Source organism: Podarcis muralis, chromosome 14 (assembly GCF_964188315.1).
Source record: "Podarcis muralis chromosome 14, rPodMur119.hap1.1, whole genome shotgun sequence".
In the NCBI taxonomy this organism is placed as follows: Eukaryota; Metazoa; Chordata; class Lepidosauria; order Squamata; family Lacertidae; genus Podarcis; species Podarcis muralis.
This window is the reverse complement of record NC_135668.1, coordinates 8,000,936-8,122,831: the sequence shown is the minus strand read 5'-3', so window position 1 is coordinate 8,122,831 and position 121,896 is coordinate 8,000,936. Positions and strand designations below refer to the sequence as shown.

Here is a 121,896-nt window from a genome sequence, read left to right as displayed (position 1 = left end):
GATGGAAGAAGTGATATGTGACTAACATCAGTGTCTTCATTTCTGGACCAGAATTCCAACAGGTTAAAATAATTATAAATGGTTCCGTTACATTGTAATTTAAAGAAATTATTCTGAAACACTGCACCCTTGTTCCAGAACGTAACTGGGGCTTCAGTGTTATTAAATAGTCATCGAGGGACACTGCTAAAATGCAAGGGCAAACGTGTTGTGTTTTTTTTTTAAAAAAAAACAGAACTCTAGACAAAGGCAGAACTCGATTAGATTAAAAAAGTGTATTGGATATCCAATACCAAATAATAAACATGACAGTATTAAAAATTTATAGAGTATACAGCAAATACTACAGGAAAAAAAATGTACAGAAAGGAAGAAGTTTACAGCAGTCCTCAGAACTCTCCTACATCAGAACTGTAAAACAATATACAGAGGTCTTCCCACCCCCTTCTCCATATTCAGCTGGAGGAAGCTGCCACAGAGCAGCTTAGCTATGACACTACAAGATACACAATGTTCCAAATTTAAAATCACAAGATATGTAAAAAACAGTGTTAAAATGTGAAAAAGTGCAATACATATTGTACACTGACTTGAATAAATGTTTCCTTTTTTGTTTTAACCTTAAAAAACCAACTTTGAACAGTTGTTTTATTATTAAAAATATCCCCCACCCCATTCCCAGATTCATGGCAATATTGACATTCATGGTGTTCGACGTAAAGTAGCAATATATTCACAAAAATCCACCAGTGGGGGAAATACTGAGTACACATGATGGAATTTCTTTGGGTATAGATATGAAAGAGAAATGTACACATCTGAGGAGCGGAATGCGTGCACTAACTGAATTCAGTGGACGCAATGAGGACCCTACGCAAAGGATTTCCTGTTCTTCACAAGAACTTTGCATGTACAAAGGAAAACAGCCACGTGGAACATTCCCTTTCGCAGGAATGGGAAGCCCCTTTTGATTATAGATGCCCACCCTGATTATACAGGGCTCTGGATCATACCAAATAGTCCAGATCCAGAGAAGTGCATTTCAACACCTGTGGGCCTTTTAATGTACTATTAAAAAATTCTCCTCTCCCTCACTGGAAGCTCTTTCTGATTTATGAGGCGTGTGTGTGTGTGTGTGTGTGGCACCTCTCCCCTTCCTTCTGCATACCAAAGTATTAAGGAAAATAAAAACCTCCACCACACATACAGAGAACAGATAATTGGATCCAGGCCAGTGTCTGAATCCTTCTCTCTCCCCAACCCAAACCTCATCTAATTTTACTCAATGCCTATTTTGCAGGTGTGCCAGTTTGCTCTTACGATGGACTTTTTGCTGACTGCCCCAACCCAAAATAAGCATCCTATTAACCTATGAGAATAAACTGGGGAGGAATCTACACCCACGTACTATGACTGTGAATGTCTCTGGGGCATTAGGATGTTTACTGTTGGAAGACAGAACACTGAGCTAGGTGAACATGGCACTTAATTATCTCATTGTAAATTCAATACAGTATTTAAAAAATAAATGGCTTTTCTTATGCATATGTTATAGCTGCTAATCAGAATGAATTAATACATTTCTTCAGTGCTCATCATCAGAAACCACTAGTCAATTTTAGTCTGTCGGCATCCCTATTTTTCATAATTGCTTCCAAGAAATCTTCAAGATGAATCTGCTGATACAAAGCCAGAAGCAAATACGAGTGTGGAACTCTGTGGAGGGGAAGCAGCTTGAAGGAGTTGCTTCAGGGAAAGGAAGGGAAGGGCTAGGAAGGGTTAAGCATCCCTCCTGTCCACTACCTCTTCATCCCTGTAAGTAATTCTCTCCTGATACTGGTTCTCAGTAGAGAGCAGTGGCTGGGTGTTTTCAAACTTGAGTTAGCCAGTAATAAAAACCATTCTAGCCTTATTCACATGGAAATTTAAAGGATCCAGTGAAGTCTGCCTGAGATCAGAGCACTGCAAACTCCAAGGGTTATGGGCTATTTCCTCCAACCACACTGCTAATACTGACCCTAAAATAACACTGCTTTACACAGAACAAATTTGCTAAAGAAAACTACCTTTTGCTTCTTTTCCACCTTCCAACCCTTTTGAGTGTACACCTGAATTCCAAAAGCAGCGGGATTTTTTTTTACAAAATCAGTCTCTCTTATTATGTTAAGTCACAACCCTATAGAGAGGATGGTGGTATGTCAAACTGGGCAGCAAATAGTATAAAGGAAATAACATCTCCTTTTAGCTTCCCTTTTTTTTCCAAGTGGCACCTGAGTCATAAACATTGTACGCCTAGGTTTTGTTTCTGTTTAGAATAAATAAGCCTGCAAAAGACGTTTTGTTAATTTGTGGTTTAACACTGAAGGTATTTTTGAAGACCTATGGGACGGTGTACAACTACAGGGAAAAGTGCCCCCCCCCCCAATCTACTACTAACCTCTGTACATTAAAAGATCTGGAATAAAACTCAAGATGCAGTGTAAATGTTAAAGAGGTTATCTTTCAAATAAAACATCAAAACAGAAATTTCTGCTGCCAAGACACACTGTGGTATCTGATGCTAAACAACCCTACATTTCTCAATAAAGCTTCCCGCCCCCATCAATTTAATAGCCAGACACACTTAATGAGTAGCTCACTAGGCAAATGATAGGTTGTTGTTGTTGTTTTTTAAAAAAATCTGTTTCACGACTTAGAGCCTGTCTGCACAATAGGTTTTCTTGTTCACATGAGTAATGCCAAGTGTCTCCTGGTATGTGCTTACACAGGCAGAGGTAATGTGCAAACTGATAATCACAGACACAGTCAGGGGCCATTCCCCGTGATAACTGTAGCACTTTCCCTGATCACTGTGATGAGGGAATTGTTGCAATTACTATTCAGAATCACTCGCTATGCACATTACATTTGCTCATCTGGGCATTCTCCAAGGGATGTTGGGGCTACTCATATGGGTCAAGCTGTATTGTACAGTTAAACCTCCTTCCACTCAGTGGCTTCCTTCCCAGTGCCTACCTCCACCCCATATTGAAAAGGCAAACATAAAACAAACAAAAAGTTTCTCAGTGTTAGATTTCAATCCAAACAGGCAGCTAATCTCACAGTGATGAGAGAGAATCTAGTCAGGCTTTTAATAATTATAATATAAAAATAAAAAAGCTTACAAATAGCGACGCAGCATCCCCCAAGGTCATGGATTAACTGCTGGAAGGTGATATAATTATACACACACTAAAAATAAAAAATAAAACATAAAACAAACCGAACATTCCACACTGGCAATGAATTCCCGTACACAATAGAACAAGCAATCAAACATCTGTCTAGGCTGTGGGAAACAACACAAATTTCTTTTTCTTCAGGTTACACTTTTTTTTTAATAAAAAAGATACAATAAAATAAAAACACACAAATAAAATTGTACATAAATGTGAATGTCCAACACTGAAAATGCAGGGAAGGTCACAGCACTGAGACAAAACCTGACTCAAATTAATGCTAAGTCCACTTCTTTGTCTGAATACTGGATTTCATCACATCGGCGCGTCTCCCTCAGCCATTTCTTGCAACATCTTAGCGGGAAGTGGAATCCATCTTTCCAACAGGTTCATTTCAGGTAATGAATAGAAAAGTCACTTGGTTAACCAGCATTGGCACTGATACTGCAGCTGGTTGAATATCCCTCTTGTGCTGTCCCCTAGTCTTTGTACATTTCCTTGTGCTCCAAGATTAAGTCCCAAGACCTGTGAAACAGGATTTGGAGTCCTTTCTTGGGGAAGGTGGTCATGCTGTTGTGATGGCATTAAGGTCCTTCATTAGTCCTTCCAGGTGGGCCATCTCTTTGGTCAGCTCATCTGGTTCATAATTCTGCAGGAGATTTAACAGGGTTACTCGGCAAGATGAGCTGCATTGTTTTGGGTGGGGGAAGAGTATGGTGCGGATATGGAACATGACAGCAAAGTCACATCTGTTAGATGGATTGTGTTACTACAGAAATGGAAATGTCCCCATCCTATTTTTCAGGCAAGGAGAAAGATGTGGGGAGATGTAGCACCAGAATTCAACATGTAGACAAACCCCAGACAAACAGTGAATTAATGAGAGAAAATGTGATTAGGGAGGCAGGTAGGGACACAGGGAAAGAGGAAAAAGAAAAAGAAATCATCAACTTTTTGCACCCAAGGCACTATCTATGAAGAAGTACTCTAGGCATGTTCCAGCTGCCACCCAAATCTTGCTGAAAAATCTTGATGAGTTGGAGTTTCTCAGAGTGCATATTAAAGTGATGGACAACTTGCTAAACTCCAAGGGAATACACAAAAAGCTGAAATTGGAAGATATAGTATCTTTATTCTTCCAGAGACTTTAAAAGACTGGACCCACCTATGTAAAAATGTTGAGTCTGTCCTTGAGAAAATATTTATGCAAGAAAACAGAAATAATGAAAAATGATCAATGAGCTTGCCTGTATGTTCCAAGTCTTTTACAATAAGAAACTTATCCTGGCTTTTCAAAATGAAAGATAGTTTCTTTAAGCTGAGCAATGGTGGGTTATCTCTGACAAGAGCCAATTGTCTACACTAAGGGTAGACAAATATGGTTCTCTGCTGATGTTGTTGGACTCTGATTCCCATCAGCCCCAGCCAGTATGATCAATGGAGAGGGATGATGGGATCTGGAGTCTAATAAGGACATCATGTTGGCTAACCCTGGGCTACCCTGGGTTCCTAGACATTATGAGATTTATTTTTTTTTGCTCCATCTATGCTTTAAATCAGGAAAAGCAAACACTTTGCCCTCCAGAAGTTGTTGGACTATATATCCCATCCCTGACCATTAGCTAGGCTAGGTGGGGCAGACGGGAACTGGACTACAACAACACTTGAACTCAACTTGATATGGAATCTTTTGACTGAGACCCACTCATCACTAATAATCAAATTGCCTTAAAAAGCAGAAGAAAAGCCAATAGTGTACATCAGTCTACTGCAAAGCATAAAATTTTAGAAAGGGCTGGTGCTCAGTTGGATGGCTTCTAGCTGCACTATTTCAAGTTGTAAAGAAATTATATGAAGAACAGGAGAATGTTCATATGGAAATACAAAGCTACCTTATAAAAAGATAAAACCATTGGTCTATCTATTCAAGCTTTGCTCACTCTGGCTGGCAGGGGCCTTCTAACTTTTCAGTCAGAGAGCTCTTTCCCAGCTCTGCTACTTCAGATCTTTTTAACTGAACGTGGGGCCTTACACATTCAAAGTCCATGCATTATAATGGAGCTACGGCCCTACCACAATCATCACTCTTGAAGAGGAAAGGGTTTTCAGAGCAGAAATGCAGAGTTACTGATGGGCAGAGGCCTGGCGAACAGTAGCAATGTGAGCAGCTTACACATGTATTATTAGGTAACACACTATCATCAGGTTAGTATTGTCTTTTACAAAGTCTAGTGATCATTACAGAAGGCCTCACTCAAATGGCAAAGCAAAGCAAAAAAAAGTTGGTGGGAGCTCTTCCATGAAGGAGACTTCTGAAAAACTATTGTACCATAAGTGCCTTATACCATCTTTTAGTTCTCAAAAATATGTTTAATATGAATTCTAATTTTACTCTCATTCACTACCAAGGTTTTGTATGTGATGGATGTTAGGCTACCTTCTAAGCAGGCTACTTACACTTTCTGAGTCTTCGAGCATCCTTGTTGTTTCCTGGACTTCTGGGGCACTTGGTACCACGACTGGCATAGGAGGTCGAGTTCTCCCTAGGGTGCCAATTGATGCAGTCTTCACTGAATGAACTGGATGGCTAGAAGCTTAACACAAATATGACCAGGATTAGCCTTCTGCAATCAGGGTTGGAGTGAGAGATGAGTAAGACTCTTGTGAAGATCCATACTTTATATTGCTGACGTGTCCCTAAATTGTCTCCCAGTCTTCTGATGAGATACCATTGACCTTCTCCATTATGCAATACTGCTACCCTGGATTTTAAAGGGCATTACTTGACAACAATTAGCTACTAAGCATGCTATATCACGCGCCCATGTCAAGAGTAATTCAGAAAGGCCTCACTCAAAGCTAGTTAGAAAGTAAGGGATAGTTTCACTTAGGCAAAAACTTCTTCCCGTAATTTATCTCCAACTGGGATGAATCCTTGGGAGAATGAGCAAGGTGCTAAAAACATTTGAATTGGAATATACATTTTTCCTAGATGGGAGAAATGTTTTAGATTCTTGTGAAACAATGTGGAGTGAGATGATCCTGGGTGAGAACCTGCTGTCATGGATTTTGCACACACAAACAGGTAGGAGGCAAGAGGGAAGTTGGTGTTGTATGCCTGGTTTGTAGGATTTATTTCTTGTAATATGGGGTTAATAGCCTGCAGTGGGACAGAGAAGTGATTAGTGCCTCAGGGTGAGAGCCTTTTGAGTGTGAGAGACAGGAGGGGAGCGTGTAAACATAAAACATAGATCTGGCTTGAATGATAGCTGTTTTGTTTCTTGCCTCAGGTTAACTGGTGTTCCAAACATATATTCTGTCTGATTGATTGGTATTCTGTCCCCCCCCCCCAAATGTTTTATTGTTTTGATTCATTTCTTGTGTATTTATTTTGCATTTCGAAGTGTTGCTTTTTATTTGTTAGTGCTTTTTTACTGCTGTGAACCGCTTTGAGCTCAGGTTTGTGGTTGGCAAAACAGCATACAAATCTTAAATCAAATCCAAATCAATTACTGAAGATATCAAGGAAGCAGCTTAGCTCTGCTGCCCATCACTTTTCAGCTTGTCAGCTCCCTTAAACTGTGCATTACAGCCACGACTCGGCTTTCGACAGCAGCAATTCCTTCGCACTCACCTTGCTGGGATAATAAAGGTGTGCTTGGCAAGGCAGGGTCATAGGTTGCCCCAGTGGGTGGAACTGCTGGCACTGCAAAGCTCTTCAGAGGATGAGAAGGACGAACATGGGCAGTAGGGAGGCTTTGGCTCGTCTCCTCCTCCTGCGTACTGGGCAGATAAGATCCTGTGGCACTTTCTGGCTCCTGGTGGTCAGCACAACATGTCTGAGATGAGGAAGCTGGCATGGTATCTGTGCTAGGTGTATTCCGAACAGATTCTGGGTTTGAAAAGAATATGAACATTCTCTTTTACTTTAACAAAACACTCCTGGTAGCACTAAACCAGCGTCTCTGAACATCCTTTCACCAGAGATCTTTAGTGGGAGTTAGGTCACCTCACCAGTTAGATATATTCTCTAAACAATTGAGACAATGAACAAGTCATCCAGAGGCACACCTAGCCATTAAGCTAGTACTTAGGTAACTCCACAGTCTGCTAGTAGGTTCTTCTGCTTTTTAAAGCGATCTTCTTTTGAAAAAGAGCAGCCATTTCCCCCCAGAATGGTCTCACTGCCATACAAATAACCAGTGAATTAAAACACAAACTGATTTACTTGGTTATCTAAAATTCCCTTAAATTTGCTTTGTACTCATCTGTCTTTGAGCTAGAGCGCGATTTTCTTAACTGGATGCTTCATAAGTAGTTGCATCTTATCTACATTTGTTACAAGGTACTTCCAATTCTGCCAATTTTCCTATTGCTTGTATATTTAATGAATATAATGGGTGCTCCAATGTAAGTTTTACTTTAGCCCACTATTGCAAAAGAAGAATAAAAAGCCATTAGTACTCTAATTAAACAAGGGGATTGCTCTTGCCACAAAGCTACTATGTTTTATCTGTTCACAGGCTTTATGAAGAGACAGTGAATCATGCAAATCTAAATTATCAACTAAAGAAACTAGATCAGCATCATGAAACCATGGAGCAAATAAATTATGTAAATTTAGAATATGCCAGTCACTAGAAAAATCTAATCTTGCTGAAGATCTGCAAAAACCATATAAGAGTGGTAATCTTGGGAATCCTGCTTGCTTTTTTTCTTTTTTGCTATATTACAGCCTTGCACACACGCTCATCCATGCTTTACCCTTGCACACAAGGCTTTTATTGCAACAGCATTCATTTGACTTAAATGCTGTGTATAATAATTTTAGCAAGATAAAGGTCTCAGAAACAGGGTGGCTGTCTTATATGAGCTTGCCATAATATGCTTGAAAACTTAGCCACTGGCAAAAGAAGCATTCTGGTAATAGTAATAGAAGAACCATATTTACAATTCAGAACAATAAGCAACCTACAGACAGGAGTCCCAGAATTTATTTTACTTTAAGAATTCTAACAGTCTGTCACTCTAACTGCATGCTCTCAGGTTATTTCCCAAAGCACCAATAACAGCAGCACTGCATACACATAATAAGGTGCCTCAAGCTTTTAGGAGCTGGCTGAACCCCTCGAGACGCAGCTATCAAAATTAAATATACATACTTCAGGAATGCAAACTAAGCCTACTTCTGTACTATCCTGCTGTTTAAACACAACTTACCAGTACCATAATAATGTTCAAACTGTGCTTGATTAAATGCCATCCACAGTTTATACAGGGAGGGCAGGCCGGCCTTTGGAATATGTGAATTATAAAACAACTTTAAAAGGAGTAGTATTATTTTTCCTTTTGTAATCCAGATGCAAAGTTAGGATGAGATGATTCCAAATATGATAGGGGTATTGTTCATTCTTAAATTTATTCCTGGTCATAAGAGCAGCAGCCAATTTCCTTCTTACTTGCAATGTCTCTTAACCAATGCTGAACCAAGAACCCAGCCCCAGAGCTCAAAATGCTAACGCTGTTATACAATTAAACATTTAGTAATGACTGAAATGTAATGGTCTCGTCATTTTTAAACAAAGAAATCAAGCACACGCAGGTCCCACTATCCACACACTTGTTATGCAAAAATTCACTTATCTGAACACGAGGACCTGTGAGAATGATTTCCCTTAATGTTGCAATTTACAGTATTTCAAAAGAAAGCCCAATGTTCTCCTTCTGTGTATCTACACTGCCATTATCCTGCCCCCCCATTACCCCCCCCCCCCGAGTTCTTCTTCCATCTCCCATTTACACTACTGATCTACTGCCTGTTCTTGGCAGCAGAGGCAGCCCTGTCCCATTTGCCCCTGGTTTTTGAACCAGTCCCCCCTCCCTTTGCCTGGATCTGGCCAGTGAGTCAGCCAACCAGCAGTGACACTGCGTGAGCCTGCGACAATAGCAGAATGAAGGCATGAAAGGGCCAAGCTTAGTGACATGCCAGAGTCTCCTCTGCTGGTACAGCTGCGGCCTTCTTCCTCCTCCTCCTCCCTCCTCTTCTTTCCTCCTCTGGCACCGAGGAGGTGGGCCAAGGCTGAGAGCAAAGCTGAGATGGGGGTTGAGCCACTGCCCCTGGGCAAAGAAGCAGTGGAGAGCATGTCAGAGCCCAGCTCACAGAGTCAGCCAGGCCAATGAGGATGAAGAGGATGAAGAAGGGCTTGGCTTCCTCCTTGGCAGCCTTGCTGCTGCAGGAGCTGAGCAGATAGGTCTCATCACTGCAGCAGCCACTAGAGGAGTAGGAACCGGTGCTGCTGCTGGCTTTGGGCACCAGAGGAGGGAAGAGAAGGAGATGGAAGGCACTGGTGGCTGCACCAACACAGAAGGCTCTGCCATGTTGCTCATCTTGGCCTCTCTTACAAGTTCTTGTAACAGTGTTTTTGACTCACTGGCCACATCCAGGCAAGGGGAGGAGGAAGGCAGACTGGTTCCAAAACAGCAGCAAAGGGACAGAGCTATCACTGCCAAACAGGTCATCAGCGCAGATCAGAGGTGGAGGAAGATCTGTGGGAGGGTTACGGGGCGGGGGTCATGCTGTAGATACACAGCAGGAAAATGTGATGCTCCTCCAGTCCTCTCATTTTATCAGACTGTTGGGAAAGCAATGAGATGTTCCACACAGAAAACACTGGAAACAGTTGGCTCGTTATGCGAACACTTGCCCAACCAACCATTTCTCAGGAACATGTTATGTTCAGAAAGCGAGACTTGCATGTGCATTTCAAGCACTTTTGCAGAACGGAAAAGGGGAAAAAAGATCACAAGACAGCTCAGTCCTATACATATGCACTTAGAAATAAGTCTTTTTTGAGCTAGCAGAACTTATTGCCTAGTAAATGGACTTAGGACTGCATCCTAAACAAATCTTTGGACATCTCTAGCATAATTATATAAACACCCATCCCTCCCCCTCACACAATCACAAAAATTGGATTTGAGTATGTCCCAGAAGTTCTTGTCTTTGCATCTTTTACTAATGGCTGCCCCAGGACATTCTTCTCACCTGTGGAATTAGCCCTGTCTGAATGGGACACGGATGTGCCAACTGGCCATGGGTTTGCCTGGTGATGGAGATAGCTGCAGGTTGGAGAAGCGAGGCTGCCGGAGTGGAAATGATGGTGGGGGTTATCAAGGGAATGGATGGGATGAGCACTAATCACAGCTGCGAATGAATATAAGACAGAAAAAATGCTTAACACACACCAACCAGCATGCATGCAGAAGTGCACCCCCACCCATTTCACAAAAAAGCACATTAAAAACCAGCAACTATCCTCAAGGTTCCAGAACAACAAAGTCCATTTTGCCATGACAGGCCATCTCTACACCCGTTTGAAGGAATTAAGGAATTCCCCCATTTTTTCCAATATTTATTTATTGCAGTTGAATCACTTCATAGCCAGGGTTCTCTGGGTGATTATATTTTAGAAAATCATATCCATGTTTTCTGTTGCATTAAACATGTGGGATCTGAATATGAATTCAAGTTATATAAACTGTTACAGAACAGAATTGAACTTCCTGAGCAAACAGGAATTCTGGTTGATTTGAGGATGGACTCTGTGCATCTGATCTTAATAAGAAACTGAGAATATTGCTAAACACTGAAGCTCACATTTTAGAATCTTGTATTGAGGTAGATTAATAGGAAGTCTGCAAGGGTAGTAAAAAGGATGAACAACTGAATGGAAAACATCCCAGGAAATAAAACTATAAGCAAACCGTCCTGGGGGAGGGGGGCGGATACAAAAACCAGAGTGTAGAACAGAGTTAACAGTTAATGAAAAAGGCCTGGTGCCTATGTAATTATGAACCCTGCTTAAATTCTGGCCATGGTTTGCTGCTTTAATCCTTTTTAGCTTCCTAAACGTACAGTAAAACCATGGTCTATGCTTTGTGAACCAAACCTGTCACCATGACAAGAGTATAGGGAGGCACCAGCAAGAGAGGTTTGTCATCTGGCAAACAAAGAAATGGACTTTTGCCAAGGTCTGTTCAACATACATGCAATCGTTTGCAAACCCATTTCAAATCATGGTTTCACAGCTTAGTTTGCAGCCAACCTTTAACCATGATTTAGGTACCATTCCTACTAATGCTCAACTCATTCCTTGAGTGCTGATCCTTATGCAGCCAAAACAGACATGCACAAAAGGGAAATATCAACAGGCTTGGAAAAAACCCAAGGTTTGCACAAAAATCATCTCAGCTACATGTGTATAGTGGAACTGGCTGGAAGTGGCAGGTGAAAAAGGTTACAGTTTGCTGTTTGCCTGAAGTGAGATAAATCACAAGCCTGGGTTTGAACATAACACTAAGCCAACCATGGCTTAGCTCAAAACAGAATTGCAACAGCAGGCCTGGAGAAAAAAAGCAAAGTGACCACAATCCTTTTCCCAGGAACACACACACTTGCTCCTTTGTTCTAATTATGGTTTGACCTAGCATTGTGTGCAAAATGCCTCTGCTTCCATCCCTCTCCTATTTCCTCCTCCAATAGAAATAGGGGAAACCCTCCCCACAAAAAGATGTTAAAAGGATAGAGGAGACAAAAAAAAAGATATAAAAAGGACAGAGAAAACCATTTAATTGTCTAGAACTGTCACTCCTGGTACATACTGAGATGCTACTTACTTCCAGGAATGGAAGCAAGACGTATCTGTAGAGAGTTAATGGAGAAATCCAAGATTTAATGTAACTGGGAATTGGTGCTAGTTTGTCTGCCCCACCCACAAGGGAGGGATAACCTCAAAAGCTAGCAGCAAGGAAAATAATTCCTACTCGAAATCTATTCTTGTTCAGTGTGAAACTTAAAGAAAAACTTACCATTGCAAATTACAAAGCATTGTAACACATTGCATTGTCCCCATACTGTAGTAGATTGAGGGGACTGTGAGTTTATGACAATCCTGTAATGTAATTCACACTGAATATTCTGGGTGGTTTACAGCAACCCCACAATGTTGTTCGCAGGTATTAGACCCCTACTGCATGTTGTGTTTAAGCTGAGAGATGACAACAACTCTGCAGTGTTACCCAGTGTTTTTATCTGAACTTTGCAGATTGGACTGGGTGGGTAGCATACAACAAACCCACAGTGTGGATCACTGTTACACCCAAAGAGAAGGTTGAGGGACTGTGCTGAAAAACACTTTATGGCATCCCTGCAATGTCTATTAATAGTGCTAGTCAGAAGTTGGGCTGAAGATGATTTGGATTCACAGTAAAAAAAAAAAAAAAATGCCTATTACATCTCAGGTAGCCCAGGCCAAACCGAGCACGCATTTGCATGTTGAAGACTTAAGTACCACTGACTTGCATTCAGAATGAAAGACACTTCAAATTTCTTCCAAATCTATATATTAAAAAATTGCCAGACTCAGGTAATGCATGGACACCAGGAATACACTGCAATGTTTTTCTGAGGGGCTCTGCTTAATGCTTAACTATGGCAAAGTGTTATGTTTTCATATTATCTAAGCAGAAGAGTTACACAGTACAAAAACAGTAAACAGGAATGCAAATACTGTAAAAACCAAATCCAACAGCAACAGAACACCATGGTAAAGGAAAACTGAAAACAGGAAAACTTAATTTTACACTGGATGCTCTACATACAAATGTTTCTACATAGTGGTGGTGAATAACACATTAACTTTTTCACAGTTGCCAAGACTTCTGAAATAGATTTTTAGGTCAAAGTGACTAATTGTGGGCACATTATTTCACAGTAGTTCATTTGTTCCAAATGTTGTTGTTTCCTAAAAGGGCTGTTGATCTCTCCAACCTTCCCTTTTTTCTTTTTTTCTTTTTTTTGTATTCTGACAACACTACCCTGAGGGACTGGACCACCATCTTTCCCCCTTTGCTTTCTTCTTCCTGTCTTGTGATCTTTATTGTCTATACGCCTCTGTTCACCTTACCCAGCACACGGCTTATCTATACTTACCTTTTGCCCCACTCGTTCCAGGCAATGGTCTGTGCTGTAAAGCTTGATGTGGTAGCGCCCCCCCTTTTTTGCTCCAAGGCTTTCTCCATGAAAACCCACTTTTTAAAGCTGAATGAGAACAAACAGCTATTCGGGTTTGTTGTGGATTCAGTTTGCTCTGATTCAGCTTTAAAGAGCAGGTTTTTGCAGAGAAAGCCTCGCCACGGCAGTGGCAGCAGAAGTGGCGGCAGCCTGCGAGGCCTTGTCATGATGGAGGCAGTAGTGGTGGCCTGCAAGACCTTGCGGCAGTGGCAAAAGCAGCGACAGCTTGCATGCTCTTGTCATGGCAGTGGCAGTAGCAGCAGCCTGTGAGGCCTTGTGGTGGTAGCAGAAGCAGAGGTGGCTGCCACAGCTTTTGCCACCGCCTCCCACTACCGCCAGGGGACTTGCAGGCCACCACCACTTCTTGCCACCACAGCGAGGCCTCACAAGCCCCACTGCTTGTGTCACCACAATGCCTTGCAGGCTGCCACTACTATTGCCGTCACCTCCTGTTGCCACCACAAGGCTTCACAGGATGTGGCTACTTCCGTCACCTCCTGTCACTGCTACGAGTCCCCACCAGCCTCTGCTGCAAGGACTCTCAGGCCACCACCGCTTCTGATGCCAAAGCCTATTGCCACTGCAAGTCCTTGCAGGCCAATGCTGTTACAGCAGCCAGTTCCTACTGCCACTGCAAGGCCTTGCAGTCCAATGCCGCTGCCGTCATTCCCTGTCATTGCCATGAGGCCTTGCAGGCCACCACCGCTACTGTCACTTCCTCCCATTGCTGCCAGAAGTCCTTGCAGGCCACCGCTACTGCTGTCACTCTCTGTCACTGCTGCGAGGACTTGCAGGGCGCTACTGTTTGTGCCGCCACAGCGAGGGCTTGCACTCTGCCACCACTACTACCGCCATGTCCTATTGCCACCACGAGGCCTCGCACGCCACTGCCACTGCCATCACTCCCTGTTATCACAGTGAGGCATTGCAGACTACCACTGTTACTGTCACTGCCGTGCTGCCACTTTTTTTCGCCACTGCAAGGCCTCGCAGGCCACCACCACTACTGTCACTACCTCCCATCGCTGCCATGAGTCCTCACAGGCCACTCCTGCTACTGCCGTCACTATCACTGCTGCAAGGCCTCGCAGGCTGCCACCGCTTGCTCCCGCCACTGCTGTGTGGCCTCGCAAGTTTCCACTGATTGTTCCGCCACCACAAACACATACCGTGGTCATGGCAAGCTGCTTCTGCTTCTGACACTGCTGCTTCTGCCTCCTAGAAGGTCTGCTTGCAGCCTGACAGTCCCAGATTATTTGTATGCACTATGACTCATCACCATACTTTGGATTGTCCTGAAGGCCACCATTTGGTAGCCAAGCCCCAAACCTAAAGTCCTGTTGGGATGCATTTGGCTTGCCTGCTGATGAAACTGAGTGTGTGATGATTGATAATATTGTCATTTATCCGTTTTAGACCCCTAAGTAGTAGCAGTTGCCAATACATTGTCCTGTTCTGCTCTGTATAGTTCCATCCTTATTTCAGGCATTGTGGTAGATTGCAATGTTTAGCTGGTGATATTTTGAGGTTTAGCTGCTGATAACATTGAAATGTTTAGCTGGTAAGTTATTGTGATGTCGAAAACCAGATATCGCCTAGTCCTTATACACATTGTGATTCGCGATATATTGCCAGCTCAAATATTATGAAATAATTATCACGACGTGAACTTCAAACCGGTTTCGGACGATATATCGCCCAGCCCTAATAAGTGGTGGACATTTGACAACATTAGTTGGCCAACATAAAGCAAATCTGACCTTAAAGACAGTGCAGAACTAGAAGGACTACAAATACCTTAAATATAGTGGGGAAATGCTATCACTTTCTGCTTAGTTTGTGTTTTTCTTAAAGCACTTCAAAGTATTATGAAAAATACAACAAGCCAGCCAGAAGTACCTGTCTTTCTGAAATAAATTTTAAATAGATTGTGGGCTTAACATTAAATTTACAAAAATTAAAAAGCGGAAAATATAAAACGTGTACTATTTTGCCAAAAGGCTATTTAGCACTCCTATCAGGTTGGCATCCAAATACTACTTTGGCATGGAAATACTGCAAGATTCAGTTCTTCCAGTTTTCTATTTATAATCTTGATATTCTTTCCATATTTGTTATAATAATGCTAATGGTTCTTCTTCCAAACTTTCCTAGCATTTATTTCAAGTAGAAACAAGATTTTGTGCACATTCATCACCCTACTCCCAGCAATACGGGATGGAATGTGAAATGTTTGACTCAAGGAAGCTTGGTGAGAAATAACTAAAGTTAGACTTACGCTGAGGTGGTTGAGAATCAAACGGCATCATCATTTTTGGTCTCATTCCCCTTCTTCCTGCAAGTGTGGACATGCTATCCTCTGACTCATGCCCTAGAAAAAGAATGAATGCATCTATAAACATTTATGTCCATCATCTTTATATCAAATCATTAAGCAGGAAGACGAAAACAAGTGTTTCATACACACGCATTCTGATTACCAAGAGACTCTATTCTTAAGACCACTTTATAGTCTTCCTTTCTAGAAACTTCATTCAAAGAGAATAGGGGCAGGGTTTGGTGCTGTAAAACCAAAATAAATTCTCACAATAGATTTTTAAGTGATGCAAATAATGCTATTAGCAGAAATGCTATGCTGTATATTATGGGTTCCATTTTCTCACTGATTTACATGCAAATTGTAATAAATATAAACCGAAGTGCAGCTACTACAACTTAGTCAATTGGCAAGTACTTAAACAATTACGAATCTTGGCAAAACCCACCCTTTGCAATCTACAGGCCACAGTTGTCTAAGGATAATGAATAAATAGGATAATGAATAAACTTAGCATGATACTAAGCCCACCTCTGTATGAGTTCCGTCTTTGGTGGATGTTGCTGTCCATGGAGTTGTCAACTGGCGTAATGTCTTGGGAATTCCGAGGGATTGGGGTGTCTGTCATGATTGGATTAGGATCTGGAGATTTATCAATGGGTTTCAGCTCCAGCCTTTCATGGTGAATCCAAAGGTCAGGGGGTTTGACATCCTTAGAATTTCCTTTGTATTTATGTGACCCATTCACAGATTTGCATGCAGCTCGCTTCCTTTGAAAGCCGTAAGAAAAATATTAGTGTATTCACAGGCTGGCATAAAACTACTATGTTTTTTCTTTAATTAGTTAACTGACACATGCTTCAGCTTTCTGTGTAAACAATTTTATTCTAGACACATCATGTATGTTATATTCTGATTCTATACTTCTATCCAAAAGGTGGAGGGTGGGGGCATGTATGATCCTTTCTTCTCCTACACCCAGCCAACAACAATGGAAGGTTTCCTCATTTATTTTACTAGACTACTAAAATCATGTCTATTTAATATTCATGTTATTAAACCCAAGCAAATCAATGACTGCTAATTAAATCTATGCCCCTAAAAGACAGAACAAGTTGTTGCCAAAGCATCTTACTTTTTCTGGTGAGAGGTGGTGCGGCGTGTGCAGAAGACCGCAACAATTACCACCACAACAATGGTGATCACTCCCACAGACACTATTATTACCAAAAGCATATTGTATTCCAAAGGAGAAGGGCTTCCATGAGGGCTGTTACTGCCTAAAGAGGAAAACAAACATTACTTAATTATACATGGCAATGTCTTGGGAGTTTTGAATCTAAGGAAAGGATGAGGAATCTGTGGCCCTACAGATATTGTCCCAGTGGCCTCATGGGGGAGGGGGCAGAGGGGTGGTCGTTCCGGGCGCAGTTTTTTGGAGGGCACATTTTGCTCCTCACACCACCCTGGAAGCCCCAGGCCATATTGCAAGGCTGACTGGGATCGGACGGTTACATCCCAGCCTCACAGAGCCATGCAGGGCTGCCAGGGCAGGCAGGCAAGCAAAGGAGCACCTACTCCTCTGCCAGCCTCTGCTGCAGCACATGAGAAGAAATAGCATAGCGCTCTCTTTTTCCAGTTGCTTCCCCATGTAAATGTGGGTGAAGAAAAGCAATCTGCTTCCATCCTGACCACACTGGGGTGGGGAGAGGAAAGAAGCAGCACATTTAACAACAATGGAGTAAGGATGGAGGAAAGACAGAGTCACTGCACTTTCCTCCCACTCCTTCACCACCAGCCAACAGCATCCAGCAACATTGCCACTGCACACCCCACCGGGCCCTTGCAACACTGGAAGCCATACTTCCAAGCGAGCCGGTGATGCTCTTGGGTTACACGGGGGCTGCCAGGGAGGAGTAAGTACACCCTGAAGCAGTGGCATGGGTGACAAGGGCTGGGGTGGTGGGACAGGCTCCCTCTGCCCTACCCCCCTGCGTGTGCACGTATGTGCCCCGGGGGGCAGTAGCACATGCTAGGCCCTTGTAAAGTCCCATGGCCACATGTTAGCCACCTTGCATCTAAGAGAACAGTCCCTGCATAAAGAGATTGTCTTGCTTGTGATAAAAGATTGGACATTATAACTTGTACTGAACAAAAAAACATGCTGTACTGTAGAGGTCACTTGCACTGCCAGGAATACTAGAGGGATTGTTTTCAACGTAACCCTCTCATACATGGTTGTAAAGATGCTTGAACTTTTCTTTGAACATGTTATGATTTCCTTTCAACACCTTAGTCAGCAGAATTCTACTTACCACTCATAGGTGTTTTATAGTCTGGCCCAACATCCACTGGCCGATTTCCTTTTCCTGCAGACCCCAGTGCTAGAAAACAAAATTGAAGCTGTGTCAAGCTACTTGTAGTTTATGCCTTATCTGTCTTTTTAAAACATAATATGGACAAGAACATATCCTAGACAGAAACACACATAGAAACAGTCCAGGAAGATTGCAGGACTTTTCTAGAAGTGTCTATCCAACTATCTCAAGAACAGCTAGAACAACATTCATGCAAAAGGTATACACACAAAACTATAGAATAATCTGGTGCCTTCTGTGAAGAAAGAAACAAGCCACAGTATTCTAGTATGTCAGAACCCCCTAGTACTTAACTGTTACATATGACCTGAATGGCTGAAGTTCATACAACTTTCCTATCAATAGTTACCCCATAGAGATGAAAGGGGGGTGTTCTTGGGTGATGCTTACTGGGGGGCGGGGAAACTTCAGGAAATACCTGATTGTAATTCAGTAGTAAGGGTATTGCATTTTGTTCTTCACAGGGTTTTGAAAAGAGGTAGATGCAGTGAGACTCATTACTTCTCTTCAAGAAGAACAAAGCAAGGCAATATCTAGCCTCTCCCCATGGATCACGGCATTTTTTTCAGAGAGCTGGGGAGAGGGAACATGATCTCATCTACTTCGCCAAACATGAAGCAAGAGACTTTCCCCACTCTAGATTGTGGAGAATTCAGTGGGAGGATGCCTCTGTTGCGGCAGAAGCTTTCATGGATCTCGTATGGAAAACACTTACAGTGGTACCTTGGGTTACATACGCTTCAGGTTACAGACTCCCTAAGCCAGAAATAGTGCTTCAGGTTAATAACTTTGCTTCAGGATGACAACAGAAATCGTGCTCCGGCGGTGCGGCAGCAGCAGGAGGCGCCATTAGCTATAGTGGTGCTTCAGGTTAAGAACAGTTTCAGGTTAAAGTACGGACCTCCGGAACGAATTAAGTACTTAGCCCGAGGTACCACTGTATTGCATCTTATGAGGTGGGCTCGGCAAGGTAAAATATATGCCACAAAATAATAAACTAAACTAAACTAAACTAAAGGTCATGTCCCTGTTTTGAAGCATGCTAGCACAGCTATCACTCTGAAATTCAAACTAGTGGAAAATTGCATTTGCCTACTTGTAGTTGTGTGTGCGCATGCACACACAAACACAGTTTGAAGATTACACTGAACACTAACAGGATTAAGCCAAAGACCCATTTCATACGGTCAATGTGATGCCTCCAGGAAGCACACAAAGTAGGGTCCTACGGCAAAGGCACTCTTCTGCTCCCCAGGAACTGGTTTTCAGAGGCACACTGTTACCCCCTGTACTGGAAGCAATTGTGACTAGAAGCCATTCCCAGCTTTATCTTCCATGAACTTGTCTAATCCCTTTTAAAGGCTATTCAAGCTGACAGCCATCGCTACATTTTGTGGGAATGAAATATCTGAATATTTTCTTTTGTTACTCCCAAATCCTCCAGCATTCAGTTTCACTGGATACTAAATTCTAGTACTATGAGAGTACTTTTCCTATGCACTTTCTTCATGACCTGGGCTCCCTGGAAAGAAGGGGTGGAAATTAATCAATCAATTAATCAATCAACCAAATACTTCTATCATGTCCCTCCTTACTTGGTTTTGTTCGAAGCTAAAAAGGTAAAGGTCCCTGGATGGTTAAGTCCAGTCAAAGGCAACTATGGGGTGCAGCGCTCATCTCGCTTCAGGCTGAGGGAGACAGCATTTGTCTGCAGACAGCTTTCTGGATCATGTGGCTAGCATGACTAAACTGCTTCTGGTGCAACGGAACACCGTGATGGAAGCCAGAGCGCACAGAAACACAGTTTACCTTCCTGTCGCTGTGGTACCTATCTGTCTACTTACACTGGTGTGCTTCGAACTAACTGGTTGGCAGAAGCTGCGAAAGAGCAACGGAAGCTCACCCGTTGCACGGATTTCAACCGCCAAGTGGTTTAGACCACAGTGCCACCCGCGTCATACCCCATATCTAACTTTTATTCATAAGTGAGTGGCTCCAGTCCTGATTACTTCAGTTGCCCTTTTCTGAACCGTTTCCAGCTCTATATTTTCCTATCAGACTGTACATATTATTCCAAGTGTTCAACCCAGAGATTTGTAGAAAAGCATTCTGAAACTAGCATCTTTATTCTTGATTTCTTACCTAATGATCCCCAAAATAGGAAATCAACCTTTTCACAGCTACCACACATGGGGGTCAGCTTTTTCAGAGCTGAATATCTCTTCCCTAGCCAGTCAAAGAGAGCTCAGACCCCATTAGCATATATGGGGAGCTGGAATTCTCTTGTCCCAAAGTGCACTCCTGCTCCTCTGTAGTTTTACACTTTTGATAGTGTTACACACAGTTTATATAAGCTTGCATCTTAAAATTATATTCATAATTTGTAAAGTTTCTATAAATTGCTGTTAAAATAGTACTGTCTTAACTTCTTTAAAAGGGAAGAAACACACTAGATAAATACAGAGTTAACAGATAAAAGTTAAAAGAAGACGAGAAAGAGATCTTGCCTGTCTGTAAGCCAAATAAACACATAGATGGAATGTTTCAAAGAGTACTTTTTGACATTCCTTTACATTCACAAAGAAACTTAAAATATACACATTCTGGCATTGCTAAAAGGTAACTTACGACTACATTTACCTTTGAGCAAGCCTCACTGAACTCATTTGGACTTATTCTAATAAGACATGTGTAAGATCAAGCTGTTAGAAATAAATTTAATGTAGTTCCAATTTGATGTTAAAGGTAATGTTTTAGAAAGGAACCACAGCTTTTCTGTTAACGGCTTCCAGTGGTCAGACTTGCTTGCTGCCAATAATTGTTTACCCAGCAGGGAGCGGTCGGGGACAGACAGCTTTCTTGAGTGCTTCTGAATATGGAGATTCCACCAACTGTGCTAAAGGCACAAGTCATGTCATGTAGCCTTTACTTTTGTTCTCATAATCCTATACACAGAATATACACTTGCTGGTGTTTTGCAATGCCCAATGATTTTTAGCAAATAAATCTGATTGACTGACTGTCTGAATTACTGGTGCATTTCCAGAGATCCATGGCAGTAAAGCCTCCACCACTGCAGGTTCTACCTTTTGGCAATGACTCAATAAATATGACATGCAGCCGCTGGGAGAGATCATCAGGAGGTTTGGGCTGGGTGTTCATCAGTATGCCGATGATACCCAGCTCTACCTCTCTTTTAAATCAGAACCAGTGAAGGCGGTGAAGGTCCTGCGTGAGTGTCTGGAGGCGGTTGGAGGATGGATGGCAGCTAACAGATTGAGGTTGAATCCTGACAAGACAGAAGTACTGTTTTTGGGGGACAGGAGGCGGGCAGGTGTGGAGGATTCCCTGGTCCTGAATGGGGTAACTGTGCCCCTGAAGGACCAGGTGCGCAGCCTGGGAGTCATTTTGGACTCACAGCTGTCCATGGAGGCACAGGTCAAATCTGTGTCCAGGGCAGCTGTTTACCAGCTCCATCTGGTACGTAGGCTGAGACCCTATCTGCCTGCGGACTGTCTCGCCAGAGTGGTGCATGCTCTGGTTATCTCCCGCTTGGACTACTGCAATGCACTCTACGTGGGGCTACCTTTGAAGGTGACTCGGAAACTACAACTAATCCAGAATGCGGCAGCTAGACTGGTGACTGGGGGCGGCCGCCGAGACCATATAACACCGGTCTTGAAAGACCTACATTGGCTCCCAGTACGTTTCCGAGCACAATTCAAAGTGTTGGTGATGACCTTTAAAGCCCTAAACGGCGTCGGTCCAGTATACCTGAAGGAGCGTCTCCACCCCCATCATTCTGCCCGGACGCTGAGGTCCAGCGCCGAGGGCCTTCTGGCAGTTCCCTCATTGCGAGAAGCAAAGCTACAGGGAACCAGGCAGAGGGCCTTTTCGGTAGTGGCGCCCGCCCTGTGGAATGCCCTTCCAGCAGATGTCAAAGCGATAAACAACTACCTGACATTCAGAAGACATCTTAAGGCAGCCCTGTTCAGGGAAGTTTTTAACGTGTGATTTTATTGTATTTTTGGTTTTTATGGAAGCCGCCCAGAGTGGCTGGGGAGGCCCAGCCAGATGGGCGGGGTATAAATAATAAATTATTATTATTATTATTATTATTATTATTATTATTATTATTATTATTATGTACCAGCATAGCCAATAAGAGCACATTAGCCATTAGGGTCACCTTATGGCTGGCACAAATGCTTATGCTACATAGCATGTGGGAATAAACGTGCATGAGCACAAAAGACACATTATGAAGTCAGTGAAATGTTCCATGATCCATATACAGACATAAATTAATGAACACTTTAAAAGTATGGACAAAAGAAGGCAAAAAAGAAGTACCGTATTTACTCAAATCTAATGCTCACCTTTTCTGGTCTAATTACGTTGAGAAAATTAAGGTGTGCATTAGATTCGATGGCACATTTACATTCACCAGCAAATACTTTTTTTTGTTTTGTTTCAAGGTTCTGAAAACTGAGGTGTGCATTAGACTAGAGTAAATATGGTAGTCAATTTTCAGGAATGGAGAATTCAAAGAATGGAGAAGCCACACAATTCTGCCTATTTTTCTTTCCACTCTCATACGAAGTTAACTTTCACTCAACTAAATTGATATGGAGCCAGGTGAAAAATTCCATCATACCACTACTATTCTCACTTCCACTGTTGTTGAGACCATAATTCTATGGGCCTGTGTTGACCTCCTATAAGATGGATTCTGTTCATGGGGCATCAGCTGCCAGTCCCTACCATGCTAAATGTGGGTGCCTCTCTGGTCTGTGGGCTGAATGAAGCTTCCCAGGCCTTTCATGAAGTTAAATCCCTCATCAGCTTGGTTCTATGACGTCCTCAAGTGCATTTGCTTGGCTGAAACATGTCCTTGAACCGTGATAATACCTTTTGCATGCCTGGGTGGAACACGATGAGATGTGGGGAAGATGTGGAAATCTCTGGCTCTGTGTGGCTGGAATATTGTCTATTAATGGTAGGAGCCACACTCATTGTTCTGCTCCTTCCCACCACTGGTATGTGGCACCTGGTAGGTTGCTCATGAGGGAATGCAACCCAAAGCTTAAAAAAGATTACTCAACTGTGTTTTAGGAAAAAGACAGTAAGGCCGACTATTTTTCCCTCTCAGGGTGTGTGATGTAGTAGCAGATGTTCTTCCTTCTATGAGTCACAGAAACACTTCTATAATATCTACTACCACTCCAGTAACCAAATAGTATGTGAGCACATGGCTCCCTCATTTTTCACACCACCTATGCAACCTATAGGTTAAACTGCAAAATGCAGTTTTTAGCAAGAGGAAGACCATCTTGTGACACACATTTGCCTTAAAGTGCCTCTTTGGCCACTACCTAATCAAGACAGGCTCAGATATAAACCTCTTTGTAATTAACCCCCTATGCCTGTGTGGTTCTCAAACGCCTCTCTAATTTGCAGACACAGATAAGCAAGCAGCTTAGTAAAATGCAGACACCTCTGTCAGTAGTGTGTTATGCATGAGTATAATACTGCAGACAATCTAACATATGTGGGGTGCATAGAGCCATAACAAAAAGTGTAAGCTGCAATACGTATTTTCTCAATGAGGAGAACTAATGAAACCACAGAACTGAAGGTTGATGCATTTACTTGTTGGCTCCATGTTTTAATACTTGGGGATGATTTGTTCAGGGTTCACCATTACGTTCATTCAACTGATTTTTTTTTATAAATATAAGAAACAAATATGCACAAAAGTCATATTGAAAAGTGGGAAAGGGAAGGGGCCACATGACCTCACAGAAAGATAGCTAACCAGTGTCCAGCCCACATCAGCTATCAACAATAAAAACAGGCTTTCCCCAAAATGAATTCTTAAGATGTGTGTGTGTGTGTGTGTGTGTGTGTGTGTGTGTGTGTGTTTTCATACTGGGCTCACCACTCAAATTATGTACATGGGGCGCAGCTGCTTTGAGCATGCATTTGAATACATGGTACCAATCATGGATGCATCCATCTTGCACTACCTAACAAAAGAGATTACATTCCAAACACACTATGCAAAAAAGTATTTACAGCATTTCAAACTTTAAATTCTACAATAGCTTGTTTTTTGGCATTTAACAGTTGAAATGTTGTTAGAAGAAAGACAATAGCACTTGCATGAAAGGAAATGACACAAAAAATATGCCCATTGGTTTACCTTGATCATTAGACATTTTATCTGAAGATTCAGCTACCAGGACAAGCACAGGGAAGAAGCAAACAAGAGAAAGATAACTAAATCTAAAGGAGTGACAAAAATTTCACTGGCACAGAAGTAGCAATCTCTATAAATGGGAAATTAAATAATTGCTACTACTACAGCTTACTTTATAGAAGACCCTCCCCACACCATGCCTATTCAGCTCTTGTTCATAAATTACAATGAGAAATGCTCATATCCCAGATGAAAATCAGGGAATGTTTTACTTATGCATATTTAGGAGTACTGGAAATGTTCAGATGAGCAGTTTGATAGCATGCCTCCCCAAGTAGGAGACCCTTACGATCATCCAGACATTTGCAATGAACTCATTTGCACCATACAGTATACATTCAAACAACTCTTCTATAGGTGGGAACATACAGTAAACTGTGTACTCAAAAATACTGTCCCATTCACAAGACACAACTAATGACAACAACTGGAACATTTACATTTTCAGGCTGGCAGGTACTGATTCACTGAACCAGACAGGCCCCACCCATGAAAAATGCATTTAAACACTTGTCTGCATTTCCCGTTTTCTGCTCCCAGAGAACATATTCAGTTAACAAGATCAACCTACCTTTAGGTGTTCTGAACTGCACCGCCTCTGACATAGGACCCATCCCTTTGGAGTTACGGGCCTGAATTTTGAAATAATATGCTGTGTCGAGTGTTAACTCTTGAATCTGGTGGGTCAATCTATTTCCCACTACTGGCTCAATGACCCAATCGTGTATTTCGGCGTTGACATCTGTACTATAGTAAATGATGTATCCTGCACAATAAACAAAATACAGATGATGAATTACGAAGACACGTTTCCAAGGGCTCTAAGCTATTTGAGAATGTTAGATATAATGAACAGATACTTGAAACAACTAGACAAACCCATACTTCTTAAGTGTCCTTGTAATTCTTTCTCAATGAAGACACAGAAGCAACTGATTAGCTTATTACACCCCATTCATACAATTCTTCCCCTGCAGCATCATGAGTACCACCACTGTATTCTTCCCCAATATTCCAGGTTCTAAATCATGTGGGGACTCTTCAAGGAGAAAAGGCTCCCTGCCACAGACATTCAGTCTCTGAGACGAGGGGGCCTACAGGTACGCCAACAGCAGTGTAAGAAAGTGAGATGTCTGCAGACTCGTTTCTTTTTTGCTTCTTGTGCAACAGTAATCACATATACGTGGTTAAGAATGACTGAGCAGGGCTTACAGCTACCATAGAAGGGAAATCACCAATTGAGAAAGCAATTAGTAATTGCTAAGGAACTGCTACACAGCTAACATACTACACTTCATAAACCTTTGGGGACAATCCAAATTGACTGTAAAGGAATATGGATTGTTCTACTGGTCTGGTATCAGACTTCCAGGTTTTCCACAGAAGGCCAGTTCATACAGATACTAACTGATACTTTTTGTGAGTTGTGAAAGTTCCAAACAGCTCCACTAGATGGTATGCTTGAAATTGAAATCCCTCACTCACTATTCACATAAGAAAATGACTTGCATAGCTAAAGAAAAATTGCAGAAAACAATCCACACTCAGAAAATATATTTTTGAGTTAATTGGGTTGTTGTTTATGCATAGTGGAACAAGTCACATGTAGATCATTTGCCCCTGAGAATGCACTTTGAAACATGCTGGGTTATTATTCACAAAATTAATTACTATTGCCAAATCATTGCTTAAGGCCCCTCTCTCTCTCTCTTCCTTCACTATTCTGTTTTGTGCTGCCCACTACTCTCTCCTGCCATGTTTGTAACAGGAAGCAGCTTAGATGGTTTGAGTAAAGGAAGCATTTTGTTAAAAATAAAGAATCATTTAGCAGCAAGGAAAGCTATTTTAATGTTACAGCCCAGTCGGTTTAGTGAGACACATCAAGCTACATAACTCTTTCCCAGGAAAAATCATAAATACAAATATGTTCCATAATCATGACATACAAAAAGGAAGGACTCTCTGGGCCACCCCACATCCTGAAAGTGGGACTGAAAAAGAACAGAAAATCTCACTAAAGTTCTTAAGTTTTGAAGAGAATCCCATATGAAACTACTTATTGGGGACACAGGACAATGATACAAGTGGGAATGATTTGATGACTGGACCATTTTTTAAACAACAGCAGCATTCCTGCTTAAAATTAGAACAAATTGAATAAGCAGAAAATTGTGCATTCAGTTCCTTTTGCAATTGGTTTCAGCTTTATAACACAAATCTTAAAACGTATTCCACCAGAGGGCAGACCTTTCACATAATTATGCTGAATATAAATTCAGTATTACCCTATTTCCAAGCCTGATTAGTTCAACTGAAGACAGACACTGTAGGATATGCCAGGGCTGGCAATATTCTGTAGGTCTGAACTAATAGTAGAGCCATGTGCAAAAGACTGTGTATTGGGGGAGGACAGAAGGAAAGAAGTGAAATCCCCCACCCATTTCCTTCAAGCCCTGCCTCAGCCTCAGAGGCTTGAGGGACTCAGATGCACCACTTTCCTCAAGCTGCTGTGAAGTATGTCAGTAGCACATGGAAGTATAGTGACACTAGCCCTGGATTCACGAAGAAGATAGTTGAACTGGCTCAGAACCAATCTGACCTGACCTCTCGTCTTTCTCTTCTGCTGCTGCATGCAGTGTCATGGAGGTGATTAGAAGCGAAGGAAGAATCTGCTAGCCCACCTTAACTACTCTGCTTAAGCTAATCATTTCATGCATGTGCTTCTAGCCTGAATTTGATTCCAATACTTTAATATACCATTTTATACACTTCTCATTAATATTTGGCACCTTGATATTATTTACACAGTAAATAAAATAAAGAGGAAATGGACCTAATTGTTAAAATTCAGTCATTTCATCTTGGAACATTAAAACAGTATGCAGTTAATTAAAAACACACACCACAATTTTCTTCAAACTGAAAGAACATAGATAACTAAGCATTCTAATCATTGTTTCCAACCTTTTAAAAGGATTTCTTTCTCTTTTTTAGTAATTTTTATTTTGCTTTAAGCAAATGCAGATAAATATAAACAACCAAAATCACAAAAGAAAAATCCTTAATAATAATAATAATAATAATAATAATAATAATAATGGAAAAGGCTAAAACAACTACAAAGTACATGGCATAGAACATAAGCCATTATGGGAAAGAAAAAAGAAAAAGGAAAGAAGAAGGAAAGGAAGGGGGGAAAGGGGGGGAAGGGCGGGAAATGAACCAAAACACAAGAAGGTTCGTCTATTGTACGCTTCCTTCAAGGACACAACAGATCATTCTTCTTATCAATTCTATCTGCATTCCATAGAACCCCTCATCTTGATTTCATCCTATATACATAACCTGAATGGCAGCACAAATATACTAAACTGTCCCAAATAAAATTTCACCTGTAATTTTGCCATTGGCTTCAGATGGTGGCTGCCAGTTGACTATGATGGTTCGGGGCTTTCCTTCTTTGCTCACTACTGTCACATCCTTAGGGGGAGAAGTTGGAACTGCAATAATGATATTTAAATTAAACACGGATTGTGGTATCAGTTTTATTCTTTTAAGCATTCTTTGTCAAAGATTGCTACATTCAACCATAAAATAAGCTACTAACTTGCAGTTATAATTTTTTTTCTACTGAAGAAGCAACATCAATACTAAGGATTTCAAAATACTCTTTCTATTTGGAGTATCTTGGAAGAGCAGCATATGCCTTCAGAGGATTTCTGTGAGCTCCCTCCTCACCATCAACCCTTCCTGCCATGCCCGCCAACAGCAAACCTCTAGGTACGAAGCTTAAATGTGAACTCCTCTCTCCAACTGGAATTCATAATAATGTCAATGAATCATCTGAAAGAGTGATGTTTATAGAGGATCAATACCCTCTAGAGGGAATATATTAAAATTCAAGTTCTCACTCCTTAATGATTTGTTAAATATGCATTTGATAAAACTCAAACACTATTGTAATTTTAAGGGACTTAATCAAATATTTCAAAAAGTATGAAAAATATTGAGTTTTACTTTTCTCAGGTATAATTAAAGTTGTGTGATTTAGTTTTCTTGACTCGAATCTCATTTCAAATGGGATTTGCACAAAAGACAGATACCCAAAACTGGATGTTGAGCAATTTCAAAGCACTTCTTCTGGCATCGAACCAAGAATTTAAAAAATGGTATAACACAATTAAGTTATTCTGTATCCATTATTAATAAAAATTTGACCGAGCATAAAGCAAAGTGCTTCTGATTTTTAATTATCTTCAGTGGCTTAGTTCAGTTTTAAAGGAGTGTTCTGCTACTCTGTGCTTCATTTTGAATTCTTTATACTTTTACAGGAATGGACTGAAGTTTTATGTGAGCTGTCCTATGAAGGTGGTATAGAAATTCTTACATTTTAAAAAAGAAACAAAACTCCACAGGGTTGTTCTCTTCTCTGAAGCTAGAGTTTTTTTGCATGCCTTAAAACATTTTCTATTTTTCGAGGCAATCATCTGTTTTTACTTCTAACCACAATAAAAGAGAAATATCATAAAGAAAATAAACAGACAAGATGCTGAAGAGATGGGTTTGAATGTGTGCAGACACATATCATGCCATTTGACTACTGAAACTGCCAGAACTTCAAATATCTCTATTTTAGCAAATAACATTAAAATGAAAGAAGCTCGGCACTTATGGATGCTACAAGGATCAGATCAGAGCTTTTCTGATCTCTTACTTGCTCAATAATTAAATTATTTCCCCTATTCTCATTAATTATTAACCTTCATGTTATTTATTAGCAGCTACTATTAAGACATAATTTGTATGTATGAAATGTTTTATGGTTCTGTACACGATAGACCTATTTCATTGTATATAAATTCTCTCTTTAGTTCAAAGAACTTTAAGAATCTTCCCACACCAGAAAGAATTCAACAATACACAAAAATTAGCATAGCATGAAAAAAGTATGTCAACTAATTTAGAAATGGCTCAACAATATCACCTAATTCAAAAGTAGTTCCATGTGCAGTCATACTCCAAGTACTTGATCTTCGGCCTTTAGTCACCATCACCGAGAACTCATACAAAGTGTTTGGTTTTAAGCCAGTTACTAGGAAGCTTAAAGTGGTGGTATTTGCAGTCTAAGAGAAATCAAAGGGTCACAAAATGAGACACTCTCTATTAAATATCCTGACTATGACAACAGTCTCTAGCATTATCTCATCCATATATCTCTATTCTCACAATATTAATTGCATTAATACAAATAGTTTCTAAGGCAGTTTTGAATTTCCATTTTTGTCCATTATTTAGGCATCAACTTTCCATTTATCTTGATAGCTCATAGAAACATATGTTCAGAAATTTTTGTTAGTTTTAAATTTGGTTTGGCAAGTACCTTTGGACTGCACCTTTTGGTTACCTTGTATTTTGTGTTTGCAGGAATGTTCGTCTTCCAGCGTACTGTGTAGTAACGGGCATCCGAGACCTTCTGGTTCTTTGGCAGAGAGTTGTCTGCCCAGGTGATTCGAATGGTGTCATGGCTCAGTATGGAAGCCTGAACTCCCACAGGTGGCATCATGGGGGAGGGATCTGGCACTGGAGTGTACGGAGCATTAACAACAAATAAATCAACCTCAGAAGTGTCTAGGGAATTGATGGGTAAAAGTAGGGTATTACAATAAAAAAAGAAAGAAGGTGGCATTATATGTGAATAGAAACAAAAGGGGGAAATGCAGGGTAATACGATGAAATGAAAGGTGAGAAATGGAGAAAAAGAGAGAAAAGCCAGAGTTAATAGGCAACACAAGACCAGCATAAAAGTTTTCAGTGATTATTTTGATTCCTCCCTAAAACACATGCCATAAGCAGAGTAGGCAAAGTTCAACACCTAAGAAGATTGCTACAAAAGTAAAAGATCACTGAATCGAAATTTTATTATCCACTTGACACTGTTTGCTAATTAAGATACTCAGTGTTAGCTGCATTAAAGCACTATTTCATCCCATCTCTAAAAAGAGGGTGGAAGAACAAGGTAGAATTAGGATCAAATGGGGACAAGCTAATCTTCCAGAAAGTATTAGTGGGGAGGGGGGAACTGCTTGTGTTCAAGTTCACAGTAATTCACAAAACAGCAATATAAAAACACTTAAGATCTCGGAAACACGTTCAGCAACAAGAAAGGGAGTTCTTACCTTGGATTTTGTTTGTGAATCCAGATGAGGACATTCCTCTGATAGGAATGACACCTCCCTGGTGGTGACAGGCAGGATCCTAGACAAACTTCTGCCTCCTCTCCAGGGGGAGGTACCATCTCCCTCCCCAGATCAACTGCCAGGGCAGGTATGACCCCCACAGCTTAAACAAGCCCACTCAAACATGCAATCAACAAAGAAAACATTGGGAATCTGGGAATCTCTTCTCCAGAGGGAAAGGCAGGAGGCATGGGTGAGCATCTGATGTCACTCATCCCTCTCTGCTCCCGCTGGTGAATAACTGATCCCCCGACCCATTGCCTTGGATCCAGACCCTGCAGAGATAGAAATGTCAAGAGTCCAAAAGTTCACTCCCAGCAGACTCCTGCAGGGGTACAACTGCTGAGGGGGGGGGGGGAGAGAAGTCATTAAAGAAATAAAAAAGGTCAGGGCCCCTTACACCACGAGAAAACGTGCCCACCAAAATGCCTCTGCTGAGAGTAAGAGAAGGGGAGCAATGAGCCCAACAGCCCCAATACTGTGGGAGACCCTCTACAAAAACTGAGGAAAAAACACCAAATATGAATACAGCACAAGGGGCAGAAAAAAATTAAATGACAAAAAAAAGAAGGGAAAAACCCCGCCCCTGAGCGCTCTTGTCTAAACAGTTTATCAATGGGACCCAATTAACAACTGCTGAACCTCTTCAAAATGCATGTGGTTGAGGCCACCAAAATTATGCAGAGAATAAGTGATCTAGCTGGAATGCCCAAAAGAAAAGGTGGGACCAAACCGGACAATCCATCAGGGGATGGTCAGCTGGAAAGCCCAGACAGACAAGAGTAGGAAGCTGCAAAACACAGCCCCTTCCAAGCGTTCACAGAGAAAGAGCAGTCACAGATTGCTCTGAAAATGATATTCCCACCTAACTAGTTTATTGGTGGGGTAAGCAAAAAACTCCATTCTACCCTGCCACAACCAGAAACTGCTTTACAGAAATTTGGCCAACTGGCCACAGTACAAGAAAAAAACACTCCATGAGAACTTATCAGGCCCAAACCTTTACCAACCACAGTGCCAATCTGATGAGGGAGATTACTTCTCCCCGCTGGAGTGGAGGCAGAAGGCCTTGTAGGACCCTGACTGTCACCACCAGGGGTAAGTGTCATCCCTATCAGAGGAATGTCCTCCATTTGGATCCAGAAAAATGCCCAAAGTTTTCTTTTGATGAATTCTGCCAAGCGACATGCTAGAAACTGACATTAGTCACAGGTGGAAAGTATCACAGGGGTTATTAGATTATTCTGCTTAAAAGCTAAAGTCAGCATATTCATAAGCAGTTTAACTCTAGATACTTATTATTCTGAATACCTATTTAATATAACAAGTATTTTAGAGAGAGTTAGAATAAGTGCACACAATACATGATGGTACAGCAGTGTTCCATTGGTGTTTTCTGCAGTAATGTGGACAACATACCCATCACATTTCAAATGTTCAAGAGGCACAAGCATACATGTATGGATGTATTTGTGATTGGAAGATTGCAAAGTGAGAAATTCTGCATTAAAACATTGCATGAAAACAATGTAAACAAATGCATATAATTTGTGCATTGGTCAACATTAAAGTTTGACAGGAGCTCTTATAATGTAAATCCAAGGACTTGGACCAAACGTAAAATGGTTTGTGATTTAATATATTATTTACATAAAAATAATAAACCACAAACTGTAATACATTAAAGCAGCATCGATATCAAGATTCAAGGCTGCTCATTTTGAGTTACAACAAAATAGGCAAGCATTATCTTTTACCTGTATAAGCCCTAGTCACTGCACTCTCATACAGCGGAATTCCTTCTCCAACATTGTTATAGGCTTTTAAAGTTATTACATAATGGGAGCTGGGATCTAAAGAAAAAGAAAAAAGAATATTATTTGATACTACAAATTCTTAGTTATTTCTTTAATTGATGGTAAAATAGTTTCAGCCATACTTGGCAACTGAAAAAAATGAATCACAAGAGTATAAAATGAAAGTATTTTATTTCTTTCAGATGGTATGTGAACTGCTGTTCTAGAAAAATATACATCCACAGTTGTTTTTAAAATCAGAGTGAACCCTTTACACATAAAAGAGACCCAGATAAACTTAGCTATATTAAATCTGGCCTCATAACTAATCAATGCTAAAAACATGCACTATAATATATTTGCTTTTTTATTGTTTTTGGACACCCTTAGTGTGGACGGAGGCAGCAAAATCAGGTGATAGAAAGTCAGTACTCTCAACACATACAGGTCAGCATTGCCTTTAAACTTTTACTCAGAAAAATATCAAAGAAAAATGTAGTCATCAGTATTACTGTATTTCCCTTACCCAAATTCTCAATAGTGTAATATCGTTGCTTATAATCCACCTTGATGGTCTGTGCATGGGGGCTACCCACACCATACCCTATAGCATAACCTCTGACCACAATGTTCTGGTTTTCAGGTGGAGTCCAGCTCACAACAATACTAGTTACAAGTGGACGGACATGTAGGGAACTTGGAACTTCTGGAACACGAGATTCTATAATAAAGAAAGAACATTATTTAACTATTTTAAACATTAAATGTGAAGCTTTTTATTAGCTTGTTAAGCAGTAATATTGAGTTCCTAGGCTTCTTCAACAATTTGAATATTTAAGGATTCAACAGAGCAAGAAAAAATAGCACAAAACCCCTGTTGTGGCCACTAGATAGTGCTAGCTGTGTATTGGTATTGGTATTGGTATTTGTATTGTATTGTATTGTATTCGTATTGTATTCGTATTGTATTCGTATTGTATTGTATTCGTATTGTATTCGTATTGTATTCGTATTGTATTTGTATTTGTATTTGTATTTGTATTTGTATTTGTATTGTATTGTATTGTATTGTATTGTATTGTACCCACTGTGTATTGTACAATATTTTCCAGGTCAAAACTGATTTTGAAGGGAATTGAAAAGGCCTTCAGAAACCCTCCATGGTCTTTTACATATTTCACATCTGTTAGCAAACCCAGTCAGAGATCCTGTAGTGAATGTGAAATGTCATTTAGGAAAACAAAGCCATCAGTGCAGTGTGGAACACAGCCCTACTTGCTAAGGTGCTACAACAGCCTGTCTTGTAATTCTGCACTGGCAACTTCATTGCTCACCAGTGCAAAACTTTCCCAACAGTCTTCCTCCAGTTGTTGAACTGAAAATAATGCATTGTGGGTGGATAAGAATATGCACAATGGGGTGAGCTCCTGTTGCTCTGTCCCAGCTTCTGCCAACCTAGTAGTTCAAAAGCATACCAGTGCGAGTAGATAAATAGGTACCTCTGCAGTGGGAAGGTAAATGGATAACAGACATATACAAATATAGATGTGTGTCCATTCTGTATTACTTTCAATGGGATGTGTAATTCCATCCACTTTCTGCACTGGCTGCCTATAGGCTATTGAGCCAAATTCAAGGTAAAACTGTTGGTATATGAAGCCCTGAACAGCTTGAAACCAGCTTACTCAAGGGATTGCCATGCACCATTTATACCTGCTCAATTGTTATGTTCAGCTGGATAGGTAAGGTGCCACTTGATATTTGCCTTGATACTATGAGTATTTAGTATGCCTGAAATGAGGCTGTGGAACATATGCATGTTAATATTATGCAGGCACAATCAGTACTTTGCTTCAAATGCCAAATCAAGACTCTTCTCTTTACACAGGGTTTTTCTGATGTATAGCTCAACAATTGGCTATTGTGTATAGTTTGTCCAGATGTTGACTAAGTATTCATATGCCGTTTTCTGGATGTGCTATGTGCACTGCCTAGATACTTTGTTTAGTATGTGGTATATAAGCCTATAAATAAATAAGTAAATATACAAAAAAATAAATCTGCTGCAATCAAATTAAAATGCATGTCAGCCTAGTTTTCTCAGCAACAGCAATATGTTCCCTTCTCTCTTCCTGCTCCACCCCACCCCCAATGCTCTATGAAATACTTTTCATTTCTGGCAAAAGGTGTGTGTGGGGGGGAATCTCCACATTTCTCCCTGGGCATGCACTGTTAAAACACATTTTTAATAGTAACATTAATGGTGCATCTTTATATCCATACCATCAAGATCACTTTCAAATGTTTCTGCTGACACCCAATCAGTAGGTAGTCCTGTACCATTGACTGTTAAAGCAGCCACCCGGAAGCTGTACTCTGTTCCTCGTTCCAGACCTGATACAAAAAAAAATAAAAATCAGCATTGTGAAAATATAACTCCCACAGCGAATATGATGCCATTACTTCCAATTAAAATATCAACAATTCATCCAAACTGATAGTTAAATAGCTTATTAAAATGAAACTAAGTAAGTGCCTAAATGAATATCCTATATAGTTGTTTTTTCGATGATATAATTTAGGTCAACTGTGACACAGATCTAGGAAGCTAAGTGTTTTACAATTTGGCCTTTCACCTCTTAAGACTACTCAAGCATAACCTGAGGCTATGCATGGAAATCAACAATACTTGCAGTAGGACTCCAACTGATTCAATCGACACAGATTATCTGTCAGTTTGTGACAGGATTGACACATTACATTGACCTTCCCTGCCAGGCAACAGCAAAAGAGCATGTGGGCTACTTGTTTATGGCAAATTGGAAGACTTTGTTTTCAAAGGGTTTACTCATATTTTATCTGCAGAATAGAAACTCATTGTATGTCCTCTTCAAAGAGAACTTAATCCAAGTAAAAAATAAAGATTTGATACCTACCCCATTCACATCATCATCAACCGCCTTAAATAAACCAGATTCCCATCATTTTAAATAATGCTACTCCTCCATGTATGTGAGCACTTATATTATTATATCCCACCTTTTCTTCATCATGCAATTCAAGGTGCCATATATGTGGCTCCTGGGTGGTCACCATCCAGGCATTGACCAGACTCAAACCTGCTTAGCTTCAGGAATGTGATGGCTGAATGTGCCTTCATGCTATACCCTGGGACTAAGTTGGTTAGACACAGAGGTCAGCTCAGCTTCACTGAACTGGTTAAAACAACTCTTGTTAGAAGGGGCTTTCTAAATTACTTAATGGAACATTTTACACTTCTGAAAAATGGGAGTTAATTTATGTGTCTTTTAAAAACACATTTGCCTATTTATTTCTTTGAAGTATTTGTATCTGGCCTCTCCATAACCAAGAGTTTAAGGTGGTTCACAACAATTCAACCAATAAAATCCAAATGAACAAAAAAACATACTAAAAATTGAGTAATGGCGAATACAGTTAATTACTAATTAAATGCTCAGGAAAATAAACTTAATTTGGCATCTAAAATAGTAAAGTTGGTGCCAAATGGATAGTTATAGGAGTATTATTACTATTATTAATTAAATTTCTATGCTACCTTTCAGCAAAGGATCATTGGGCGATTTACAATATAAAAAATCAAAAATACATAACATAGTAACCAACAAAAACAAGTATTCCATAACCAGGACCACATCCAACTCATCAGTGGTCAGACACCAATCCAGAACTTGCATAGTCTCACCAAACTCCAATGACAAGGAGAAATGGAGCTGGGCATCATCAGCATATGGATAGCACAGGTTAGAAGGACATTCCTAGCTCAGTTAGGTCTCATTTCTGGGTCTGGGAAGACAGGGCTGAAGAGAAGAAGTGGGAACTACCCACTAATACCCAAGATGAATAAGGAACGAGTTTAAAAGGCAAAATGAACCAACTACAGTAAACACACAAACTACCGCAAGGCAACCAAGAACAAAAAGACAAGGGTAATCAGCGGTGCCTGCAAAGCCCACTTTTACTTGCTCCTCACCTAATACCACATTTGACATCAGGTATAGGATGTAAAGGTAAAGGTACCCCTGCCCGTACAGGCCAGTCTTGCCAGACTCTAGGGTTGTGCGCTCATCTCACTCTATAGGCCGGGAGCCAGCGCTGTCCGCAGACAATTCCGGGTCACGTGGCCAGCGTGACGAAGCTACTCTGGCGAGCCAGAGCCACACATGGAAACGCCGTTTACCTTCCCGCTAGTAAGTGGTCCCTATTTATCTACTTGCACCCGAAGGTGCTTTCGAACTGCTAGGTTGGCAGGCGCTGGGACCGAACGATGGGAGCGCACCCCGCCGCAGGGATTCGAACCACCGACCATGCGATCGGCAAGTCCTAGGCGCTGAGGTTTTACCCACAGCGCCACCCGCGTCCCTGATAGGTATAGGAGAGACTTGATAAAAACAGCATAGTGGGTCAAATGGTGGGGACAGGTGGGCTTAATCACACATGTGGGCTGGAGGTTCCCCATTTTTGCTTTATTCCCAAGATGATTTTTGGCCTTCCATAAAATGCAGTCAACTCTTGGTGCTTTGGAAGCACTGCACAAGGTGCTCTGCAAGCCATCTGCTCAGCGCTTCCCAACAGCCAACCACAGGGCAAAGCTAATTCTGCAGTTTTGTTGGTTTGTTTACGAAAGAGCCCCACCTGAGATTTGGAAGTGACTATATGAGTCTCTGTTCACACCTTTTATGAGGCAGTACAAAATTAAGACCTGATCCTTGATTTGAGGCAACCTTTTGCCGTACATCCTCTTTAACAGTTAAAGGGAGTCTCTCTGATGGCACGCTTCCAGTACCTATTAAGCGATTGGTGCGTAAAGCAGGTGTTCAAAGAAGGATGGTCTAGCCAAAGATCCAAACATGATTGGTGAGCATAGCGGCTTCTTCCTTCTTTAGAATATCAGCTGACTGACAGGTGTGTGTGGTAAAGCTGGTCCAGGGAGGTGGGAGAGAATTTGGATATATTCAATGCCCCACCCCACAAATAAAGGATGCCGCAGGATGGGGAATCATCTAACACCCTACAAGTAAGGCACGTTCAGTGCTCACATCATTTATCCCAGTTGGTATCCATCCTGCATCACTGGTGGTTGTTTTTTTCAAAATGGTGGTGGTTTTAGTTACCAAAATCGGTTAATGTTATAGTATGCTTATAATATTATAACTATGTCCCTTTCAACAGTTATGTTATTGTTGTTTACATGTTTATGATTCTTCTGAGATTTTAAAAGTAACAACAACAGTAGCAGCAACGACAACGACAACATACAATACCACTGATAAAGAGTATACTCTTTATCAGTGGTATTGTACTGCGGCTGTACATCTCAGAAAAGATCTCCTTGCCCATACTATGAAAAGCACATGCTAAATAGCCTTGCTTAGAATAAAGAACCTGTAATTAGCTGATTCTACTTTTAGATGAAGAATGCATGCCTACTCACCTTCAATTAGCTGTGAAAGTTGTGTCCCAACAATATCAGTCACATCGCTTTTGCGAGTCACTTTTCGGTAACGGATCTTATAGCCAGTAATTTGCCCATTGTGTGTTCCTGCAGGAGGGGGCTGCCAATGCATCATAATGCTCTGTGGGAAGTTAAAAGGCAGTATAAATCATGTTCTTTGCATTAAACTATGCTAATTCTCATGCTTCATCAATCTCCATTAGACTGGTTCAGGAAACAATTTATATGTAATCTGCAATATTGTGTGCAAACTTACATAACACCTTAGGCATTAAAATGATGTATCTCGAAGCAGCTCTGCAGTTCAGACTGCAGAGAACAGTATTTGATTTTTATACCCTCACATCTTAGGAATTAAGTAGCAGACCATGAACAATTTGCAGGCACTAGTATATGTCAAATCTGAATTTTATTTCTTTTCCATACCAAATAATCTCCAAAAGATACTCTGAAATATTGGAAATACTTGTATTCACTGTTTCTGAAGCAAAGAATTGCTTAACCAGCTGCACACTGAATAGAATAGAAGACACTAGACAATACCTGTTCCAGTGTTAAGCATGCAAACTGAAATTTTGCCCAAAACATTCAAAAAATGTAGAGGACCAAAGGAGCCAGCTGATACATAGAAACAAAAAAATTGTTACTGCTCATAGGCTCAGCATTTGGGCTAAGAAAAACAGGCAACTCAGGATGATAAAGATCTATGGTCTGGTTCACACACAACACTAAGTAAAACTATGAAAATTACATCTGCTTCACTCTTCCCATGGTCCTGCTGCTGCTGTACTATTAAGAACTAAGCCATGGTTTGGCTTAGAATTTTCTGTAAACCCAGGCACAGTTTGTGTCATTCCAAACAAACTAGAAACTGTAGCCAAGGTTTGTTCTAAGCCAAAAAGAATAATAATGTGCGCACACCATCATGCTTGCTTGTTCATCCAAACCATAATTTGTAAATTGAGCTAATACATGGGAAATTGTCATGTGGAGAGTTCAAGTGCTAGAGGATCTAGGCTAGTTCTATTCTTCAAGTATATCTACACAAACAAACTGAGAGTATCTTACCTTGGAGTTTTGCACTTCCAGAGTTAGATTTTGGGGTGCAGCACTGGGAACTAGAAACATTAAAGTAAGTTATTCAAGAGTGAGTGTCAAAATAAATTATATAAATGAATTAAGTTATGTATAATTTATGATATTCTATATTGCCTCTCCATATTTCTTAGTAACAGACTACATATTTTACAGCATGAACCAGTCCTTGCACTGCACAGTATATAACCATCAGAGAGTAAACACTCAATAATGGACTGAGAACCAGTAGTTTGCTTACAGGGAACCAGAAAGGTCTGGGCCTCACCAATTTGTGGATAGGAACTATTTGCGGATTCTATATAAATTCTGTGAGCAACTAGACAGGAAGTATATATATTTCATAAAGAGAACAATTTCTTTACAGTCTACAAAAATGGCTATTGATACAATATACATACTCTGAAATACAGCAACATTAGTTTCTGATAGCCAGAGAATATTCCTCAATAAAAATTGAAAGCATATTTCATTCTTAGACTTGACAGAGTCAACTTTTACCTTATCCACACACACAAAAAGGTTTACTTGACCTCAGAAAAGCACACCATGAGATATGGTTCTAGGCCAGTCAGAGCAGTTACTCATGTAGAGAGGCAATACAGTCTCTTCGGAGGACAGGGCATTATTTTGCATTGCCGCACTGGGTATGGTTGAATAATCCAGCTGCACCCTATTCAGAATTACTGTGTATCAGTGGAGACTGACTGGAAGGCAGCTAGGCCAGGGCAGGGAATCATGCAGCAGTCTGTGTAGGTAAGGTCACTCATAGAAGTATTTGATTCTTTAATTTACTTTTTGCAGAATGCTAAGTGGCCCAGCACCTTAAGAACTTTAGCAATATTTATTTCAACTGCAGTCTAAAGATGTGTAGAGCAAACTGGAAAACTGTATAAGATATAGTCTCATCATGTTACTAGTATTACAATGATCCTATGAAAACATTCTGTGAATGCGAAATCACTTTGTTGCACACACAGAAACCCAGACAATATGCTGTAATTCTACAAACAGACATGCCACATAGAAATCAGCCCAAATAGTGAATTTAAGAATTTCTATCATACTTATAACCAAATTGCAACATCACATCATGATGTAATAAAATCAGCTGCTTTAAATGTGTACTGGCTTAAAACATTTATCCTCAATGGGTAAGTAAAGAATTGTAAGAAAGTAAAGAATAATAAAAAATTAAAAGAAAGAAATGAGTAATAAAATGCTGAATGTGACAGATAACTGTGTTGGCCCATAAGAAAATATCCAATAACAGGCCAACCATAATACCACAAAATGGTGTGCAAGATTTTGAATTCGCCCTAAGTCTTCTTCAAAGCAAGGATGAAGAGAAGAGAAAACTTGGCTGGTAGTAACATCTGGTAAGTCTGCAACTGGCAGATTGTGGGAGAAAGCAGTCAAACAAGCAAGACTCATTCAGATTGCACTAAGATAGATGTAACCTAACAATGGCTGGTGGGAGCAGCTGGCTCTGTAATTTCAGAGCTGGAGAATCTGCCATTGTTGTGTTTCTTTTTCCTGTATAGTACCATAATGCAGAAACTAAACTTGGCAATTAAAAATCCATTTAAATTAGGAAATTGTCCGCAATTTGTTTGAAATCAGAAGATACTCACCATCTGACAGAGTTCGAACAACAACATCTTGTGTGGAAACTCCTGGACCATGTTTATTGTAGGCCACCACTCGGAAACTATATTCTGTGTATTTTTTCAAACCACTAATTGTATAGGAAAGACCTCCAACATCAATGTCCTATATTTGAAAAGATGTAAACCAGGATGCATCTTTTAAACACCCAGAGATTAAAAGACTACTGCTATGAATGCTTTGTTCATTTCTGTTCATCATAATCTCTAGATCATTGTTAGATAATCAAGAACAAGCCACACTGAACCTCAGATTCACATTTCCTTCTACCATCTGTGCATGAGCAGAGTGAAAGCTTTCACGTATCTAAATTAGGGGAGCTGTGGTTTATTCTAACTCAAGTTAGATAACAAAGCTGGCTATCAAACTATGCTTTGATAGCCTGCTTTGTAAACTAACTAGGATTAAAAATAAACAGTAGTTCCCAGAGTTCATATGTAATATAAAACTGAAGTTTACTTAAAATTGAAAGTGAAAGGCAGAAGTGAGGAGGGCGGTAAAAGCTCAGTACTTGCTGCAGCACATTCTCTATAACCATGGTTTAGATGGCTGACTGAAAAAGGCTACCATGATAACTTTCTTTCTTTCATTATTTATTTAAAAATATCTAAACAGTTCACACACACACACCCAATTAAAACACAGTGCAGAGTCCTGTCCAAAGAAATCTCCATGGCTCTCAAAAATGTTATACAGCCGTACCTTGGTTCTCAAACAGAATGTGTTCCGGGAGTCTGTTCGACTCCCAGAACCGTTTGAAAACCAAGACATGGCTTCCGATTTGGCTTCCGAAAATAATTTGAAAACTGGAACACTCACTTCCGGGTTTCGATTGTTCAAGAGCTGATTTGTTCGGGAGCAAAGGCATTTGAGATCCAAAATATGACTGAAATGTTTGCCACACCTTTGAAAACGTTCTCTGTCACTGTTCACCCAGCGGCTGTTGCCTCAGTGACATAACAAATATGATGGCTTAGCAATGTTATGAAGTCAGTCAGGCTTGGCTATATGCTTTCTTCACCAAAGGCAAACAAATCTATTTTGAGTTAGGGCAAATCTATTTTGAATTAGATTAGCCATGTGCATGATTCTAGCCGATCAGGAAAGTGAGAGCAGAAGTTCCTGAATATGTGAACACTCTGGTCCCGACATTCATTGGGCAGGGGGCTGTTTTCAAAGTTAAATGTGTTTTGACAAAATCAAACCCCCATGGCTCAACACTAGTTGAAATAAATGACCTGCAGGCTATCTAGTTAAATAAAAATGGCAATAAAAGTCTTAAGGGGTAAGGCATTTAAGTAAATCAATGGATGCTTTTTATAAAAGAAAACTAGTACATGTTTATGAGAATCTCATTTGTTTATCTCAGGGGTGGCTAAATAATAACTGATCATATGTGACTATTGTTCATGCTAGCTGGGGGTGATGGAATTAGAGTCCAGAAACATTTGGATTCTACCCTCAGTTTACCTGCAATAGCTTTAATATTTCAAAGAGTGAAACTTCAAAAAGCGAAACTAGAATTTGCCTAGTAATTGCAACATGTCCATTTGCTGCAAAATATTAAAAGGTCTTCTCTCCTCCTGTTTGTCTGTTAATAAAATCCAACAAAATAACATCCAAATTCTGAAATGAGAACTATAATGAAAACAGTAATCTTACTACAGGTAAAAAAGCCTAGAGTTCTGCTAATACTATGCTATGCATCATACCTGCTCATTGTCTGCTCCCTTCTCCATGTAGTACAGCTTGTAGTTTTGGATTTCACCATTGCCAGATAAAGGTGTTGCCCAACTAACAGTGATTGATGTGGGTGAGTTTGCAAATGCTCGAATATTAGGGGCCGGGCCAGGAAGCTGAACTGAAACATAAACAAGATGTACTATAAGCATTACTAAAAAAAAAATCATTACACTTTATATTGCATATCTAAAGCAAAGAGCTCTGAAATTCTAAACAGAATTTAAGTGAAACAGTGTGAATGAACATGTTTTGGAACCAATTTGGCTCTCCATGAATCTAGGGAATGAGCCATAGAAAATCTCAGGCTCACATGCTTGCTTCCACTTCTGTAATATAGCCACTTGGAGATAAGAAATCTTTACTTCCATTTTTGATTATCCACAGCTTGTTGTTTCATCTAAATCCACAAAAACTGCAACCAATTTTTTTTGAAACAATTGAAACTTCAACCAATGGGTTATGAACACAGCTTATTTCAACAAACTATAGTTAAAATTAACTAATTTAGGGTACGGATGCAACATTAACCTGTGGTTAATAAAAAAATGGAAGTGAAGGCATTCAAACTGCCCAATATGCCAATTTCATGGCTGAACATCAATAATAAGATATGGGAAAAGTGAACCTTTAATGAGCTCTGAAGCAAACAAAAAACAAAAAAATGTGAATCAACCTACACAACCTAAAATGGATGTTGAAAATAGAAGACAAAGAATGGCCAGACTTTAGCAATTAAAAATGATTTTAGAGAGGCAATTTTTATGCTAAATTGGTTTTTTAAAAGGCCATGCTTAAGTTGATTGTGGTATCTCATATAATAATTCAAACTTGGGAGTTTTTAAAGCAGATTTGACTTCTATGCTCCGTAACTTCCTTTTTCTTCCTGACATAAGTGTACTTTGTGCTCCATCTCAAGTATAATGAGACTGCACAAGAAGCTTAACATTGCCATAAAACTATTTGCATCCAAAGATAAATATAAATTGAATTTTATCCGTAAGGGATTATCCGATGCAAGATTAGATTGCACACATGCTTAGAACATGATCCAGCCAAAACTAAACTTCCTTTGTTACTATGCAGGCAGAAGTCTTATCTTTTAAATACTACTAATTTCAACATAAGAATTAGTCTGCAATCCTAAACACACTTGCTAGGTAGTAAGAACTATTGCACAAAGTGGAAATTATTTAGAGTGAATATGCATAGGATTGTCCTATTAATAATATGCTGAATTTTTTGGGGCAATGTAGGCTTAGAAGTAGGGTAACTTTCACTGGATCATCTCTAAATCATTAAAATAGACAACTGACTTTAACATAACATGAGCATATCTTAAAGGAACCAGGCTTAAGTGATACAAGTGTGATTATACAGAATTATATAGCAAGTTAATCAGAGCACAGCTACCACTGCATTGTGTGAAAAGGATAAAAACATTTTATCACCATCTGCCACAGCAACAGCAACAAACAGGGTGGAAATGTTTAAAGCTTACCCTCAGGTTGCGTTGCCACCTTAAGTGGCAATGAACTTTCTCCAGGCCCGTGTTTGTTTTGAGCTACCACTCTGAAAACATACACAGACTCAGGCATCAAGTTCTGAATTGTCACTTGCATTTCCCCAGGATGGCTTGTGTTTTCAACACGCTCCCTTAAAAAAAAAGGGGGGGGCACATGGGAAAAGACCTGAGGTTAGAAAATATTTGGTACACATAAGCAGTAAAATGATAGCACCACGGGGAAGGTATTAGTTCAGAATAATGTTCACAGGACAGAGTAATGACAAAGCAATGATGGGGGAGATGGGATTTGCTTATCTGTAAGTGTTATTCTTTGAGTAGACCTCTGCACAGTTGCAGATGGCTCTCCCAGCCCTACCTGGAGAGGCCAGGGAATGAACCTGAGATGATCTGCATACAAAGCATGTGCTCTCTCTCTAAACTATAGCCCTTCTACAGCTTCCAACATAATTAAAGCACTCCTTCCCAGCTAGTAGTTTTGATGTCCCACAAAATCAAAGCTCCCAAAATAAGTGCTATACCAAGGACAGCCAGCATTCATGTTTGATTCTTCTAGAAATACATGATTCCTCACTTTGAGGGTATTCTCAAAGAATAGCATTCACAATTCAGAAACAAAGCCAATTCAATGGCCCTAAGAGCCAAACAACTCATCTGCAAAGTCAGTTCTTGAAGTTTCAATAATACTTTTTCAATGTGTGTTCTTAAGAGTGTTTAAATGCACTAGACAGACACAAATTGTTTTTTCCTCATCAGATATTCTCACAAGAAGCAAGGCAAGAGGCAAACAGGATGAAGCCACAAGTGTCTATCTGACAACATCTCATCCTTATTTCTTCACTCTGAAAATTCAAGTTGAGCCCATGTATCTCCAAGCAACTACATAAAATGTGTCTTTCTTTTTTTAAAAAAGTCACAGCATTTTATATTAGTTGGAAAGTTCTGAACTTCTTACCAGGCCTTTGGAGTGGTACAGGTAAGAAATCTAAAGCTTAAAAACACTCAAGTAAAGAAAGTATAGTAAAGTAAAACACTCAAGTAAAGTAAAGTATATTGTAAATTTGTATATAAAAAAGTAAATTATACCTGTTTACGGTTTCCCTGGTGTAGAACACAGAGTAGGTGAGATTGTCTCCATGAGGATCGGATGCAGGTGTTCTCCAGGTCAGCTTGATGAAGCGGGTAGAGACAAGGGAAGCCACAACATCTCGAGGGGCAGAAGGCAACGGTCCACTTGTAGCTGGTGCTAGATGGTCAGTAGTGGCACTGGTCAGTGAAGTGGGAGGTAATGTTGGGATGGCAACATCTTGTCATGTGCAAACATTGGGGAATATGAAGGGCATACATCACGACGATTTAAAGAGAAAACAGAAAAAACCAAAAAAGAAATAAACAAAACCACGATGGGAAACAAAACAAAATGAACACACAAAAAAGGCCATTAAACTGAAGGTTGGCATGCAGGCAAAAAAGGTAACTACTGAAAACTAATGGGAAATATCAAAGGAGACATCACTATAGAGCAGGCAGTCAAATCTCCATTATAATGGAAGTGGGAAGGGAAGGGTGAAAATTGAGGATAAAGTAGCACCTCAGAATGAAAACATCAGTTTGACATTTAAGCTTTTTTTGCACTGAAATATTTATTAGAAAAACATTAAATTTGCAATCAAATAAGCATAATTCAAGAAGAACTTCAATTTTTCTTTGAATAACTGAAAAAACAAGTTTATACCAGTCATAAGAATAAAATAGACATTGATTAGCTTGGTGTACTGATTCTTTTGTGCATATTTTAAGTTGCTCAGTTGTGAATTCATCTATTAAAGGAGTGTGAGAATCCTAAGGTACTTTGAAACCATTTCCAGCCAGTATGTGAAGAATATGAACATGAGATCCACTAACCCCTACCCCCAAAGAGTTTCAATCTTTCACTCCAGTAACATGTTCTCTCCATGAATCATTATTCTTCATGATTAAACAGCACCTAGCTATTGTGCTGCATGCCATCATTATTAGAGCAAGCCTGGCATGCTTAATTTCACAAATTATTTGAAGTGCCACTGCATTAAAATAAGAATAACAATGAACAATTAACTTCTTGTTTTAATTTTATTGTAAACTCCTTGAGCATTAATAGAAAAAGGATGGAAGTATTTTAAGATGAAAGTGAATTAATTGAAAATATGAAGGGTGCGTATGTGTGTGTACAAACACATTTTAGAAGTACACAACCAACCAACCAATCAATGAAAATATTCAGAAATGAGAGCAAGCATTTATTTTTAAACAGCTTGTACAATCAATTCTAAGGAAGACCTAGAAATAAGGCTTCCCTGTTTCGAGAGAATCTTTACATAAATAGTTCTTTATATTTTGAATCCCTGCAATATATTTCCATGTATATCTACCTTCAAGGATATTTGAAAGAAATGGTGCAGTACAGCTAAAATTATTGTGCAATTAGCTGCCTCTTTTTGCTTTTAATTCTACTCCAACAGTTCAGAAGATTATTTAATAATTTCATGCAACTGAAAGCTCAATTAAGTAGATAATATGGAGCTCTGGCCAATAAACACTGCTGAGGCTGATCTAATTTAAGAATATATTCAATTAGAACTATTTATTATTGTAAATTAGCTAAAACATGAACATTTTACTACGAATAGTAAATTATGCAATGTTTTACTGCCTTGTGTTTTAATTATTTGTAAGTTGATTTAAGCACCGAAATGGCAGAAAATGGCCCAGGATTTCTCAAAGTAATAGAGGCTAAATGCATAAGAATAAGGGACACAAGAGGAAGGTGCCTTATCATATGATGTGGTGCGGGCAGAGTGCAAAAAGTCAACTAAGTACCCAGGGAAGTAAAAAATATACTGGTTAAATGCCTTTGTAGGGTTTTTCTTTTAACAACATGATTGAGAAAAAGTGGAAGAAAAAAAACAGAATAGGATGAGATATTTCTACGCCAAGGTAACTTGCTGTGCCCAGATTATTGAACCACCTGGGAATAGCACACAGGAGAAAGGGTCTCTTTTCTGAGTGACACCAGTGAGGGCGGTAAATGGCCTATGTGAATGTCTGGAGACAGGTGGAGGATGGTCAACGGATTGAGGTTGAATCCCAACAAGACAGAGGTACTGTTTCTGGGGGACATGCAGGTGTGGGAGACTCCCTGGTCCTGAATGTGGTAACTGTGCTCCTAAAGTACCAGATGCACAACTTTGGGGTCATTTTGGACACACAGCTGTCCATGGAAGCGTAGCTCAATTCTGTGTCCAGGGCAGCCGTCTACCAGCTCCACTTGGTATGACGGCTGAGACCCTGCACCCTGTCTTGCCAGAGTAGTACATGCTCTGGTTATCTCCCGCTTGGACTACTGCAGTGTGCTCTATGTGGGGCTACCTTTGAAGGTGCCTCAGAAACTAAAATTAATCCAGAATGTGGCTGCCAGAATGGTGACTGGGAGTGGCCGCCGGGACCATATAACCTTGGCTCTAAAAGATCTACATTGGCTCCCAGTATGTTTCTGAGCACACTTCAAAGTGTTGGTGCTGACCTTTAAAACCCTAAATGGCCTCAGCCCAGTATATCTGAAGGAGCGTCTCCAACCCCATTGTTCAGCCCGGACTCTGAAGTCCAGCTCTTCAGGCGGTTCCCTTCCTGCAAGAAGTAAAGTTACAGGGAACCAGGCAGAGGGCCTTCTTGGTAGTGGCACCTGCCCTGTGGAATGCCTTCCCATCAGATGTCAAGGAAATAAACAACTATCTGACTTTTAGAAGACATCTGAAGGCAGCCCTGTATCAGGAAGTTTTTAATATCTGCTGTTTAACTGTGCTGTTATTTTCTGTTGGAAGCCAGTCAGATGGGCCAGCTACAAGTAATAAATTATTGTTGTTGTTACTTATCATTAGCGTTAGCACAACTAGGTCAGGAGGGCAAAATGTATGATGGTGAGGTGACTTTTTTCTGTTTCGACACCAATAAAAGACTAAATGAATATTTTCAAGTTTATACAAAACTTTTTACTACTGTACACTAACACATTCACAATCTTTTCGAAGAATACTTTCCCTTATGAGACAGAGAAACAATTACTGTCTTTAATTAGTTGTCCTGAGAGCTGAATTCAATATTCACTAAATATCATTTTTTCTTTAAAATTGTATATTCTCCGTCTCCCTTCATTAACCCTAATGAAAACTCATTAGCATAACCATTATGACCATACTCCATAATTTGATCATCTGTTCCCAAATAGAAACATTGTAATTTTATTTCCAATAGCAGGCTAATACTACCCTGGCTTCTACAACCATATTAAACAACAATAATAATTTCCCCTTAGAAATTGCATCTGCTTAACATATTATTAGAACAAATCTTGCATTATTTCTTCTTTTATTTTATTTTCAGCCATATTTTCAAGTGTCAACTAGAGGCAATTGTTAGTTGCCACAAGTACTACTTATACATTTGCATCCATTTCAAAGGCGATTCAAGGTTCCTGGAAGCTGTGAAGAATTAAGTAGGTTTGGCTAGCAAAGAGTGAGATGAATGAAAAGGAAAAGTGTGTGGCTGGGGGTAGGTGGGGGGTGATAGGAAAGTTCAAGAAAAAAAGTTGAGAGCACTAAATTAATAGCAATGCTAGACACTGTAACTGTTTCAGGGGAACGCAAGTATTATACCACACTGGTGTATTCCGCAGGGATCATAATATGCAGTGCTGCCCTAAGGCTATGATAAGGAGAACTCCGATTCAAAAAGATTGGACCCTTTTTATTTCTCAAATTACACGATTATCTCAAGCTTGATACGGACTGATCTACTATAACACAGATATCCACGTTTTTCTTTTGCCTTGCATTACTATCGTTCTGATTTTTGTAATCTATTCTGAAAATGCAATGAAACACTTACTTTTAAAGATTTTAATAGTTGACTGCCTATTTAAGTTTTGTGAAATGAGTACTTTCTGAGCTCATCCCCAAATCCACCCATAAAATTTTATGCCACTTTGGCAGGGAGAATGTTTTAATTTTTTCCAACGTAAACTTTTAAAGGAAGTCATAAAAGTGTGATAAAAACACTCCTCCCACACCCATGACATATTTTGTTTTAAAGGAAGTCATTTGAAATTTCCTGTCATGTACAATAATCAAAAAGGTGTGTCATTATCAATGCATCATACAAAGAAAATTCAGAAAGGAAAGCAACTCTTCCTATCCTTTCAACCCAAAGTTATGCTGTATTTTAGATAAGATGCCAGTGTTAACATAAGAGCAACACAAAGGCACAGTATGTTTTTACACAGAGCCAATAAAAAGTCACATTTATCTACTTCCTTCAGAAGCAACAAATCCATGGATAAACACTGCACTGTGCCTGAAACAAATTCTATCAGAAATTATGCATTATAAAATGGAAGAAAAAGAAAAGAGTACCTCATTAAGATTATTATTATTTTTTAAAATATTCTTTTATAGGACAAACTGTAATAGAACTGTCATGCTTTATAATAGTAGAATGCTACAGAGCCCCATGTCACAACCACAGAGACAATATCACAGCTCTATTTTTTATTTATTTCATTTATATCCCACCTCTCTCCCAAGGCACTTCGCAGCATAAATTAAAAGAAACACCGCTAAAAATACACAAATATAAATATTAAAAAGCAAGTAAATAAGTAGTCCTATGAAAAACAGCACTAAAAAAGCCTTAGGTAAAGGGACCCCTGACCGTTAGGTTCAGTCGCAGACAACTGGGGTTGCGGCGCTCATCTCGCTTTATTGGCTGAGGTAGCCAGCATACAGCTTTTGGGTCAAGTGGCTAGAATGACTAAGCCGCTTCTGGCGAACCAGAGCAGCGCACGGAAATGCCATTTACCTTCCCACTAGAGTGGTACCTATTTATCTACTTGCACTATGACATGCTTTCAAACTGCTAGGTTGGCAGGAGCTGGGACCGAGCAACGGGAGCTCACCCCGTCGCGGGGATTCGAACCACCGACCTTCTGATCGGCAAGCCCTAGGCTCCGTGGTTTAGACCACAGCACTACCCGTGTCCCTTAAAAAAAAAACATAACAAGAGAGGAAGTTGCAGTGTGGAAGAGACTGGCTCTTACTGTCTATCAGAAAACAATCCTTCATGCTAAGTACCCAATGACACATTTTCCTGTCACGACTGGATCCAGTCACAATGGGATCTACCGGAGCCCAAAGTACTGGGGGGAGCACCTATAAGCCATTTGCTGAGAAGAAACTACCTTCTGAAGGAAACTCTGCCCTAAGGCAGCCTCTGCTGAGGCATAAATGTCCATTTTGTAGTGTTTGGTAAATGAGGAGGGTGCCCAGGTGGCTGTCCTACCGATCTATTGAATTAGCAGCCAAGGCTCCCAAAGTCACCACTACCCTGGCAGAGTGGGCCATAAATGCTGGGCATCATAGGCCAGGATGATGGAGGCCTTGATCCAGTTGGTTATGGTGGTCTCTTGGGCCTTCTTTTGCAACATTTTCGGGTGATGAGTGACAAAAAGATTGTGTGAAAGCCACAAGTCTTTATGTGTCTGGGGTCAATTTTGGCAGTCAATAGAAGGGCTAAGGATAAGGGAGCATACTCCACTGTCAAGAGAAGCATATGTCAAACGGATGCCATCCTTTTCTAGGATTGTATGTCCCAATCTTTCCCCATTGTGATATCTCTCTCTCTCTCTCTCTCTCTCTCTCTCTCTCTCTCTCACACACACACACACACACACACACACAGTAAACCTCCAGAATATATTTTGTATAGTTAAGTTTTTACCTCTATCTTCAGTACATTTTATTTTATTGCTATGACTAGTGGTTGATGCAAATAAAGATTCTTCTGATGATGTAGAACACACACACAAAACTCCCTGCAGGATGGCTATAGAACACTTCCAAGAGTCTGCTGAAGGATGAACCACCAAGAGAGTTACTGAATGTATGGAATCCAGTGCCATGCATTCAAGTGCTCTGGTTAATTAAAATGATATCAGATAATCGCAACGCGGGGTTGTGATTAATAAATGTTATGAGGGTTTTTTTGGAATGATATTAAAATTGTATCATAAATGTTTTTAAAGGAATTTGCTTTAACTGGCGACTGAAGGAATTATTATTATTATTATTATTATTTTATTATTATTAACAGCTGATAGTTTTGATAACTAAGATGTAATTTAACTACTGAAAAGTAATTATTATTCATTTTATCAATGCCAATTACCTTGCTAAATTATTATATTGTTGTAAAATGCAACAGTAAAGACAAATCATGGTGTGTCTTTGATCTATCATGTTCACAGGTTGAAGGAATGTTCTGCAATATAAAAGTTTGTTTCAAACTAAAGAGAACACATTTAGAAATTTTATTTTACAAAGATAATGCGTTTATAACACGAGCAAACAGCTGTCACTCATATCTGAGTAGAGAATTACTTGTGGAAAAGAATGTAAACCTGAAATTTTTCTTCCCCACTTTTGGCAATATATGACCCTAGTTTCTTACCATGATCAAGTATTATCAGCTGGGCTCCAGACTGTATGTTTCCCACATCATTGTCTGCAATACACTGATAAAATCCTTCATCCGATTTCACTAGACCTAAAACTTGTAGGTCATGCTCATTCTAAAAGAGAACACATACATGCATAATATAATATTCACTAAAATGGAGAAGTCGAAACTACAAGGGCTTCAAAGGGTGGGGGAAACGATGTTTTTATGCCTCATGGCACTTCTAAATTACATTTCTGTTCAAGAGCTCTTGGACGTCAGTGCTCAACTTCTACAACATCAAGATCAGCAAAATTGTTAGAAAAACAGCAATATTTGGCAACCATTAATGGGCATTGACAGAATTGCTGTATGTACCAAACAGTGTTCTAGTCTAATTGAAAATGGTCTCCTGAAAAGACCATCAATGGAAAATGAAACTGGTCAGGAGTGCCTCTGTCCTACCTTCCGAGGGGTGATGGTGATGATGATGCTTAACTTTTTGGGCCAATTTTTCCAAATGGAATGCAACAAACACCCCAAAGATGGGAGAGATACTTCACAAAGCACATTCACATGAGGCATTAGAATAAGCTTTCGGTGTCCTAGCATGAGAATGCAACCTACTGTCACATTGGCAAGGTCTGCCATACTTTTTCTATTGATAAAGTACAATTAGAAGTGTGGGTGAACTTGTATGACCGGCATATTTTCTACCATACCCCATCACAAAATTGATCCTCTAAATTTAAAGGGTCTTTCTGCCTATCTAGGTTCAAACTATTGTGACTATGCAGTTATTGGAGAGAGAAAAATGAAAATTGATAGTTTGGTGGCTCAAGCATACATTGATTAATGTACCCAATTTAGCGCTATATACGTTTAGTTAAAACACAAGGAAATCAAGCCATAGGATACATACTAAAGATATACTCACTACAATTTTAAAGTAGTCACTAGGGATCACCACATCTCCATTCTTTACCCACTTCACTGTTGGAGTTGGCTTCCCAGTCACATCACATTCAAACACAATATCCATGGATTCATGAGCATAAATATTAGAGGGTTGCTTCAGAAACTCAGGAGGAGCTTTAAATAAAAGGAAGAAAAGCACTTACAGATTACTGATCAAATATGGCATACACTGTTCAACCATTTCATATGACAAAATTGAGTAGAGAAGCAGACTAAATATATATTGTAGCTATATATATGTTGCAAAGAAATCTATTAGAGAGATTACCAGCTTTCAAAAATAATTGCTATTGCTCAAGATCAAGTAATCAAGTAGTTCAATTTCAGTAGGAATGACAATCTAGTAAACTTTTAAACTATAATTTGCCTCTTAACAGATTAAATAAATTAAAATACATCAAGTGATACCTTTGAGAAACGGATGCAAGTACAGTACAAGATAAATTTCATAAATAAAAGCAACTTGCTCACTGTTAGAAGGAAAAGTCATCTTAGTATTCTTCATCATAGAAGCCTTCAAAAATAAACTTGTAACCCTAATTAGAATTGTGCCTTGCCAGTTAAGTAACTAAAACTTTAGCTGGTTAATGTAGCAATTGAAGTTGCAGCCCTAGTTTTAAATATTTATTTTACATTTCAACAGAATGGAGATTATGATTAAAGGCAAAGAAGGCATTGCAGAGCACCAGAACCTAAATAAAAGCTGCCCCAAATGACTGTTCCTTTAACGTTTGAATGGATTAAGCTACCAAGCTGCAATAGCACTAAAAGGATCTGTTGCAGATGGGGAACAACTTAAACCAAACAGAATTGTGCAATGGGAAAGGAACAAGAGGCATAAGATAACAACCAGAAATCTGAAGTGTCTTGCTTATCAAATAACATGATGGATGAGTAATATTTTTAGTTTCTATAAGCAGGTCCGAATACAAATCTGTTTAATGAGGGGAACACCATTCCCAGTGCTAAATTCAAGCATATGCCTGAATTCCATCCTCAATGGGTCTTGCTTTAATACAATTAAGTTTTGTTTTGTTTTTTATCTTAATTGTCATAGGATTATTTGCTTCCGTACACTCAGGTGGGTTGGAGGCAAGTAAAGCCATGTTCTTTGTGAAAGTTGAACATAAAATACTCAAATTCATTAGACATTCTTCTCCATTTACAAGTTTAAATGTTTTTGAAAATTATTTTTGTAGCTTAACTATATTAGTATTCAGTACACATAGCAATTAAGCACAAGTACAGATGTTTGTGGTAAACAAGTTAAATGGATAACCAGAGCAAACGAGCCAATTACATAAAATACAATTTTATTGGAAAATCACATGTTTTAGCACCAGACAATTATATTTCAAAGCAGCCTTGGGTGTTTACTCTTTCCACTTCACCTTTCCTAGTGACACTATCACCCAGAGAACAAGTATATATAATGAACTATTGAATTTACTGTGATGGGTTAAGATTATGCACATTTTATTAAGCTTACATACATGGAAATTATACAGTCCATGAAAAGAAAGTCAAGTCCTCAGACATCTGCTTTCAACCCTTACACTATGACAGCCTTTCATTCATTTGTGGTAAGTTTGTATAAGCGACAGGTTGCATTTCTTATACCAAGGGAAAAGGAAAAAAATTAAATCTCCTTCCAACCCGCAACTGAGCCTTTGGTCAAAAGGATCACTGTATTTTAATATATCATTGTATTGTATTTTAATATATCATTGTATTTTAATATTCTGCAGGAAGCCGTTAAATGTCTTGTTCAAAAAATACTCCTACACGACTGGCAAACGGTCTCTTTCATGAAGCAGCAGCTGGTATAAAGCTTCAATAATATATAAAGCTCCAGTTTTTAAGATATTGCCGAAGAATTGATGCTTTTGAATTATGGTGCTGGAGGAGACTCTTGAGAGTCCCATGGACTGCAAGAAGATCAAACCTATCCATTCTTAAATCAGCCCTGATTGCTCACTGGAAGGAAAGATCGTGAAGCTGAGGCTCCAATACTTTGGCCACCTCATGAGAAGAGAAGACTCCTTGGAAAAGACCCTGATGTTGGGAAAGATTGAGGGCACAAGGAGAAGGGGACGACAGAGGATGAGATGGTTGGACAGTGTTCTCGAAGCTACCAGCATGAGTCTGACCAAACTGTGGGAGGCAATGGAAGACAGGAGTGCCTGGCGTGCTCTGGTCCATGGGGTCACGAAGAGTCGGACACGACTAAACGACTAAACAACAACAACAAAGCTGAAATGTAGGGCTAACGCAATTCCCTCAACTCAGTATCAGTGTCTTTACTGCAGATATTCTAGACCCATATCAACAGCTAATTTAGCCATATTTTTTGTCCCTTAGGACTTCTCAAGAACCCTTACAAAAGAAACAATTTTGCAAAATGGCATGTGTCATTGATAACATTGTTTTAAGTTTCTTAACGCTGTTAAGAAACCTAAAACAGTTTCGGAAAATAACTACTCTGCATCTATTCCTTAAAGGTACTTAACTAAAAATGTAACAAAATAAAAGCAAATTAAAAGAGATTAGATTCTCCTTGAGAGAAAGTTGGTGAATCCAGGAAGAATTGCTCAAGGGAACTAATAGAGTAAACTGAATCTTATTAATCCTTTTAGAATTATTTGCAGCTTTGATACAGCTGATCATGAAATTATTTGGGAATACAACTTTGTGTTTGGAAGGGATTTAGGGAACTGCTTGTTAAAAATTCTGCCCACTATTGGCAGAGAGGATGCTCAAGGGTGGTGATGGGTAATTACCTAACATGGTTAGGGATGCTTCCAATGTGATTCTACAAGTTGTTGCTGTGTTCCCAAGTTGTGTTCAATATGAATACATGGCGGCTTGGTGAGATTATATTTCTGTATGATGTTCAATGCTAGCAGAATACTGGTAACACACACCTCTCTTCCTGCTTTTCATCTAGCCCTGTCCACTAATGTAGTCTTCCAATGACTGGTCATGTTTGGGAATTAGATGTATGCAAGCTGACAAATGAAATTCAGACATGACTGAATCAGCTGGTTTTGTGACTTGGGAGGGAACCGGGATTCCTGTCACGTCTGGGAGTTGACTCCCTGTGGTCCATCTGGATCAGTGTTTCTCAACCTTTGAACCCCAGATGTTGTTGGACTACAACTCCCATCATCCCTGAGCTCTGGCCTTGCTAGCTAGGAGCGATGGGAGTTTTACTTCAACAACATTTAGGGACCCAAGGTTGAGAAAGGCTGGTCTAGATACTCAGGTTGCAACAGGGGCCAAAATGCTTTTTACCAGCTTAATTCAAGTGGGAGAAGCAAAAATGCACTTGTAAATCTCTCATTACAAGTTTTTACTTTCTTCTGCAAATCTGTATGATCAGAACTCAAAACATGTTTGCTCAGTTTGTTGTATTTTGTGCTTAATGCAAAACTCTTAAAAATAGATAGATTTAAAAATGCCATACAACTCAACTGGAAACCAACCATTTCCATGTAGTTTACATCATAATATTTACAGGAAACTCTGGAGACCCAAGTAGAGTGAATGAGAAATATAAAATATTCCCCAGCTGAAAAGTGAACTTATAACCTTGTCAGCATATGTCTATCTCCATGTAATTTCCTGAGTTTAGCCAATTAAATGAATGCCACCTTTGATAATCTACGTAAGGGAAATTCATCATTTTATTTTTAGTGGCTAAATGAGATCACACTACATCCCCCACCCTGTCCCAACACCTTTGTATTACACACGAACCTAACATGGAAAAACACTGCACAATAATCTTACAACATTAGACCTATAGACATTTATTGGGGGGGGGGGGGGGGTTGCAGGGGAAGGGTGGTGGCTGCTTCCCCCCTTCCTCCACTGTGTAAACCATCATGCTTTGATTACTTTTGGGGGGGTGGGGAGTGGTTAAGCAAGTTTCTGGCATTTGTAGAAAACAAAATTCTGAGGCACTATTCTCATTTATTTTGTGAGAAACTAGACTACTCCAACCTTTCTGTGTTTTCTCCAAGCATGCAACTGAGCAGGCAGGTGGGCCCAGGCAGGTCTTCCCACATCCCTTGTGTTGCCATTACCACTACCCCGCTGCCCATGAATGCTCACTCTACCTGAGCAAGGGCTGTTCATCACTGCTGTTGCCACCACCCAGTTTGCCCAGAACTCCCCCATCCCTTCACAACTTGCCCCAATCCTGAAATCCTGCTGCCAAGAGCAGAAAGTGTTTTAACCCGGAGCAGTATGGTGTGGAGGGGGTAAAGACATTCTCCTGTTCATTCCCCTCTGCTTTAGGCCATGGCAGCAGGATCTTGGGATTGGAGTGCTTGCTGAACGGATAGGATGGGGCATTTTTAGGTTAACTGTGGGGGCATGGGGAATGGCAATCGGGTGCCGGGTAGGCAGGGATGACTGGGGGTAGAAAGAGTTGTGGGGGGCTGGCAAGGGGGGTAGCTGGGATTGAGGTTCAAACCTAAGTAACTATAGCTTGTGTAACCCACAAACCAGAATATGAAGTTAGCTTATGAATCTCTGCTTCAGTTAACCATGGTTTCTCATTACATCTGAACCCACTACCCTGGTTTTATCCTGGTTTGTTCTGGCACCCTGCCCCAAATGCTCACTAAGCTATCAAGGAAGGAAGGAAGAGCTGTTGAAATACTAAACATTATGCAAAGCAAGCAACAGTTACATTGCACTGAGCTAGTTGAATATGTTGAATATTGGTTCCTGGCCTAACCCTTAATTATAGGGATCAGTAGAAATTACTGTACCTCCTCTGCCCCATTAACAGTACATAATTTTAAGATATAGAAATTTGTGGTTTTGACTGTTCTCTCTTGCAAAGTAGTTACATACCTTGTACAATCAGATCAGCTTGAGCTTCAATTGTTTCATTTCCATTATCTGCAATACAGGTATATGTTCCAGCATCATCTTCTGTGATATCGTTGATCTTCAGAGTCCCTCCAGCCAGCAATAAATAATTTTTAGAACTGTGCAAAACAGGACAGATTGGTGAATTTTTTTTTGAAAATTTCCTAAAGTCAATTTTTAAGGGCTTGTTCTTCGCAGAAATCAAAAGACATTCAATCTCTTAAAACTTTTGTACAGAATATTCCTGTGCCACAATTTTCTGAGGCAATTTAACATATTTATTTATCCAGAACCAAGTGTTACAGTAGCATTCAGTACAGCAGAAACATACTCCTCCAGATCTCCTATGAGTTTCTAGAGACCTGAGCTGCTTTTAAAAGGGTCAAGTCAAGCCACTATCTCCTCTTTAACATAACCCATTCTACATAGAACTGAGTATTTCATCTAGCTTATAGACAGTGCTGTTTTCAGCTTCCACTCAGTACTGGCAGTAACAACAGTTGCAGGAAGCACACTTCTAGGGCAGACATGAGATCCTAATATCCGATTTTAAATAGTGTTTCAGCTCTATTCATTGAAGACAAGCTACTGAAGGCCTAGCTACTGAAAGCTCCAAAACCAGCTGCTGTGGTGCTCAATGTTCAAATTTTGCTGAGTCAGTGAACAGTTGGAAGGCCCCAGGTAACCCTTTATCTGCTGACCACATTCCCTTCTAAGTTATTTTTTATGGGCTTGCTTTTTGCAGAGATCAAAAGGCATTCAAATTCTCAAATATGAGCATTAAATGTTTTAGGCACTTGAGCTTGCAGCCTTTATCTATGCATTAAACATATTATAATTACATAGGCAACAGAACAGACAGTTGGTCATAGTCATATAACATAGCAGTCACTATCAAAAGGAAAGTCAGACTTAGTCCAATAGAGTTGTGATTAATGTGCTTACACAGTTACAACAAGCCCACCTGGCAATCTCCCAGAATAATCAGCTTCATATGACTTCCTCCATCAATAAAACATGGCAGAGAGTAGGGGTTTTTAGGATGGGAAGAGGTAGCAGAGAGGTAAGAGCTGATGTAACACCAGAACAACTACCCACCTTTCTGTAACAAGCTCTTCTTCATTTCTTGTCCATCTGATAACAGGAATGGGAATGCCTGTAGCAACACATGGCAAAACGGCATTCTGCCCAGTAATTTTGGTAAGTGAAGAAGGCTGTCTCAGGAACACCTGATTTGAGGCAACTTCAGATTCTGTAAATATTGAGATCAGAAAGTCCAAGGTTATTATAGTAGAAATAAATGTAAAGTGATATTAACAAAACACAGTAATTATGGATGCAATGCTCTAGACCAGGCTGTTCCAGACTTGCTTCTTCATACATACTGATCATTACAACTAAAGCTTTGCCAAGAAATAACCAAGGCAATTTGTGTTAAAAAAATTTCTCAGGAAACGGCCACCACCAGTAAATAACTATACTAGACAAAAATATTTGACATAGGCATAAATATTGATCTCTGCATACTTTGCTGTCTTGACCATGTCTGCAAAATCTCTTGCAAAAAGTTCATTACAAGAAAATTATGTTACTATTCAAGAGTCCTTTTAAAAGAAAATCAGCCTTTTAAAAGTAAACTTTTATAAGTACAACTCCCAGGGATCTACAGAATACATTGAGATGGCTAACTTTAAATGACAAAGAGCAACTTGACAGAACCTATCTGCCAGCAATTAAATAATCTTACTAGTGAGTTGCAATCTAGGAGAGAAAAATCTGAGCACATATGCCTGTACCTGGAAGAACTTTAATCTCTGCTTCATCACTGTATTTGGGAGAACCACCAATTTCAATAATACAACAGTATGTTCCGCCATCTTCATCTGTAGCATTACTAATAATTAAAGCTCCACTTGGCAATTTGAATATGCGGTCATCCAGAAAGAGTGGCTCATGATCTAGCTCCCACCTTACAAAGGGTGCTAGATCAGCATTTACTTCACAATTAAGAACTATGCTATTTCCTCTATAGACTGATGCTGACTCCGGCTGACTGATGAATCTTGGAAGTCCTAAAAAGAAAAGAAAAAACACACACATAAGGTTGTGCATCTGTACTTTTCCTTATTTTTTCTTTCTTGCAGTGATATGTTTGCTTACAATGCAGCAGAATGTCAACTATACTTTCATTATGAAAAATAGGTTGACTCATTAGCCTACTGTCCAGGATTGTTCATAAACATATCTTATTGTGAAGCATAGGTTTGTCCACAAGTTCAGCTATCAAGCCCCCTTTGATTACATTACTCCAGAATGAAATAATGGATACTGAGCTCATGTACTTGCTCTAAGTTACATATTTAACTAAATAATGATATCATTTAAGTTCTGCACTGACTGTATTGAGCAGAACAAAATTTAAAAACTGGTAGAAGAGCTGTAAAGTTCCTGATTTCAGATGGAAAATATTGCCATACTAAAATATGAAAACATATCCCTTCTCCCCTTTCAACAATTAAGATGAAATATATATAAATCCATTTACATGGCTTTTAACTATGTGCTACTTCCATGTTTCCAATTTATGCAACGGAGACATATATAGCATCTCATTCTGCCAGTGAATCACAGCCTTAGGGAATGAGGCAGCCTGTGGAATCTGCACAGATGACATCCCTTAATGCAGAGGTGGGGAACTTCATGGCCAAGGGCAAAATGCAGCCCTCCAGGTCTCTGCTTTGGCCATACCTCCTCCCCAGGTCACATCCCACAATAACATTTGCACCCACCTCAGGTGCTTTTGCCTGTCTGTAATGTCTCCTTGAATTGCTATACAGTGGTACCTTGGTTTACAACCATAATCCGTTCTGGATGTCTGTTTGTAAACCAAAACAGGTTGTAAGCCAAGGCATGCTTTTGCCAATGGGGCCTCCAAAAAAATTTGTTCGTAATCCAAAAAAGGTTGCAAACCGGGACACGCACTTCTGGGTTTAATGTGTTTGTAATCCAAAACATATGCAAACCAAGGTACCACTGTAATGCCTTTTGCTTATCTGAATGGAGCGATGGGATGGGGTATAGAAACCTCTCTGTTTTTTGTATGGTTGGAAAGTAGCCTACTGTACAAAAGTAAGTGTCACATTTAGGGCTGGGCGATGTTGGGTTTTCAACATCGCAGTGTATCGCCAGCCAAACATCGCAGTTTGGTGATAAACTGCAATGTTGAAAAAAGCTGCATTGGCTCCAGCCGGCAATGTGCCCAGTGAAACTGCCACAGCCCTCATCATGGGAACTGAGGCGCTTTTGCCTCCACACCTCATGGGCTGCTGTGGCCAATACAGCTGGCCCCAGCCCACTGCTCACTTTGGGGGCAGAAAGGCTCCTGCCCTCAGCTGAGAGAGCCCCGAGTCCCCTGCCACTCGCACACAACCAGCAGGGGACTCAGGCTCCTTGGCCAGGCTCCACTGGGGGTGGGAGAGCTCCTGCCCCCAGTGGAGCCAGCCCAAGTGTTCCTGCCACTCACACTCGAGCAGCAAGGACCTTGGGGCTCCTTGGCCAAGCTGCCTTCACTGGTGTGGGGGGCAGGCGAGCTACCTTGCCCGCTTGCCCCTCACTCCCCGAAGACCGACCAGGCAGCAGTAGCCAAGTGCAAGCAGGAGTGGAGTCGGGGCTTGCTCAGCTGCGAAGGGTAGGCTTCGCGCATCCCAGCCCCAATCCCACTCCTACTCACATGCAAGCAGGAGCAGAGGAGGGGGGAGGAGGAGCACTTTAAGGGAGCAAAAATTGACTATGGTATCCTCCTGGATATCCAGTGGGATGGATATCAGATGCATTGTGTTATGGTAGTTCTGTTTGTAGCTTAAGGGGTGGGTTCGGAGAGTAGCACTGGGTGGGTGTTCTTTGGCCCTCTGGTACTTGTGCAATGGGGTTTCCACAGAGTACTATCCTATTCCTGGTGCTCTTTAACATCTAGATGAAGCAGTTGGGAGTGGTTATTGGAGTTTTGGAGCAAGGTGTCAAGGTATACTGATGACACACAGGTTTACTTCATCATAAGATTTTATTATTATTATTATTATTATTATTATTATTATTATTATTATTATATTTGTATACCACCCTATATCCATAGATCTCAGGGAGGTTCATGGAAAGACTAAGGTACTGTATGATTTTTGAACCTGATTTTTTATGAATAGTACATAAATATTTTAATATTAAATAAATAAATCAACTGTAAAAGTATTTGACCTTAAAAGGAAAGGGAAGTGGACAATGAATTTATTTTTTTTATTTATAAAAAATATCCCACCCTTCCTTTCAAAGGAGCCCAGAGAGGCATTAAACTTTATAATTTAATTAAAGATTCCAAAGTTCTAAAATTTAGTTTCCTATATTATAAAACTGTTTTAGTTATTCCATGTTTTGGGTGAGGTGAGGAAACAAGGTCATATTTTAGAGTAGGGCTATTGTCTCAGCCAAACATTTCCTGGACACAAATTCCCATTAAAAAGTCAACATGGTATGATTATGGAAAAACAAAAATGAAATGAGCATGTGTTTATAAAAAATGGAGAAAAAAGAAAAACAGCTGAAACACCAGGTTTATGGCTTTTTAGCTCCTATCTGAAGTGTTAGCCATTGTTTTTATCATTTATTCTTAAATACATATAAGTACAGTGTTTTGCTTTACTGCTGACAATAGTTATTGCACACGTCCATTTTAAAGTAACATTTTCTTCATATACATGTCCCATATTAGAATAAGGTGCTTTGTGACAGTTGTTGAGCTTTTCTGCCAAAATTATTTGTTTCTTTGTTTTGCTGGGGCAAAGATATTGAGCTTTGTTTGGCCGACTGCAGTATTCCATATATGTCCAGGAAATTTGTATGGCAACCCTAAATATACAGTCCATGAATTATAACCACTACATACTCTGTGAAAGTGAACAGTCAAAGTTTCCACTAACTGCTGTATACAAGTGATTAGTTAGTACTCCACAAAAGACTATCACTATCGCATTTGATGACCCTAATTCAACAGAAATGAGAATTGACATAGTCTACACAGCTCAGTTGCAGGGACGCAGGTGGCGCTGTGGGTAAAACCTCAGCGCCTAGGACTTGCCGATCGCATGGTCGGCGATTCGAATCCCCGCGGCGGGGTGCGCTCCCGCTGCTCGGCCCCAGCGCCTGCCAACCTAGCAGTTTGAAAGCACCCCCGGGTGCCAAGTAGATAAATAGGGACCGCTTACTAGCGGGAAGGTAAACGGCGTTTCTGTGTGCGGCTCTGGCTCGCCAGAGTAGCTTCGTCACGCTGGCCACATGACCCGGAAGTGTCTGCGGACAGCGCTGGCTCCCGGCCTCTAGAGTGAGATGAGCGCACAACCCTAGAGTCTGTCAAGACTGGCCCGTACGGGCAGGGGTACCTTTACCTTTATACACAGCTCAGTTGCAAATCATGAAACCCATATTAAATTTTTCCCTCTACCATGTACAAAATCTGACAAGCCACTTCTCTCAGCATTAGCCTCCACTTGCATCTATTTATCCTACAAGGTTTTAAGGATACAAGGCATTTATATGATTATGTAAATTGTTACATAAATTCCAATTTTTCCAATGGCAGCATCCTGACTGTATAATTCACTCCCAAAGAATGTGAAACCAGCCCCATTCTTGATAGCAATGAAAATATTCTATGTGGTCTTAATAGTTTTTAATGCAGGACTAAAAGTCTGAATTCTCCTCCTCTTGATTTTACAATTTTAGCTTTAAATTTTGTTACCTTTGCGTAATCCAACTATTTTACTTGGCAAGCCTTTTGCCAATTGCTGCTCATCTCAGAAAAAGCACAAGAAAAAGTAGATCTTTTTCAGCCTTGTCCCTCCTACTCCGCAATAGCAGCTATTTTATTATAGCTGGTCACAAAATATAGCAAATTACACAGAGGTTATGCTTTACACTGGGCTCCTTTGGACAAAGGTGTTGGGTAAAAATCTAACTAATAATAATAATACTCTGCAACTAGGGTTCTTGTAAGTAACATATCGCTGTAGATTCATCTCATTAGACGAGGTAAATATTGTCATCCACCAACCATTTTCTCTATAGAACTTAAGCAATAACTAAAATTTTCTGTTCACTGTGATCCAGGAAATATTTTAAGAATTAGTCTATAACACAAACAATTAAACTCAGCAAAGGCCACAAGCTTTCTGTATCACAGGGAGTGATAGGAACCAAATATTCTGATGGGCACATGCTTAGCACCCTCCATCTCTTCTTCATCTTTGCAAAGTCAATTTGAAAGACTGAAACCGCTTCACAGATTAAAGGAATGAGGCTCCAAGCAGCAGGAACCTACTGCCAGTTTTGAAGCTTTGTTAAAGCTCCACAAGTATTGCACTTTTCCTCCTCACAGTAATAATCATGATGGCAGGGAAGATAAAAACCATGACATGACATGATTGTATGATGGTGTTGTGTTCCATGAGCAGCGAGACAATGCTACAGGGGCAATACTACAATCTGTATAAGGAGAATACACTAGTCTCTTTTTATCATTTGTTAATTTACAAATATTCAAGATGGATGTGGGTGGAGGGGAGGAATTCTTGAAGCATACAGTATTAACTAATAAGCCTGAATCAGATTACCATACAGCAACAGCAACAGCAACACCTCCCCTGCTACCCAGCTTATCCTTTCCCCAAACTCTCAAGGGTGTAAAATTCCCAAGGCTAGCAGAGATTCCAAGTCATTAAGGACCATTAAAGTCCTTACATCCCCAATCGACCATCAAGTTTGTCAGGCAAAAGCCCAGGACAGACCCGTTTATGCTAATTGGGCCATCAAACTCATTATACTGGAGATAAAAATCAAGCACTTGTGCCTTGTGTTCTTCCTTTTGTCACAATTTAATACACGCAATATTTGAATTTTAAAAATCAGCAAATATTGCTGGGTTGTGGAAGGAATTCATTACCCAAAGCTTTTTATTAAGCAAAGAAAACAACCCTGAGAGGAGCTTATAGTTCATTAGGGAAATGAAAGAAAAAGCTACATTAGTCAAGTTTTTCCAATCTAAAACTACTACTATAAGGTTCTTTCCCCCTTGTTTCTCCATTCTCTGTGTCAAAATAAAATTCTGAGGTGTAGCATGCAATAGTCTGCATAATGCCAAATCATTTATGGAATATAACAGATAAGTAAAGTAGAGACCTACAAAAACACATGTGAAGAACAGTCCTTTGGCCCTTCACTATCATTTATGCAGAGCAACTGACTTCTGAACCTTGTTGTGTGGATAGTGTGTTAGGGAGTTGCCTGTGCAGCAGCACACCAAATACACTGTGATAGCAAGGTGGGGGGACCCCTCAGGCAGAAAGTCCACTAAAAAAATCCCTTCACATACAATGCAGGCAGGATGTTGCCTGTGAAACTGAGGGGCCAACATTTGTGAGATGGGATAAGCACAAGAAAGGAAACAACTTTAAAATACTCACCAGCTACTGTGAGCTTAGCTGTTCTGCTTACAATGGTTCCAAGGCTTTCCACAGTTGCAACACACTGATAATGCCCTTCATCAGGCTTATTGTGCTTAGAATGCACTACACTGTTGATTAATAAAGATCCATCTGGTAGCAACTGGCGTCGGTCATCTGACACCAAGTTTAAGAAAGTCCCATCCTTTTTCCATTCGATTTTTGGAGATGACTCACAGTAAGCTGAACAATTCAGTATAACAGATGAAGCTCTAACTGACAGAGTGTCCATTGGCTCCACAGTAAAATAAAATGGAGTAAAAGTCCTCACTGTGGGTCCTGCAAAACACAAGAGAAATGAATAGTTTTTAAATGTTTCTCAGATATCCTAAATATTTATTTTACAACAATTGAATATTGTTCCTTACATTCTGATATGTTAACTGCTTTTGGTAGTAAATATTTGAAATAAATATATGCTTTGATACCCTGTGTAACGGAACCAATATATATCATCATCATCAAAAATATTTACATTTTCCATCTCATGAAGAAACTACCATAGGTTCTAGAAAGGACTATGAAGTTGGTGGTTAAATAGGCAATCGTGCTTAGCATGCATATGTTTACAGAGATGTATATATTTCACAAATCACACACACATACACACACACACACACACACACACACGTAGATGCAAGTTACTTAGAAGTATAAGCCATGAGGCATATGGCTTGTAAGTCCAAAGTTTGGTTTAAGCTGCTTGATAATATAAAACATCCTTCTGCAATCTGCTGCCCTCCAGACTACCTGAGCCAACATGGTCAATGGTGAAGGACAATGGGAGTTGTTAGCCAAAACATCTGGAAGGCACAAAGTTGAAGAAGGCCAGTATAAGGGTCCTGTTGAGTTGCAAACCATAAATATTACCCATCTTGTCCAAAGAGAAAGATTATAAAATAAGATTACCAGATTTCCTCTTTTCCCGGGGACAGTCCCCAGATTTACAAATCAGTCCCCAGACAAATTCCATCTATTTAGTAGGAAGTTCAAAAGTGTTCCCGGATTCATTGAAAAAAATCTGGTAACCTTATTATAAAAGAGTAACAACAAGCTGGAAATGGCATAGAGACTGGAGAATATGCCCTACAGACAGAGTGAACTTACATGTTATGGTATAACAGGACTATTGTCAAAATAACTTACTCATGTTCTGTTTTTATCCTCACCACCAATGTGCAGTACTGATTTAACTTATGTCATTTCATCACAACATTCTGCATTTCCCTGCCTCTAGTTCAAAATTTATCTACTATGGTCAAAAAATTCGCAACATTAGGATTCCATAACGTGGCAAAGAGTAAATGATACTTAATGTTACAGAGAGGGGAAATAAGAACCTGACAATTTTCAGAAATAACCCTATGTCTTTCAAAATATGCAAACCAGAACTAATAGGTCATCCAATGAAACTGATCAGCACTAGGTTCACGAAAGACTACTCACTGACTGACATAAGGAAATCACTACCACAAAATATGTTGGATGCTAGCTAGCTAGCTAGCTAGCTATTGCTATTACTATTGTTCTCGTTCTCTCCCTCTCCCTCATTTTTTAAAGCTAAGTCTACCAATACCTGTTTGCCAAGACAAATTAATGCAACTCCACATGCTGGGGGCAAACAGGGGATTGCTATCATGACCTGCATATAAACTCCTGAAGCCCCAGAGCCACCTGGCTGTTATTTCTTGGCATTGGAACACTGGAACAGATGGCCCTTGGCCTAATCTAGCAAAACAATTTTTATAGTCTTATGAAGTTTTGCATGTTATCTCTCACACTGAAAATTTAAAGTGAAGCCACATCCTCCCCATAATAATTTACAATATATTCTGTTTTTTCTAGAAAAGCTTTATCCCTCATTGTGTAACCAGGGTCTGTCATACAAGAAATTAAATTGTTTTGTAAATATACTTTACATTAAATGAGAATATTAATGTTTTTTTCATGAAACTTTCCCCAAGCTGCCGTAGCCTTCACATAGTTTAATCAAAGGTAACTTGCCTTTAATTGCAACAGAGCCTTAACATTCAAGACTAACAGTATCTTTGCTAAGAAATTTATTCTCTGCTGAACGAGGGCTAAATAACCTGACTGGAATACATGGTGAATACACATTTTAAGTTAATCATATTCTCGGTATACAGTTCCTTAATGTATACTGCCTTCCAACAGAAAAGAGGGCAAATATGTTAAGTAGTTTTAATCTAGTGATTAGAACAGTGGGTCCCACCCAACCTTACTGGTATGGCAACCCACAAGTCAATGTAAGTATGGTGCCACTGATTTGTCGTCATGAGAAAGTCGGACCGTAGAACATCTGGAAATGTCAGTATGATACTTTGAAAATTGCCTCTCCCACACACCCAACTTCCTGTGTCCCTCACACTTTTCTACTGAATTTGTGGTGAACTTTTAATTAAAAAGTTAATAAAGATAAAAAATGCATAATATAAATCAAAGTGCTTAACATTTTATAGATACACCAAGGGCAGCATATCAGTGGGTGAACATAGTGGACATAGCCCAAGTAAGTGTGTCCAACCTGTACTCACTCTCATGTGTGCATTCCCATATACAGTAGAACCTTGGTTCTCGAACGGCTTAGTTGACGAACAAATCGGCTCCTGAACGCCGAAAACCCGGAAGTGTGTGTTCCGGTTTTTGAATTTTTTCAGAAGCCGAACATCTGACGTGGCTTCCACCTGAGTACAGGAAGCTCCTGTAGCCAATCGGAAGCTGCACCTTGGTTTTCTAACAGTTTCGGGAATTGAACGGACTTCCGTAATGGATTAAGTTTGAGAATCAAGGTTCCACTGTAGTAGATACAGCTGAGCAGCAGCAAATAGAAGGCTGCTCTTTTGGGAACTGCCACTTCAAGATGCTCCAGGTTCTTTGAGGCACCAACTCCAACATTGCTGACTTCCACTGACCAATGAGAAAGGTAAGACAAGACATTAAGAAGTCTCCTCTATCTTAGCTAAGCAAGGGGGAAATATTGGAGCATTCCTTCCCATTTCTTGCTCAACAAGGCTCAAACCTAAAGTATGGTGTTGATCTCCAAAAACTGAGGTAGGGACCTGAGATTTTGAAATGTTATACCCAGCTATGTTGTGCAGTAAATTTCAGCAATGTTCCTTACACTGACTGAATTATTCAACAATTCAGTCATTCATTCATTTAAAAAAAAACCTACCCATATCTCATTGTTAAACAACTAAAGCAAAGCTGGGGGGATAAACAATGGATGTCACTAGTGTAATTTTAATTATTTTTCATTCATCAAACTCCATGATAAGAATTTCGAGTTCTTACTCCATGAAACTGAACTTTAAAAATTTTAACTGAACTGTCAAAATTTAAAAAATTTGAACACAAACTCTTTTTTTTGGCAAAGTTGTAATAGCCTTTCATAAACTAAAGTGCTGAACACTATTTAGGACATCTTCTTCATTCCTGATTCTCTTAAAAACTGGAAGGGGGTCAGCACTCAGGTTTGAAAATTAATTCCTGAATTTTCCTTCCAACATTTGTTTTGATATTTCCAAGACTATACATATTTAGCATTTATCACTTCCTTTTGAACAGAAGTGAAGGGATCAAAACAAATACTTATGTTCTGAAAGTACATGCCACATTTTACTGAACATGAACAGAAGACATGTACTGCATGCTGCAAAGGCAGGGCAGACTGAGGTATTCTGGGAGCTCCATCTCTTTCCTGTCTTTGCTGACAGTCTCGCTGACAGTCTCGCTCCCACTACAGGAGATTATAGAAACATGTCCTGGTTTCTATGGGTTTTTTTCTCCCACCACAGTCTTCCACACACACACCATATTTTTGCTCTATAAGACTCACTTTTTCCCTCCTAAAAAGTAAGGCGATATGTGTGTGCGTCTTATGGAGCGAATGCAGGCTGCGCAGCTATCCCAGAAACCAGAACAGCAAGAGGGATTACTGCTTTCGCTGCGCAGCGATCCCTCTTGTTGTTCTGGCTTCTGAGATTCAGAATTTTTCTTGTTTTCCTCCTCCAAAAACTAGGTGCGTCTTATGGTCTGGTGCGTCTTATAGAGCGAAAAATACGGTAAATATATTACTACTACTACTTATATTTATTAAAATAAGCCTGGGAAAAGAGAAACATGTTTGCCTGGAACAGTACTGGATTTACATATAAGCTAAACAAGCTATAGCTTAGGGCCCCACCCTCTTGGGGGCCCAAAAAAAATTAAAGGAAAAAACCTGGATGTACATTTCCAAAATATAAGATAAAAAAACAAATAAAATAAAACCTACATACAGCAACAGTGTTTTGTGTTGTGTAGGCTCCTATTTGTTATGTGCAAATGGCTTTAGATACCTATTAGGTCCATAAATTACCAAATAGCATACAGTGGTACCTCGCAAGACGAAATTAATCCGTACAGCGAGTCTCTTCGTCTTGCAGTTTTTTCGTCTTGCGAAGCACGGCTATTAGCGGCTTAGCGGCTATTAACGGCTTAGTGGCTTTAAGAAAAAGGAAACAAACTTGCAAGAACTCGCAAAACGTTTCGTCTTGCGAAGCAAGCCCATAGGGAAATTCGTCTTGCGGAACGACTCAAAAAACAGAAAACCCTTTCGTCTAGCGAGTTTTTCGTCTTGCGAGGCATTTGTCTTGCGGGGCACCACTGTATATTTAACACAAAAAACAGCGACAATTCGTTGTTGACAAAAGACAGCTGGACTTATAAAGGGCCCCATTACCTAGCTTAGGGCCTCATCAAACCTAAATGCGGCTCTGGCCTGGAACCTAAAAATATGTAACAAAGGCACAAGGCAAGGCTCCCTGGGCAGAGCATTCCACAAGTGTGTAGCCACTGCAGGAAAGGCCTGTTCTCATGTTGCCACCCTCCAGACCTTTCATGGAGGAGGCACACCAAGAAGGGCATCAGACGATGATCGCAGGGTCCAGGAGGAGAGACATTTCTTAAAGTATTGTGGTTCTGAGCCATTTATTTATGACATTAGGCCAATGCCTATAATCCTATATAAACCCCCATGCCCCATGAGTCATTCATGAAACAGGTCAATACTCTATGTGCCACTAGTGCCATTTGTGGAGGATTGATTGGTATCATAAAAGGGGCATTTTCTGTGCTGGTTGTGTCAGTTCTTTATCTTGCTAATTGTTTTATTACAGTTTCAGTGTGGAATTTTAATGTTTAATGTTGCTAATATTTGTAAGAACTGCTTGGAGGGCTTCATGGGCAAAAAAAGAAAGCTAACATCTAAACTAATATTGTGTTTCTTCTGGCAGCTCTATAAACAAATATTTTCTAAAATGATATTGTTTTTAGAAACAAAGCAAACATTTGCTTTTTACACTTTTAGCATATCAAATTCAAAATGTACCATTAATTCTCACAGGTTGTATTTACATCTAGATCATAGGAATTTGATAAAATCCCACTAATGAAGAATAATCACACAAAACAGGCTAATCCTCCTGGAAAGAAACAAAGCTTGTATCAGCTGAGTGGCCTGAGAATGGAAGTATTGGTGCGTTTCCATCTGGCTATAGATTGAAAAACAGAAGCATGTTGATTTGTAAAGGAAAGCTCTTTTGACAACTAGAGCACTTGGAAAAAATGCTACTTGTTTTTAAATAACTGTCTGTGGGTAGATGCCCCTTTATAATACGGATGAAGCAGATGACATTGATTGAGTACTAATTGCCTAGGATACCAGGATAAACGTGCAACCTCTCCCCTTCTCCCTTAACAAGAGAAATTATGGTTTTCAATAGAGTACTACTCTGCCTGGGTGGCTGAGAAGCACGTTCTTTAATTAATGCCAAGAAACCTAAATACAGGTTGTCAATTTTTAGACAAGACAGATTTAGCTCTTAGTTATAAGGAACAGTAGCCTGGATTTGACCTGCTATGCTATATGAAATGAAAAAAATCATTAGAGAAAGAATTCTGTATTCAAAGAGTAACTTAGAAGCTATTTACAACTCAGTCTTATTGCATTTTGGCACTGCTTGATACGGTTGTATGGGGGGGGGGGGACTTTTTCATTTACCCCTAAAGTAAATACAATAAGAACAAAACTAAAAGGGGGGAGGGGGCTTGGTGGGAGAGGGAGGAAGTAAGGGGGAAACAGACTCGGGCAAAGCCCACTGGGCATGTATTTAATACAAAAAATTCCAAGTATGGCTATTGACATGGTTGATATTTTACTAGCAAATAACTGTTTAAGGCCAAATTTTTAGATTCTCCTTTAGAAATAATGGGCCTTGTCTTGGCCCCAACTTTGCTTTCCAAATTACTATTCACTATTAGACAGACGTAATGAATATTTAGATTGCCTCTCGGACAAGCACTTTTGCTAGATGTTTTTCCCATCAAGAGCCTTTGTAAATACAGTTGTACCTCTGGTTACGTACTTAATTCGTTCCAGAGGTCCGTTCTTAACCTGAAACTGTTCTTAACCTGAAGCACCACTTTAGCTAATGAGGCCTCCTGCTGCTCCTGCGCCGCCGCAGCACGATTTCTGTTCTCATCCTGAAGCAAAGTTCTTAACCCGAGGTACTATTTCTGGGTTAGCGGAGTCTGTAACCTGAAGCGTATGTAACCTGAGGTATCACTGTATACATTGGTAATTCTGGTTCAAACAAAAAGGCCTGGATACATGGAGAAATTGTTAGCACAATATTAAAATTACAGAAGAGTTTAGTGGCTCACTGGAAGAAAACCTCTTATTAAAAACACTTAACTCATGTTAAGTGGGACGCGGGTGGCGCTGTGGGTAAAACCTCAGCGCCTAGGACTTGCCGATCGCATGGTCGGCGGTTCGAATCCCCGCGGCGGGGTGCGCTCCCGTTGCTCGGTCCCAGCGCCTGCCAACCTAGCAGTTCGAAAGCACCCCCGGGTGCAAGTAGATAAATAGGTACCGCTTTATTAGCGGGAAGGTAAACGGCGTTTCCGTGTGCGGCTCTGGCTCGCCAGAGTAGCTTCGTCACGCTGGCCACGTGACCCAGAAGTGTCTGCGGACAGCACTGGCTCCCGGCCTCTAGAGTGAGATGAGCGCACAACCCTAGAGTCTGTCAAGACTGGCCCGTACGGGCAGGGGTACCTTTACCTTTAACTCATGTTTCTGATTTAAAAAGTGGAACAAAGGGTACAATAATATCATTGGGGGCAGATATCAAATTGCTGGCTAACCTGTGATGTTTAATCTATTTCTTCCCCTTTTGATTTTAAAGTACCTATGTGAGATTTTTTTTGTCTGTTTATCTGTAAGTTGCTTTGGGTTGCCCTGGGCAAGATAAAGTGACTAAAAAATTTCAACAAATACCGTATTTACTCGAGTCTAATGCACCATCAAACCTAATGCACACCTCAATCTTCAAAACCTTGAAATCCAAAAAGTATTTGCTGGCAAATGTAAATGCACCATTGAATCTAATGCACACCCTAATTTTCGCAACATAATTTGGCAAAAAAAAAGAAGTGCATATTAGATTCAAGCAAATACAGTAAACAAACTATCTGCTGAATGCTCCTGGACTACAACTCCCATCATCCATTGCAAATGGTCATACTAGCTAGAGTTGATGTGAGTTGTCCAGCAATATATTGGAGAGCCACAAATTAGCCACCCTTGTCCTACACTATAAAAAGTACAGTTAATTGGAATGGTACTACAGGACCTCATAATTAGCATGCAAAGTCTGTGACATTTCAGTCTTAATGATTAAAAGCAAGCCACAGACAGCCTCTCAAGAAGCATTCAGTCCTTCGTCTACATTCCTTATGAGCATATAGTTAGTGCAAACTGCAGTACTGTTTTCCCAGATACAACTTGTAGTAATTGAGTGCCTTAAAGGCAGCTGTTTCAAGTTGCAGAGAGTGGGGAAACTTGAAAACTCTGGAAATCATACAAGCCTCCATGTTCAAGAGCAGAGAAAATATCCCAAAGTAAATCAGGGAGAAACAAAATTAAGATTTTTAATCTAAAACCAGTCATAACAGCAAAAATGGAATCTGCAAGATTTCATTTCAATATACTACACGAGTAGCATTAAACAAGTCAGAAACAATTCAAATTCATTAGAAACAAAAAGTGTGGGAAGTAGGACAAAGACATGATTCATAAAAATTTCTATCTTTGTTCTCTCTGTGTTAAAATGCAACATTGCAGCCACTAGATGGCACCAAACACAGTTATTTATATATGCAATGGATCTCAAAGGAAAAATGATCTTGCACTACTACAAGACTGTTCCTTCATTAGCAGCGTGTCAAACTCCTAGATGCCATTCCTTAATATAGAAACTTCAGTTACTGAAGCCCACTTTAATTTTTGTATTCTTCCTCCTTGTCTTAAAGACTAAGAATGAGTAATAATATAAGAATATCTCCGGAATTTAGAAGCTGTTTACTAAAATTGGAAAATGAAAACACCCAACACACAAATCCCCCCTCAAAATATATTGAACCAACCCCGGTAAAATGGTATATATTTTATTAACATGAGAATATGCTTTATACTGACTAAGCCAAGCCTTGGTTCACTAAACCCAATACTGACTTGTTTAAAGGTACAAGCTCTGAGTGCCAGCTGGAGTTTTCCAACTACTACTACCATAGAATATTTTATTAGAGATACTTTACATGCAGAAATCCCAGTATGTGATCTACCACTAAAATATGGCCCCTCCGCAGCTGTGGAAATAACATCTTCATTGGACAGAGAATTGTGTGTGTACAAATAGGTACTGCGGTCATGTTTCTCCAGCCTGATACAGAAGCCACCAGAACTGCATGCACATGGCCTTGTGATATAAGTCACAATATCTCAATCAGCTATTTTGGAGAGGAACAGAATTCACACCCTTGCAGCAATCAACAGCAGTTCCTTTTTGGCCTGCTAGCTCTCCCTTTAAATATTTACCACAGTCCAATGGCTTGAAAGGTGTGTTTCAGGATACATCTTTCTAAGGAGTGGAGTATTCAGTTTGCATCTGCAGACAGAAGTCTAAAACCAAATGCCAAAATTGGAGATAATGCCCTAGCAGCCAAATCTTAAGGCTTAATAAGTGGGAGAAGCAGATTTTTTAAAAAAAAAACAATCTCTACCTTCCATGGGTAGATAAGGAGGGTGGGAGCAAGGATTTCTGCACATAGTTACCACCCTTCCCCAATAAGGAAGAAGTGGTGGAGTGCTCCATGAGTGAAGTGGCTGGTATACAGCCTGCTATTCTTAATCTGCTGATTCTAGGAGTATATCCCAGTTCATGCTCTGAAACTTGTTTCTATGCATTATGGCCCCTCGCTGGATCATGATTCCTAGCCTGTTGGAGGTTGGGCAGAGGAGGAACTGAGAATTCCGCCCTCTAGCAGCACCCCAGTAAAGTGTTCGAAATTTGCCAGGTGCATTTTACACCTATCTATCGGCCATTTGTGACCAAGAGAAGATTCTCAGGTGCCAGGATGGCACCTCACGTCTCCACCATCTGGAGGTGCATTCCTGGGGATCCTTGGATCTAAACTGTTTTCACACACTGGCAAAACATCCTGTAGAATTATATCTATTATATTTTATCTGTACAATCAGAATGAATTTCAGGAACTAAAAAGTCATACTGAGAAATATGACTTTCAAGCTGTCTGGCCCTAAAAATGGTAACTAGGTGTTCCATTTTGGTGACCATAAAAGGCAAAAGTTTTAAACAATCTGAGGAGAAAACAGAGTGTGGCGACTGTAATCCTGGTTTAAGGAGCCATTTGGCGCCTAGCTTATATATCTGAATTTCTAAAACTGATCATGACTCAGATATCATGAACTATTAGTGTTGTGGTTTGAAAACCTGGGATACTAACTAAAAGCTCTGTATCTGCCATATCCATGCTTCACTTTTTGTAAATGCTATGAAAGATAGACATGTTTCTATGCATATGCATTCATTATGTTGTTACAAGTGGCTGAATATTTCCACTAACGCAAGAAGAACACAATACTGTGTAACACCCAAAATGTTATGTCCTGCTAAGAGAGATGAAGTATAGCGGTGTCAAGTCTAGGACTGCTGCCCAGCATGCCAGTCTCTCATGCCATACAGCGGGAAACTAGTTGAGAGTTTTCCCGATGCGACTTGCCTCCCTTTCATTGAGGTCAGAACAATTCTGTATGACAACTTACTTCAAAGTATCATTCAATTCATGTTGAATCTCATTTGGGCTGCATAGTACTGCTGCTGCTAGGAAAGGACACATCAGTCTATATCTCAGGTATTCACTAAGATAATGGTGGGGGGTTGCAATGAGCCAACAAGGGGAAACAAAGCACATCAGGTGCAACAAATAACAGAATCCTGGTTTCTAGGGCAAACAATGAAAAAGTGTATCATTGCTTTCTGTGCTGATAAAGTTATTCTGTTAACTTAGCAAGCTACTGAATATTCCTTATTTCAGAATACTGTATACCCCTCTGTTAACTTTAACACACCATAAACTGAAGTTCTAACAGTGTTATGTGTAAAGAAATAAGACCTTGTGTGAAATCTCAATTTCAAGGGCAGCCTTTGTTATACAGAATTAAACAACTTACAATCACTTCACACAAAATACAATGTCATAATGCATGCATTAGAATTGATACCAATGCTTCATACAATGTGCTAAATAGTAGTAACATAAGCTTAGAGAGAGGATTGCAAATAAACATCACAAATGCTCAGTGATCCTAAACAAAGTGATTTTGTGAGACTAACCACTGAAAGTACAAATTGTGTAAGTGAAAAACTACTAAATCCTTAGACAAAGAGTAGTGCAATTTTGTGTGCAGGTTTTCAAGAAAATCATGTTAGAAAACTTTAAATATGACCAAATCCTACCTAAAACTATATGTAAATATTGTTCATAGAACCGTAGAGTTGAAAGGGACACAAGGGTCATCTAGTCCAACCCCCTGCAATGCAGAATTTTTTGCCAACATAGGGCTTGAACCCATAAACCTGTGATTAAGAGTCTCAATCACTACCAAATGAGTTATCCCAGCTAAGAACCACAGTTTTCTATTAATATGAAGGAATAATCTGATCCAGAATTACTGGCTCCCAGAAAGAAGACTATGACTTGCTCTGGTTTGGGTCAGTTTTGGATTAGTGCTAGGTTTCCACAATAAACATGTAAGTAACATCAGAGACTTAAATGTTTATAGTGTGGGTATGCCCTATATTTGGCAAAATATCCAGAAAAATTGCATGCCTCAAGCCATGTATTTTAAGGGTGTATTCTTTTTACCCTTCTAAGAGCCATAATTCTATACTATGTACCTGTGATACAACCTTCCCTAGCAAATAAAATATAATATTAAAATGAGAGGTGGTAGAATTTAAGTCTGCTAAGATGCTGTGCTCTGACAGTGTTCTCCATCCCTAATGCACATGGTATCACAGCAGCAAAACTAGAGCCATGACCACAGTCTTTACTCTGGACAACCCACATTTTTGTTCATTCGTGCTAAGCCATGATTTGGCTTAATTTTACGTGCAAAACAGGTGACTATATATTTACGCAAGCTATTTCTCTTTTGTTGATTAAACTTTAACACATATCAAATAACTGTGCATGTAATATCTGTTGTGCCATCTTTTTCTTCTATTTCAACCATGGAACAGAATTTCTAAGTGAAGCTGTATTAATTCCTCAACACACAAAAATGAACACCACATGAATAATGTATTAGAAATATTTGCTTCATGTCAGCAGCTTTGTAGGCGGAAACAATATTTATGAAGTCCCTCGGGAAAATGAGAAGTTAAAAATGGAAAAATACACACTAACATTAAGGCATCTCCAGAAAATGAAAAAAAGTGTTTGATAGATATACAAGGAAAGGGTGAGGGCTGTGTGCTTGCATGGTCAAGTTTCAGAACATACTGCAAATGAGGCTCAATCACATGTAGATTTCCTTGTCCACTAATGCAGCCCCAGAAGCTACAATCTCCCATGGAAGACATGGGGTGGGAGTGACGAGATTATTCTCTCTCTGGCATTTCCGCCCCCCCAAAATCACATACTCTCATACACTGCTTTTTATACCCATGCAAAAACATAGCAGTAAGAAAGGCACTTTTCACTTTACTCAGCTGTATTCTGTGCTCTAAACTAAGCCTTATCAAACAGGAAGGGAATACTCATCTAGGTTAAGGTTAATTTCTCTTTAAATGTTCAAAAGCTTTGCTGCTGTCTCTAATTTTATTTGAGTAAGAACTAAGAATTAAAACAGATTCCTAAAGTTGTAGTAGCAATTTAACAGAGAACAGTTCAATCAAGTGTCCAACTTACTGTCAGTCACACAACAGAATGTTAGAAATAGCACCACTCATAGGTTAAAGACCCGGAAGCTGTCTGCGGACAAATGCCGGCTCCCTCAGCCTATAGAGCGAGATAAGCAAGTTGTCCACGACTGGACCTAATGGTCAGGGGTACCTTTACCTTTACCTTTACAGGTTAAAGATAGCTAAGAATTTGAATTATTGGGTTATTTTAGAAGTATGTAAATACCTTATAAAGAAAGAAAGAAAGCCAGTTTATCCAGAGGCCTCTAAAATACCCAGTATCAGCTGAATACACACACACACACACACACACACACACTTAATGCTTTGCATATGTTTAAATATAAGCACACCAAATTAACAAACAACAATGCTACACAGAACTCCGTGACATGGCTCACCAATAGGTAAAGGACCCCTGGACAGTTAAGTTCAGTCAAAAGTGACTATGGTGTGCAGCACCTATCTCGCTTCAGGCCGAGGGAGTTGGCGTTTGTCCACAGCCAGCTTTCCAGGTCATGTGGCTAGCAGGACTAAAACACTTCTGGCACAATGGGACACCATGATGAGTGCCAGAGCACACAGAAACACTGTTTACCTTCCCGCCACAGCAGTACCTATTAATCTACTCACACTGGTGTGCTTTCAAACTGCTAGGTTGGCAGAAGCTGGAACAGAGCAACAGGAGTTCACCCCATTGCGCAGATTCGAACTGCCAACCTTCCAATCGGCAAGTCCAAGAGGCTTGGTGGTTTAGACCACAGCGCCACCCACTTCCAGGTGCTCACCAATAAACTATCCCAACAGCAGCCATTATGCACGGCGGATAGCACTATACTATACAGTTGTACCTTGGAAGTCGAACAGAATCCTTTCCAGAAGTCCGTTCAACTTCCAAAACATTTGAAAACCAAATTGCAGCTTCAGACATTCAGGTTCCAAAAGAACGTTCACAAACCAGAACAATCACTTCTGGATTTGTACCATTCGGGGGGCCAAAACGTCCAAGTTTCAAGGCATTCTGGATCCAAGGTACGACTGTACTCAGAAATTCTGCCATCTTCGAAACACTTGTCTATACCCCAAACTGAACGTGCTTGCATGCTATACAGTGGTACCTCAGGTTACATAAGCTTCAGGTTACAGACTCCGCTAACCCAGAAATAGTACCTTGGGTTAAGAACTTTGCTTCAGGATGAGAACAGAAATCGTGCTTCGGCGGCACGGTGGCAGTGGGAGGCCCCATTAGCTAAAGTGGTGCCTCAGGTTAAGAACAGTTTCAAGTTAAGAACGGACCTCTGGAACGAATAAAGTTCTTAACTCAAGGTACCACTGTACACACAACCAGCAAAAAACCCTAAATGACAGTTTAGATTGGGGGGGGGGGAGAGACACAATTATCCATTGGGAGACTTGTATTTAATTCCAACATCTACCATGCAATTCTTCCATGCCATTGTGATGACTCAGTTTCCATCTGAAAAATAAGAACAATAACACTGGCATGCCTTGTTTTGTGAAGTGACATGGAGACAAATAAAACATGCATTTTAAACAACTTTTTGAAACATTAAAGAAACTTGTAAGCATTAAGTAGAACTAGTGTCGCATGTCTTAACAGACGCACTAATAACTTCAATACAGTCATCACAAGAAAAATGAACATTATCCCAGCTGAAGGCTGTCCCAGTATCCCCCCCCCAAAACATCTGATATCACATGACCATTGGTGGCCTCCTAGCTTTAGTTAAAGCAGCAGATATACCAGTCTATCATATTAGGCTAACAGCACCTTTTCTCCAAACTCAGTCATCGTGACTACTAAGAGCATTTCAGGTTTATAAAACATTTATACATGAGACACTTTCATGAAGGAATAGACATAAGAATGACTGTTTTCAATCCATAAAGGAGACTGGGAACCTGTAATTAACCGAAGGTCCTCAACATGTGAAAACTGGATGCATTCAGGTGAAAAGCCTACATATGTGATCATGACACACCACAGTCTATGGACAGATAGTTTGCAGAATTTTGCAGAAGAGGACATGCCTCTTGTTAGCAAGTTCATTTCTTAGTAACAAAGCTGTGCCATCAATCACGCCTTCCTTCCCAGACAGAAATTCCTGACAGAGCTGGAAAGTGAAATGGCATGAAGAAATCAGTACTACATCATTCCACTACTTAGTCATCACTAGCTAACTTCATTAAAATAATGGTTCCAATTTTCAACAGCATTCTCACAGGTAAGTAAATTTGTTCCTGCAGTGCTATTTTGAACTGTGCATTAGATCTACAACAGTCAGGCAATTTGGGCTGCAACTTGTCAATAACTAAATATAACCAGCTGAATGAATCAAGATATTTTTGCAACAGCAAATCCTGAAGATCATTACATATATAACATATTATCTATAAAGCCCCAAAAACTTTAGGACGAAGCTACTTGAAGGACCATCTCTTCATATGTGAGTCTGTCTGCCTTGAATCCTTCCCTTCTGCATATGCCACTGCCTTCTAATGCAAAGTTGGTAGCAATGCACGAAATGCAGTGAGTGGAATTCCCTTCCACAATGTGTATTTCACTAACAATTGAAAACTTCCCTTTTTAAACAGTGATGCTGTTTTGATTCTGTTGCTGCTTAATGTGTAGATTGCTGCCATTTTTAGTTTTGCTTATTTGTGCTTTAAGGATAAGATTGTAAGCGCTTTTATATTTGGTTTTTATTTGTAAGCTGCTTTGAGTGAAGGGGGAATGTAGGGCATAATTTTTTCAATGAATAATAATATGCATTACGTTAGTGATTTGGGATAAATAAACTTAAGGACTCAGCAAAAAACAACAACATTGAAATTCAACAAGCTTTTAAGTACAAGTATGACAGGATTCGGTGTTCAAGTTGCCCCGCCTAGCTTATCAACAATAACTAACTCAAATGAACTTTCAGAGAGTTTAATTTAAAAAGACCCAATTTTTACTTTTGAAAGGGATATCTGTGCATATACACAGGTGACTACAAGTTGGAGACATGAAGGCAAATTGCTGCTCTCAATGTTTTTTAAAAAAACACTCCCCTTATCTGACTTAATTTTAAAGTATGACAAGCCAGGAAGAAAACATCAGACAGAGAACAGCAACAGCCAACATACTACGTACAGAAACTCACACTGCGCACAAATGAAAGAAATTAACACTGAAAAAGTCATGTATACCCAAAGATAAACTCAGCAGCCCCAACACAAAAAAAGAGTAAGGTAAGGCCCTATGGTCATCGGCTGATATACACAGAAATCCATTCCACAGGTAAGAACAGTCTTTGCTTATCCAGGAGGCCACACCAGAGCTGAAGCATGTATGGTGGGAAATTGTATAAAATTGGCGCTACCTAATGCACAGAAGGGAAATGCTGAAATATGTGCTTTCTAAATGCCACTTCAGCCAAGGCAAACAAGTCAATCTTGCAATAATTAATTGCCTACTGGGCCTAGCCTATGCAGCCATTCTACAGATTTCCAGCGGTGGAGCAATTTAGGCAGAAGTCAGCTAAAGTAGCTGCTGCTTTGATGGTATGAGCAAATACCTTACCAGGAGGTAGAAATTTCAGACTGGTGTAAGCTAAGGAAATACAGGCTTTAAGCCAACCAGCCAAGATAGGAATGAAAACCTTCAGTCTCAGAGAGAGGTGGAAAAACACAAAAGGTGCAGATTTCAGGGGCTCATAGGGTGGTGGAGATCCCAGGATGGAAAGTGATGTTGGATAGCAGATTTCAGAGCAGCTTCCAGAAGAGAACAGCAAAGAAAATGATTAGAACTGAGTGGTTTGTCCAGATGCTTTGATAAAAGAGGGTGAAATGGAAGCCAAGAGTTTTAAGGTGTTTGGCTTGAGTCAAACTATCTGGCAGAAAGCATGCCTTCTAAGGACAAACTTATGCTGACAGCACCATTCAGAAAATTCTTTCCATGTTCTCTGATGAAGCTTGACAGTCAAAGGACAATGAGATGCAACACAGCATCAATACCAAGAAAAGAGCCCTTCCTCAGAGAAGTGTCTCCTTTCAAATGCCAGCCATGAGAGTTTCACCCAAACCGGGTCCAGGTGGACGATAGGTCTCTGAGACAGAAGGCCATCTTCAGAAATGAAGGTCAAGGAGGGGATGCTGTCAAATTGAATAAATTGGCAAATTATGGCCTCCAAGAACAAAAAAGAAGGCACAAAGAAAACAGATGCTCTTTATTCCCTTACTCTTTTGGCCACCAGAGAAAACAGCAGAAGCACATACAGAAAGCTCAGAGACCACGGGGAGACTAGAGCACTGACTGCTTCCACCTTTTGATGAGCATATTGGGAGAAGAACCTGCTGACTCGGTGGTTGGACAGAGATGCAAACAGGTTCATACTCGCCTTCCTGAAATGTGTAACCAGGTGCCTGAAGGCTCCCGGATGGAGCTTCTTACTTCCCATGCTGCATCTGTTACCTGCTGAGCCAATCGCCCTGAATTTTTTCTTCTCCTTTTAGATGCTCTGCCTTTGGAGTGTCAATATATTGCTTGCCCAAAGGAGACAGACATAATGAAATCAGGAAAACCCAATCCTTGGCCTCTGAGAAAGACATGAACAAAGCAAATAACAATAACCAACTGCCTTGGATGTAGAACTTTTTGACAAAGCAAATGGCAACAAGAAGGATAATTCAATGGAGAGGCAATGACAAGAGACAGCGATGGGTGACTGTGCCCTCAAGCCTTGTTTGCTAGTTATTCTGATGCAACAGCGACTTTATAAAGCATCACACTCAGAAAGATCTATAAAGCCAACAGAGTAAAATATAGAAATAGCTTTTGTTGTGGAAAAAGGGAAGATACTACAAACATCATTGGTCACTTTTTGAGACTCCTTACAAGAAAAAACAATTAAGGGTGAGAAGTTATCACTAAGTGACCCCTTCTTCTTTCAACTTACCCTAGTTTCAGTTTCAGTTCCATTTCTTATGAATATTTTCCTGGGGTAAACAATGCTAATGCAAGTCTGAGTGATCAAAAATTATTGATGTGGGGGAGATATTCCATTTCCCTGAAGATCTCAATAACATATTTTGCTGGTGCTTTTCAGAAAAAACAAAAAATGTAAGCAGTGTCACTCAAAAGCTGTTCAGGAGCACTGAATGCTATAATGAAACCTCCACTGCAGAAGGCATTAGCGCTTACAAAGTTTGAATTATAAGAGCTCAAAGCTCACAATATTCAGAAAAGGAAAAAAAGTGGAAATCAGTGACAGTGATTTGTTTTCCTAAGACAATACAGTTTGTCTGAAAAACCTTGTATACAAAAAGGCAGAACAGAAGCAGAAATTCTCATTTCCCAATGATTTCCTGGATATTTTACAATTGTTTCCTTTCAGGAAGTTTATGTAGTCTATGCAGTTCCAACACTAATAATCTGCTTGAGAAGTAAGCTATTCAAATACACCAAAGTTCCATTCCTAGAACGGAAACAATGAAAAACGTCTGGCTCAGTGCTAACAGTACCAGTTTTGTTTTGTGAAGTGTCTATATCAGGAATCATGCACATCCCCATGAAGTGTCCTTCAGATCTCCACAAAAAATTAGAAACATACCTGCATCATCTGTCAATCTGTCTCAGAATTCATTTGCATGGAAACAAGGCTATGCAACACAGACATAAGTCTAGCATTGGTGGTATGTGCCTAGTCTTAAAACACTACTAGCTGGAGAACTGAGAGCAGAAAACAGAATCTGTCCCATTTACAGGCAACAATCACCTAGACCTACTGTTTCCCTTCCCCCAATTTAGACTAGGAGTTAAGTGAAGAATTATACTTCAGTCAGGAGAGCATGAGACTCAGTCTCAGAGTCATAAGTTCGAGACCCATGTTGGGCAAAAGATACCTGCATTGCAGGCAGTTGAACTAGATGACCCTTGTAGTCCCTTCAAACTCTACAATTCTGTGATTATATTATTCTGCTTTTCCCTTGAAAGAGAATGGCCATCTTTAAAATCAGTGCATTCCTAGGCAGATACTAAAGCCAACAATCTCCTTAAGAGCTGAAACAGCTGTAACACCCTCTAGAGTGCTATTCTCCCCAAAGTGTCCACTGAGGATGTTAAGATGTCCCACGAAGGAATTAACAGAGGGTGAAGTGGGCCACTCTGCAAATGTCTGCTAGAAAAGCTTTCTCAGAAAGCTAAAGCAATGGAAGCTTCCCCAATAAAATATGCTTGGATAACCTCAGGAGATAGATTGGTAGCTCTGCATTCCAAAAGCCATCTAGCTAAGATACAGAAACCCTAGTAGTAGTAGTAGTAGTAGTAGTAGTAGTAGTAGTAACATTAACATTTCTATAATGCCCTTCATCCAAGAACCACAGGGTGATTTACAATATGAAAACACAGACCTTGACATTGAAAGAAAAAAAGTCATAAAGAGGCAGCTCTGATGACAGAGGGTCTTAGGTCTGTCAGTAGAGTCCTGGAGTCATCAACATGGCACCTGTAGGCACAATGGTGCCCTTGAAGACTCTCATACCTACAAAGCTTCTAAGCACCCCCTTGCTTACCACCATCAACCCCCTTTTGAAAAGTACTTCTTTCAGCTCTATGTGCTTTTCAAGGCACAGACTTGTCCCTGAGTAGCTACATGGAGATGGAGGCAACTGTGAGGATAAGACAGAAAGGGGTAAGATCTCGGAGTTGGGAAGGCAGAGAAGCCAGGGGGAAGAAGTGGGTTCACAGGAGTCAGGAGTGAGAATGTAGTGCAAAAAGAAGAAAAAAGGTTCCCCAGTAGGATCCCCTTTAAAAATTGTAATTTTTTCACAAGGTCCCCCCAACCAAGCTCCACCAAGCCATAGATCACATCTATCTCAGTTGAATGAACGGTTAGAAATGTGGATATGACCTTTTCACATGCAAAAATTTGGATCCAAGGCATGGATCTTTATTGAAGCTCCTAATTTCTACAAAGGATCCCCTGAAAGCCACCACCAGGTCCCAAGACATTTCTGTATCCGCAGATGTGTTATGTGATTTGATGGTGATTTTGTTGTCAACCTTGTCATGGATCAAATATTTTTGTGGTCCAGTTAAGTCCTAGTTCTGGAATTTCTTTACTTTAACCAATGCAAGCTTTCATGGACTCATAGAATTGTAGAGCTAAAAGGGACTCAAAGGGTCATCTAGTCCAACCCCCTACAGTGCATCAGTCTCGATCATGGATGACAGATGGCCACCCAATCTCTGCATAAAATCCTCCAAGGAAGGAGAGTCCACCACCTCTCATGGGAGTCTGTTCCACTGCTGAACAGCTCTTACTGTCAGAAAGTTCTTACTAACGTTTAGTCAGAATCTCCTTGGGGGACTCAGTCAGTGAAAAATTATAATTACTTTGTCTTGGGGGGAGCATAAGTGACTCAGAGGGAATGGAAAAATATAAGAGGGCACAGTGCCCACAGCATTATTTCAAGATTCCAAATGTGTCCATGGGCCCAAAACAACCAGAGCATCTTTCAAACATCTACACGTGTGCCACTCCTGCTCCAGAGGAGTGGGTGTGCAAGGGCAAAATTAACTGGAAATACATTTTGGGACTTAACTGCAGATCGGAGTGAAGGATACCTACTCTGCATGCAAAATATGTAGCTTTTCGGTTTACAGCACCCACAAAGATGAAGTCAGCAGCATTGTTTTGAAGTCTTCTAAGGGATCAAATAAAAGTTCCATTAAATTCTAAGAAATATATTGGCCTTCCATATTGGGATTCTGACCCCCCAAAAAGCAGACTAGAGAAGCTGTCCAAAGATTATTTTTGATGTGGAGATGTGAAACCAATCATGGATAGCAGTTAAACCTTATCTGCCCCATAAACATCTATGTTAGGGAGGTACTTCCTATCTCTCATATTGGAACACAATCCCCGTACCTCCCTAGAAAATCTAATGGTATTACCTAAACCATTAGTAGCACCTGCTAAGAGCTCTGCTCCCTAGAGATCAGGATTCTTTGAAACATGTGGGGGAAGTTCCAAGCTTAGTTGCATTAGAGTTTTAAAATCCACAGTTTTCAAAGTTCATACTTTATCAGGGAATTGTTGCTTTAAAAGAAATGGAAGGTTTTGATATTATCCTCTTGAGGACAAAGGAAGAACCATACAGTACAAGCATATGGCTCATTCAACTTGGTGCACATAGCAAAAAACCAACTTTTCATTACGTTACAACTAGCTAAATATAAAGAAAAATACTTCTGACTAATAACACTAGAATTACACTAGAAATGTTAAATTATTTAGGGCACTTCCAAGCTTAGCTGCAATGCAATTGTGAAATCCAGTCTGAAGTACACAGTCACTTTATTATTTCTCTGTATGACATAACTGTTTTCCCACTTCTGGGGAGGAACACCATGACATAGCTTTGGTCACAAGTTGGCCAGAGGAAGAATGCAGTAGAAAGATGTTCATGAACTCAAACATCTGTATGGCAACCCTGTCCTTTGATAAGAAAGCTGACCTAGTAACCTAGAGGTCTGATGAAAGGATATTATCAGAATATGTGACCAATTGAAAGGTGTTGGTAAAGAGCATATGGGTTAACTGGATCCATATTTCAAAGGCTTTGAGAATTTAACATTGGACATAATGAAAGATCCTAACTAGGGCAGCAGTTATCAAACTGAGGCACGTCCCCACTGGAAAGGCAGCATAATAAACTGACTGGCATTGAGAATGGCTGAGGTCAAAAAGTTCATACCATTGCAATGGGTGGCCAAAGCTCCTGAAGAAGCTGCCAGGAGGGACCACTTCCTTCTCCAGCTGCTCCAATGGCTCTCACACACAACCATGGAGTCCTCTAATAAGATCAGGCTGGAATCCCACTGCTGGGCTGGGACCAGGATTGTCTTCAAACAGTACTGCACTTTGGAGCACAGCAGCAGTATGAATCACTCAGGCTGCTTTTATCTACTCCAAAATCTCAGCACAACTCTTCTTCTGCGTCAAAGAGGTTTATCATATTGAGCTTCAGAACAGGCAAAAGCTTCTGCCAGCTTCAGACTTTACAGCAATGCAATAAACCTCTCAAATTCTCTGCAATTCACACAGAGGAAAATTTGCTCAAGAAAGGGCATCTGAGCACAGTTGGATGTCCTGCTTGCCAAAGGCAAACACATCTATGGAGGTCTGTTCCAGAATGATGGCAATTCCTGCTTAGCAAGAGATATTAGTATTATTAAAAGTTTAAAAACAGTCACCCAATCTCTTTTAAGCAAAGCTGTTTCGTTTCTACTTCAAGTTCTAATTAATACACTGAAGAAATACATTCTTATTATTATAGTAAAAGCACCACTGTATACAAACATAAAACTGCAATTCTGTGATCTAGGTCCAGGCCTGAAGTGGGCTAATGAGACAAGGGAACATCAGAATACAAAACTGCAGTAAATACTTTGCAAGGAGTTGAATAATCATGGAGGAAATGGTGTTCATGGAAAAGCCAAGGCAGACATTAAAAGTAAAGAGCCAAGCAAGTTCCAGTTTTACAATCAAGCGGTATATAAATGTAGTTAAATAATAATAATAAACAAGACCATAAAAGGTGGGTTTTGAAAATGTATTGATGGCACCAAAAGTATGGAATATCCTCTCCAGATCTCTAACAGGCTTCCCGCTCTACCTGCTTTTAGACATATTAACATTTATTAAGACAAATATTTGGCTTGTAATTTTATACTGTTTTAGCTGCCTTTATAAAGTTGCTGGTCTTTTTACTGGCTTCTTTTTAATAATGATTATAGTTTGTATTAACAAAGCATATACACACACTACTTTGTATACATTTTTGTAGGGAAAAAATAATAATAACCAAAAATATAGAAATAATAATAACCATAATCTACCTTACTGTATCCCATGTACCTAAAGGTCTACAGGAACAATAGGGGTCACTTGTTTGCAAGAGATAATTTACATGTGGTGTGAACATCCAAGAGCAGCATGGATGGAGTTCTGGCTTGGCAATGAAGCCAGGCAAGCTCGTGAACTGTGTACAAGGCACAGACTTGCTAAATTATTATTTTTCATTAAATAGGTTTTTTTTAAATCCAATAGGCTCAGGACAGTGTTTGCCTGCGTACCCCAATTTTATCCTCACAACACTCCTTTGGAAGTACATAAGGGTGAGAGATAATGACTGGTCCAAAGAAACACAATGACTTTGTAGATGAGCAGAAGTTTAAGCCCAACCCTATTCATATAGGGTTCAACCCACTCCACACTATCTCTTAAGTGAAGCAAACAGGTGTTAGAAGACCCCAAACCTTTTTTAAGATGCTCCTTAAGCCACTAGGCATTGAAGCACCTAAACCAGGCATGTCCAAAGTCTGTCTTGGGGGCCTAATCCTAAAAAAAAACTTGGGCTACAATCTTCAATCCTAAAAAAAGCTCAAAAACTTTGGTCGGCCCTCGCACATGTTCACTTCATCAAATCTGGCCCTCTATGAAAAAAGTTTGGGCACCCCTGACCTAAAACTAATTCAGTGACTGAGAGAGACACTGCACTAAACAGATGCACTGCAGTGTGGTGACCATAGGCTGCAAATATTAACCTGGATCATCCTGACTTGCAGTAACTGCTTCATTCTAGTTCTATCAAGCAGTTAAAATTAGAACCCCTCCTCTAAGGTCACTAGTCTCTTAAGTATTTAATGCTACTTGTTCAATAAAGTTGCTGCCAGTTTTTACTCAGATCTGTGTGGGCTCCCATTTCCCTTCTCTATTCCTCACTGTGGATATAAAGGCCTGCATATGGGTCAGTAGGAATGCACAAGATCCAAGTATGACTTTCTATTAATATATTGTTTTCTATACATTCTATTCTCACCTTCCTGGGAGTAAGTTCCACTGAATGCAAAAAGACCAACTCAATACTTGCATTTCAAGTTAAGCAAGTTTCCACAACCCTAATTTCAAATCTGAATAATATGAATGATTAAGGGCAAGTCCATAGAACTATTAGGGGAAAGGTCTACTAACAAAAGAAAGTCAGTTTTCAGAGAATGACATTTTGCAGCCATTTCACTCAATGGATTTTTAGGAGACTGTTTTCGGTAATAATTTTTCTAACCCAAGAGAACACTGGGTGTTTTGTTTGAAACTGCCAAGAGCTACACACCAAAATCAGACTTTCCCCCCCTAAAGTATACAATCCTAGCTCACTTCACACAAGCTTCCTTGTTCCTGCTTAAGTGCTCTCTTCTGTGAAGCAAGGCTTTATGTGCCCACAGTGGAAAAAGCCCACTAGTTTATTTCCTTTTCAAGATGTATGCAGTTAATTAAAGTGTAAAGTAATACCTGTTTTGAAAGTTTGGCAGAGAGAAGTGACACATTCTTTTAAGTTGGGACCATTGCCAAGAGGAGGTCAACTTACACGCAAGGGTCCTGAAAACTATTTCGGGGGGGGGGGGATTCTGCACATTGTTAAAAGACTAGAATAATTAATTTGGTTACTACATTGTGTACTGTATTTAGTTTTAAAACATTTTAAGGATTTGAACATTTAGCAGCTAGATTTGGCTTTCAACTTATTTTTTCCTTGGAAGAACATAACCTTCCAATTTTTTAAAGGTGATTTGAAAGATATCAAATCAGTAAGAAGGTCACTTATTTTTCATATCAAACAGGCACAAATAGGCATCTGAAAGCATTTACTAGAGTTTTGAAGAGTCATTTAGATAGACTTAAGAGCAGCATGCTCCAATCTTCCTCACATCACTTCCCTCATGTTATGCTGCTATATTTGAACCTGAGAACAGTGTGCACAAACTCTCCTATCTGTAGCAGATTATGATCATGACATAGTTAGAAAACAAAGTTCAATAAAACAGATACTTTGAGATTCAGCTTTGCTTACATAAATATGTGTTAAGGAGAAACAGTATCTCATATGACAACACTCCCTTTAAAATACCAAATGTGTAATAAAATGTGCATGAAAGAACAACTTCAGATCATTTTTTAGACATCTAGTATTCTCAAAAACCAAGCTTATTACTCAAAGATGCACTATCAACTCTAAGGAAATGTTATGAGAAGCATAATATCGTGTGTATATATGCAGATTTCCCTGTGAAATTGGCATTCAATGAACATGCCTTGGATATATCCTTTACTTTCCATTTGAATGAAGAAGTTTCCCTTATTGACAAAACTACACTGAAACACTACAAATGTTTTTGAGGAAGGGTCATAGCTTAGTGGTATAGTGTAAATGCATGCACAAAGTAACAGGATTAAATCACTAGCATATCCAGGAAGACATGGGGAAAAAACCCTACACGAAAACATGGGGTCAGTGCACAGTAGGCAGTAACAAGTTAAACAAGCCAATCATTAGACTCCATATAGGGCAGCTTCTTATGTTTCCTCAATTCCTCAATTCAGTTAATCAACATAGCTGTTTTTCTCACTAAGTGTGTATGTGTCACTATTTTAGGGTCAGATTGAATCATATACCAGCAAATTCAGGTTGTGCAATTACAGTTAATTGGGAGCTCTTCTGCCACAAAGCCACTTTCCCAAAAGATCAGACATTTTTCAATAAGGAAAGTAACGAGTAAATGCAGTAGAAAGCATAGGATAATACTTGCTTTGACGAAACGTCCTCTAGCCTCCCCACAAACAAATCAGAATGAAAGTTCAGTATATAGCCAACACTGTTTAATCTTGCTACAAACATATCAGAGTGACTGGTCTATAATCTACGGTTGCCATACGTCCAGAATTTCCCAGACAAAGTCGAGATTCGGTCATTGGAAACAGTGCCCAGGCAGAAATCGGTTAAATGTCTGGGAAAATCTGGACATATGGCAACCCACGTCAGAAGTGTAGATAGCTTTAAAATAGTTCAAAAACTTCTTTTTTGAGATTTTGAAAAGCTCAACTTTGGGAAAAACTAAGAAAAGCTCAACAACTTTGCCACTGCCCCAACTTTGGCCAAATTAAACTTGTGCGCATTAAGTTTTACACACTTTGCAAAAAAAGGGAGGTCGGGCATCCAGGAGAAAAGGCTTTGGCAATCCCATCCACCATCAAACTATATGCCACTTTGGTTTTAGGCGTATGATCCCCGGAACATAACCCCTATGTAAGTTGCAGGCTTACTGTATGTGCCAACAAAATTGTAGATGCATGTCAAAATCAGGGGCTAAAGCACAGGTAGTCAACCTTTTTATACCTACCGCCCACTAATGCATCTTTCTTGATGGTGAACTTTCCTTGCTGCCCACCAGTGCTCGATGGAAGGAGGATTCAGCTTGTGCTGCAGAACCCCCTACCGTCCACCTAGAATCCTGAAACACCCACTAGTGGGCGGTAAGGACCAGGTTGACAACCCCTGGGCTAAAGGATTGCTTCTAGCATAGAAATGCAATACGATCATGTCTTCCAGAGGGGTTACGTTCCAGAGATGGCATGTACTGTATATACAAAAACACATATACGCAAACCACTCTCTTGGACCTGCCCGTGTGAGCATTTCCCCCCTTTCCGAAGCTGTGTGCCAAATGGGCTTTGCCACACCCCACCCAAAGCAAGCAGAAGAGCTTTTAAGCCCTCTGCCTAGCTTACTGGCCTCTGCAATGCTCTCAATTGGGCTCCAGGAGGCTCTCACAAGATCTTGCAGGACCATCCAAGTTCCTGCAAGCCTCTTAGAACCCAGTAAGCAAATTTGAGAGCTCCAGACTGCATTAAGTTGAAACTAGACATGTTAGATGTGTGTAAATTGTGATCACACTGTAATTTCCTAAGCTCAGATCAAGTTACGTTCATGGATACAAAATTAAAAGAAATTTATCAACAATTAACATATACTTTGGTTTCTATCCACTAAAACTTCACACAACCAGAGTAAAGTTACCTCATCCCCCAAGGAAAAAAGTCTCTTCAGCTGCAATCACTTCCATTCAAGACATGGGATTTCTTTTATAGCCCAAACCACACTGCATACCACTTGCCAGATCCCTACTGAGGGCCTCAAATATACGTCAGCTAGAACATGGAGTATAAATGAAATGAATATATTGGAAACAGAATAAGGAGGTTGCTCAGTTTTGGGAAGTCTAAGAGCATGAGCTAGCCAATTCAAGCACTTTTAAGTCCCACTGAATCCAACAGTAGCTAAACATGCTCTAAAATGTATCCAACTACAGTAAAGAAAATTGGACTTTTAAAAGTGCTGAGCTTTGATTGATTTTTTTAAACTTCATGGTACAGGTATTTTTGTTTATCACACCAAGTTTGATTTTCATTTTGTATGCCAGCAAGTCACCTATCCTTTTAAAATTATTTTAAAAAACAATTATTAAGACAATATGACAAATTAAATAGTAAACATTCAACTAATTCTACATCCACAACCATTTTAACAATTCAATTTTGCACCACAGCATATGAAAAAATCTAATTCACAAAATAGAGAATTCAAGAGAAAACACATAGTCTTTTCCCCTCTCCAAAATAAAATGGGGAAAAGTGAAATTGCAGATATCTCTTTTCAGGTCAAAATGAGGCACTGCCCTGCCTGCCAGCCCCACAGCTGTTAATCTTGACCCCAGGCATGTGGCACCATTAACTATAGCAAACTTCAGCACACAGCAGAACAGCCATGATGGACCAGCATCAATGTTAGAAACTGGGATAGAAAAGTTATTCGGCACATGGCTACGGGAGCAAAAGCACAATGTCTAGTCACCATCCCCCCCCCCCCCCCCAATGCAGCAGCAATTTCTAATTTATTTATTTATTTAGAGAATTCATTTGGTTCTTTTTGCATTTTGAGGTATCTGAAGGGTTAAAACCAGCCATAGCAAAACAGGCCATACAAAGACCACAGTGGGACTTAGGTTTAGTCATGTAAAGGACAGTAACACCCAGTGAACTTCATGTCTGAGTGGGATTTTGAACCCTGGTCTCTTAGGTCCTAGTCCTACAGACATTCTAACTTCTATACCAGCATTTCCCAACCGGGGGCCATATGCCCTCCTGGGGGCCCCCAGGATATTCCAAGGGGGGGCACAGATAAAATTGTTTTAATGGAGGGCCACGACATGAAACTAGGGGGCCACAGAGGGAAATGAGAAGTGAAGACTGCGTCTCAGTCAGGCACCACATACTGCAACTATACTTCCGGAGGTGCTCACAATCAGGGAACTCTTATTCACAGGCACCTGGAGCACTGCTAAATTCAAACGCTGACAAGAATAGATGAAAAGTTCAAGTCAGTCTCCCAAACAGCCTACATATTGTGGCTGAACTTTGTGTTAGATGTCACTGACCACAATAAAACACCTCCACATCATACCACCAGTATAATGAAATGTTAAGGAAAGAAAGCAAAGACAAAACACCAACAGCACCCCAAGAAATGTGGAATCATAACATTATTGAACTCTTCTGGAAATTAAGTGCAGGAATATATCTGGATGCACATGCTCTAAGAAAGAAATGCTTAGGGAAGCAGGGGTTCCATTGTTACTTTCTCCCAGATATAAATATGGGAATTAATCTATCTTTTGTGTAGATTTGCCAAAACAAATAATAAAATTGACATAAAAGATGGGAAATTCCTTCATCCTGGTTCAGTTCCTGATCAATTTAGTTGCCGACCATTTGGTGCACATCCAATTGACATGTGACCACCAATACATGGGTCCTTTTGGACACCGGAAGAGGGCAGAATGGTGGGAGGCGTAACAGGGCAGAGCAGCTTTATGCAAGCTCCACTAATGCACGCGGGGTTCAGGAACAGAACTCCCGTGCAAAATGGTCACCAGCCTATGTAAAAAGTGTTGAGAGAATCATTTTTCATCTCCCTGTGCTCTCATCCAGCTCCTGGCCTAAGAAATGATTACATATAATAGTTGCCAATATCATGCCATTATACAAATCTATGGTGCACCCCACACTTGAAATACAGTGTACAGGTATGGTTGCCTCACCTCAAAAATAATACGATAGGGCAGCAGCTCCCCTATGAAGAAAGGTTACAACATTTGGGGCTTTTTAGTTTAGGAAAAAAGATGAATAAGGGTAGACATCATAGAGCTGTATAAGATCATGCAAGGTGTGCAGAAAGGGGATAGAGATATGTTCCTCCCTTTCTCATAATACTAGAAGCCAAGACCATCTAATGAAGCAAAATGTTGGACAATTCAGACAGACAAAATAAAGTACGTCTTCACTCACTACACAGTTACTACACAGTTCACTAGCACAAGATGTATTGATGGTCACTGATTTGGATAGCTATAAAAGAGGATTAGACATATTAATGAATGATAAGGCTATCAATTACTTTCAGCCATTATGTCTATGTAGTACCTTCAGTGTCAAAAGCATTATGCCTCCAATGCCAATTAATGAGAATCACAAGTGTGGAAAATGCTATTGTGTTCATATCCAGTAGGCCTCAGGAGCAGCAAACATGAGAGTTGTGCGCCTTTCAATAAATCACTACATCTGAACCTAAGCTCTCTCCACCATCCCAGCATTTTTATGAAAATCATGTCCCAGGCAATATCAGAGTGAAGTCAACATGTGTCTACCCATTAGGGGTCAGCAATTTTATTCATGTCCCATCCTGGAGTATGCATAAGGCAAACTCTGGACCCTGGTGATGTAATTGCCTTTCCCAGTGATGTAAACTTTCACCCCCTGTTTTCCTTGTCACAGTGTGAGCCCTAACCGCAATATTCTTCGATATATCTGAGGGGTGAAAGCAACGGTAAGGAGGGTTCAATCAGTGACAGGAAAGATTTCCCATAATGCCTCAGTCACAAGAGCATATTTGGAGACTGCACCCCTCCACACAACTTCCACCTCTGGAATTGGGGGGGGGGGAGTGCAAATAATCATCAGGTGAGGAGGGTTTAAGATGCAATATGGCCCCTAGGTCCCACTCCTCTCCCATTAACACCTTCAGGGCATCAAGAGCCCAGAGGCATCATAAATAGAGAAGAGCCAGTGAACATCTTCTTGGTTTGCTTTTAGCAGAACAATTTCAAATTGGCCATGGGAGTGCACCCATCACTATTATATATGCCAAGTGGTTTGTAAAAACAGCATTTTCTAGATATAAAAACCAAACCACTTAATTACCTGAAAAGTTTATTAACATAGAAAGTGGTCTTGAGATTGATTGTTCAGGAAGATAAAATTATTCACCCTTTATCCAGAGAAGAGACATTTCACAGATAGGTCTGGCACAATATCCTGGTAATACAATATAAAATTTGATTATATTGTATTTCCACATACCATCAAACTGTTCCTAGTACTGTTGCCTTCTTGGATGACTTCAAAACTTTACACTTCAAATCTTGCCATCGCAGATCTTAAACCATCAATTTTTTCAATTGGTCATCAGCATCTTGTCATCAAATAAGGCAATTCCATCTACTATATTATATGAAATATATTCAGGGATGTGGAGTCTTACACAGTGTTATTTTCATCATGCATCAGAAATTTACAACAGGCACAGCATCATTGTAGGGTACTCAAAAATACAAGAAAGCACTAGGTAGAGAAAAGAATAATACATTGGGGAAAAGAATATGAAAGGTAATATGAAACTTTGGAAGGGTGAACCTATGCTCACTAGAATCCATACCATTGGCTTCATATGAAAGGTTTCCTATCACCATTCCCGCAGATCTGAATATAAGAAACTAACAGAAAAGCTTCAACTTTGATGAACAGAGTAAGAAATTTTGGGTGTGAGACCAGGGACATACATTCCTCAGTATTTTGGAGACATATGGGTTTTACAGTTGAAAAAAAAATTCAATGAAAGTTGAATAGCAATATAGTCAGTGAATATCATAAAATTGTCAGCCTGAATCTGCAGATTAAGTAGGAAATTTTCCCTAGCTCCTGAAAGCAATACTATTTCACATTATATAAGTGAAACATAGATGGAAGTGGAGTCTCACTATAAAAATATAGCTAAGAGTTCAACATGTGAAGAAAAGTCTATGTGAGAAGCAAACCTTTCCTGGACATAACCATTCATGTATAAGATGTAGCTTTTATTCTATGCAAGGAAGGTCTCTCCCAGGAATCTTGTTTTCTGAAGCATATTCTTGAGAGGTGCTAATGTGCCATACAGTAATTACAAAATTCGGACTTCATCCAAATCACAGAAACTAATTCAATGAGAAAAAGAATCAGGCTACTCAAAGGCAGCTTGAACCAATATGGTAGGGGTTAGAGTATTGGTATACCAGGGTTGAAATTCTCATTCAGCCATGAAGCTTACTGGGTGATCTCAGGCCAATCACAATCTCTCAGCCTAAGCTACCTCACGGGGCTGTTGTGAGAATAAAATGGGGAAGAGGAGAACCATGTATGCTACCATGAGCTTCTTAAAAAGAGCTAGAAAATAAATTAAACAAATACATTATATTATGGTGTGTGCATATAGCTATAAGTGTAGTCATCAACTGAATAAAAAAGCTGCAAAGCATCTTCAGCTCAAGATGGCCATAAAGGGTATGTCAATGTGCAAAGGTCATTATGTCCTGAATAGACAATCCTTGCTTCAGCTGCAGCACATTTCAAAGAATTTTAGATAGAACTGATATTTTAAATCAGAAAGAAGACAAATCCTGATGAAATGAGACCGTCAGTAGATTCCGGGGGTCTTTCCCCCGCAATCCTCCTTTCTTTGCCACTTCAGAGGGCACAACATGAACTTGGCAACAATCCACGAGAATCCCATCACAGTAACAAGGACAAACACTGAATTGGAGACTGTTTCCTCACATCCTATCTTTTCATTGGTAGCTGCGAGGCGTGAACCTGTCTCACACAAGCATTTCCTCAGGTAGGGGCTTTCCCTGTCCTGGTAGTATAGTTCTGTTGCCTCAGGACCCAAGATTAATGTTCTACAGCACCTACTATCGCTATTATCTCTGCTCTGCCTGGGAGTAATCTTTATGGAGCTGGAGAATATATTGGTATGCCCAGTAATCAGTGCTGCTATATCACTTCCTCTTTTCTTTTCTGCAAAATACAATGCGGAAGTGCTGAAGAGCTCCCTTCAGCATGGCTACTGACAGAATATCACAGGACATTCTGACAACTTCAGTTTTTGGAGTAGCCATGGGTATGAAAAATGTATTTCATAATATTTTTTGTATTGTACAGCATTAATAGTGGGGGTGACCCTCCAGTAAAAACATCTGCCCTATTTTCAGACAAAGGGAGATAAGCATTTGAAGCCACTAGACTGGACAAAGCTCCACTAGAATAAAATATATTGTTCATACCTCTAATGCCCCTTCAATGGTTCATATGTAAGTTTGTTTCACTCAAATTTACACCAACAAGTTGCAAGACTCATCATCGAAACAAAATTTAAAAATTCCTTCCAGGAGCACCTTAGAGACCAGCTAAGTTTGTTATTGGTATGAGCTTTCATGTGCATGCACAGAAGAAGTGTGCATGCACACGAAAGCTCATACCGATAACAAACTTAGTTGGTCTCTAAGGTGCTCCTGGAAGGAATTTTTTAATTTTGTTTCAACTACGGCAGACCAACACGGCTACCTAGCTGTAACTAAGATTGATGATGTCACTCATCATGTCACTGCTTCCCATTAACAGCATGTAATTTAGAAGTCATTCCTTTTCATAGCAGCAAAGGATCAAGCCCCTACCTCAGTATTCTTCCCTCCAATATCCCTGGATATTACAGAAAGAACAGAAACTATGAAACATATCACAGCTGGATATTAGACACATCTAATAGTTATACATGACCTCACAACTGCAAAAAGACACACTTTGACCATACAAGCAACAGCTCTCATTAATGTATTAATGCAACTTGAGTGATTTCACAACCTAGTGGCCTCTTTTCATGCTTATCAGCAAACAACAATGAAGAATTTGGAAAACTTGCTTCAGGATAACCAAAAGGATTCATTTAAAGGGGTACATTTCATTTAAAGCATCTGTACCAAATCCTGACAGTTGTCATGGAAATACTCCATTTTAAGGACTATTGGGGTTTCTTTAGTCTACTAAGATTCATTGCATGCTCATGTGAAAGATGTCTAGTTATGCTTCAGAAATTGTGAAAAAAGTTTATAGGAAGATTTTCTAGTGAAGCTGGAAAGAGTCCTAATGAGCAGAATGGTTTGTTGTATGCAGTGCTAGACACTAGCGCTGAGCCAAAACTGGAGAAGGCGGAGGGCAGCTTCATGAAAAGCTTGCTCAGATTTGAAAAGAGGGGGCCCCTTTTGGCTATTTTTCAGGAAAGAGTGCAAATGGGCTGAACACTGCTCAGAAAACAACCCTGGATTACCCATGTAATTAGTAATGGAAACACAGTCTTCATGTGAACCTAGTGGTGTCAGCACATAACTAAACCTAACTGGTTACAAGGCACCAACAGTCACATGCATTGTGTGAGCCCAAATTGGCTAGGCTGAATCAGCAAAAACAAAATGGCGAAAAGCCATGTGGTGATCAATACATACAGCTTCTTTACTGAAACTGATATACCATTTTAATTTACATGGTTATTATAATGAGAAAAAGATTTTCTCAGAGTGTTTGTTTGTTGCATTTGTATTTCATTTTGTTAGAAATAGGTTGAAGTCTACCATCTTAAAGGGCCTTTTGATGTGAAAAGAATTTCTAATTGAGCCAGATTTTTTATTTTATGCATCACCTTATGATTTAACCGAATGGTATTTTGGGGTACTTAGCACACCTCAAAGTGATTAAACATTTGATGTTTGTGTGCCCAGAAATAAACTCATCTGATGCAACAGCTGAAAAAGATGTAATTTATGATTTAGGCAAAACTGCATAGCCTGTTGCTCTTAACTAGGAGTAGGCTGCCTTTCATGGGCTACTCTCACCCACCCAAATGCCTATGGCTCACTGAGGTGTTTAACATGACAAAGCAAGAGTACACCTCAAGATCTCTTAACTATTAAGGCATAACTAATTTGGGAGATTGGGAAAAACTACTGGGAATTAACTCAGTAAGAAGTGTGCTAAAAAATCCCACCAGGATGCAAGGGAACAATAATGAATTCCCATCCTTTTCTTAGCAACCACGAAGGGCATTGCTCAAGGCAGAGCACAGAACAGTGGCAGATCTGCATCTTCAAATCTCACCTTATTCTTTGTTCCCACAAACCAACATGGTCTTCTGAAGGAGCATTCCCCTTGCCCTGATCACTCAAACATTGTTAGTGAAGAAAATGTATACATTACCCCTTCCAACCAAGTCCCAAATCTGCATAGCCCTGTCCTGGATTCTGCTTCTTGTTTAAACTGTGATACAGAACATCGTAAGTGTGTAACTACCGGTACTTCAAACTAGCTTTTTTAATATAGACTAGCAAAATGTCTGCACGTGTGACAGATTCCTGGAAGGGTCACATCATGCAGGGTCACATCAGCAAAGGTTAGGCCACTCAGTGTCAGAGCTTAAGGACATGTTTCACCCTAATTGTAGCTTCTGGACAGCCTCACCCATGTTTCACAGTCACACAAGAGTGTGACAAAGTTTGGAATTGATTTCTGGACAGGTGGGGGAGGAAAAGAGAGTTCTAATTCTTATTCTTATTCTTAATGATATACATACCGCACCCATCTGACAGGGTTGCTCCAGCCACTTTGGGCAGCTTCATCTAACTTCCACACCACTATCCCATTCACCTCATCCATTGCTCATTTTGCTTTCTCTGCAGTCTTAGAAAGTCAACTATATAAGCTAATCGCCAAATGGCACCTTAAATCTAGGTTGTGGTCACCATAGCGGAATATCTAGGCCCCATTTTTCCCCAATGGAATTTGTTATTATTAATTATTTCATTTCTATAGCACTTACACTTAAAAATAAGTGTAATCTGAAGAAGTGTGCATGCACACGAAAGCTCATACCAAGAACTAACTTAGTTGGTCTTTAAGGTGCTACTGGAATTTTTTTTGTTTTGACTTAAAAATAAATAAATCTCAAAGCGGTTTACAACACATTAAAACATCAAATAAAACAATCCAGGAAAAAACCAATTCAAGCTTCAAGTAAAATATTTCAGATCCTTCTCTAAGTGAAATTTTGCTTTCTCCATATGTATTTACCTTTTCACCATATTTTTCCGTCCATAAGATGCCCCCATGTATAAGACGCCCCCTATTTTTGGGGACTCAGATTTAAGAAAATGGGGGAAGACACTATCTGTGTATAGGACGCACCCTACTTTTTGGCATTATTTTTTTAGGGGGAAAACCTAGTCTTATACATGGAAAAATATGGTAATTTATATAGCTGCCCCATAACAGAAGTACAGTGGTACCTCGGGTTAAGTACTTAATTCGTTCCGGAGGTCCGTTCTTAACCTGAAATTGTTCTTAACCTGAAGCACCACTTTAGCTAATGGGGCCTGCTGCTGCTGCCGTGCCGCCAGAGCACAATTTCTGTTCTCATCCTGAAGCAAAGTTCTTAACCTGAAGCACTATTTCTGGGTTAGCGGAGTCTGTAACCTGAAGCGCATGTAACCTGAAGCGTATGTAACCTGAGGTACCACTGTACTCTTGGAAGCCAGTGTGGTGTGTTAGACTAAGCTGGGAGATCAGGGTTCAAATCCCCACTTCAGTCATGACGCTCACTGGGTGACCTTGTGCCAGTGACAGCCTCTTAACCTACCTCATAGGGTTGTTGTAGGGATTAACTTGAGGAGGGGGTGAACCATGTACTCCTTGGAGTACAAGGTGGAATATAAATGCAATGAATAAGCTCTTCTGCTTACCTGCTTAAGGCGGCTGGAGGGGCCAACCAGATGGAGATGTCAGTTGCCAACCTGGCAACCAGAGATGTCCCCATGGTCGCAATCGGACCTGTGCTAGTCACAAAACATGCCTGGCACCTGGGGAATTTCAAGTAGTGTCTCTTTGCTATAAAGGCAACAGCTACAGTGATGAATGTGTGAGGAGAGTTCTTTCACCTATCTTCTATCCACTTCTGCTTCACTGACACTACCAAAGAACAAGGGAAACCATCTGGGGTGGCTTGGCTCTGGGAAACACTGACCTCCATGCATAACCCATCCCTCCCACATTGCCCTATTGGCAGAGGACAAGAGCACCCCAAATTTCTAACACAGGAGACACCCGTACATCTCTGTTCAAAATGATGAACATGAAGGATAACTCAAAATGCCTATTCTACCATTCAATTACTAAAATTGCGATATTGGATAAGGCATAGTCTAAAACAATCAGATTATTACAGAGGTCTCCTTTTTAGATTCTCCTTAAAAATTGAGAACTCAAAGGGTAACCCTAAATAATGGGATGTCGAAACTTCTGGTAGCCAACACATACTTCCCCCTCCCTAAATTATAAGTCAAGGCACACATACAGGGAAAAGGTTTACTCCGAGTATGTCTAGAGTAAGAATTACCCACCATCAGAAGAGTCCACCACCCAGTATCTCTTCATGGCAGGTATCTGGCTGTGTGCCCAAACTGAAAGAAGCTAAGCTCAGAGTAGCCACTTATGAGTCAGACAGCCCACCTCCAAGAGCAGGTAATTCTGCTACAGCAGAAACAATGAGTTTCTTCCCTGCTAAAGCAAAGATACAACAAAACTGTCCCCCACCAGGGAACCTCAATGGAAGAAAAGACACCCAAGACAGTGACTCATGCAGAAGCACAGCAGTAGCCCCTTCCACAGGTTGATGTGAGGAGTTCCACAGGAGCCTATTTTAAATATTTATTGCAGCACACTAATAGCATGTTAATGACAAACTGTGTAGAAATTAGTTACAGATGGGTAGCCGTGTTGGTCTGCCATAGTCAAAACAAAAAAAATTCCTTCCAGTAGCACCTTAAAGACCAACTAAGTTAGTTCTTGGTATGAGCTTTCGTGTGCATGCACACTTCTTCAGATACACAGATGTATCTGAAGAAGTGTGCATGCACACGAAAGCTCATACCAAGAACTAACTTAGTTGGTCTTTAAGGTGCTACTGGAAGGAATTTTTTTTGTTTTGTGTAGAAATTGTTTGGTGAAGATAGTCCTATGATACCCAAAATTTTGACTATTGGGGATGACATAGTCAAAGATACATCAAGAACTTATAGAAGTGTGACATTTATCCAAATAGTCAAAGCTTGAAACATGAAGTCTATTTCATAACAGAGGCAAAGCAGAACATAGTAACCAAGCTGAGCATAGGATAGACTTTTGGGCTGTTGGGATTTCATTGCCTTTTTACATATTTTGACTCACACCTTGATTTGAGAGTTGGGAAACTTCCCAGAGCAGCCAGAAACATGCATCATTAACTGCATATAGATGATAATGCCTATTTTTAATGTTCTACTTAAAAAACTGTTCTATTCTATAAAAAACAGATTTCCGTAAATTGGTGTTTACCACCCACATCTCTTTTCCCACTTCAGAACTTATTTCAAATATGCTTCAATCCACTTTTTATCTTAATACCTTAAGATAAACCACCACATAAGGCATAACACTTTTAACAAAAACAGAAATGGTGTTTTAGTAACTCCAGTTTAGTATATCAATACTTTGACATTTGTAATCCTCCAAGACATTTGGGGAAAAACCCCCAACTCATTTTGTTCTTTACGGGCAGCACGTGTAATACATTAGCCTACATGTTCTGCGATTTACAAACTGAATCTCAGTCTGAATTGCATATACATATTGTAAGATTCCACCCCCCAGCAAAATAGAAAAGCAGCTACTCTTAAGTCAACTTTCCCTGCACACATACACTTTACAACTGCACAAGAATATTGCTAGAAACTCATATATCATTTCCACTACTAGTATTCAGATTCACTTTCAATTGTTTTGCTATTGGCCACAACCACAGAACACAAATGTAAAGCATACCGAAAAGGTAACACAAAAAAACCTACATATGTAAAAGGTGGAAAATCAAACCAATGAGCAGCGGCAATTTCAATTATTCAAGTCAGCATATTAGCACCAGTAAATGAACAAATAGTGGGGAGTATATTTCAGAACACTTTTTAGCTCAAGATTTTTGGAATAAGCAAAAATAAAATCAACCAGCTGATTTCCCCCCTCAATATCTTAATGTCAGTTTTACCTACTTAAGAGACGTTCATGACTATAATACTGGACCTACATACATGCATGGCTATGTTACAGTATGTTAATCAGACTGTTAATGTACCTTATTTATGATAGTATAAGCAGCCACCTAAGGGCCCAGCTTAATAACTTTCCAGAAGCATAATCGGGCTACAAGCTGATTGTTTGGAATAAGCACCATGGAGCTCAGTGCAATTTGCTTCCAAGTAAACACACACAGGATCCCACTGATGTAAGCAGGACATAAGTACACACTGCTAAATCCAACAGAAGTTAAAGCACGTTTCATGTTTATGGTATTACAACTCACACCACTTCCACTAGTGGGGGTGGGGAGAGAAGGGGGGGGCGCGAGGGGAAGGGCACTGTGGACAGTAGGCTGGTTGTCTTCTTGAACACACCTGAGGCTCTTTCATTTTAAGAGAATTTCTCTCACCAAACTCAATTACTACAGAGAGAGAAAGGGGAGGGGTAATTCTGGCGAAGTATTCATTGATGAATACCAAATTGAAGGGACGGCTTTGCAGTGGCTGCCTCTCCTTCCTGTACAACGTAGTAAATGGCACCAGCAACTGATTACTACGGAGGTGTGCAGTGGCCTCTGCTGGCACATTAAACGTGTCCAACAGTGTGAGACTCTTACAAGTGGAACTGACCTCTTTTTAACAAAGCAAAACAAAAATCCCAGCACAAAAGAGGAGGGAAAACACGCCGTGAAATAAGGAGGAACAGATTTGTGTCACACAACCTATACAAAGCTGCCTCGATCTCCAGGTTTTGTTTTCTTGTTTTATTAAGCTAGCAGCGACAAAAGACCCACACTAAAAACAACACACAGGGAGCAGGACTGGGGAAAGGAGGGGGGAAAAATCACTGCCCACTCCTAGCGCGCTGCGCAAGGCCACTCGCTGTCTGCGGCAGCAACAGACCCTCCACAGCCACCCCTATAAATACTCCCTTTGCTCAGAGGCATGCAGGACAGGATCCCGTTGTTGTTGGCGTGTGTGTGTGCGCGCTGTGTTTTTCTTTTTTGAGAACGGGGAGGGGGGGGAGAGGAGAGAGAGAAGGGAATTGCCCCCTTTCGGCGCAAGTTATTAATTAAAAAGAAATCGCAGACCCCACCCCCCAAAAGCACCGAAATGGCCCTCGGCAGCACCGTCGCTTATTGATAAAAGCTGGAACTTGACGCGGTAGTAGCCCTCCTTGCCCACAACATGCCAGACAGGCAAATCTCCCCCCCCCCCAAAAAAACACCCCACCACGGAGGGGGTGGGGGACACACGCAAAGCCTTTTTAAAAAGGGGGGGAGGGGGCCACAAACCAAGGCGCGCGCAGCCTCTCTCCCCCCCCCCCCGCTCTTTTTTCCTCGCTCGTTCCCCCCTCCCGGCCTGAGGGTCCCCCTCTCTCTCTCTCACCTGCGGGAGGGAGGTTCTGCTGCTGAGGCGAAGAGCTGCTCCTGGCGGCGGCGGCGGCGGCGACGCTCGACTCCAGGCGCTGCCCGAGGAGAAGCGCCACCCAGAAGGAGCCGAGGAGGAGCCGCCGAGGGGCTCCCCGCGCCGCCATCGCTCCCCCGCTAGCCCCGAGCCCGGCGAGCGGGCGAGAAGCGGCGACGGAGGAGGAGGCGGCGGCAGCGGCAGCTCCCTCCTCAGTAGTGGCGGCGGCGGCGGCGGCTGTGGCAACTCCTCCTCAGACGACTCAGTCACAGGTCCTCCTTCCAAGGCGCCCCAAGAATAAAAAGGAGGCAGAGGCGGCGGCGGCGTTGTTCTCCGGTTTACTCCATGGCGGGCCGGTCCCAGCGCCGGGCTCTGAGCGGGGCTCCTTTTTCCTTCTCTCCTCACACAAACACACACACATACACGGCCGCCGCTGCGGCGGCAGCAGCAGCAGGAGGAGCAACAGCGCCCAGCGCGCGCGCGCGCGCCCGCGCACCACCACTACTACCACTCCTCCTCACTCGCCGCCGCTCACGCGACCAACCGTCCTTCCCCGCTCCTCCTCCTCCTCCTCCTCACACGGCCGCCGCGCGCCGCCTCCGGCCGTCGTCGCGAGCGCGCACGCTGAGCTGACAGAATTCCAAAGGAAAGGGAAAAGGGGGTGGGGCAGTCCAGGAGGAGGAGGAATGCGCGCGCACCTCCGCACGCCACGCGAGCCGTCGCGCGGAGCAGCAGCTCCTTGGTACTTCCCACCTCTCTCTCACTCTCTCTCCCCTCCCCCGCCCCTTCGCGGACATTCCCGAACTCCGCCTCGAGTGCGTTGAGTGAGAAGGAAAACCCGGCACGGCGCTTCCCCCCGTCGCGCTTCCGACGTCGATCCCAAAGGAGGGATGGGATGGAACGGGGCGAAGGAGAGAACGTTGAGGGGAAAGGATTCGACGGGTGGCGTGGGAGCGGGATGCAAAACCCGCCCTGGCTCCGCTGCAAATAGGAACGGGAGGGCTTTTAAAAAAAAAAAGGCTCGGAGACCCGGCGGACTTGCAAGCCCGGTCGGTTTACTCAGAAGTAAAGGAGCCGCTGGGTTCGAGGGGGCCTTGCGACGGGGTGGCTGGGCTTGCAGAGGCGGCTGTGCTGCGCGCACACTTGCGTGTAGAGCGAATCCCCCACCCCACCCCATTGAAGCCGGTGGGTTTGCTTTTGAGTAAACGTGTCCAGCCCAGGATTGGCTGCGGTGGAGGGAGGGAGGGAGACGGCAGCGGAGGGAGAGAGAGCCGCAGCAGGAGTCTCTGTACCCCTCTCGGTGCCTCCTGCTTACCAAACCGCATCCTTTCCCCACACTGCCTCCTTTGCAGGAGAAACCGAACCGAACCACCGCAACATAAGAAGGGTGCTTGGTGCATTTTTGCATTTCCCGCCGTCAACCGAGAACAAAAATCTGCATCTTTGTTCACGGCCAGAAATGTCTCGGGTTTTCCCTTTTCTTTCAAAGGCAGCATGCCACTCTGCATATTTTTGGGAGGGCAGCAGCAGGAAGCTGCTCGCATGCCTGTCTGTGGGCTTCTTATCAGCTGCATCTATCTATTTGCTGCACTCATCGGTTGCCTCGTGTAATCACAATTCCAGGTGATATGCAACAGTTGTATGAAGCTAAAATTAAACTGTGGCAGTAGATGGAGCAGAGAAGAATGTGTGTGTGGTTGCTGAAGTCACAGCCCCCCAATGGAACAGGAACTCCCTTTTCGCCATAGCGCACCGGTTGAGTGTCTTGTTCTGCATGCAGATGCTCCTACGCTCAACCTCAGCATCTCCAGGCAAGGCTGGGAAATACCCTGTCAGAAATCCTGGAAGGCCACTGCCGGTCAGAATAGGCAGTACTGAGCTAGATGGACCAAAAGACTGGCTTCCTCTGCTCTTTGCCACCTCTTCTCTCTCTTTCTCTGCCCCCGCCCCCAATTCTTCCCCATCCTTTCCACCTGCCTGAGATCAGGTAGAGGGCTAAAGGTTGCTCATCCCTGCTTTTGAGCCTAGCTGCAGAGCAGTCTCAGCCAGCAGATGGAGGTGTGTCTTCTCCCACACTGGCTGGAGAAAGGGACTGGTGAAATAGCATAATTCGTAGAATTCTAGAGTTGGAAGATGTCCTGAGGGTCATCTAGTCCAACCCCCTGCAATGCAGGAATCTCGACTGGATCATCCATGACAGGTGGCCATCCAACCTCTGCTTCAAAACCTCAAGGAGAATCCACCACCTCTTGTGGGAGTCTATTCCGCTGTCAAGCAACACCTACTTTCAGGAAGTTCTTCCTGATGTTTAGTTAGAATCTCCTTTCTTGTAACTTTTTTTACCAACAACCAAACACAAACAGTGAAACCCCCCAGGCGGCTGATACATTGGGTATACATAATCAATAATAACATATTCAAATCAACCATATGTACAATTTTATATATGTTAACACTCCTCCACCCACAAGGTTGGGACGCGGGTGGCGCTGTGGGTAAAAGCCTCAGCGCCTAGGGCTTGCCGATCGAAAGGTCGGCGGTTCGAATCCCCGCGGTGGGGTGCGCTCCCGTTGTTCGGTCCCAGCGCCTGCCAACCTAGCAGTTCGAAAGCACCCCCGGGTGCAAGTAGATAAATAGGGACCGCTTACTAGCGGGAAGGTAAACGGTGTTTCCGTGTGCGGCTCTGGCTCGCCAGAGCAGCGATGTCACGCTGGCCACGTGACCTCTTGAGTGAGATGGGCACACAACCCTAGAGTCTGGGCACACAACCCTAGAGTCTGTCAAGACTGGCCCGTACGGGCAGGGGTACCTTTACCTTTTACCCACAAGGTTTATTTAACTTTTAACATTTTAATTGCCCGAAATTGTTCAAACCTACCCAAATAATTCAATATCTTCTCAAACCAATCCTCCTTTTTCTCACTGACCTTAAACCCTTTGATTCTGTGTATCTTCACAGTTAGATATTCTAAAATTATAATATAATTCAGTTTTTTCCTCCATTGGTTCATCCCTAGCTCCTTGCATTTTTCCCAATTACTCACTATAACCTGTCTGGCTGCAGTTACCATCAATTTTACCCATTTACATTCCTCTTTTGTTTTTAACTCGGTGCTACTCAGACTAATAAGAACCATTAATTTAGATATTCCCACCTTCCAACCCACAATCCCCGATATTTCTATACCAATCTGTTTCCAAAATTCATTAACTAACTGACAATCCCACCACATATGACTGTACGTTCCCATCACTCCTTTCTTGTAACTTGAAGCTATAGGTTCAGGTCCAAGCCTGCTCCATCCTCCATGTGAACAGTGGTGATAACTTGAAGTGGGGGAAGAATCCCGATAGTTAAAAACACCTGTGATTTGGTACTGACTCTTAAATCCCTTTCTGCTCTTTTCCTTCTGGAGTGGTGCTAGGTGAAACATGTGTATGTTCTTCTGTCCTCCCCCCCTGAGGAACAGGAGATAATTAGGCCTATTTCACACATGCATATTCATTACCTGAGTGCCTCGATGAAGTATCAGGTTATGACTTGTCTATGTCAGTGAGCCATCACAGATCAAAGACTAAAGAAGGAATTTCCATATCACTTCTTATCAGCTCAAAACATTTGCTAATCTGCAGTCTGGTATACTCATAGCTGAAGGTGTCCTGAATATTATTTCTTAAAGTCTCATAATCTTACATGTACACTTTTTACATCTAACTCTTAACACTTCAAAACTCAGAGCACAAATTGTACCTCCTAAGGAAGGCAAGCAACAGAGAGCCATCGATAACTCAGTCTATGGAATGTTTGTGGAAGTTCCATTGCATATTCAGATACCTGGTTTACATTTAAACATACCTGTATGTAAGGCAAAGCTCCAAAACTCAGTGCAGAGATCCTGCTCCTCACACAGAAGGCTCGAGGTTTAATCCCCATCATCTCCAGGTAAGACTGGGAATATATACCATTTGGAATCTTGGGCAGCATCTACCAGTCACTGTAGACAATGCTGAGCTAGATGAACAAATGGTCTGTGTACAAGGCAGCTTCTTATTTTTCTGTCAACAAGGAATAAGTGCAGGTTTTTCTGATTTGGAACAAGCTTTCCTTTCCCCCTGCCTCCACTCCTGCTATTTCATTCATTACTTTTTTTCAGTCAGACCCTGCCTCCCAAAGGAGCCCAGGCCATCACACAACAGCAAAAACAATGCTTTTTTATTTTTACAGCAACCCAATACCCTCATAGCTAAATAATGCCAAGGATGCCAGGACAATATCTTGCAGCCATCAAATGCCTGGGTAAATAAGAATGTTTTATGATTGCAGCTAAATGTTAATAATGAGGGAGACGAGGCACCTCACCAGGGAAGGCATTCTGTAAGCAGGTAAACACTACCAAGAGGGCTCTGTTGCCAGTTGTGTTGTGTTGGGGGCCACAGGGGGCACAATATTGTTAGGGGTGCAGAATTTCAACACCCGGTGCTGCCTCAATACAGCTTCACGCTTCCTTCACTGGTCTCCGTTAAAAATGGTTTCTCCATGCAAACTAGGGAGTGACCTCTCCAGACAACAGACTCCCTCTTCCTATCTCTGTGGCTGCGATCTCCTAGGTGACACTGATGCCATTAGGCAGTTGAAATGTGTATGAGTGCTACATCCATTTCCGTCTCACCCCCTCTGTGTGGCCCTGGGTACCGGCAACCCACGCTATGCCACTGCCTGTTGCAGACCAGTGCCAGCTGTGCAGCAGCATCCCAAACATGCATAGCCTTCTATTCTGTTTCTCCCCACTTTATTTCAAAGTAAGCTGCCTACTTTGGGGTTCCCGCAAACACCCTGTGTGATATTTTGCTCAAACGTTTATTTGATTTTTAAAATTAAAATAAATACATATATTTGCACTTTAAAAACCGGGTCCAAAAAGGCTAAGGGTCTGGTGGCTAAATGGCCAATGCAAAAGCCAGCAACCACCACTGTGCACAATCCTACCCTGAGGAGGGGAAAGGCGGCTTTGGGGCTGACCTAAAGGCTAGCTACTGAATGCTGCACCAATCTGGCTTCTGTGGAAGGGTCCCCCTCAGCTGAATCCAATGGGACCAATTGCCTGTGGAGCGGTGAGCTCTGCTTCACTGGAGGCCTTAAGGCAGCGACCCTGCAGCCACTCACTATAGATGCTCCATCTCTGGATTCGCTTCATCAATCTAGAGGTTAGACACAGGCAGAAGGATGATTTGCAGTACATCAGCAACAATTTCTGATTTGCAATTGTTTAACAATAAAATGCCTCTTCTTTCTTAATTAGGCTGTTCTAATAAAGAAAGCTTGGGGGGGGGGACTGGGCTTGGATTTATGTGTGAAATGACTGAGCTCCATCTGGATACTGTAAACAAATTCATGGGCTGAGCACATGCACAGAGGCATCTCTGTTTCTTAATTCTAGGAGCGTGTCTGCCCTACTAAACCCCTATTACACACCTGACTTCAGTGGCTTGGGGGTTATAATCAAAGAACTAAGTTGTTTGCAGAAGGCTGATGTCTGCCCACCTCTGAGCTAAATGTCCTACAGCCTCCCCTCCAATTCTAACACAGTACCATTGCTGAAAATGCAGAATGTCCGTTTCCACAATAGGCTCAGTGCTAAAATTATAGCAATGTGCCCTTAAAAGAGCCCAGAGGAGATTTCCAATAGTACCCAGGAATGTGTGTGTAGGCTTGCAGGATGGAATCAGTAATTTACTGAAACTAATCTTATCAACCTGTGATTGCAACCCACACCCCCATTGCCTTGGAGCAATCCCATGAACTTCTCTAGGAACTCACTCAAGCTACTAAAGAGTGAGTGGGGTCCCTGGATTGTAGCCACGGAAACATTCACAGGGGAAAAATAACTGAAAAAAAGCAAGCAGACCAAATAACAATTGCAGCGTAATTAAGTATTTATGGCTCTCCAGCAATGGGTCAATTTGCAAAAATGGGCACTGTTATTTATTTTGTGTATTTTGGCATGGGAAGTCTACACTTTGGCATTAGAAGACCACAGTTCATAACAGACATGAGTTTTTAATTATTTAGCAGCCAAACTCTATTGGTCATTGTATTTGGCTTTGGCTGACGAACAAGCTCAATTGTATCCAAGTACAACTCATGAATATTTTACATTTTCTTTATTTTACTTTTTGGGGGTAAATGTCAGTTTAAGTTGACATATTTCTAATCAAAATTGTTTATTTTATTCCCTTCATTTGTGTTGGTTATTTTGTGCTGACTAACCTGGAATAAATACCATCTACTGGCTCTCAAACTCCCAAGGGCCTCATTTATACAATATTTGAGCCTGTAGCAGTTGTGTTCTTTATGCAACCCACATAGCCCATGGCACCACCAGCTCAACCCAAAACAGAGTCAAAAGATGATGGCTGCTGTCTAACCTGTGCCAAGCTAAACCAAACCCTAATCAGCTTTTCACATTTCCTTGATAAGCCTCCGTTGCAATGGCATGCAGAAAGCCAAATCAGACTCAACATAGTGCATTAGCAGCCAAAACAACACCCTCCAGATTTTGTAGGGCTATGAGTCCCATCATCCATGACTACTGACTAGCCAATGCAAGTTGTAGTCTAACGACATCTGGAAGGCCCCACGTTGGCTATCACTGTCTGGCAGTAGCAGCCAGCTTTCACACAAACCAGCTCATCGCTTGACAACAGGCTTAACTGAAAAGCACAACTGTTATGGGCTCAGATGGATTGTGTGAATGACCCCCAGTACAGAGATGGGGAGCCTGTGGTCCTCCAAATGTTGTTGGGCTCCTGCTCCCATCAGCCACACCAGCCTAGTTGATGGTGAGTGAAAGTGGGATTTGTAAATGAGTAGTTCATCAGTTTACTAGGTGGTGATGCAATTCCCATGAAGGGTGGGTGTGCCTCCTCTTTCACCATGAACCAAACAATGTGCGTTTTCTTAGTATAAATACATACATTCATAAACCACTTCATGGGGGGGGGGGACTCTAAGCACTGCTATATTGCACTGCAATATAAAAAGAAATGATAGCATTAAAACAGAAAGACAACATCAAACCAACACAGCAGTAGTATAGAAAAAGAAATTCAGTATATTCAAACTTCGGGGGAAATGTTTTTGGAGCGCTTGGGAATGCATTTTCATTTTGGACTCTATAAGCTCCTGAGCAAAGAAGTCAGTATTAAGGTCAGTATTATCAAGATTTGGTGGAATGTATGTTTAAATGTGGAGGAGGCTATCTTAAAGCAGCCTTCCCTAATTTTGTACCCTCTGGATTGGACTGGTTTAGACTATGATTCTCATCACCTTCAGCCAGCATAGCCAATGGTCAAGGATCAAAGGAGATGTAGTCCAAAGCATCTAAAGAGCACATGATTGGGGAAGGCTGCCCTACAACTAGGTCTGCTTAAGCATATATATTCAATTTAATAGATGAATTAATAAGTATAGATGAAATAAAGTGTTTGTATGATAGTTTTCAAACCAGCCTTAAAAGAAAGAAATAATTCCTTCTGAGATGCATTTGGTACTCAACATTTTGAGATCAACATTTGGTACTTCTTGAGAAGTTGTTTTCTCTCTTTGTGCTTATCAATGTGTGTCTCTTTCTTCCATACACACAAAAGCCTACTCCACCTCTCCCCCAACCCCTCTTTTTTGTTGGGGGGGGGGGAGAAGCTGGCCTTTGATCTTCCATGTCCTATTAGTTGTGGAGTAGACATGGAATGCAGGGATGCGGGTGGCGCTGTGGGTTAAACCACAGAGCCTAGGGCTTGCAGATCAGAAGGTTGGCTGTTCAAATCCCTGCAACGGTGTGAGCTCCCATTTGTTTGGTCCCTGCACCTGCCAACCTAGCAGTTCGAAAGCACGTCGAAGTGCAAGTAGATAAATAGGTACCGCTCCGGCAGGAAGGTAAATGGTGTTTCCGTGCGCTACTCTGGTTCGCCAGAAGCGGCTTAGTCATGCTGACCACATGACCTGGAAGCTGTACGCCGGCTCCCTCGGCCAATAAAGCGAGATGAGCGCTGCAACCCCAGAGTCGGCCACGACTGGACCTAATTGTCAGGGGTCCCTTTACCTTTACCTTTAGACATGGAATGCAGGCCTGTTCCTCCACCGTGAGAAGTGGATTGTCACCGGCTCATTTCTTTTTTTTTTTTTTTTTTTTTTTTTTTAATATTTTATTAAGGATTTTCTTGTTTTACAGAAGTGTAGTGCCTCGTTTTTTGTTTGTTTTTTCCCTTTGACATTTTTACAAATCCATTTCATTTGTTGAGGCATTAGGGGGAGAAGAAAAAAGAAAGAGGGAAGAAAAGGGGGGTGGAGAGAGGGAAGATGGATGGGGGTGGGGTCGGGTGGCGGTGTTTCTATTATGTTTAATGTGTGTAGAGTTTGGTGTCAGCGTTATTTGTGTCGTTCACTTGTGTTCCTTTGGTGGTGAGAGAGGTTGGGGTTGGCCTAGGGTGTGATTGTTTGCTTGTGGTTGGCTGTGGTGATCTTTGTTTTCGTGTGTGAGTGAGGTGGGTGGGTGTTTTGGATCAGGTTAGCCATATTGATTTGTATGCTGTTGGTGGATTATTGTCATTGTCCTGTTGGGCTGTGTGTGTGATAAAGGGGAGCCATACCGGGGTGAAGGTGTCTTCTTCTGTTTGTCCCCGTGTCAGTTTCAGTTTATTAGTTAATTTTTCTAGTAGGGCTGTTTCCCATACTGTTTGGTACCATTGGTCCATGCTTACTCCTGACAGGTCTCTCCAGTGTCTGGTTATGGTATTTCTGGCTGCTGAGAGCAGGTGGGTTATGAGTTCTTTGTGGTGTAAATGGGCATTGTTGTCTTGGAAGATGTTTAGTAGGGCCAGTTCTGGGGTGATGTCTATTACTTGCTTAGTTATTGTACATATTTCTTGTATGGTTGTCATCCAGAATAGTTGGATTTTGGGACACTCCCACCACATGTGGAGGTATGTGCCTGTGGAGGTGCACCCTCTCCAGCATTTTGGTGAGGTTCCTGGGTGTATTAGCGCTAGTTTCCTTGGTGTTAGGTACCACCTGTAGGTGAGTTTCAGTGTGAGTTCTTTTCTTTTCGTTGATATGGATTTAAAGGGGGGTTTAGACCACATTCTGGTCCATTGAGTGGGGTTAATCTCATAGCCTATGTCATTCTCCCATTGTTTTTTGATTGCGTCTAGGGGATTTGCGGGATTTTGGAGTAGTATTTTGTATATTGCGGATACTGTCCCTTTACCGTTTCCCTTTGTTGTTAGGAGGAGGTTTTCGAAGGTTGTCAGGGGCCTAGTTGCTGCTGATTTTACTGTTGGGTTGTTTAAGAGGGCATGTAGTTGGTGTTGTGTTAACCAGGGCATTTGGGTGTCTTCTAGTTTGTCTTGTATTTCTTGTGTTGACAGGGGTTTGTTATTTTTATAAAAGTCTATTAGGCGATATAAGCCTTTGGCTCGCCAGGTTTTTATTTGGAGGTTTTGTGCTGCATGGTGGAATAATGGGTGGTACGCCAGGGGGATTAGTGGGGATGGGGTTGGGGATAGTTTGCCTATTTGTGTTTTCCATGCTTTGAGCATGGTCTGTGTGTACCTGTTAAGTGTTGTGGGAATTTTCTTTAGTTTGTTTGGGAGGAGTGGGTATGTTGTGGTGCAGGTGTTTTCAATTGTGTCCCTCTCTAGGTGTACCCATTGTTTTGTCTCATCTTCTAGTATATATGGGATTATATGGCGTATTTGGTTGGCGTTGTAATATGCTTCTATGTTGGGGATTCCCCATCCTCCTTCTGAGGTGGGGAGGTGTAGGTATTTAGGGCTTATTCTTGGTTTTTTATGTGAGAAGATGAAAGAGTGTAGTTTTCTCTGCCAACTGCGAAGTTGGGTTGAGGGGATCCAGATTGGGAGGGTTTGGAATAGGTAGGTTAGTTTTGGGAGTGTGATCATTTTGATCATGGCTATTTTGTCTGAGAGAGTGAAATTCATGTTATTCCATCTCTTTAGGTCTTTGTTAATTTGTTGCCACAGGGGCTTGTAGTTGTGGAGGTACAATTTGTTGAGGTTTCTGGTTATTTGTACCCCTAGGTATCTGAACTTGGTGTGGCAAAGTTTTATTTTGGTGACCTTCGTGAGTTCTTTTTGGGTGTGAGGAGGGGTGTTGAAGCACATAGCTTCTGACTTTGTAAAATTTACCTGTAGGCCCGACACCATTGCAAATGTGTTGAGTTCTCTGATTAGGGAGGTTGCTGTGCTTATGGGGTCTGGTGTTGTGACCACTAGGTCATCTGCAAAGAGCCCTAATTTATAGGTTCTGCCTTTTATTTCCACTCCCTTGATGTCTGTGGCCGCTCGGATGCGGATTGCTAGGGGTTCAAGAGCCAGGATAAATAAGAAGGGAGACAGTGGGCATCCTTGTTTTGTGCCTCTTTGGATAGCTATAGTATTAGAATCCATATTGTTAGTTCTGCATTTTGCTGAGGCTTGGGAGTATATTTGTTTGAGGATCTGTAGGAAGTTGGGGCCAAATTTCATGTTGGTTAGTACTGCTAATATGTATTTCCACTCTAAGCAATCAAAGGCTTTGAGGATGTCTAGGGACATAATTGTCAATGGGAGTTTGGTTGCCTTGCTGTGTTCGATCAGGTTCAGTAGTTTCCTGATGGGGTCTGTTATATTGCGGCCAGGGACGAAGCCAGTCTGGTCTGGGGCTATTAACTTGTGTAGGAAGATTTTTAGGCGGTTGGCCAAGATTGATGTGAATATCTTGTAGTCTTGGTTTATTAATGAGATTGGGCGGTATGATTCTACTTTGAGGCTGTCTTTTAGTGGTTTTGGGATGGAGACTATTTTGGAGTGGGTCCAGGTTTTGGGGATGGGGCCCCCTTTTATGATGTCGTTGAATAGGCGGGTCATGTAGGGCATCAAGGGTTCTTTAAATTTCCTATAGAATTCTGCTGTGAAGCCGTCTGGGCCTGGGGCTTTATGTGGTTTCAGTTTTTTGAGGACTGCATCTATTTCCTCTGGGGTGATAGGGCTGTCCATGAATTCCCGCTCCTCATCAGTTAGGGTAGGCATGGTCAGTCCTGCTAGAAATGTTCTGATTTCCTTCTCTGGTGGGTTATGGGAGGTGTATAGGTTGGAGTAAAATTCTGCAAATTCTGAGATTATTTCTTTGGGGGAGAATGTTATGTTGCCGTCTTTTTTGGTGATGCAGTGTATTCTTGTTTTGAGTGCTTTTTTCCTACATCTATTTGCTAGTAATCTGGAGTTTTTCCCTCCATATTCGTAGAAGCGTTGTTTAGAGTATAGAATGCTGATCATTGTTTTGTTAATTTCTAGGGAGTCTAGTTCTCTCCTTTTTTGTTCTATAAGTTTGAGGAGTTTTTTAGATCCTGTTTGTTTGTAGCGTGATGAGAGGGCTGTGATGTCTTGTTCTATTTTGCTAATTTTTGAGGAGGTTTGTTTTTTAAGGAATGTTTTCTCTTTTATGCAAGCTCCTCTGGTGACCGCTTTCATTGCGTCCCATAGGAGGGGGGTTGTTATATTGTTTACATCATTTTCCTTGAAGTAGTTTTGGAGGGTTTTTGTGAGACTCTCTCTAATTTGTTTGTTTGTAGTTAGGATGGGGCTGAAGGACCATGATGGGGTGGTTTGTGTTCCTTCTCCTATTTTAATGATGACTTCTACTGGGGCGTGATCTGTGATTTTAATGTTACCTATGTTTGTTGATTCTACTGAGGGAATCAGACCCTGTGTGAGTAGAATGCTGTCTAGTCTGGACACTGTATCATGGCGTCCCGATTGGAATGTATGGCTGATGTCTCCCGGGTTTTGCTCACCCCAAATGTCGTAGAGACCCCTGTTTTTTAGCATTTTTAGTAACTTGTAAGAGTTCCTAATTGTTGGGGGTTTCCTTCGGAGGAAGGTTGCCCATGGGGTTGTGGGGTGGATATCTTTCAGGGATAAACCTTTCATATTTAGATTGAGGTCCCCTCCTAGGATTGCTTCCCCTTCAGAGAAGGAGAAGAATTTGTTTAGTGTCTTCTGGAAGAATTCTAGTTGTTTCGTGTTTGGGGCATATATGGAGCCGATTGTCAGTTTGATTTTGCCATCAAGTGTCCCTTTAGCGAAAATGAATCTGCCTTTTTTGTCCTTGAGGACTGTTGTGGCAGTGAAGTTCAGGTCTCTACTGAGTATTATGGCTACACCGCGAGCTTTCCCTGAGCCTTGTGCGACCCACTGTTGACTGAAGCGGGGGTCGCTCAGGAGTTTGCTGCCTTTGGGTGGGTTGTGTGTTTCTTGTAGGAAGGTGATGTGTGGTTTCATGGTGTTTATGTATGAGGTGATGCGTTTTCTTTTGATGGGGTTTCCCAGCCCCCTCACATTTAATGTGATTGCTTTTAGGTTAGCCATCTTGCTTATCTATTATGTGGGGCGATTCCCTGCCAACCCGTTTGGGTTGTCTTGTGTCTCTCTCTTCGTGTTGTTTAAAGAACCAGTGAGGTTGCGCTGACCTAGGGTGTGGTGGGTGGGGGGCTAATGGGGTTAGAGTAAGATTTGGGTTAAAGAGTAGGGGGTAAGTTGTAGAGAGTTTCCTATATGTAGTCATATAGGTGTTTGTTTGGGGTATTTTAGACCATCTGGCATTTAGCCAGTTGGTCCTAGGTCTCAGCTGGTGTGGAAGGCCGTGTTCAAGGACAGGCCATCCCCCCTGTTGTTTGCGATAGGGGGTGATCAGCGAGACAGTGTGAAGTGACTTTGTAGTGTCGCTGTCAGGTATAAGGTTCATAAGCAATGTTGCCAGTGTTATAAGCAACATTGTTGGTGTGTTGGGGTGGGGATGTGGGTGTTGGTACGCTCTGGTGCCACCATAGTGCTGGTTGGGTATCAGATTTTAGCCTGATTGTGGGTTGTGTTATTAAGGTTGGAGGATTTGTTTTTCCCTAGTATGGAGTATGGGGGTGTTGAAGGTGTGGGTGATGGGGAATGTGGTTGAGGTCGTCTGGACTGGTGTTGGGGTGGGGATTTCTGTGGGGGTGCGGGGTTGGGGGGGATGCTGATGGTGTTAACTAAATCTATGTTTGGGGGGGGGAGGGGGAAAGGGGGGGGGGAATCACCAGTCCTTCAGTTTGTGGTTTTTTCCTGGTTTCTTCATTCAGCTGTGGTTGTTGTAGTAGGGTTGTCCATCTGCGATGAATTGGTTTGGTTAATCTTGGTCTGGTTTCTTGTGTCGTATGGTCGGCGGGACGGTTCTGAGCATGATGCTTGCCTGTATTGGTTTGCGTTGTTGCGCCGCTTCTGTTGATTCTTTTTCTTCTGTACCGTTGTCCAGTTGTTTGCTGTTGTTTCCTCGTGGTTGGGGCTGTCACTTGGTGGGTTTGTCGGTTGCCATTCTGGTGGGAGGTCGAGTTCAAGGTTCTTTAGTAGTTGCAGGGCCTCAGGTATGTTGGTAGCCATGTGTTGTGTTGTGTTGGTTGTTACAATGAGGCGGAAGGGGAAGCCCCATCGGTATTTGATCCCTGCTTGTTGGAGACGCTGGGTGCATGGGCGCAGGCTTTTCCTCTGGTTTAGGGTATCCTGAGATAGGTCCTGTAAGGCCAGAATGGGGGTTTCTCCATATCGAAGGTTGCTTGAGTTTCTGAGTTGGTGCCATATCTCCTCCTTCTTTTTGTAGCGTGTGAAGCATACAATGATGTCTCTTGGGGGGGCGCTGGGTTTTGGCATAGGTTTTAGGGCTCTGTGAGCCCTCTCCAAGTCATCTGCCTCAAGTTTCAGGCTTGGGATTGTGTTTTTCAGCCAGCGTATAATTAGGTCTGCTGGGCTTTTCTCCTCTGTTTTTTCAGGAAAGTTGCGGAAGCGGATGTTACAACGTCTGTTGCGGTCTTCAAGGTCCGCTTGCTTAATTTTCATCTCTCTGTGTTCTGCTTCCATTTGGTTTACCAGTTCGTCCAGTTTCTTGTTCACACGTGCGTTCTCCTCCCGGTATTGTTCTATTATTCTTTCTTGCATTTGGTTCTTGTTCTCTAGAGCTTCCACTTTGGAGGTTAGATTGTTGATTAGTACCTGCATGGGAGCCATTGTGGCCTTCAGTGTTTCTTCTAATCTTGCTTCCATTTCCCTCAGATCTCGTTTCGTTATTGGGTGGTCATCATCTTGAAGGGGAGTTACCATCTTAGCATTGTTTGCCATCTCCCTGGTTGGTGTCATCTCGGTCTCCCTGATGGTTTTGGTTTGAGGTTGGCTTGGCGTCCTCTTGGGGTTGGGCGTGTGGTGGTTAGGAGTTGTGGCAGTGGTGATTCCTGGGTATTGTTGGGTTGCTGAGCTGATCAGGCTTTGTTGGCTGGTGGCTTTTACAGAGCGTTTGGATTAGGTGGTCATTTGTGTCACTTCTAGCCTATGTTTTAAGAACTTCTCTAGGGCTTCTGTAGATGCCTCAGCGGTGCCGCCGAGGCGGGGGGGGGGGCAGGTAAGCAGAGATGGGTATACTAACGGACAGACAGTTCATATAAAGGGAGGGAGGTTAGCAGGTAGAGATGCAAGAGATTAGAGGGGTGGGGCCAGGGGAAATATGTGTTTAGGAGGGGGTTGTATATGCCCAAAAGGGGTATTGGGGTCCAGTTAAGGTGGAAGTTGGGGTTGGGAGTGCACTCAGAAACAGAGGCAGACAAATAGGGTATATGTAAAGGGTGGAGGGGGGAAAGGGAAGAAAAAGAAGAAAGAAAGAAAAAGGGGGGAGGCGGGGGGAGAGAGGAGATTGGAGTAAAAGAGGAGAGAGAGAGAGAAAGAGAGAGAGAGGAGAGAAAGTACAGTAATATCAGCGGTATTAGAATGCAGCAGTAGTTTTAGCTATAGTATGAGGGGGGCAAATTATGATAGGGTGATATGAATGTGTGTATGCGTTTCCTTTAGGGGAAGGGGGGGATGGAGAGAGGGAGGAGGGAGAGAAAAGGAGAGGAGGAAGGGGAAGGGTGGGAAAAGGAAGGAGAAGAAAAGAGAGGGGGAGAGGGTGAGCTGCTGCAATGGTATGGGGGGGAGAGTCTTATTTTAAAAGAGGGGGTGGGGGGGAAAGGGCTCCCTTCTCAAAAACAAACTGATGAACAGGCTAAAAAGGGGGGGTTGATTTTAAAAAATAAAAGAGATAGAAAACAAAATTGGGGATGGAAAATGAAAGGTGGAATAAAGGGAAAAAATGAGGAGGGGTGAAGAGAGAGATGGGAGAGAAAAATAAAAAAGGGGGAAGTTGAGGGGGAGAGTATCAATAGCAATAGCAGTGATATGGAGGAAATTTTTGTTTTAAAAGAGAGTGGTGGTCGTAGCTGGGGGCGAAAGATTCCCCCTTCAAGAACAAACCAACAAGAGCTTTAAAAAGAGAAAGAGGGAAAGAAAAGAATAATAATTGTATGGTTTGGTTTTGTTTCCCCCCCCCCAAATAATAATAATAATATTTCCCCCTAATTATTATTATTTTTTGTTTGTAAAAAAGTAATTAAAAATGTACGGGTAAAAGATAAAAATGAGAATTAAAGGTAAAAAAGAAAAAGGGGGTTGTCTTTAGATAGAGCTTTTTATTTTATTTTTTTAAAAAATGAGTAAAGTGTAGGTAAAAGAGGGTAGGTAAAAGAGAGTGGGAAGTCTGGGGCGAAGTGGCAGTCCCAGGAAATGGCCTGTGATGGTTCAGGGTTGTTTTCTGGGTACTGCCATTTTAAATCTTAAGAGGGGAGTTTGAGGTGGAAATAAAATGAGGTTTAAATTGAGGGTGTGTGTGTGGAAAAGTGTGTCTTTAAGTAGTGTGTAGAAAAGATAGAAATAAATATAAAGATTCAAATAAAGGGTGGCTGCAGCAGCAGTGGCCCCTCTTTTAAAAAGAAAAGTGGTAAAAGTAGGTATATGGGGGGGGGGGAGGGATAAGAAAGATATATAGATATGTATATATATTCTTTTTAAAGGGGGGAGGAAGGGGTTAAAAAAAGGGGGAGTTAAAAAAAAAAAAAAGAAAGGGGGAAAAGGGTAGTTTTTTTCCTCCTTTGTTATGCAGCTTCTCTGTGTTTTCCTTGCCGCTGGAGCTCCCGGTAGGGCTCAGCCACGTGCGTTTTTTTCCCTTTTCTTCCCCGAAGCCTTCACCGTGCTCACCTACCTCTCCTCTGCTTTCCCGTCGGCAGAGATGGGGGCAGCAACGGTAAATTTGGGGCTCCTTTTTCTTTCCTTCCTTTTCTTCCTCTCTCTCCCTTTCTTTCTCCCTCTTTGCGTTAGCTCCACTGTCCTCCTGGTTTTGGAGCTCCTCTCGGCTGTTGGGGGGGGGGGGGTCGGGTGCCTTTCCGGTTCAATCTCAGTCGTGGGGGGGGTGCTTTGGCTCCTTTGATAGATGCCCGGGCACCCCCAATACCTCTCCGCTGGCAGTGTTGGCAGCAGCAATCTTGGGGGTCCGGGAATTGGCCAGACAGAGCCTTTTAATGTGGCTGGCTTCAGGAGCTCTTTTCTTCTGCTGCTGCCGCCATGCTGCCTCGCCCCCGCTGTCGTCACCGGCTCATTTCATGCCAATGGTTTACTCCAAGGGTTAGTGAAGCTTACATCCTGGGGGCCGAGTACGGTCCTCCTGCCCTTCTCTCCAGCCCTTGGGCCTGTCCCCAGGCCACACCTCTCACCGTTTCTGCTCCACACCCTGGTCAGGTGCTTTTGCCTGGCTGAAATGTGTTCTTAAACCATGACACTGCCTCTTGCTTGTCTGGATGAAGATGAAGAGAGGCTGTTGGGTATAGAAACCTTTGACTCTGCATGGCTGCAATGCAGCTTGCTGTACAAAGGTAAGAGACACATCCATTCTTCTGCCTGCTTTGGCTATGGTCCTATGCGCCCCTGAAATACGAATGCATACGTTTGGCTGCAGTAGAACATAAGAAGAGCCTACTGGATCAGGCCAATGGCCTGTCTAGTCCAGTGTTCTGTTCTCCCAGGGGCCAGTCAGATGCTTGTGAGAAATCTTCAAGCAGGATTCGAGCACAAGAGCACTCTACCTTCCTGTGGTTTCCAGCAACTGGAAAAGGTTCCCCACTCCTAGTTTTACTCCTTTGCAGGCAATGAATGTGAGTCCAAAATATGGCTCCCCCAGTCTCCAGCTCCACATATCTGAAAACAATTAGAAAAAAGGCTGTTCATCAGTCTTGGTGCTAGTCAATACAAGTTTCATTATTATGGTGACTAGCTAAACAAAGCGTAACTATGAACTGAAAGCGAAGCTCGTGAAAGCAAGATAGAAGCCCTATAAAAACAAACCACGTGTGGGAGCTTGCTTCTCCAGAGTGGGTGGGTCCTGGTTGACTGGTAACTTCTCAAATAATGGAAGAACAAAAGTTATGTACCAAGCATCTTAAGGAATAAATATTCATACATTGCAAGGATGCAGAGTGTCTAACAAAAAAAAAAAGTGGAGGCATTCTTTGGAAAAGAAAGGAGGTAGGTGGGAAAGAAATATGCCTTTGTTCTTGGTTATAATTACATACATTTCCTACGCAAAATCATTGGAGAGCATGGTGTTTACCAGCGCATTTTATTCTGAGTACTGAAGCTCGTTTTGCCTTGTTTTCCAGAATGAGAGAAAAGCTGCAGAGATACTTTTTCCCTCTCATAAGCATATGAAATAAGATCCTTGTTTTCTTTCCAATTTGCCTCTTCTGAATAATATTGTCAGCGTTATTTTCCAATTGGCATTTGTGCTGTTTTGGGGGCTTTGAGGGTTTTTTTCCCTCCAATTGCTTCTCTCTCTCTCTCTTTTTTAAATAATGTCACCTAATTTAGTTGTCTTTCTCCTTCAGTGCATAAATTATGTACTACTAAAGCTCAAGAGGTATGGTGGTAATCATGAGATAACCATTCCCCTGGGGCAGTAAGACATGAAACATAGCTAGGCGGACTACATCCTCCAGCTGTGAGATTGTACCACAGGCTGACTTTGAGCTAGTTAAAAACACTCTGTGTGTGTGTGTGTGTGTGTGTGTGTGTGTCCCCGCTGTGGAAGAAACGTGCATGGAACAACAATAATTGCTATTCTCCATTTTTCTTTCATCTATCTATAGCTTCATCTAAAACATTCATTAGTCAAAGGTTCGTCTTAACCCATCTTATTTCTAGGTTGCAGGCCTAAAGCAAACATTTTGGCTAAGTTCCAACCAATATGCAAAATTCAGATCCCTCTCTCCTGGCTCCCACCCAGTA

At 41.0% G+C, this 121,896-nt stretch overlaps 1 protein-coding gene across 10 annotated transcripts; it reads right to left on the bottom strand.

Moving 5' to 3' along the window:
• Window positions 1-256: 256 nt before the first annotated feature.
• Window positions 257-104,225, bottom strand: NEO1 (neogenin 1). Of its 10 annotated transcripts, none has more exons than XM_077919086.1 (29): window positions 103,660-104,223; window positions 64,699-65,016; window positions 58,987-59,262; window positions 58,289-58,442; window positions 57,173-57,309; window positions 52,266-52,420; window positions 51,341-51,461; window positions 44,888-45,107; window positions 43,778-43,932; window positions 42,249-42,397; window positions 40,503-40,641; window positions 38,842-38,891; window positions 37,753-37,894; window positions 34,563-34,673; window positions 32,806-33,000; window positions 32,241-32,336; window positions 29,652-29,875; window positions 29,232-29,370; window positions 27,640-27,747; window positions 24,819-25,013; window positions 24,191-24,223; window positions 17,923-17,991; window positions 16,743-16,887; window positions 16,139-16,377; window positions 15,569-15,661; window positions 10,264-10,422; window positions 6,853-7,110; window positions 5,676-5,812; window positions 257-3,867 (listed from the first exon to the last, which is right to left on the bottom strand). In XM_077919086.1, the coding sequence occupies exons 1-29, from the start codon at window positions 103,805-103,807 to the stop codon at window positions 3,784-3,786; spliced, it is 4,449 nt and encodes a 1,482-aa protein (XP_077775212.1). In that variant the 5' UTR covers window positions 103,808-104,223; the 3' UTR covers window positions 257-3,783. The 10 variants fall into 10 exon arrangements, with proteins under 10 accessions (XP_077775212.1, XP_077775215.1, XP_077775216.1 ...); XM_077919089.1 differs by having other exon boundaries at window positions 29,652-29,827; XM_077919090.1 differs by having other exon boundaries at window positions 44,888-45,047.
• Between the last annotated feature and the right edge of the window lie 17,671 nt (window positions 104,226-121,896).

Excerpts from the sequence above, each read along its gene's own strand:
- NEO1 (XM_077919086.1), bottom strand. The coding sequence starts at position 103,807 with ATGGCGGCGCGGGGAGCCCCTCGGCGGCTCCTCCTCGGCTCCTTCTGG. Across the intron at positions 59,263-64,698 it reads AGCTAAGCTCACAGTAGCTG|GACTTCCAAGATTCATCAGT; the intron begins GTGAGTATTTTA and ends TTTTCTTTTTAG. Across the intron at positions 51,462-52,265 it reads GTGACTACTTTAAAATTGTA|AATGAGCATGACCTACAAGT; the intron begins GTGAGTATATCT and ends GTTCTCTTTTAG.